Source organism: Periplaneta americana, chromosome 6 (genome assembly GCF_040183065.1).
Source record: "Periplaneta americana isolate PAMFEO1 chromosome 6, P.americana_PAMFEO1_priV1, whole genome shotgun sequence".
Classification (NCBI taxonomy): Eukaryota; Metazoa; Arthropoda; class Insecta; order Blattodea; family Blattidae; genus Periplaneta; species Periplaneta americana.
Window position 1 is genome coordinate 137,374,368 of NC_091122.1, and position 144,179 is coordinate 137,518,546.

Sequence of the window (144,179 nt, forward strand, 5' to 3'; positions counted from 1 at the left end):
GTACGTACACGTTGGAGCAACGATAAACGATAAAAGAAGCAGCGATGCTATATCAGGAGAATTGAAGCATGTATTGTCATTGAGGTGTGCATATTGGAGTAACGATAAAAGCGACGAAAAAGAAAAGTACCATTTTCTTCGCTCTTGTCGTTTATATGATCTCTGATTAAGATAATATTAATCTGTATAATTACCGGTGGATGTCAATATATCCGAATATTAATCTATTTATTATTATTTCGGCATATTAAATTAATTATTGTAGATATTGGCAAATCGATCAGTTGTGTATTTATTGGTCATATGTTATGTGATCACAAGAACCAATCACAACACAACGAATTTATACTATCTTTGGGATGAGAAACTGGTTTAATTTTGTACGTATTTAACTTATATTAACCTTGAACTTAGCAGCTGATATTTCCTATACTGTATATCTTCTGTCATTAAGTGCATGCATAGAATATCTTCTACTTATAAATCAAAATGTTGGCTTCCCGCGTCCTCGTTGCTCCGATATGAACACTTGATTCTTTGATAATACCAAAGCGTCGCTAGATCGTTTCTTTTATCGTTTATCGTTGCTCCAACGTGTACTTACCCTAAGAAGGATGTCTTGAGGGAGGGGAACATAGACTGAGAAAAGATCTATTTAAAGATAGTTCGTGAGCTTTCGATTACAAAGTATGTAGAATCTAAGTTACTGTCTCCTATCGGGAATACACGATAACTGAGGATGTATTTGTTGACAATTGGTGTACTCGACCTAAACGTGTGTTCTACAAGCCTAGAAATGTTATCGATTGCAAACTATTTAATGTTGTTTTTCCTTTAAGAAATAAAATTCTAATACCTCCTCTCTCATTATACTATACTCCTAATACCAGGAGACAAATTCTTAAGGAACTCCCAAGCACAAAATTTTCAGAATTACAGAGACATCTATCAGATCAATAGCAAAATGAAAACGCTAATATAAGGTGAACCAGGAATTAAAAACTTGATCCCTCAAAACATTATTTTTTTGTTAGTCGTTTTTATTTATTTTTCCAATTTTACGTTTATACACATGCATTATGTACATTATAATATACGCCTTCTTGTCAGAACTAATAATTTTGTCTTAATGTGGTTTCCTTGTAAACCGAAGCGTACTTACAAATGTATATAATACTTAAGTAACTAGAAATAGAATTGTGATTATGTTATTGTATCACGTGCAGACTCTATTAAAGCTGCAGTTTGCCATTTGATTTATTCCTTAACATTATATCCAAGGACTGATTTACTGTGGTAAGATTTAGGTGAATTTCCCTATACTTCAATTTTAGCATGTGGATGTGAACACGTGCCAATGGTATTAATTTTAAAAAATAGTGGGAATAACTGGATAAGGTCATATATATGAATTTTTATATGTATAAATTATAGCGTTATCATACGTTATTAGGAAAAAGAATGATTAATGTCATACAGCGAATCGTAAGTTACATGTATGGTAATATAATAGTCGTATTGAAGAAAGATAAATGCTCCCTTGTCTTTTCGGACGGGCTAAGTACACTACCTTCTAGTCATTTTTCATAACTCGCCTCTTTAACAGCTTGCGAGTTATTTCTACGTATATAGGTAATGGAATGAAGATGACTAGAGGGTCCCAGAGAATAAATAATTATAGGAGTAATTTAAACATAGGAATTTAAGAATGAAGACAGATTTCAAAAATGGAAGAATATTCTTGTTAGATAAAACGCCAAAGTATATCAGCATTTAAAGTAAGAGGAATTGGGTAATTTATTTTAAAATGTGTGTAATATGTATATAGGACGATTGCTGCTATCTATCGTTCTGACAGAGGATCTAGAAAACGGAAGGAATACGCAATCGGTGAAGAGTTATTTGGAGGCATTAATTGATATGCTTGATCTAAACTTTTGTTCTACGTGCCTAGAAATGGCATCGATTGCAAGGAACATAGACTGAGAAAAGATGTATTTGAAGATAGTTCGTGAGCCTTCTAGTAAACAGAATATAGAATATAAGTTAGTGTCTCTTATCGGAAATACACGATAACTGAGGATGTATTTGTAGGCAATTGGTGTACTCGATCTAAACGTGTGTTCTAGAACATAGAAATGTTATCGATTGCAAACTATGTAGAATTTAATGTTTGGTTCCTTTAAGGAACTAAATTCTAATACCTCCTCTCTCATTATAATATACCGTATTCTTATTCTAGCGTCGCTTACCCGCGGACAAAATATAGCCCTAGCGTGCAATCGTCGCTACTGGCGGGTTGCTCTCTCTCTCTATCCCTTGTGCACAACGGAGCAGAGTTTCTTACCCTATGCTCTCTACCCATTTCAGCGAGTGCTGACGACCACTGTCTTAGTCGTATTGAATAGAAAATTAATATAAAAGGAAAATGTCCGTCATCTGGTACAACTTGTTATGATCTTACTTTAGCTGGAAATAATATTGTCATATTGTATTCTGGCAAATTATTAGGGGAGGCACGGCTTCTCTTGCCCCGCCTGAAAATCCGCCGCTGGTTGTAAGTTTGCATTTATTGGGTTAGTATATTACAACTTAGCAAATACACTATTTATAAAAGGTGATAAATGTTTACAGCTATGCCTATTTTCAAATATACAGCTAAGTGACGCTTAATAATCAGATTGAACTTACTTAAGTATGAAGTTAACAGATTTCTTTCATACAAGAACAAGGGGCAGTCGAACAAAATATGTCTAACAGACTCATTCTTTCTTACACATTTACAATTTGCATTATTTAAAATGTGAAATCTTTGAAGATATTCGCCAATTTTCCATGTTCCGTCAAAAGTTGCGTTAGAATAAAATTTTGTTCTAAGTAGTTAGATGAAAACTTGTCTTGAACTGTTAAAAAAAAAATTGATTGCTTGTAGCATTTCCCTTTTCAATCTCTCGTCAATTTTGATCCCATTTTTCAATATATCTTCGTATTTGGTTCTCTACAGACGAGACGGTACTTACGGCGTAATAAATGTGGAGATTTGAATCAGCAGTCAGCTTTGCAAATTCATCTGCTCTCACCTTTCCGGTATTCCCGACGTGTCCTCTCATCCAGGATAAGCAAATATGATTTGAACTTCCATTATTAGATGCCTAATTTCAAAGGCAAGTGAGTCCAAATTATATTCGTCTTTTTGTTGATTGAGAATAGCTTCGTTTATATTACTGTATAATGTCATAAAAAGTGAGAAATTATTAAAAAGTAAATATCCCATTATTTGTGTGACGTTCAAACTTTCATATAAATTCATTTAAACAATGCTGAAATAAAGCTGTAGTATGACTTCACTCTAAGATTCTAGTAACATCTTATGCAAACATTGCTGAATGTTTGTTTATAACGGATCTTTCATGTATCTGTGGAATTTAGCATGTTGTAATTATATTGCTTAGAGACTGCTAGATACGTCAATAACCTTATTTTCAGAGTAGAACTTTCGAAGGCGTTAGTTTGCAGGAGTTGTGTTCAACATCTGTCTGTTGAGCGATTTTCCGTCTCAGACTACTCATAATATCACACAAATTTATTTTGGTTCGACGTTTCTAATGAAGTATTCCTTTTAAAAACCGTTGTATCACGAAGGCTTAAAGAAGTTTAATCTGTATTTATAACCTTGAAGAATACTAGCTGAGAATAAGTTCTTAAACTTTAAATCTTTGTTAGGAAATACTATGGTTAATGTAGCGTACATAAAACTGAACCTAGACGAATATTATAATATATAATCATAATTCTGTCTGTAAAATCAAAATATTAAATATTTCACCTTTAACAAATTTCATTTCTTTTTATTTCGATTCACTTTATAACACTTACAGTATTTCAAATATGATAAAAGTGTGTGTGTGTGTGTGTGTGTGTGTGTGTGTTGCCTACGCACTTAACTTGCGTGATTCGGGTTCCGCATACTGCAGATAGATGGCAGGACTGTGACCCATTTTCAAGTTGCAAACCACTTCGGCGAGCCACGTTATGCATGATGTGTGTCTGTGAAGAGTAATGTCGTGTTCTAGGGTGAGTGTTCGTGTAAGTGTAGTGTAGGAGATGGGTGAGGATGATGATGATGAAGAAGAAGAAGAAGAAGAAGAAGATGAGGAAGGGAGAAGAGGGAACCCGGTGCCGGTACGTAGCCCACTCCTGTCGAATAGCACCAAGGAGGCCGCTAGGCTTAACGTCCCCAGCCGACGGATGAATCACTATCAAGAGTAACATATGCCTTCTCTTCATATGCACTGCGGAGAGATTTTGGATTTAACCCAGGCATATTGGTGCACAATTTAGTGATTAGGAGTTGTGCATCGTCTCTCTTAGTCCCGAGATAGAAATTTTACATGAAAATTTCTGATCCCGCCGGGAATCGAACCCGGGCTGGTTAGTCTGAAGGCAGACGCACTACCACAGAGCTAACTCGGCGGACCCATATCATGAAAGCTTAAGGGTCAAAAGCTTTCAAACTTCATAGTGTTAAAATATATGTAAACAGTGCCGATCTTAAATACGTCGTGGTACTAAGACCACTGACGACGAAGGAAAACATTCGGCCTTTTTAAAGTAGGCTATATTACCTTTCTTAATATGAACCTATTCTAATACTCTGGAGTTTTAAACTTTTATCATATTTTAAATATTTAAGGAATGTATTGTCTGACAAACTCAACAAATGAGTAGGTTCTAAATAGACCATTTCAAATTAAAAATCTGGGTCATAAACTTCAATTTATTTTAAAGTAATTGAGAGATATATATTAAAATATTTTATCGTCTATTAATTCCGAAAATTAAAGAAATAAAAGAATTTCTAAGTCAAAAATTATATAAACACGCCATTTGAATATCACAGTTATAAATGGCGGAATGGACAGTTTCCTTCTTCTTGCCTGATTTCAAATAATATAAGAATGAAATACATATAGGAATTTGCTTGGCTTTTAGAGGGCTGGTTACGGAACGAATCACTGTACCAAACTTATTGGCCCACTATGTGCCCTATATATGCGACAGTTGTCCCAAATTTTTTTGCTTTGTTATTTAACGACGCTTTATCAACTACTAGGTTATTTAGCGTCGATGAGATTGGTGATAATGAGATGATATTTGGCGAGATGAGGCCGAGGATTCGCCATAGATTACCTGACCTTTGCCTTATGGTTGGGGAAAACCTCGGAAAAAACACAACCAGGTAATCAGCCCAAGCGGGAATCGAACCCTCGCCCTAGCGCAACTCTGGATCGGCAGGCAAGCGCCTTAGCCGACAGAGCTACGCCGGTGGCCCTTGTTCCAACTCCAATAGATGAACTGGATGACATTCGTGAAGTCGATACTGACAGACGGACTATTCTGCCTCAGCCCTGAGAGAAACAGGTCCCATCCCCAGACGGACACCTGATAAATCTCAGGGCCCGTAGTCCTGATTCGGTGAATGACAGTTTAAGTGAGTTAAATTCGGATTTAAAATCTCTAACTCTAACCTCCTGGTCACTGAAATTTGGATTGATTCTGAACCCTGAAAAATCACAGGTTATCTTAATAGGAAATCAGATAATTCCATCGAAATTTAACACATTTGTTCTTCCCATCGTAGTTATAAATAACACTGAAATACCGTTTAGTGCAACTGTGAAAAATCTGGGTGTTTATATCGATGAACACTTAGTCTAAACTGGGCCACACAGACTAAATATGTATGTAAAAATGTATTTTCTATACTGCATTCACTTCGACGAATAAAATATTTTCTTCCTTTTAAATTAAAACAAGTCTTAGTCCAGACACTTATCTTGCCGCAGTTCGACTACTGCGACGTGCTATTAAGTGATCTCAGCCATGGCCTGACCCAAAAAATTACAGCGTGTCCATAACGCCTGTGTTCGGTTTATATTATAATATCTGTCTCTATGATCATATCTCACCGTCTTTCAATGAATTGTCTTGGCTCCGGCTGGCTGACAGACGCAGTTTGCATTGCCTTTCTGTTCTCTATCAGATTTTGCATACATCAACCCCTGAATACCTTGCATCACGATTTCATAATCTATCCACACATCATAATCTGTATACCCGGTCACCACACGACACTCTATTGTCAGCCCCTCTCCACAGAACTTCTGCGTATTCTTCGTCTTTTACAATACACATTATCCGTTCTTGGAATTCATTACCTACAGATGTTAGGGGCTGCCCGACCTTAAATGCTTTCAAGTACAAAGTGAACCATCTTATTTTAGACCGCACAGTGTCCCATGATATATATTACAATTCACAATTGTAACTAGTTTATAAAGTAATCATATAATTTAATTTGTCATCTAGTTTAAGTAGGTATTTAAGTTCGATAATCTTCTGGCTTAGGCATATTTTTTCTGTTTAGATCTTGTCTTAGGTATATCTTTAACTTACTTTCTGTTATACTAACATATTATCGTGTATTTCCTTTTTATCCTCTGGTTGAGTGGAAGAGAAGGCCTCACTCTGCCAGAAAAAATAAAGCATTATTGTTATTATTATTATTATTATTATTATTATTATTATTATAATCATCATCATCATCATGTTCTTAAATCCTGTGTCAGCATCGGAGACCCGTAGTACTCCCTAGACTTCACCCCAGTCTATTTGTAACTACAGTATTGCAGATAAGTGAAATGAAGTGGAGACTGTTGGTGGAATGAAAGAGGGAAATGAGATTAAAATATAAAATAAATTATAGAATATCTGAGTCAAAAATACCCTTGTCGACTATAAATTCCGCTTTAACTTACCATATTTGAATTCTGAAGGTTCATTCACAATGAAAATTAAACATAACGTAAACGTTAACTTAAAAATGTAAACGTTACGGTAAAATCAAGAACATTCACGATGGCAACATAAACATAACCGTAAAGATACTTGGTAACCATGGAAACATAACAACGAGTCATTTCCTCATATTCTGTCGTATACTTCAGCGCTCCACGATTGTGTACTGTTTGTAAATCACGTAAGCATAAGCATGAAAGTTTGGAGTTTGCAAACTTTCATGTTAACGTCTAATGGCAATGTTTATGTCAAAGTTTATGTGAATCATTGTGAATGATCCCATTTGGTAACCTGGGCGCAAACTTGTGTGTTTATGTTACGGTAATGTTTAATTTTCATTGTGAATGGGACTTGAGTGGACATTCTGTGCATTATACTTCCTGCTTAACAATGCGCCTGTCAGGAAAACATGATCGGGAGGGTAATGTACTTTCATCCTTTATACATACAGGATCAGCCACCGCTATAGAATAGGCTACTTGTTGTGTCCCGGCATAGGTCAGTTGGAAAGAGCGCTTAGCACACAGAGCTGATAGATCCCGGGTTCGATTCCCGGAGCCGGAACAAATTTTTCTCAATTTAATAGATATATCTACACTATGGCTACTTGTAATCAATGTATTCAGTGAGGACGGCATAAGTGAATATATATGTATATGTCAAACGTTAACAGTATTCATAAACTGTTGTCAAAAATGACCAGGGAGTCATTTAAATATGAGCTCCTGCATACATGACTTGTATGTCTTAAAAATGCAGATAATAGCTATTGATGATATGAATGAGAAGAGTTCGGCCGGAACCGTGGATCGTGTCCCGGCATAGCTCAGGTGGAAAGAGTGCTCAGCGCGCAGAGCTGCGAAGTCCCGGGTTCGATTCCCGGTGCCGGAACGAATTTTTCTCAATTTAATAGGTATTTCTCCCCAATATTTGTATCCCAAAAATTGAATAATCAGAAATTTATAAATCGGTGATAAACATAACATAACAATTAATTATGGTAAAATGCTAGAATCCATCTATTGATCTATTGACAGTTCAACTTCCGCGACGTGATTCTTGGCGAACACGCGGTGCGACTGCCTTGACACAACATCATAACGACTCCAAACCTGAAATGTTAAAACTATTTCGTAAATTATTGAGAAATTTTGGAATTATAGTGGAAACGGGAGTACCCCGAGAATGCTTAGCCAACACTGACCTTGCACTCCTTATTCTACCTTGAACCCTACGATATTTCAATTCTGGATCTGCTGCCTGGAGATACTGTGCAGTATCCTTTCAGTTACCGGTAACGTCACGCCTGTCAGAGGCGTGATCGGGAGAGAAATGTTTGTACAGGAGCAACCACTCTATAGCAAAATTAATGAGGTCAAGTTTTTGTTGGGTCTATAATTATAATGGTATTGTGATAGTGTACTGTAGTGGCTATTCTGCCGGGTTGCGCCGCCCTCCCCTCTCCAGGCAGCCGGACGGCGCGGCGGGGGAGTGACGTAGTAAACACGAGTAGCCAGCCGGCTTCTGGCAGAGTGGACTGCTGTCAGTCTCGGTGTAGTCCTCACTCCGATTAGAAGTGTGTCCTCGGGAAGCGAACCAAGATCTATTACTTGCACGTCTACATACTCTCGGTAAGGAAAATCGATATGATGCGTGTATGCGATTTTAAATTTAATTTCATGTAACATCGCTATGGTTTTAAGCTGGAAGGACGTATCGCCAAAGAGTAGCCATAAATACAAACATTCGTCCAACCATGGTCACTCAAAAATAGTTCCGATATTCATTCTTCGATAGATCATAAGAGATTTTTGGTCAAGAAAGCTACCATCGCGGCTTTCTTATTAGTACTCATTCCATTCCAATCTAATTTAGTTATTGTTACCGGTATATCATTTCCATGCTGTAATTCCATCGAGAATAGGTTTGGAAATATTATTAAACGAGAGACAAATTAATCACTGTAATGAATACAATTTTCGGCTTTGAAATGTGTGATTTTAGACAAAATTTATTTGATTGAACAAATATTATAAACAAACATCGAGGCAGAGTCTAAAATATCGGTACCAAATATGTTTTTAATTATGCTGGAATTTTTGTTGCATTTCAACCGTTTTAAATAATAGATAAGTTTGCTGTAATTACGATATCTTGAATTGATTTGATTTTTTATATACAATAATTAAATTATTATTTCTTCATGATATGCTTCGTATCCAATAGCTACTTACGTAACTAGGACAGAAAGTGATACTTTTGTGTACGAGTGAGATTTAGCCAAGTCCGGAATTTCGAAACAAGTGCGCGAAAGACGCATTCGTACTAGTTACGTACAATATTTTTGGCACAACTACATGGAAATTATATGTGAATTAATTAACTTATTAATTAATCACAGACTATTGAGATTTTTGTACGCTAGGAGTTACGTCCTTATAATACTACAGTGTCTTTATAGTACGCCTAATTATAACTATATTACGTTACTATGACATCTTTGCGGCATTCGTACGGAAAAATGAATCTAACAGTGTTTTTGCCGTATCCGTACAGTAAAGAAGAACTTTCTGACCAATGATGTGTTATGAAAAACAGCAGTTTCCATGTAGGTGTGCCAAAAGACAATATTGTTTTTACTTTTTGTACAATCGTATTTTTTCAGTCTTACTGACATTGTTTTGTCCAATATTCTTTTGAGAAGATTAGCTCCGTACGTAGATGAAATTATTGGGGATCATCAGTGCGGTTTTAGGCGTAATAGATCGACTATCGATCAGATTTTTTGTATTCGACAGATAATGGAGAAAAAATGGGAGTATAAGGGTACAGTACATCAGTTATTCATAGATTTCTAAAAGGCATATGACTCGGTTAAGAGGGAAGTATTATATGATATTCTTATTGAATTTGGTAGTCCCAAGAAACTAGTTCGATTAATTAAAATGTGTCTCAGTGAAACATACAGCAGAGTCCGTATAGGTCAGTTTCTATCTGATGCTTTTCCAATTCACTGCGGGCTAAAGCAGGGAGATGCACTATCACCTTTACTTTTTAACTTCGCTTTAGAATATGCCATTAGGAAAGTTCAGGATAACAGGCAGGGTTTGGAATTGAACGGGTTACATCAGCTGCTTGTCTATGCGGATGACGTGAATATGTTAGGAGAAAATCAACAAACGATTAGGGAAAACACGGAAATTTTACTTCAAGCAAGTAAAGCGATCGGTTTGGAAGTAAATCCCGAAAAGACAAAGTATATGATTATGTCTCGTGACCAGAATATTGTACGAAATGGAAATATAAAAATTGGAGATTCATCCTTCGAAGGGGTGGAAAAATTCAAATATCTTGGAGCAACAGTAACAAATATAAATGACACTCGGGAGGAAATTAAACGCAGAATAAATATGGGAAATGCGTGTTATTATTCAGTTGAAAAGCTTTTATCATCTAGTCTGCTGTCAAAAATCTGAAAGTTATAATTTATAAAACAGTTATATTACCGGTTGTTCTGTATGGTTGTGAAACTTGGACTCTCACTCTGAGAGAAGAACATAGGTTAAGGGTGTTTGAGAATAAGGTGCTTAGGAAAATATTTGGGGCTAAGCGGGATGAAGTTACAAGAGAATGGAGAAAGTTACACAACGCAGAACTGCACGCATTGTATTCTTCACCTGACATAATTAGGAACATTAAATCCAGACGTTTGAGATGGGCAGGGCATGTAGCACGTATGGGCGAATCCAGAAATGCATATAGAATGTTAGTTGGGAGACCGGAGGGAAAAAGACCTTTAGGGAGGCCGAGGCGTACATGGGAGGATAATATTAAAATGGATTTGAGGGAGGTGGGATATGATGATAGAGACTGGATTAATCTTGCACAGGATAGGGACCGATGGCGGGCTTATGTGAGGGCGGCAATGAACCTTCGGGTTCCTTAAAAGCCATTTGTAAGTAAGTAAGTACTGACATTGTTGCTATCGTCATATGTAGATTATTCAAAACATTGTCTGGTTTCTACAACCTAACATGATCGCTAAGTAATGGAAATTACACACACACTATCCCATAGCAAGAACACGCAAAGTTCTCTCAAAGTATTAATTGTTCAAGAAAGAAATTAACTTTTTATATTTTATATTGTAAAATGCAATATTGCAATTTTTATTTGCAATATAACATACGACAAAAAATATGATCCTTCAAAAATCATATACGATACGTGATTATTAAGCGCTTATAACAGTTGTAACAGAATATCAGAAATTTAAGTACAGTAAAACTCGACTGCGTATAGTTTCTTCTAATTTTTCATCATTCCATATATTTACTTCTAATCTTCCATTGCAATATACTGTTGTATTTTTATTGTTGTATGACAACGCACTCCAGCGTACGGCTTAATGGGAATTTCTTACGAAGCATCTGTTAACGACGCTGCCTTATACAGGGTGATTCACGAGGAAAGGTCAATAATTTAGGATACGACACCTTAGGCCATTTTGAGTGAAAAAGTTCATATGAACATAGGTCCGTTTTCGATCGATAGTGGAGCTAGATGCATTTTTTTGGTAAAACGTCTCGCCCCAATGTGAATCAGACGTTACCATATGCTGCTGACGTGAGACGAGGAGTGAGACAAGGTCAAGGTCGCTGTGAAAATCTCGAAATCGAAGTTTTGTTACATTAGAATAGGTACTTTATATACATCATGCATTGAAAAAATAAATAGAAGCGAACAATGGCATTCTGTAGTCTAAGACGATCATGAATATAGCTGTATTTGTAAGGAAATTACTTATTGTTGTACAAAACACTAATCTATTGATTGATTGATTGATTGATTGATTGATTGATTGATTGATTGATTGATTGATTGATTGATTGAACTGCAACACTTAGTTTATGAATAAGAAGGAACTAGTTGGAAGGTAACATCTGGGCTTTCTTGAAATTGCTGTCTTATCCTTCCCTTCGTCAGGCTGAGCAAAATCACCAACAATGTCAATCAATGTTACTGGTATCCGATATTGAAAAACAGACCTTCCGGCAACGAATCCTTCATGGTAAAGTGTAGCACATTTACGGTGTACAATTTAGAGTAAAGCTAACTATAGTAACGACGAAGAATGGAAAAGTTATCTTTGATCCTTGCTTCATCAGAAACCGTGTGAGAAATGTCAATAATCATAGACACAATAGAATTTGTTCACGATATATAAGATATAACGCGTTACGTGTTTTCCCTAATCAATGGTCCTTTTAACTGTAATTTTATATATACGGTTAATCAGAAGTACGTTACATTTTGAAATAAATATAACAGTTTTAAAAATTAACGTATACACAAAATGTAACACATTTGTATGTATAGAACAACGGGATTTGTTCATTTATCACACTCATTTGTTTTCGTTAACATGGTAACATGTTTTGTTTATAATGTGTAAAAAATAAAGTTACTTCTTATTGAATTTTTAAATGTATGTAGGCCTATGTATGTATGTATGTATGTATGTATGTATGTATGTATGTATGTATGTATGTATGGGCTATTCCATATGAAATCGATCAGTAAAAAACCTCGCATTTTTTATACTCTAATTTTTTCCCTACTTATACAAGGTGCTGAGGGGAGTGCATTTTCAAAAATATACTATCGAAAGTCAAACGGTTTTCGTATTATTGAGCGACAAATTTAGCATATTTTATAAAAACAAGCCTCTTTCAGCGCTCAGAACTCTGGAACCATTTACTGCAGAACATTGAACGAGAGCTTATTTTGAAGCTGACATTTGGTAGGTTATGTTAAGAAGTAATCCTTATTTTTATTGTACACAGAGAGACAGATAATCTGATTTTACTTGCTTTTAGGCTTTTTGGCCATTTGTAAAAATATAAAAAAATATTGAGAAAAAACCTTGCATTATTAAGAGGGATTCGGCATTGTTTGCTTAGTGGCCCGGCAATAAGTTTCGAGAGTATTAAATAGATTATTTTCACACGCCTAGACTTGAACGGTGCAGTACCGCATGCACTGGCCGAGAGCTGAAGATAAGCGAGCGTTGGGCGTCATTTTACTCCTGTGTTTATGAAAACCTGTGATAAAGCTACCACAGCCATGACTGCTAGACGACACATCACGTGTTTATGTCTACTGGCCTTGCTTCCCTCGGCTATCCCCCGCCTCTCAATCAGCTGGTTAGTTCACGCGCGTACTATTTATTTTCTTTATTTGATTTTTTCAATACTTTCTTATCAACGTCCCACCAGTAAAAAATATGTGTTTATTTGTACTTTCAATGCGGAATCTAACCATATATTTTAAAAATATTTTTTCGTGGCCAAAGGCGTCTTAATGAAGAAAAATCTAAATTTCTCCATTTCCATAAAAAAATAAGAAAAACTGTTTACATGTCTCAGTATCAAAATAAACCATGATTTTGATCATTGGGTGAAAGGGTTTCGGAGCCACAACAGTTTAAAGTTGCTAATTTTATGAAAATACGATAAATTTAAATATTATTAATTTAAACACTATGAAGTTCTGATGCCTCAAACTTTGCACAAAGCATTATATCACAGTTGTCTACAGACATAAAAAGTTTCATTGTATTTAAAAATTGCAAGGTCAATTTTCTCTATATTTCGGTCGGTTTGAGATGGAATAGCCCGTATGTATGTATGTATGTATGTATGTATGTATGTATGTATGTATGTATGTATGTATGTATGTATGTATTCACATTGCAAATGGGTAAATACCCGGTGCAGTGGTAACTAATTACACTCAATAATGACAATTAATAATAATGCAAATAATAAAAAATATAATTAATAATAATACTAATAATAATAAATACTAATAATAATTAATAGGAGCATCCCAAATTAAATGAAGTACGATCACTTAAAATAACATTTAAAGTAAATCTAATTTGTATCTTAACCCTAAGTTCGAACTAAAACTCACGAGTATGATATGTTCATACATGCACAAGTACCTTTCAGCACTACACTCATTTTGCTGTCAACTCACTCACTGCACTGGAACTGCGACACTTTTCACTGATACTATCCTGATTTCACTAAAACTTCAAAAACATTTCGCTGTTCAAATACTTTGCACTACCACTGTAAACTATAAAACTTCACTGACAGAAACACACTTCACTTACACAACACACTTCACACTTCACTAGCACAGCACACTTCTTCACTGATACAACACTTCAAATAACAAAACATCAACTATACCCTTTAACTAGTGTGTATAATATACTACCGTCTATTAGTAAAGCCCTTATGCCTATTTTTAAATACATTTTTGGTTATTGGTGAAGCCTTTAGTAAGTCTGCAGGTAAAGCATTCCAGTCCCTGATAGTACGATTGAGAAAAGAAAACTTTCCAGTGTCCGACCTCTGTCTCCTTTCCCTCAATTTATGTGAGTGGTCTTTCCTTGAAAAGTAATTTGGCGGCTGAAACCTATTTTTTATTTCTCTCCATGCAGGCTCACCTCATTTTTCGGCGGCTAATCCACCTTACAGCTCCTGTAGGAGTTTTCGGAATTGACAATGTTTTAATGACTATGATTTTATTTGGTTTGTAGTGTCAACAAGCAACTCTATAACATTTTTCATATCTGTTGTTTTGATCCTTAGTGCCCCTTGGTGAATTAGCCTATACTGGATGAAAGTTATATCATTACCAGTGTTTAATTTGAAATTATAGGAAATGAAGTCATAAGTTTTAACAGAATTATAATAATACATTCAACTCTGGATATAGTGAACTCGGTTATAGTGAACTTTCGGCTATAGTGAAGCTAAATCGTTGGTCCCGATCCGCATACATTAAAAAGTACAATATTTACGTTTATAGTGAACCTTGTATCTTGACAAATTCTTATTTTAAGTCAGACCTTCTTGTATAAAGTTGAAAGAATGTGTTGAGAACAACATTATAAGTTTCTTAGAAATGAGCTGTACTGTAATCCAAGCAACGCGTGACGACCTTGCCTCATTCCACAGTCAAAGGGTTGACATTTTGTTCTCAGACACACTACTCTACTGTTATTTCTAATCCTCCACCGTCAAAGGGTTATCTTTTGTTCTCAGAAACATTTCCATTATGACGGATAGCATCAAAACAACGGAAAATGAAATTGCCTTCTTTTATTAAAAGGGGACGGACATTATGTTCAGAGCATAAATGAAGATAAGATTTCGATGGCTTTCAAATCCATCAACCCCCTTCCAGTTTCCATTAAGTGACCCGGGAAATTCCAAGGCTGAGTACGCAGCCACACCATAACAGCGTTTGTCATTTCTACCTGACCAGTCTGTTTCTAGTGTTCCAACAGTGAATGTACTGTATAAAAATGTCGAAGCGTAAAGTGTTTTCTTTGGAAGATAAGGCGAATATTATAAGTGATATTGAACGTGGTCTTGCGCAAGCGGACGAGGGTCGCATAGTTGAAGTAAATCAACTGTGAGTAACAGTACACAGTATACAGTGTAATCCATTCCACAAAAATGAACTATTTTATTTTCTTGTTCACAATTTCACTCGTTTCTGTCATTTAAGGTTAGGGGAGAGACACTTCGGATATAGTGAACAAAATATGCAAGTCCGCAGAGGTTCACTATATCCGAAGTTGACTGTAATTGATACATATTTTACAAGGATAGATATTCTGGCTGAAATTCACGTCTCCTTGGATTTTTCAAGCGTCTTGATAAAGACATGATGCTATGAAGCCAGGCCACCAGCGATACTACAGTGCGGTCCAAATCTCCTGATGTTTGGGGTGTGTTTACTTATACGGCAATTACCAGTAGCAACACTGCGTACGGATATTCGTTGACGCCGCTTGTAAAAATAATACGCACGCTCGCACAAGTTCTTCGTGACAGGATGTCTACATGTGATTAGGTTGAATTACATTATTTTTCTGAATATATGGAAACAAGAATCTCATTTCTACGCCAAGTAGTTCGCATTTTATGCGTCTTAATCGTGTCCAGCTGATTCATGGTTTTCACGGTCTTCCAGGAGTGATGTTTACACAACTGCATGCCGATAATAAAGCCTTACGAAGCACCGTGACTAATAACTGCAAACAGTAGGCTATACATTCAGCGACATAAACATAAATAAAAGTAATTATGAAGCGAAAGCAAAAAATGCCAGCTCGATTTCTGCTTACGTTGTGTGTAGATATTCGAAGTGCTTTGTGTCTGTCAGTGAAATCAATAATTCGTCTGTAATAAAAAATTTTATCAGCTGATTACTTTATTTGTTTATTAGTAGTATGAAATTCAATTAGGCCTATGCCATTCAACAAGGCCAGTACTAGTGAAATTAATAGATCCAGTGGATGTAGTAGCAAAATTCGGAAAATTATATTTAATGTCTACAGTTTCTTCAGAAAATATTCGTACGTAGAAAACCGTAAAAATCTTTACTTTTCTAAGTGTCAAGTACTAACTGCCGAGGCGTGTTCAATAAATGTATCAACCGTGTCACGTCTATGCAGAGAAGTGCAAAAAGCGGAAACACAGGTTGCTAAGAAATTGTTTCTCTCGCCTAGAAAACATATTAATATACCTAAAAGAGTGACGAATTTAAATGACTTCGAAAACACACCATTGGCTTTTCCTCTGGACTTGCAAAGATCAAGTTAAAGGTGTGATTTCTTAATACATTATTTATTATTCTATTGCATTGTTTTGTTATTGAGAACGGATCCTGTTCTCAACACCAGCCGCCCATCCCTCCCGCCGAACGAGTTCCGCGGAGCACGCATCACCCGTTTTGTATGTTTGGCAACGTCGCACTTGCACCTTATTGGTTCTCGCGAAACGTCAGGAGATTTGGACTCCACTGTAGTTACGTTGTGTACATTGAAACTGCAAGTCCGTTGTGGGTGGGAGTATAGCCTCTGCTAATCCGCTTCACTTGCTTCGTTTTCCAGGGGCTGGCTCGCGAGACACAAAATGCCGACGTATGGTGTATACCTTAATAAACTTGATAAACTTAATCAGTACTTTACGTCACCACCCACCTCACAACCTGATAAACAACAACAACTTAACACCATGAATACTCTCTCAGCCATTTCTCTTCCTGCTGGCGAAAAGTTTTCTTCTCTAATATTACAGACACTGAAGTTAGGCAGGCTCTTAAAACCACTAGATCTACAGCGCAAGGCTCTGACAACATAAGCATTGTTTTTATTAATAAATTAATTGATATCGTGCTTCCTGTGATAACACATATTTTTAATTCTTCCATCATTACTTCTACCTACCCAAATCTTTGGAAAACGGCTTTAGTGCGTCCAATACCTAAAGTAAACACATCTGCATCTCCTAAAGACTATAGGCCAATCTGCATTCTCCCCGTTCTATCAAAGGCTCTTGAACGTGTTCTCCATAAGCAATTAAGCAAATATCTGATTGAATTTAATATTATCGACCCCTTCCAATCTGGATTCAGAAGCAGGCATAGCACTTCCACTGCTTTATTGAATTTAACTGAAGATATACGAGAGGCTATGGATAAACGACTAGCAACAATATTAATTTTATTGGATTATAGCAAAGCATTTGACTCTGTTGACATGGATCTACTATTAACTAAACTTCGAGTGTTAAATTTTTCTGACAGCGTTATCACCTGGATGCACTCCTACCTCACTGGCCGCCAGCAGCGTGTTGTCTTTAATAATCGGTTCTCCTTGTGGCAGACAGTAGAGTCAGGATTTCCCCAGGGTTCGGCATTGGGTCCATTGTTTTTCTGTCTCTATATTAACGATATCGCCAAGTAATTTAAATATTGCAGATATCATATTTATGCAGATGACGTTCAGTTATACATTTCTGCCAGTCCTGATAGACTAAGTGACTGTATTAATAGACTCAATAAAGATTCTTTCGATAAATTATTGTGGCTCAGGTTAAATGAGAGGAGAAAGTTACATTCCCTTTCTCTCTTATACCGAATTTTGTACACCTCTACTCCCTCCTACTTATCTGTCCGGTTCCACAGTCTTTCTCGGTATCATAACTTAAATACTCGGTCACAATATGATAACACGCTAGAAATACCACTCCACACATCATCTCTTTATTCTTCATCTTTCACTGTTGCTACTTCTCATCACTGGAATTCTCTGCCGCCTGAAGTCAAGGGGTGCCGAAGTTTAATTTCCTTTAAATGTAAATTAGAAAAATATCTTATGATGAGTTGCCAGACCTAACGCAAATATTTAATGGAATGTGTTCCACTGTATTTATTTTTATTCTTTTTTGTTTCTTATTTTTATTATCTAAATCGTGTTTATTTATCACTTAACGCCAATATGTCTCCCACTGTGTTGGTTTTTTTATTATTAATCTATTTTTGTGTACATTTTATTCAATTGTCGGTTTCTGGTTTAATTATGTAAATCCTACTTAATTGTAATCTAATACTAATATGTATACTAATGTGTTTATTTTTATTTTTACTGTGTACAATTTTTAATTGAATTATCGGCTTCTGTTTTTATGTGATTCGTATTTGATTCTGAAAACATTAATATGTATTCCACTATGTTTATTTTATTTTATGAGGTAAATTTTTATGTAACTACCTCTTTTGATCTCATTATGTACCTAAATTGTATCAGTATGTAATTACTTAATTCCGATCCAGTTTTATGTTCAACTATGTAAGCAAGTTTTAATCCTGGTTGAGTGTAAGAGAAGGCCTTACGGCCTTAACTCTGCCAGGTTAAATAAAGCCATTATTATTATTATTATTATTATTATTATTATTATTATTATTATTATTAATTGAAGGATTCAGAGCCATAGTGGGCCAAGCCCCATTTATTAAAAACGGAGAAAGCAAGAGTTATAGTTAAGTGAATGCCATAGTTTAATGAAGATTGACATAGCATTTAGTTTTAATGTGTATACTTTATATTAATATTGAATTATGGTAATAACTTCATTTTAACCCTTGTTTTCTACAGTTTTAGTAAATGGCGCTTGGCCCACTATGGTTCTGAACCCTTCAATTCTTAAAAAGGTTATGTCAACGTCAAAATGTAACTTACTTTTGAATAACCTTGTATATCCGTTGTTCATAAACGCGTAGGAAGAAACAAAACGTGACTTTGATCGGCTACAAAGACCTCAATATGCAAAACAACCTTCAAAACAAGCGAGGTCTTTCACCACCTGAACGATAAAGAATTAGATAGAACATAGAATATTTATAAATAGTGTTCACTTGTCAGTAAAACGTAGACATAAATTCATACAGTTTGAAAAAGATATTCTCCCAACGACACGCAAATAAAACGACTGATGTAAAGGCGCCCAACTTGGCTTCAGTATGTGATAATGAATTTACTTTCCTGCTTAATTTCGCTCTGTTAAATTTTTGTGATTTTGAATTTACTTTCCTGCTTAGTTTCGCTCTGTTGAATTTTTGTGATTTTGAATTTACTTTCTTGCTTAGTTTTGCTCTGTTGAATTTTTAAAGGAAAATAGCATAAACTTCTCAGAGCAACTTATGTTCAGTTTCCTTATACTTGTATTTATGTGTATGTTACGCCGATTGTATGGAAGTGTCTATTTCGTAAAACAGGCAATAAATTGAGCGATTCTCACTAATGTATTGAATACTAAGAATAAGATAACATATGAGGTAAATATAAGTATAAACGAGAATATATGGAAATGTGAAGTAGTAATAAGTTATACTATTATATTAAAAAACACTCAGTATGGACAAATATTAACGAGTAATACTATATTAATGATTTTTACAAATGATATCAATATGACATGCTGAATTGCATATGTAAGTTAACCATGTTTGAAATATTTGAATTTCTTGGTTCTATAGTCCTTTTTGTAGGAAGATCTTATCCTTGGCTACTATCAATAGAAGATAACCTCACCAAATTTCTCATAGTTTCTGGGAGATATTTTTTGTCAGTTTTTAACAAAATAAAAGTTTATTTTTTGTTCAGGCTTTTCGTATGCCTTACATAATACGATTTTTGGTAGTTACGTAGATAGAAAGCGAGTTTTCATAAGGGAAATTATCAGTGACGGATTAAGTTTGGTTAGTTCAGGCTTTCGTTATGCGTCCCATATACGCATTTTACCTTTGATTGAGCCCTGATTCGTACGTACATCTATTATTAGACAGTACACCTCGACGATATATCAGAGAAAGTATACATCTTTAATCTGATTAGTGTAATAAGTTATGTTACTAGTCAGAGATGTATGCAGTGGAGGAGGAGGAAAGGAGCTACCATCCTACCCCATTATCTCCTGGCTTAGTTGTCTCATGAGTGATGCCTTATTGGTGTCAAACCCAACCTTAAGGCGAATGTCAGATAATCTATGGCGAATCCTCGTCCTCACCTCGCCAAATACCATTCCGCTATCATCAATTCCATCGACGCTAAATAACCCAGTACTTGATACAATGTCGTTAAATAACCAAATAAAAAACAAACAAATAAGAGTATAAGACGAGTCCATAATATCATACGAGGGAAAATATCATCAAAATCATTCCATTTCATACGAAGGGGCTTAAGTTTCTTAATAACTAACATATAAATAAACCACAATTCATGCACTAATATTGACGGGCCAGTCCAAAAGAGAAATAGCTCAAAAAAGCAAAGTTTTGTGATAACTGCATTTTAAAGTTTCATGTTGCTGTGAAAAATCCAACTATCATTGAAATTACTCCAAATTCTGTTAATGATGCTTTTTATAGTATACTGTAAGTTCCAATTAGACTTAAGTTAATTGGATTTCTAACTGCAATATGAAACTTTAAAATGTAGTTATCTCAAAACTTTTCATTTTGAGTTGTTTCCTTTTTGAACTGGCACGTCGATATATATATATATATATATATATATATATATATATATATATATATATATATATATATATATATATATATTCCTATACACCTACATACACACAGGTTATTACATTACTAGCATTTAATCCTCATAATCCTCTCGTTAAAATTATATATAATATAAAATTAATAAAACAGTAAACGAAATAATTACTACAGCCGAATTACCCGTGACTATAGACAAAATTAGTTACAACACGTGAATAGAAAGCGACGTTCCAGGATACCAAAACAGATACTATGGTACATTCCCTGGGGAAGAAGATCTGTGGGTCGGCCATTCCGAAGATGGCCTCTTACTTGACAGGCAGATGATGATGATGATGATGATGATGATGATGATGATGATGATGATGATGATGATGATGATGATGATGATGATCGAAAAAATAAAGACGTAGTCACGCATTCCATGGTATTTAAAATTCCCCTGTCACTTTTTCTTGCTGAACTGCTTCAATAGTAACTCGGGAGTGGAGATAACTTTAGTTGCTACTCCCGGTGTTGAGTAATACTTTGCACAGATTTGTTTATGCTTAGTCACTGTGGTGAATCTTCTTTTTTCTGCACTCATATTACTCAACAACAATTCTATTTCATATCGGAAAACCCTGCGAGCGAAAACTCATGTAAAAACAACGAAGTTATTCCCCAGGTAGCATTGTCAAATAAGGATGTTAACCACGAGGCTATTAACATCGCTTAAACATAGTCGTACTACGAAGTGAGCGTGGTGGTGTGGAGACTCCATTTCGGGAGTAGTAGTAGGAAGTTAAACGGGTGCCCCTATTCAATGAACCCGGAGTAATGTACACAGGATGTTATGTGACACTAAAGTAGTTCATTGCGAAAAAGTTGAAGTAATTAGGACATATTACTTGCATGCAGTAGCCTACCCCATTATTACAGGCCTACAGAGTGATTCACATGCAACTAGTTGCGGCCTGCTGGACTGCTTCTACAGTTCCCGCAGTCGCTGTCGGGATAATTTTACTTGAGGTCCTCGATATTACATAACACCTTGCCCAGGTTTATTTATGCTTAATCACTGAGTGAATCTTCTTTTGTCTGCACGCATCGTATTACTCAGGTAGTTTCCATTGTTGTTGTTGTATAAAAGCTAACGTCATTGTTTAGTACACAGGAATTTTGAACTTATAATTATCGAGATCTACTAGTCCGACTGGGATTTTCCATCTTTTCCTACACTTCGACAAACAATAATAACGCCGATTTTGGAAAACTTTGCGAATACGTACTCGTTTAAAAACAATGAAGGAATTTCCCAGGTGGCTGTGTTGGAAAAGGAAATACTAGAGTGAACTCAGCAGGAGTTGAACTCTGTCACGTGATAGCCTGCTATAACCCGAGTTGAAATTGTCTTCCTCAACAGTAATTTGAAAGTTTGATTGTATCTTGAAGGATCTTTGTACAAATAAACTGAGAGAAATTAGCCAAGGGAAGATGTGGGCGAAATTGGTAACGGAAAAAATCATCATTCCGGAAACTTCCCGAAGTGAAGTTTTAGCAGCATTCCGCCTAACAGGACATGACTGCTTGGCAGAACATCTCCATCGCTTCAGCATTCTGGATTCGCCGAACTGTATGCTGTGCAGAAGAAATGCCATCATGAACTGCTACCATCTTAGGAAAAGTACTGCACTTCACAAATTCTGGAACGGGACGAATGGACAAATACATTGGGAGGCTAGAACACTGATGGCTGAGTTCCAGTAGTCTGGAGCATTAGATTATTATTAATAATAATAATAATAATAATAATAATAATATAATAAACTTGCATGCCGCCTACATGATGTATACTCCAACACGTGCCTGTTTTAGTCTATGCTTGTGAGATATGGACACTCACAAAATTAGATGAGAACAAATTGCAATTTTTGACCGAAAGTTTTCGATAAAAATATTGGAAGCAGTTCGAGATGCAAATATTACTCGGGCGGTAAGACCTGAACCAAACTCGCGCAGCTAGATTCTCTTCCGCCGGTAGCGAGAGAGAGGAATAGGGGTAGAAGAGAATGGCTATCACGTACTGTGAAGGTCAGGCAAGTCGAGATTACGTCATCATAGACGTCTGCGCAACCGTTTGTTTGGTTCAGGTCTTACCGTCCGAGTTATACTCGTACTTTGGAATGGAGAAAACTCCACAATTAAGAAATTAGTGTATTATTTTTATAAGGAACCTGATATTGTAGTCAGAATTAAAGCAATGGATTGGATATATGCTAAGAGCTTCAAAAGAAAAACGATTAAAAAGAGTGTTCACAGAAACTCCTTCAGAGAAAAGACACTGGGAAGACCTAGGCTTAGATATTTGGACAATCTGAATGAGAACCTACAAATTTTAGAAAGTTGTAATTGGAAAATCGTTTGCCAGGACAGGGTGCAGTGGTAGTATATTTTAAAATCAGCAGCCAAAAGCTTTCATAGCTTATAAGACTTTATAATGATAATAATAATAATAATAATAATAATAATAACAACAACAATAATTTTTAAACAAAGACGGATACCGATACCATACTTGACTTCGCTTCATTCACCAAGAGTCACTAACAACCCCGGGCCGTAAGCTTGAAACGGTGGAACGAAAAAGGTGTACAAGTATGGCCGTCAAATTACCCATAGTTCATATCTTTTTCCGGTGTGTTAAACAGCTGTTATGTTCGTATTATTACGATTACGACTTCTGTTTTGTGTTGTGAATATTTTGAAAGTCTAGTAAAATTCAGCGGGTGTTATTTTTATAAAGCTAATATTCTTTTCTGTTGGTGAATATAGTGAACAGTAATAAAAGAAAGTAGAAATGAAGTGTTCAGTCCATGTAACAACCATAACACGTTTAATAAAGCTACAGTGAAATGTACATTGATATAATAATTTGGCCTACTAATTTACTCCTATTATCTCCACATCCATTCTAAGCCATTTACGTATGAAAAAAATGTAATTTTTGGAGCTTCATATGTTACATAGAACATAGGTGGACGTATAGTGCTGTTGAGTCTAATTTTTTAGATACCTGGCTTTCTAAAATACCGTACTATACAGAAAAGTACATTTTTTTTAGTACAGGGTGAAGATCAACCATGACAAATATAATTACGTAAGGTTGGTTGTTCGACAATACAATATCAATAAAGGCTATAGCGTTTTCAAAGAGTATATTATTATTTTTATCATTATGTAGTTGCTACATGGCCTAATACAGGTAAATTACTTCTAGGCTACTGTAATATATATTTTTAAATATAGGCTATAAAATATTTTACATTTTTATATACAGTACAAAAATAAACAGTCCTATCATAATGCTAAATTACATCAACTTTAATGATCAATTGTTTTATTAATAAATGTGCAGAAAAGAGTCGGTCACATTTTTATATAGGTTATGTAGTAGGCCTATCTTGTATAAGGGGTGGACCATTATACTACCAGTACTAGGCCAATCACAGTACTAAGTTATGTAGCTATACTTTATCATTTCTAAATTTACAGAAAAATGAGAAAAGTGTGCATATGTTACATAGGCTATAGCCAATGCTTTTCTTCTGGAGAAAAAAGTGCTAGAATTCTGTGTAGGATTATAACAGACTGGGAGGTAATTACTATCCCGTGTCGTTTTTAACCTCCTTTTCGCCCAAATCCCAAATTTAAGACTTTCCAAGATCTAGGTGGAATTAAAAAAAAATTAATTATTAACACATTTCTCTAGTTCTGCTAGAAAAAAAGCACTGACTATAGCCTAGTATAAAGAGTATGCTACGTACTTAACCAAACACAGTGCTAATGCTGACGTATTCAATCGCCTTTGAACAATATTATTTTCTTGAAATATGTTCCAAGATTCATTTACTGATACAATCATAAAAATTAGGGCCTGAGATGCTTCTTCTAAACCTCGGTCATCAAAGGAGATTCCAAAATTAACTAGACTATGGTAATTACTCCCATCCCATTCAACGTGTCTTCTTGTTGCCATTACATCCATAACTAGTGAACATACTACAGGCTTCTCGGAATTCTGTACTTTTAATTTCAGTATTTCTATGCTCTCTGTTGTAAACCCAGGTTTGGCATTAATGCTGCTATACCATTTACCTAAAGTTTTCTCGTGTGGTAAACAATCTTCTAACACACTGCGTACATATTTGTAGGCCCTTGGTGAAAAGAAATTCAGGGTAAGGGCAAATTTTCTTATGCTTTCAGGATACTTTTTGGATACTGGTTTGCCTGAATGTTTATGAAATAACCTTTCAATGAGGTCCTGATTATTGCCAGAATTATTCAATATTACCTCACTGATTTCTCCCTGAAGAAAATTTTTCCTTTCTAATTCATTAATCATATCTTTTAAATTTGTGGCCTTCTTCTTTAAACGCCAGTTCTTACGTTGTAAAATTCTGATTTTTTTAGTCTTTAAACGTTCAATAGTACCTAGATCTTGAATTGTTCTTTTAAGAGCAGTTTTTCTTGGTGTGTCAGAGTTTGATGGCAATTCTGATGATGTTGAAATTATACAAGGAACTTCTTTTAGAGTCTCTGGATTATGATGCCGCACCTCAAAGAGAGGAGAAAAAAACTAGACTAATTTGTGTATGAAATCTTATAGACTATAATTTAAATGCACTGTACTTCATTATTGTTAAATTATATATATATATATATATATATATATATATATATATATATGTATATATGTATATATAGAGGTGGATGATATGCTTACATATTTAAGTCTTTCAACATGCAAAGTTGGAACTGAATTTGATTTCAGTCTAACATTAGAGCAGGAGGAGGACCTGTCAAAACATTCTTCCAGGAAATGTTGCGAACAAATAACGCTTCCTGCCGTTGGCTGCCAATTTGGCTTATTTATAAATTTTAGCCATTCATTTTTACGACTTAAATCTTTCGGAAATCTGTAAAGAAAGTAAGCCATAATGGTTAGGTTATAAGTCTACATACTATTATATGAAATCCATTCATTATACATAAATATAACAATATAATGCTTACATATGAAAGGTCACGGCATTTCCTGAAGATTTTGGTTTAGCTGTTACACCACACACGCAACAACTAACCATTATTAAAATTTGGATAAGACATTTAAATTTCGCCATGTGAAATAACAGCCTGTAGCAAAATTAAATACTTGGCGGTATTTCGCGGAGAATTATGGGACAAAAGGTGTAATTTGACGTCACATCCGTCCCCATCGCTTGCAAGCATTTCCCCTTGGATCGCTCTCTCCTTTTTTATCCTCTCAGGTCACTACTTCTTCTTCTTCGTTCTCTTTCTTGGCCTCGGGTTCAATTCAATGATCCCATGTAGCCAGCTAAATTCTCTAATGTAAAATTGTATTCTCTTATGTACTGAATAAATAGCACCGAAGTACCGCACCGACCGGTGACTAACTATTTTAAAAAAACATGAATGAGTTGTGGATGATAAACGATGACAGTGAACACGCCTGCACTTCACGGAGACAGACCGATGACTGTCTCAGGTCACTAACTACGAGCGGATCGCCGAAGCTGTAGCTCTTTCTGTCGCCATAGGCGTTGGCCTCCACGTACCATGATAGGTGAGCTACATGGCAGCCACCGCTGTAGCTCACACGGGAAGCGCGTTTGTCTGCTCATTCGCACTTTCGTTCGGACGTGGGTTAGATTCCCGCTTTGGCTGGTTACCTGCTTAGATTTTTTCCGAGGTTTTTCCCAATCTTAAGGCGAATGTAAAGTATTTTAGTGAATTTATAAAAAAAAAAATTAATTAAAAAAAATATTTTAACGGGAAAGATTTACTCTAGAGTAACCATTGTTTTTTTTTTATTTTGAAGCTTAATGCACATATATACGAACACCACTAAAAATGATGAGCTTTGATAAATAGTACTGGTATTATATTTATGAGTACTTGAAGATGGGCTATTTTTGTCATTATTTTGCACGCGATAAGTAGGAATTTCCCTTAAATGCAAGTGATTTACAACAATTAAAGTATTGTGATAAATTAAATGTAATAACTCAAAATGCTGATTGTTCAATAAAATTAATGATGATTGCAAATGTCTTATATTGAAGGAATCTACTCAAGTAAAGTACTTGGGAATTATTATTAACCAGCATTTAAGGTGGGATAAACATATTTCTTCTTTATGCAACTGACTTAGTAAAACTTTTTATAAGTTTGTAATTCTTCACTCTTACATCTTAACAAATATTTTCGATTAGTTTATGTAGGTTTGGTTCAGTCTGTCATCCAGTATGGTATAATCGGATGGGGAGGAACAACAAAATTTACACTTTACCCACTGATATTGCTTCAAAAGCGGATAATTAAAATTTGCCTAAAGAAGTCAATTGATTATTATCCAAAAAAAATATTTATTCCGATTTTAATGTTTTCCAAATTGAACAAATATATAAATATAGGCCTACTTTATTAAAATATGATCATAAAAATCGTCAAAAATATAAAGAAGAACCGCATGTTTATTCTACCAGAATAAATTTGGCATGTACTTTAGTTGAACCTAAATGTTATACAACCACTAACTGTATCACGGCCAGAGTTACTGGCCAAGTTTATACAACTCCATATTGATAATAAATCCAGACTAGGTAACTTTAATTTTAATAAATTTAAGAACGGAATTAAGCAAATTGTTTAGTTTCCTGTCCCTGTTTTTCTTTTTCTTTATTTCAATAGAGTTGATTATTAATTCGAACTTTACATTCTGTTCTTGACTTGATTCTCTACTTTTATCTTCGTAGTTATCCCTGTTTTGTAATAATTGTATTGGTTTTGTAATTTTATTGAATCTTTATGTTCCATTAAGTGCAAAATAGTTATTTATAAGAACCGAACCCGAACACGAAGTTCCTCAGACGGGTGTGCGCTACATCCGTAATATGTATTTATTTTGTAGGCCTATTCTATGTAGCAATAAATACTAATAATAACACTTGTACGCCCATAAAACATTGCAATGATAACTACGTTTCAAGGTATTGTTTTACTATGAAATTTGAAGTTCCGCGTCACAAGGCATTATTGCATCCGCTTTAAATGCAAATTTATTCTAATATTAAAATTTCTGATAATTCGCTTGTTAAGTTGTTCTGAAGGCTATGGAATTGACTGTTGTGCTTTTCGTTCTATAAATGTATTTTCTCAGACCATTAATTACTCTCGTATGACGCACTAAGGTAATAGACACACTCCTCTCAACTCATTTTTTTTCTGAATATGTATAACGAAGCTCATATAGATGCGTGTGTGGCTTGTATCCAAACAAATGTAAAAGCGCTATACTATTAATTAATTGATTCATATTACGGACGGTTTCACCTATATACGTTCACCAATTTTACTTGATTCAACTTAGCAACAGCTCATTTTCTAACGCGTCGGATTGTGAACTGTTTCATCAACCAATAATACTGAACAACAAATTTTTACTTTTTGTCTCGCTCCGAAATAAAAATAGGTCAATATTACTAATATGTGTGTCCTAAATCTGAATTTAAAATCCAAATTGCCCCACCACGTACCATTTTCTGGAGAATGTGAATTGAATTTTTTATGAAAAAATTTCTCTCTCTCTCTCTCTTTTTTCACTGCTACTGATAAAATTACAACACACTAGGAATTCAAAATGCCTCATAATATTTGAAAAAAGGTGTAGTGGATACAAAAATGATGTTACATAGTTTAAAACACAAAAAAGCGCAACAACAATAAAAATATTTCATGCGTATACATGAGAAAAATCTCGGAATTTGAACTTACCATTTAAAAGAATTTTCTGAATGACTTCCGTTTATAACTAGACCCGGGACTGTCTTTTTCAAGGAGCCAACAATAGTCTACAAGCATGCTGGATGGTGATCTTCCTTCATATGGCCTTTCCATTTCAGGTATTTCTTGATGAAATCTTTCTCCATGCTCGTCGCTTACCGCTCCAAGGTTAGAAGAAAAGAAATCCAAACGAGAATGTAAAAAGTGTATTTTAAGAGACATATTACACCCCATTTTCTCATATGCACTTAATATGGTTTCCACAAGTTCAATGTAGTTATCTGCCCTAGAATTTCCAAGGAAAAGTGAGAAAATATCTTTGAAAGTGCGCCATGCCATTTTTTCTGTAACGAAAAGTTTTTCCCCAAAGAAAGAGTCAGCTATAACTTTGTGAATTTGTGGACTGATGAAAATGCCCTCTTTTAATTTGCCTTCATTCAAACCGGTAAACTTTTCTTTTAAATACTAAAAACCACACCCTTGTCTGTTCATTGCGTAGATTTCACTTTGAACTGTTATGAAATTTACTGATTAAAAGGGACCACTATCTGTGTATTTATTAGAAGTACAAAAGAACATGCCAACAACCATAAGAAACCGGAAATAAGTCATAAACTCATAAAATGCATTAGCTTTTGTTTTGGTTTACAATCCCCAACCCTCGCCAGATGTTTCCTGGGGAGCTCTTATCGAAAAGTGAAATCATAGTATATCTTAAAAATCTTACGCGATATCAAGAAAAGAAATGCATTTTCGGATTCAGCGCACACAAAAGCATAAGGGACACATTATTTTAAGTCAGAGAAAAATTCGTATTGTTCAGTGAATCAGTGATTCCTTAGTTCCCGTAGGTATTAGAGTAGGTGTTTAAGAAGGTCATGCATCATTCGTAAATGTAAAGATTATAATATAAAAGTTCCCCTATTGTTCAGTACCGCTAAGGATCGTCTGCATATCAAATATATTTGTTAGGAAAGTACATTACTCTGTTTCATAGAGATAAAACTATGAATCATGCAACTTGCGACTTCTACATCGGACAGACTGAAAGATCATTTTTCAAACACGTTACAAGGAACATAATATCACAGCCATAACCAAACTACACAACAATTCAATCTAAGCAGAACATATCACAAACTCCAATCACAACTACAGCAACATAGACACTGACATGAGCCAAAAAAAAAAACAGAAACTTGACACTCTAGAACAATATGAAATTTACGAACATACAAAAACACACCCTCCAGCACATCCTGAACACTCAACTCAATTTCAAAACACACACCCTTCACGATATAAACATGAACACATCCCACCACAACAGGAAACCAGAAGATAGCGCGGAACCTTCACTAGGCTTCAGACAATGAAGAATATCACTTTGAAACTAGTCAGTCAGGAAATTCCACATATTAATACAGTAAAGAAGTTACAAAGATAATTCAGTGAAACTATGAAAATTAAAAATGTTGAAAAAGTGATAACATTTCGAGCCGGACATCGATAAGTTTAACTGGAGAGTATAAACCTTTATCTGTTGAGAATGTTCTACGGCTGTCGCCTCTTATCGCAGCCTAGCTTCCAATGCCTGCGGTCTCTCCAATCGCCGGCCGGTCTCAAACTTGTTCTTTTCATATTATTTTCCACTTTCTCCACGTCTCCTCTTTTTTCTCCGATTGGTAGGATTCCTTAAGTATTTTGTGGCGCGATCAAAATATTAATTTCTATAACTCTTGTTTTAGAGGAATCTATTTTGTTTATACTCCACATTTCTGAACTGAATATTACAATGCTCTCTACTAAATTTTTATTCTTATTTTTGTGTTTCCAGTAAAATGTTTATTTTACAGTTAGGGGACGGGGGGGCAAAGTGAAAGGGAGGACAAAGTGAAAAATTTGAAATAACTCTCTGTTTGGTGATGTCATAATATAAGCTCGCCTAGAAATGAGATGAGAAGTTTAGATAGCCCTTCAATTTATATAGTTGTGTCGCTGGTAAGTGGTGTTTGGATTTTGCCAGAGCAAGAAGATTTTTTTTTTTTTACATTGCTGATGTAAATTTCTAACTTACGTTATTTTACTACATTGTGAAAGCTAAAATCACGTTTTATACCAAATCAAGATGGAGATATTAAGCTTTCATTCATTAATGGTGGCTATGGGGCAAAGTGAAATGGAAATGAAATATTTTTTTGAAGCCACGGTTTTCTATTAAATGAATGCAAATTGCAATTTAACTTAATAAGTGATCGTATATTTCATAACCACAATTAATTTGACATATCTATTTATTTTACTTGGTTATTTAACAACGGTGTATTAACTGCTGCAGGGTTTTTAGCGTCGATGGAATTGGTGATATCGAGATGTCATTTGGTGAGATGAGGCCGAGGATTCGTCATAGATTACATGATATTCGCATTACGGTTGGGGAAAACCTGAGAAAAACTCAACCTGATAATCAGCTCTAGCGGGAATCGAACACGCGCCCGAGAGTAACTTCGGATCGGCAGGCAAGAATTTTAGCCGACTGAGCTACGCCGATGGCGTAGGAGAAAATAGAATATGTTTTGCAGTTTGTTATTTTTCAGTTTCTGAGTTTTTATTTAAATTTTTGTATTGAAAATTGTTGATTCTCAAAAATATAACATAGGCCTAATTAATATCTACAATAATTTATAATAGGCCTAATAAGTATCATACTTAATACTGTAACTCTTTTATTTATTTACAAACGCAAACAAATCCATTTCCCATAATTTTAATCCGCATACATTCTGAAATTATGCCTTCATTTAGACTTGTTCACTTTGTTCCATATAGGGGTTTGGTAAAACAAATATCCTAGTCAAATATATAAGGTTTTCCGTAGGTGGTCGCTGCAAACTATGAAGAAAAGTTTTCTCTACTAAATTCGGGATAGAAATTTACAAAATTAATTATTAACTAGCTGTGATTTATGACTTAGTGAAAATTTTTTCGCTCTCCTCTACCATATAATTTTCTTATAGCTGCATTTCCTTGTCCAACTCTGACAGTCTTCTGCAAATTACAAAGATATTTCATGAGTTTTACACTAAAGTACATGCATAACATCCTATTAATTCTTATTTCAGTATCTCTCAGCTTTATGTTCTCACTAATAATTCCTACTACTACCTACTCTGTCTTGAAAGGCCTTATGGCATAGGCCAGTTCTTCGCCTAGTTTACTTAGCATGTAGGAGATATTATTTTAATCTTCTACTAATATTATTCGTCTTCTTCAAAATATAAACTGTAGAGTTAGTTGTCATCAGTTGTATACCCATAGGTGAACACATGTCCCCCCCACCCCAGATTTCAAGGGCACATTCCAAGTATACGTTAAAAAGCGTAGGAACAACACAGCAATCTTGCCTGAACCCTTTCATGACTTTTATCTACTGAGACGCTTTTTTTTTTTCAATCTTCATCAAACTCGTCATATTATCATGTAATTCTCTTACAGCGTTAATATAGAGATCTGCTGGAGGAATAACTTTGTTCTTTATTACCTGTCATAGCTTACGTAACGTGACACTGTCATATGCCTTCTTGAGGTAGATAAATATCATGTGTTTCTATATTGTGGTTCAATATTTTCTCTACTATCTGTTTGCAATTTTTACATATAATCTACTGTTTCAGTTTGTTAAAATATACTGTATGTATATGTGTAATTTGTGCAATATTTTATTTTTATATAGATTGTTGATAACCTACACGTAGTTTTTTTTTATTCGTGAGTCAGTAGGCCCTGCCTACCTCGTCTCTCGAGAAGATATTAAAAGTGTAGATATGCTAACTTTTAGAATAGTTTCTCTGGATCATATTTAATTAGTGTAGAATCCGTTGCGCGTCATAAGTATTATCTAAAAAATAATGCAATTTGTTCAATATGTTATAATAATACATTATGCAACGAGCCTAAAATAGTAGTAATTAAGACGCGAGTATGTTTATGAAACGAGCGCAAGCTAGTTTCATAATTTTCATACGAGCGTCTTAATCACCATTATAGTCAAGTTTCATACGACTTTTTATGCTCGACCATATTTCTAACTTGAAATTATTCAGAAGTATTCATTTTATTCTTATCTGACTGAGGAGCGGAACTGACCTTGTGCAATAGCTCGTAAATTGTGAGATGTGCGCAGACGCGAAAGTATTGATTTTTTCCGAGAAACAAATGCCCACATTGACCTTGATATAATCTAGAGAGTAAAATAAACATTAATCTTGATATAACATTGAAATTAAATTAGACATTGAAGAACGAGATGACAAATTAAATTTATATGAATATTATTTACAATTGTAGTAACAGAACTGACTTTATTTCAAATGTAGGTGATTTATTGTGTAGTTGGTGAAATGAATTTGCGGGAATGTCTTTGTGAAAGGCTAGAATATGACGGTGAATTGATGTTAATTTGTGTATGGTTTTTTTGGACTGAGTTTAATATTGTATTTGAGATTTCAATTTTATTTTGGATCGATTCTTCAACATAACCTTCTGCGACAGTATTGGATTTCCAGACGTTTCCCTAGTTGTCTTTCGATTGCATATCGAAGAATAATCGATACTTGCGCTTTCATATTGCTACAATGCTATTTTCTGATTGGTGGAACATCTGAACTTTAATGAATAGGTGTACTTTAATGAGGTCCATTAAAGGGCTGCTACCAGGTGTATAATTACTACATTTCGGCATGGTCGAGCATAAACACGTTTTACTTTCATCTAGTCCTAGTATATTCAAGATGGAAAACTAAGTAATATTGTTCAGCGTATTGGCGGTAATTAACTCAGTTTCTGGATTGAAATTCTATCTTCACATTTGATGAATATCTTGAGAATACGAATGCTGATGAAGTGAAAATAAGTTCTTGCACAATAGTTTAACATTTACATGTGTCAACTTGCCTTCATCATACCCGGTGGAAATGGCCGCAAGAGTGACGTTCATGTAGTGCATCATTTAAACGAGATACATCAAAAGCGTCACGACTCACGACATTCAAATGAGCGCGTACTTCTGTGCGTTCTCGATAATTAATGTTAAGACTCTATCGATAGAGCTGCTTTCGTAACAGCCGGTACCTGTGCTCGTAAGTATAGTATTATCGCTGTGTTTGTCGCATAGAACTTCAAAGTCAAGGACTAGTAGCTCCGTTTGTCCCCTGCGGTGCCTGAGTGTCAGACCTTCAGCCATGTTCGAGTCCTGGTCAGGCCTGGGATTTTTCCGTTTTCCCATATTAGGCATCTACATCATTCCGTCAACATTTCTCCATGCCATCATCATTTCATTTCCCGAATACCGGCTGGCGACGCACGGAAGGGGATGTCCTCGGGACGAAAGGGGTTGCCTGCTCGAAACCTGGGTACGCAACGAACCTTAGTATAGTCAGGGAATGCTCCTAGCTTGAGGGTTAGCGCAATAGAACGTACAAGGTCGCAGTGGTGGGCCTTAGTGCCCCGCTCCCGAAATGCCATTCCATTCCATTCCATGTCGAGTATAGACGTTAGATGTCAAAATTGAAATATTATACTCTAACACCTAGATAAACAATGGAAGCAAGAGTCATATTCACAACTTCTCCTCGACTCATAAATGTTCACAAGTCTGAATAGTCAACAGAGGAGGATTTAAACTAATGTACAAAATACATTAATTTCAATAGACGTAATATTTTCTTTTGAGAAGATTAACTCCATATGTAGATGAAATTATTGGGGATCTTCAGTGTGGTTTTAGGCGTAATAGATCGACTATTGATCAGATTTTTTGTATTCGACAGATATTGGAGGAAAAATAGGAGTATAAGGGTACAGTGCATCAGTTATTCATAGATTTCGAAAAGCCGTATGACTCAGTTAAGAGAGAAGTTTTATATGATATTCTTATTGAATTTGGTATTCTCAAGAAACTAGTTCGATTAATTAAAATGTGTCTCAGTAAAACGTACAGGAGAATCCATGTAGATCAGTTTCTGTCGGATACTTTTCCAATTCACTGCGGCCTAAAGCAAGGAGATCCACTATCATCTTTACTTTTTAACTTTGCTCTAGAATATGCCATTAGGAAAGCCCAGGATAACAGAGGGGGTTTGAAATTAGACGGGTTACATCAGCTGCTTTTCTATGCGGATGACGTGAATATGTTAGAAGAAAATCCCCAAGCTATTAAGGAAAACACGGGAATTTTACTTGAAGCAAGTAAAGAGATAGGTTTGGAAGTAAATCCCAAAAAGACAAATTATATGATTATATCTCGTGACCAGAATATTGTACGAAATGGAAATATGAAGAAATTTATCCTTTGGAGGGGTGAAAAAATTCAAATATCATGGAGCAACAGTAACAAATATAAATCATACTCGGGAGGAAATCAAACTCAGAATAAATTGTGGGAAATGCATGCTATTATTCTATTGAGGAGCTTTTGTCATCCAGTCAGCTCTCCAAAAAACTGAAAGCTAGAATTTATAAAACAGTTATATTAACGGTTGTTTTGTATGGTTATGAAACTTGGACTCTCACTTTGCGAGAGGAACAGAGGTTTAGGGTGTTTGAGAATAAGGTGCTTAGGAAATATTTGGGGCTAAGAGGGATGAAGTTACAGGAGAATGGAGAAAGTTGCACAACTCAGAACTGCACGCATTGTATTCTTCACCTGACATAATTAGAAACATTAAATTCAAACATTTGAGATGGGCAGGGCATGTAGTATCTAAGGGCGAATCCAGAAATGCATATAGAATATTGATTGGGAGGCTGGAGGGAGGAAGACCTTTGGGGAGGCCGCGACGTTGGTGGGTTGATAATATTAAAATGAACTTAAGGGATGTGGAATATGGTTGTGGATACTGAATTGATCTTGCTCAGGATAGGTACCGATGGCGGGGTTATGTGAGGGCGGCAATGAACCTCCGGGTTCCTTAAACGCCATAAGTAAATAAGACGTGACACATAAAAAAACAATAATTCACAAGAATTAAATTCTAAAAGACATTAATGGTCTCTGTCTTTAGATATGAAAGTGAGAATAGTTGATATGTAGAAGAAGAGAAATAAGCAAAGTATACACTGTAGAAGTTAGTTACTCGCAAAATTTTACTAAATAATATTACATTTCACGTACATCATTTCCAGTTAAATTGACTTGTTGATATTGAATATAAATAAAACACGCCATTTTCTGGTTGGTCATTTAATGGTACTTTATCAGGTACTAGGCTATTTAGCTTCGATGGAATTGATGATAGAGAGATGGTATTTGGCGAGATGAAACCGATTATTTGCCAGTAATTACCTATTATTCTACCTATAGTTGGGGAAAACTTCGAAAAAGTAAAGCAATCAGGTAATCAGCCTAAGTGGGAATCGAATCCATTCTCGAGTTCAGCTCTAGACCAGTAGACAAATGCGCTACCTTTCGAACTATGCTAGTGGTCTCGCTACCATTAGTTTAGGAGGAATAGCTGTACACAGACGATAAGCCGTACTCCCAGTAAAATAGCGTCGCAACTCGAAAATTGTGATTTGTAAAGCTATGCTAGTTCCTAGCAAAATACTGCTGTAAAAATATTTGAATAAATGGATACCAAAGCCTTTGATAATTTACTACTTTATTATTAGAATTTCATACTTCCAACTAAGAAAACAGCGTTGAAAATAATTTACGAAAGTAATAAGTGATTTTCGACATACGACAATATTTTACTGGGTGTGCGAAGTGCAAAACCACTTTTTCGGTACCGGTAAGAGAGATGTTGAGAACGTGTTTATAATTTTTTTTCTCAATCACATACTTTCTTTTTATACTTCGTGTAAAATCTTCAATTTCACTGACGTGTATCAACTCAAATAATAAAACATACTAATAATATACATATACTGGGTGTTCAGTTCAAAGTGTGTCATGGCTCGCTGTATGCCGTCACGTGGCTAGTCGATGAGCCTAGAGAATTCAATCTTCCTACACTTCCGCAGAGGTGTATTACTTATCTGCCAGAGAAGTTGCCTACCAAGTACGGCGTTCATTCAGAAGAGTACTTACCGATACGTACGGTAACGCCGGTAGTGGCAGGATTGTGAACTGTTTCGAAACATGTACTGAGGTGAGTTTTTTCTTACTGTCGGGATATGGGGAGAGGGTTAAGACGATTACTTACGTATTTGTTGACATTAACTTCGACGGTCAACATGGACATGGAGCATTTGATTTGTATTGTGGAATGTTGCCGTACTCAACCGATGACAACAAATACCCTGCGTACGAGTTGGCCGCGCAAAACACAGTTCGAAAGAGATTATGGTAACACACAGACCGTATATACCGTCATATGTTGCTACGACGTTCAAGTTATACCGTACACGTTCTCAAGTTCAGATTGAACGCCTTGATTAATAGGCAACTTCTCTGACACAAAAGCTGAAACTCGCTTCAAATCGCTGACTCATCAACAGTGACGTCATGACACACTTTGAAATGAACATCCAGTATATGTATGTGTGTACTTAGCATTTAATAGATTTATCAAATGTTATAAAGCAATGAAAGTAAATAGAATGCCCAACGAGATTAAGAGTTCTGTAAAATTACCATCCTCACGTACTTGAAATGACAATAATGATAATCATACGAAGTCTAGTGGCCGAGAGTCAGTTCTGACCTATTTAAAGTGCTGCTTCATATTGATGAAATACAGACGTGCTTACTGCTAGTAATAAGATAAATATTTAAGTGTTGTACATCATGTGTCAATGTAACGACTGTCATTAATGTACTTAAAGATAAGATTAATTTTAAAATGCACCTTTAAAAATGTCTGAAGATATGTCATGTCAGAAACAGAGACTAATTACCTTATTATTAAGATTAGATAGAGCGCCTGAAATTTTGTCTAGTTGTATACTTCATTACAAAAGTATCACAAATGAAATTAAATAATTTACAGAAATATCAGTGCAATTCATGAAACATATTGAAGTCAAAATAATTTAAGAAGAAATAGTTTTAAAATTGCACAAGTGGTAGCGTTTCCGGCTATAAATCCAGGGAATCAGGGTTGAACTCCATACTGGGAAGTACAATTTTATCTTCCTTTTGTCGAGACTGAGCTTTTGCCCCTTCCTTTGCATTTGCTTTTTTGTAAGAGTTCTCTTATCATGGTGACCACTTAAACAGAGACTCCGGTACATGTGCCTATCTCATGTTGCTTCATAATTCTCACAATTGTGTGAAAGGAAAGGCTCAAGTAATGCAATCCTTTAAGACATTTGTTGATTATAGTGGTAATTATGATAAATAACCGATATTAATGTAAAACCTATTAATTGTTCTTTATAGACTAAACATGGAAATTTATGATACCATTTTCTACACAATTTATTTTTCATTATTGTACAAGATACTGTAGGCTAATGGAGTAAAAACATGTTGAATATTTCCAAACTTTTACTGCTGTAAGCTGTACCTAACTCCTTAATATGGGAAAACGGAAAACCCGTGGAAAACCCCAACTGCGATCTTGCCCGCCAGAAGTATCACTATGATTTTCAATGAAAAATCTCAGGACTGACCGGGACTCGAACCCGGACCGCCTTAGTGACAGGTTGAAGATCAGACCGTTCAACCACCGCAGAGGTTATCTTTTGGTAAGATACATTTCATAAAGAAAATTTCTTAATGAGACTGATGACTCGTACGTGTTTGCAGCAAATATTAGTGCGTCATAACTCCCTTCCTCAATTTGGACAAACAAGAGACAACATAATACTTGGGCGGTCCCCATGTACTCTTCCTCATAAAGCTTGCACGTCTTACACTCTTCCTTATTACTTTCTGTGTTTATTTTGCAACAGTCTTCGAAAGGCGGTAGTTAACGTTATTAACCCTCGAAGGAGCAAGTTGTTAAAGGTTATACTGTGAACTGAGACGGATCCTTACTATACGAAGTATAAATATAATTTTTTTAATGACCAGTATCATATCTATGTAATTCAAGTCTATTCTCATGTACTATCCGTACATTTATTATCATGCAATTAATTACGTTGAACTAAGTCGAACTCAGTTTTCTTCGAATTAGATTATTCTTCGATTCATACAAGATAATATTTAAGTAGTACAAAGTTCTTTTGAAAGTCGATAACCCAAATGTATGATATAATTTAACCCCTACACATAATTATTTAATTTATTTCATAAAGTACATTACAAATTCAGAAGTAATTTCCTATGTAATGTTATTATTATTTTCAATAATCAATTAACAGACAAATCTAGTCTTTCAGTTAAAGCTTCTTGTGAAGCAGATTTGAATAATTTCAAGGGAAAAACTGTTCCGGGGTCGGGTATCGATCCCGGGACCTCTGGTTAAACGTACCAGCGCTCTGCCAACTGAGCTACCCGGGAACTCCACCCGACACCGAAGAGGTCCCGGGATCGATACCCGGCCCCGGAACAATTTTTCCCTTGAAATTATTCAAATCTGCTTCACAGGAAGCTTTAACTGAAAGACTAAATTTGCATAATATATACGTCACTGCGTACGTTAACAGAAAACCACAATTCCAAGTCACACAGAGTTTGTGTGCACTCGATGTGGGTCTCTGGCGTTTCGTCAGCCCACGAGTTGTGTGGATATAAAGGGAAAAGTTGAGACGGTGTCGGGTGGAGTTCCCGGGTAGCTCAGTTGGCAGAGCGCTGGTACGTTCAACCAGAGGTCCCGGGATCGATACGCGGCCCCGGAACAATTTTTCCCTTGAAATTATTCAATTAACAGACAATTCTGGACACATTCTGATTTACACCTATGAACAGATATTCGCCTGTTGCCATTAAATTATTAAACGTTATTGTTAGCAGGTATATTGAATAAATAAATAAATTATAGCCTATGACATAAAGTAAAGTTATCCGTATTACTGGTCATGAGGAACAACAGGATAGCAGGAGGTTAAGCTTAAGTCTCCTTCCTTTCCAGACAGTCGACATTAATAGCAGTAAGGATGTCTGCCTTATGTGCTTGTCACCTTCACCCTCAGGGAATTGCCCTTAATACTAATTTCTGTTAAAGACTGAGTGAATTCCAGAGCCATAATTTGGCTAGAAGAATTAGACCAATGGAGGAAAACCATGACCACATCAGAAATAGCATCGCTACTTTCCTGCTTCTAGAGTCCCCTTAACCTTATACCTCGTACTCCTTCCTATATATCATATCATATATCATATTATATGTCATACCATATATTGTATTGTATCGTATATCATATCATATATATCATATCGTATCACATCATCTTATATCGTATCGTGTCGTGTATCATATCATATATCATATTTATTACATCATATCGTATCATACATCATATCATATCGTATCGTATCATATATCGTATCGTGTCGTATATCATATCATATCATTACTAGTCCATTGCCGCTGTAATTTAAATTTTAGTTCCTATTTTATTTTACTTATTTTATTATTATTATTATTATTATTATTATTATTATTATTATTATTTTATTTTCTATATTTCTCTTATATTAATATTGTATTATATAATTTCTGTAACTGTAATTTTAATTCTATTTCCTATTTTATTTTATTTTATATTCTCCTATAGGCCTATTAATATTATATCTGAACTGCGACCGAACACGAGCGCTGCTCATTCGGTCTCAAATTTTGTTAATACTACTGTATCTCCTTTTTCATATTATTTGTGTTATTTTATTTCTATTTCTCTTGTTTGTTTGTAATTATATTCTTTATTCTGTATATTTAAATTTAAATAAATTAATTAAATAAACTTGTGTATAACATCGAGAGACCATATTATGAGATTCATTTCCTTCCGAAAGCCAACAGAAAATACAAACTTATTTCAAATACAGTGTAAGATTCATACATAATTATATTAGCTAGCAAGTACACAAGTACTTCCAATTAAAATGTTCTTGCCTTTTAAACTATTTTTCCCCTATTTGAACTAAATACTATGACTAAATAACGTTCCACACTTCACTAAAGAATTTAAAAGTCTATTTTCACTTTCGTTTTCTACATATTATTAAGTTTCAACAGTCCCTCTTTGTGACAAAATATAAATCGATGAAAGAGCAAAAGTGAATTATTTTAAAACGATGACGACTTTACTGGAAAAAGTAGGAATATTGTCATGTTTCTAGGAAACTTTCGTTCCACGGAAGTCACAGTCTGTCAGTAGCAAAAATATTTTCATGTTTCTAAGGAACGTAACCTTGAGTACAGAACAAAGGATGAGCGATAAAGCAAAATAATAAAGTGATTGAGGTTATGTAACTACAATCCCATTGTCGCTCGTCTTCACAAGCAGCAATTAAGTTAAGCAGCCCCCTGAGATAATCAAGAGGAATCTGTGTCATAATTACACCGCGAAATCTCTGAAGCATGATCGTAATATCGACTTCAGTTTCAACAGTTTCGCCGTCGCTTGACGCTGCACTGCATATTTGAATGACAAAGAATGCATTGTTAGCACAACTCTTTGTAATTGTAATTATGTCGACCGTCACAAATGCACGTGGCTATTACTCCAACGGCACTCTGCACGTGTTTAATTCGGATTGCGTTGCCGAGTTGTAGGGTTCACGGGCACAACATAGAATAGGACCAAGTAGATTCGGTCTGCTTATGTATGGGTGTTAGAGTTATCATATTTGAAAATGAAAAAAACCGGGGGCGGGGAGGTTTACACATGCTTTATTCTAACAAAAATTATAAACAGGCCGGGCAGGGAGTTATACCTGAAAGCTTGATTTGCATTAATTTGAACATCGTTAACTTTTTCAGAAAAGAGTACTTCTCACTCCCTTGAACCTTCCGAAGAAACTCATTTCTAGATAGATGTAATTCATTCTAAGTAGGCTACAGTCCATCGAGCTAAAACTCTGGTGATGTTTAAAGGTGTGGAATGCGTAGGCTATGCTACTTCTACTGCTGCTATTTTCTGGTCGCTTTCGCTGTTCGCTTTAAGAAAGAAGTTTGCAATTCTTTCGCACACATCCTATGCTTTTTTCCTTTTTTGTGTTTTTTTAGTATCAACATGGTCCAAAATACCTGATCTCTCTTGTGCGAATGGAGAAGAAGCATCTTCAAGTAAACCGACTTCAAGTTCAATGAGTCCATAATAACCTATAGAATATGAATGCCTACCGCTCGTATGAGGGAATAATCGTTTTCTTGCACGTACTTTATAGAAAATTTCAACATTGAAAACTTACCTGCAAAGCAAACATTCTGCTTCGAATGTAAATCTACGTTCCCGCAGAAACGGAAATTCATGGCCGGTTTCACTAAGCTTCAATAAATCAATTCAAATGAAGTCTGATTAGTGAATATGTAGCTAATATATGTACGTGAATATGGAGGGGGAAAGGAACTGTCCATTCTACCCATTACCCCTGGCCTAATTGCCTCATGAGTGATGCCTTAATTGTGTTACTTATGAGGTTCAAACCTGTCTTCGGACAGTTGACTAAACAACAACGAGTGAACATTGAAATATTTATCAATTCACTAAAATACAAGCTGTTCATCAACCAAATTTTCTTAACATTTAATGCTTCATTACGGGCAATTAAGGTGTTCAATGAATTTTTCGTAACTATATCACATTTTTATGAAACAATAGCCTACCAGATCGCAAATCGTATATCTACTACATCATTTGCATGCGAGCTATCAATGAAGCAACGCGGTTACAAAATATAATAAATGGAGGAAAAAGTATGTATGTATGTATTTATTCACACTGCAGTGGGTATATACCCGGTGGCAGTGGTAACAATTACACTCAATAATGACAATAATAAAATTATTAATTAAAAATACAATTAATAATAATACTAATAACAATTAATAATAATAACAACAACAACAGGGAATATACTAAATTAAATGAAACGATCACTTAAAATAACATTTGAAATAAATCTAATTTGTATCTTAAAACTAAGATCGAACTAAAACCCACGAGTATGATATGTTCATATCTGCACAAGTACCTTTCAAATTACACTCATTTCGCTGTCAACTCACTCACTGCACTGGAACTACGACACATTTCACTGATTCTATCCCGATTTCACTAACACTTCAAAAACATTTCACTGTTCAAATACTATGCACTGCCACTATAAACTATAAAGCTTCACTCACAGGAACACGTTTCACTTACACAGTACACTTCACTGACACGACATACTTCTTCACTGATACAACACATTACACTGACACAACATAATTCTTCACTGATACAACACTTCAATAACAACATATCATTTACACCCTTTAAATACTGTGTATAATTACCGTCTATTAGTAAGGTCCTTAAGCCTATTTTTAAATACATTTTTGGTTGTTGGTAAAGCATTCCAGTCCCTGATAGTACGATTGAGAAAAGAAAACTTTCCAGTGTCCGTCATCTGCTTTCTTTCCCTCAATTTATATGAGTGGTCGTTCCTTGAAGAGTAATTTGGCGGCTGCAACCTATTTTTTATTTCTCTCCAGGCAGGCTCACCTATGTATGTTTTGAACAGTGCGCATAATCGAATTCGCGTTCTCCTGTCCGTGAGTGTGTCCCCTTTTAATGGTGAATTTTTTCGACAACACTTAAGAGCCCGTTTTTGAACCTTTTCCAGTGTCTTAATATGTTCTAATCTGTAAGGATCCCAACATGGAGCACCATATTCCATTACTGGACGTACTAGTGGTTTATATGCAATCTCTTTGGATTTATCAGAACCTTTTCCTAGTACCCTCATCACAAAGTGTAACGCTCTCCATGCTTTTCCCGCTGTGTCTGTAACGTGTTCCCCCCAGCCGAGATCGCTGCTAAATGTTATTCCGAGGTATTTACATTTGTTAACTTCCGGAATGGTTTCACCTCCTAACGTATACGATGCGACTATTTTATTTCTTTTCCTTGTAAAGCTGATGGCTTTGCTCTTTAGAGAATTTATTTTCATTTTGTTGGCTATTGCCCAATCGTTTATTCTATTGAGGTCATTCTGGAGAAGAGTAGTATCTTCATGACTTTTTATTTCCCTGTATACCATACAATCATCCCCGAATAAGCGAACCCTAGACAAGATATTAACTGGCATATCATTTACAAAAGCCAAGAATAGAAGAGGCCCCAAGACACTCCCCTGCGGGACCCCGGAAGTAATTTCAATTGGGTTCGATAATTCCTCCCCTACCCGTACTCTTTGAGTGCGACAAGTAAAATTCCTTGATCCACTGGAGCACTCTGAAGTCAATCCCCGTTGATTGTAGTTTAACCAACAATATATCGTGTGGGACTACATCGAATGCGCGTGAAAAGTCAATAATCACTGCATCTACTTGGCTATTGGAATCTATTCCGTCTTCTAAATCCTGACATACCGTTACTAATTTACTCTCACATGAATAGCCCTCCCGAAATCCATGCTGAAAGTTATGTAACCAATTTGAGTCATCCCAATGCTGCCTTAGATAAGCTGAAATCAAGTGTTCCATCTGTTTGCAAACCACAGAGGTAAGGCTGACCGGTCTGTAATTTTTTGTATCTGAGCGAGACCCTGACTTATAAATTGGCACCACTATTGCATCTTTCCAATCTCGCGGGACAGTACCATTGTTAATTGATATTTCAAATATACGCACTAGATAGGGAATCATGGCTTTCCCTCCCAATTTTAGTACGTCTCCGGCGATACCATCAGGTCCTACTGATTTATGAGTTTTCAATTTAGAGATCCTTCTCCTTATGTCCCTAGGCTTGATAGAAAACTGACCCGTATTTTCCACAGAAGCTAAGTGTGGTACTATTGTCCTCATCCCAAAAACAGTGGCATAATAGGAATTTAATTTTTCTGCTTTTTCGCTGTCCTGTACGATAAATTTATTGCGGTCATTTTTTAGGGGGAGGCTCGAATAGTATTCCTTGCGTTGTCTCTTCACATATTTATAAAATTCCCCCCACCCGTTTTGTTCACCTTTGAAAAGTTTATTTAGGTAATTTCCCTGCGCTATCTTCTTCGCATTAAGCAGTTCTTTCGATAGTTGTGTGAATTTTGTTTGTTTTGCAAGGCTTTCCTTGCGCTGTCTATAGGATTTCCTTAATTTTCTTTTCAGTTTCCGTATGTATTTATTATAATATTCCGGATCGGGATTGTTTGATAAGCGTTTAACCGGGATAAATTTCTGTATTCCTGTTAATATAATCTGCTTGAACTCCGCCCAGCATTCTTCTACACTACTGCCCTTTACTACCCATAATGAGTACTTTTCTCTAAGATAATTTTGGAAGCCTTATTATTATTATTATTATTATTATTATTATTATTATTATTATAATATTCATTTGAAAAGTTTCATTGTCTTAATAAAATATGGTGAATATACTTCTAGGTAGATATCCCGTTAAATCCGTCATCTTTCGCCTCTTTTCTCATTTCTAATTCGTCCCTACTTCTGTAGGTGATTTATCCTTTAGTATCCGAACGATTCGATCGACTACAATGTACAAGGTTCAACCAATATATTTCCGAACTGCACTTGTATTTATTTTATCGTTAAATATATCTGCGCGTGTCACTGAAGATCATTGCTTCCTTACCTATTGAGTCAGTCTATAAAACAAGCGTCAGATTGTCTTTAAGAACTGAGCTTCTACACGTGATTTTGTAGAAACATGTCAAGGACTACTGCGAATTTTTCCTGAAATCTCTCCACATACGCCTTATGGCTAGTCTTCAAGTGATGCATTTACTACAGATTCCAGGTGTTTCCCTGGTTCTAGATAACTTCTCCGTTTCCTATGTCTTGTGTGTTGTCTACATTCACGGGAGTCCGAAACTTATTTGTTGCCCCTTGTATATTATTATGGCGGAACTTCTATAACATTAACATATAAAACGTTTGCAACAGCCTTTCAATTCAACAAATAATAACGCTTTTTGGCAGGTTCAAGTCAGAAGAATAGTATGTGAAAATATTATGTTGAGATGAGTTTTTTTTTTTACAAACTCGGGGATGTGAGTGTTTATGTAATAAAAAATGAACAAGTTTTGCTAATGAACGTATATTCGACGACGCCACATGCCCTTAGAAACGTCGTTTTACTTCCGGCCTTTAGACAGTTTGCCTACTGGAATGCGAGGAGCCAAGTGATAATTGTGTGCTACAGTACATGGTTTACCTAGCTGTTAATTATAATTATAGCAAATTGTATGATGGAGAGGAGATCCTGAAAATGGAGGCTATCCAGCTCGTTGAGCACATAGAACGCCAGTCGCGCCGCTGTATGGTTGTACTCATTCGGCGATACTTGATTTCATTTCGACGCCATCACAAAGGGATAAGATTCTGGCTAAAAGCTTCCCGTGTTGTTCACTTGTATTTGGTGGATTTCACTTTTTATAATTTGGAAGAAAAAAATCGAAGTCTGAGGAGCATGGTGGCTACGCAATAAAACCTCTTCTTCAGATCCGCCTTTCGGGATAACGTAATAAAGGTGTGAAGCTTTCAAACGCATACAGCGTTAATAATAATAATAATAATCATTATTATTATTATTATTATTATTATTTATTTATTTATTTATTTATTTATTTATTTACTTATTTATTTATTTATTTATTTATTTATTTATTTATTTATTTATTTATTTATTTATTTATTTATTTATTTATTTATTTATTTATTTATTTATTTATTTATTTATTTATTTATTTATTTATTTATTTATTTATTTATTTATTTATTTATTTATTTATTTATTTATTTATTTATTTATTTATTTATTTATTTATTTATTTATTTATTTATTTATTTATTTATTTATTTATTTATTTATTTATTTATTTATTTATTTATTTATTTATTTATTTATTTATTTATTTATTTATTTATTTATTTATTTATTTATTTATTTATTTATTTATTTATTTATTTATTTATTTATTTATTTATTTATTTATTTATTTATTTATTTATTTATTTATTTATTTATTTATTTATTTATTTATTTATTTATTTATTCTGGCGAAGTTAAGGCCATCAAGCCTTCTCTTCCACTTAGCCAGAAACTTAGCGTTGTACGTAAGTGCTGTCGAATATTGTTCATTGGCAGAACGTGTTCCTTTTGGCACATATTATTCTGACGAGCTGTAACAAACTCACTCAAACATTGCGTATAGGCTAATAGTTTCATATGTATAGGCCTACAAGAGGAGTAGCTGGATATTTATCGGTCCCCATTCTTCTTCCTAACTATGAAATGGGCCAAATAATTCTGGTCTAAGCGACATAATTATGATTATACTGACGTTAATGATAGTGACCACAAGAATAACCCGTATTCTCAATGTTTCTAAAATTATTCCTTAAAATATAACATAACCATTTGTATCTCTATTCCTTTGCTGCAATATTGCCTTAATTTACGTAAATGTAGTGGCATCTGATCTGCGAAACGAGTATACTGTATACTATAGTTCGTGCTTGCTAAGAGAATTTCGCTCATTTGTAGAAGAATTTGAGTCATCTCCAAATAAAATGTTATGTAAGAGAATCAATATCATAAAAGCACATTATTAAGCACAGCACAGTCGAGAAATTTAAATTGTCATTACATCTTAGTTTAATTCGAGGGTAACTGAGTTAATCAAGGGATTAATATTATCTTCATTCCGTATTTTGAGAAGTATCGAGTATATACGTCGTATATGCCACTCTCTCTTTCTAAATTTATTTGAGTGGATGAATGAGAGAGAAACAGGAAGAGGTAAACAACTCATTTAACTCATTTAATATGGTAACGTGGCAAGTAATCTGTTATGAAGACATTTCAAGCATACTGTATAGGCCTATCATAACATCTCGTTGAATTACTGGAATGTACTTCGTTCTGAGAGATTCCATTAAACTGTCGTCATAAAACAGGAAGAGATAAACAAGAGAGAAGTGTAACTCATTTAGTAAGGTAACGTGGCAAGTAATCTGTTATGAAGACATTTCAAGCATACTGTATAGGCCTATCATAACATCTCGTTGAATAACTGGAATGTACTGTACTTCGTTCTGAGAGATTCCATTAAACTCTCGTCATAAAAGTCCGTAAGCAAGAGCATGACAATTATATTTTTGTAAACCAAGCGCCTAATGACTGTCACGAAGATGATGCATGGTTTCGCATGTGTTCTCATAATACGTTTCACAACAACTCACTACCTTATGTTGCGAATCATGTAGATAGTTTATAGTTCACTTTTATTAAAGTGTCTAATGGCAATTACATTAATATTCTCATTATAGAAATAGAAATATATATATTCTCCCTGTAACATAGTCCTAGTAAGCTTATATTAAATTAATTTTCATCATTTTACTAGCTATCTCAAATATTAAATTAATTATAATTCATTGAATTAAATTAGCTCATAAATTAAGTTACTACTTTACCTTATAGATTTATCTAAATTTAAATAAATGTGTAGTGAAGATTATTGCTGGAGAACCTTTTAAGTGTAATGAAAATATTTGTAATTTAAATTTATGTATTGTATTGATTAAGGCTGGTTGAGTGGAAGAGAAGGCCTTATGGCCTTAACTCTGCCAGCGAAAATAAAACATTATTATTACATTATTATTTAAAAAGCATGTAAAGTAAATATTTTTCTATGTTTTTTTTTTCATTTTCATTTCATTTATTATATTCCATAGATCTTACATGAGCAATGAAGCTTTAAGATGTGGAACAAGTCAAAATTTTACAGTATTACAATTACAATTTTTACAAATTTTTACAATTTTTACAATATTTTACCATTTTTACAGTTTTACAAGTTTAAAATGTACTGTATATAGCCTATTCATTTCCTGAATTACACACAAAAGGTACTTTTAGAAACCCAAAAAGTAAGACATTTGACTTAATTTATAAGTTGTGCACTTTAATAAGAGTCACCATTTTGTATTACACAAATTCGTATAAAATCACAATTCTTATATTGTACATCTTGATTACACAACTTTTAACACTATATCACTTCGGAAAACGTATTATTTGTCTTTCTTGTGTTAAATGTTATATTACCTTTTTAACATGTTTCAGCCTGCTATTGACCTTCTTCAGAACTGGTTGTTGCTGGTCTTGGTGCCTTTTGTTTTGTTTCCTGTGGAGGTGTGTTTGTGTAGTGTAATGTGGAGTCAAATAGTGTGTGTGTTCTCAAATTGAGTTGTGTATTGAGGATTTCATTTGGATGTGTTTTTGTGTGTCTATATATTTTGTATTGTTCTAGTGTTTTTTAGCTTTTGGCTTTTTGGTTGGATGTGTAGAATTTCCATGTCTTTGTTGATGTCTCTGTAGGTGTGGTTAGCATTTGTGATGCATTCTGAATACGTGGAAGTGTTTTGTAATTTTGTTGTGACTGTTTTGTTTGTTACCCACCATACATGCGTATACAAACTCAAATGCAACACCTGCAACAAATTCTACATAGGACAGACAGGCAGATCATTTCAAACACGTTACAAAGAACACATCACAGCCATAACAAAATTACAAAACACTTTCACATATGCAGAACACATCACAAATACTAACCACGCCTACAGAGACATCACCACAAACATGGAAATTCTACACATCCAACCAAAAAGCCAGAAACTAAACACACTAGAACAATACGAAATATACAGGCACACAAAATCACATCCAAATGAAATTCTCAACACACAACTCAATTTCAGAACACACACACTCTTTGACTCCACATTACACTACACAAACACACCCCCACAGGAAACAAAACAAAAGGCGCCAAGACCAACAACAACCAGTTCTGAAGATGGCCTGTTGCAGGCTGGAACATGTTAACAAGGTAATACAAAATGTAACACAAGAAAGACAAATAATACGTTTTCCGAAGTTTTAATAATATTAATTATGGTTTATTTAACGACGATCACAACTGCAGAGGTTTATCAGCGCCGCCGGTGTGCCGGAATTTTTGTCCCGCAGGAGTTATTTTACATGCCAGTAAATCTACTGACATGAGCCTGTCGCATTTAAAACGCTTAAATGTCATCGACCTCTGCTGGGATCGAACCCGCAACCTCGAGCATAAAATGCCAGCGCTATACCAACTGCGCTACCGAGGGCTACTCCGAAGTCTTATATTGTATCATTTTTCTAATATTATTTCCATTTTTTATGTAAATCGGCATTTAAAAATGATGATATGTCAAAAGATATCTATTAGTGATTTATAATTAGATTCTTGGCATATTTCTTTTTATAGTCAGCAGGCTTTGTAACTCTAATGATTGCTCCTGTGGAAATTTACCCGCGCATAACTGTTGGATTTACAACTGAGGCGATGGCATGGGAAAGGTTGTAAGTCAGAAAAAATCTATGTTTCGCTTTGTCATGGAAAAAATAGTAAACGGTCGTGCCAATGACATGGAAACAGTGACAGGTCAGTAGATGTAGGCCCTACTCGATTCGTTCTAATGCTGACTTATTTTTTGTAATGAAATATACTTTCTGGTGTTCTCAAAACTATTTTCGCCTCTCCTGTACAATTTCATTCTTATGACTTACAAGCTTTCCCATGTCAACGCCAGTGGCGAAACTAAGGTGTAAATACTGGGTAGGCTGAAAAAAATTTGCTTACCTTATAACTTTTTATACAGCAGATGTTTCTCGTGTTTTCTATCAAAATTTGTTGTAACCTAGACCCCACAAGAAGATGGCGACCATTTATTTTCACCCTCAAACAGAATACAGTCATAACAATGTAACTTATTTGTCTCAGAACACTTTGTTAGCCAAAGATATTTATTTTACTATGAAAATTGAAAATTTCTATTTTGTCTTCTTCATCCTCTATTTTAATATGTAAATGTGGTGTCAATCTCCTATCTTTGTAAGCACATTTTGTTTCATACATCAAACTTGAAAACTTTTCTCTTTTAGTTCTACAAATATTGACCTCAATTTTCTCTCAGTATGAGCCATTTTGCACAAAATTAATATGTAACACATGCACACACACGCATGCTAAACTAACATTCAACAACGCAGCGCAATCATAGAACACCACAATATTGCGACATATTGTCACGGAAGGCTAGCCTCGTTTCGTACAGATATGTGGCGAATTGATACTCTCTCCCCGGTCCCCCTCAAGCTTTCGAGTCAAGATCGTAGCCATATCTTTAGAAGCTTTTGCCACAAGCCTCGCACTGAACTCTCCTTACTGGAATGATTGTCAATAGTGAAGTTAATATATGGAAGAATCGGAGTGAACTCAAGTGTTGCAATATAACGTCATTACGAATTTATAGGACTACTACTACTAGGAGTAATAAGTCAAATTTTTTGAGTAGGCTAAGCGTCAAAGCTTCGCCACTGGTCAGCGTCTCAATTAACGACCATTAATTCTTTAAGGAAAAGAGACCTTTCTTTATCTATGTAGTCATCGGGCCGGATGGTTCAAAAGCTTAGCTTAAATTTAAAATAAATATTAGAAACCGTTCCGTATTAATTAATTAATTTAGCTTAGGAAATCACGCTTTGATATGAACTGTGCAGCAAAGAAAATCTATGCATTCAATTTGATTAAATCGCCATTGTGATTTTTTTATTTCAAATGAAGACTCGTTACATTTTTATTTAAGCCTATCATGCACATAGTTTCCTGATAAATTGACTCGTAGATATTGAGTGTAAACAAAATCGACCAGCAGTTAAAAAGAAATCTCTGTACACGAGTATATAGACGGCTTGTACTTGTACGAAGCCACTTTTTTGTGTCAAGAGTGGTGAAATCGTACATATTTATTAAAATCGCTAAATATATTTTTGTAGCATCCTTAATTCCCTCATGAGTGATGCCTTATAGGTGTCATTTATGATGTTCCAACCTGTCTAAACAATAACGATACTTATTCCTTCTCTTTATGCGTCATGTGATGAGAAAGAAAAAATCTGGTTTTTGAACGTACCTGATATCAAAATAAATATATAATTAGCAAATTTTAGGTGAAGTATGCTATTTAATATTCAAAATTATTGCTTATAGATTTTATCTTATTAATTTAAGTATTTTACTTAACGAATCTAGCTGCAAAGGGAAAAGATTGCAGATACAGATTTAACAAGGCTAGAATCAATGTTGTGTTATCGAAGCAACGATCGTCATGGTGATAATAACGAATTCTAGTATGTTTCCTTGTGTTCGGCACTAGTAGAAAATCGATTTTCTCTTTGTGAGAACAGATACTTATTCTGTTTCTCAATTCGGGGTTACATATTCCTCAATGGAACACGTAACTTCCGATAACCTTGTATGCTTCGCCCTTAAACTTTACCTTGCAAGGAATACAGAAGGACGTGACGTGTGACTGAATTATCTTTCGCGTAGAGCTTCGAGGTTAACAATAACTCTTCTAGATACTAGTCTGTCGGAGAATGAACGTGATGACGTCAAGTAAGAAATAATAAAGCTGTGGTGTTTGGTCAGAACATGATAACTCCAGAATGGTTATTTCCTGCTATCTACACTTACCGATAGGTACTTAGAAGTTATAAAAAAGCATAAGCCTGTGCATATAATTAAACAATTCCCTAATGTATGTTATTTACATTCACATTTGTATGTAAACTAGAATTATGATTTGTTTAAGGAAAATTAAAAATAAAAATGCTTGTATCTCAAAACAGCTTTTTTGGAGTTATATTCTGACCAAACACCACAGAAATAGCTGTTATGGGTGCTATATGGTGTTATTCTTCTTCATTCTTACTTTAATGTTACCGGTATTCACTTAATTTATAGCAATATCTTTCAGTCTATAACGTAAATTCTAGTTCTTATACTAGATTCATTCATTCATCACTCGCATACTTCTAATTTTATGTTGTTTTATTTCTAAAGATTGATAAAACTCTTTGTGGCCACCGGTGTAGTGGCGTAACATTTTTTCTATTCAGAATGTTCTACCATGGCAGTCAAAAACCTGCTCCTATTCTGCATTAGATTCAACAATAACGTTTTATGAATCTGACATGGGGTATTCTGAAATATTTTAAGTAGGTTATTTTACGACGCTGTATCAACATCTTAGGTTATTTAGCGTCTGAATGAGATGAAGGTGAAAATGCCGGTGAAATGAGTCCGGGGTTCAGCACTGAAAGTTACCCAGCATTTGCTGAAATTGGGTTGAGGGAAAACCCCGGAAAAAACCTGAATCAGGTAACTTGCACCGACCGGGATTCGAACCCGGGCCACCTGGTTTTGCGGCCAGACTCTCTAACCGTTACTCCACAGGTGTTGACTTCTGAAATAGTAGAAAATGAATTTCGTTTATGGCAAATAAAATAGACATAAAGAAAAACTTCCTGAAACTGCAGTAGATGCCTTGGTTGAATGCATGAAGAACTTTTCACCTGACATTTACACACTTCTGAACATACTAGCAATGCTGCCAGTGTCAACTACCTCTGCTGAGTGAAGTTTCTTACTCTTCGTGGGCTAAAACTTATTTTAGAAACACAGCTTCAGATTCAAGATTATACTAGCTTTGCTGAACATACTACATAGAGACATCCATATGAGTGACGAAGAAGTGATTGACGAGTTTTTAAAAAGACCAGAGATTGTGGAATATCTATAACTGTGTTTAGTATTTTGTTTGAGATATTTCTTTTTCAAATAATGGGATTAATTGTAAGTTACCACAAAATGTTCACCATTGTGAGATGAAAATGATATAACAGAATGAACATTAAATGTTGGCATGAAGGAACTATCTACTAACAACATATTCCTTTAATTAGCATGTTCTGAATGTTAAATTTAGTAATATATTACTTTATATTATATTTCCAGTTTAAAATGTCTTAGAATTTGAAATAGCTTGGATAATGGCTTGAATCGCCTTACCATTGTACTTTATAATGACATAAGGGATTTTGTTACCATAGTTGGCTCTCCCCCTCCCCCCTGAAAAAAATGTTATATATATGCCCCTGGTTTTACTTACAGTATATGTTACTTTAGAGAACTGCACTCCTTCTATCGCCTAAGTTGCACGAAAGCCAAGGACTTCCAGTTCCATTTGGAATTTATGGTCTTTCCAGCTGGCACATTTACCTTTTTATCTGTCTTTATGAATGACCTGATGTTAAATACCGGAACAGTAAAATGTGATAGGGACTTTCCAACAAAGCAGCTCTATCAACACATTTGGAATTTTTACTTCAGGAAAATGTTGCATTTGTAATTATAGAGTGTGATGTAATTAATTTTCAATTGTTCGTTTTGTTTGTTCCCTTATCAGTCGTATTAATTTCCCTCCCTTATTAACAGTTTAACGCTTTCTGCCTTATTCTCAGGGAGGGAACTTTAACGATTTTATATGTTTAAAATTGCTTATTCAGCTCTGTAGTTTGCTACATATGCGCAAATCTCTCGCTTGAAACATTAAAACATTAGGTACTCGATTACCTCCTAAAGTAGGAGATGAGTTTCTGTTTTTCTCGCTGAGAAACAAACCCAAGACGGCACCTATTCTCTCACATGTACAGGAATTATTGAAAAAGTCCTAGAACATCATCGTCACAGTGCTAAGTGGTAGCATGAGCCCTAGTTTGAAGACTACGTTCTTCAAACCATCCTGTTGCTCTTATGTGAATTTTTAATTATCATTACACATTTACAAACAGCAGAACATAGAGACAAACTCTCCACCCTCCTAGATTATCCAGAGCTCTAGCGCCGATTCTCAACGGAGGATTTTTCGAACAAATATGAGACCGTCCAGAAAGTAAGAACTTGACTTGGATTTTCGAGAGCCGCACACGGAACGGATCCATGTGCTCAGGCTTGCGTACAGCAGTGGCAAAAAAACCGGACCGATCCTTATAGCTGATTTCAGAGCCTTGTTCACTCCAGAGCAAGATAGACTGGTAACTAAGACTTTTGTGGTTCGAATCCTGCCTGGGAAGGAAACTTTTTTTTGTTCCTTATTCAAATTTATTCCCAATACTTTTCCATTGCAGCGATAATTTACTACTTAATTAACTTATTATTCCCAGAACATGAATTTTACCAGCTTATTTTCTAATGGCTTTCGAAATGGGCTACGTCAGCAGTCGAAACTACAACAATTTCAATAGATTACTCGCTATCTTGTGAATGCGGGCGTGGCATGCGCAGTGGCTCATTTCGGGGACTTTGATTATTCCGATATGCTAAACAAGTGACCTTGGTGGAATTCGTGAACCTGACACTGACAGATGGACCATCCGACCTCAGCTCTGACAAAGCCAGATTCCATCCTCAGACGAGTACCTGACAAGTCCCAGACCCCGCAATTCCAAACCCCTTCTCTATCTGTATCGGAAACCCGCACTACATCCAGGACTTCATCCCAGCCTATTTTTTTTAGCTATTGCAGATGATAGAAAGTGGGGTAAAGAATGTTAGTGGAATGAAAAAGGGAAACGGAAGTTCCTTGAAAAAACCATCTGCAACACTCGCTTTGTCCAAAACAAATTCCATCACAACCTGACAGAGGATCGAACCCGGCCGCCTGGGGCTCGAAAGTAAGAACAATTTGGTCGAAACAATGGAAAAAATATGCTATTGTATCAATTCATAATGACTTACATTATTTTTCTACACAGTCTCCTTGGAGGCTGATATTGAGAATTGCAAGGAATCTTAATTGCAGAGAGGTTAAAGTACTGTAGAGAATTATTACAATCCACATGTATGTTCTATTCAGTGAAGCAATGTCTCCGTTGTCCAAATACGTAAGAAAGAGCTTAACTATTCGTGCAACTAATTTAATGAAGTCAATGCTACCACAAATCAAACATTAGGACAGTAAGCAAGTAGTTCAAGGCGTTGTTGTGTTGTTGTCATTGTCATGGAGACATGAATGCCATCACCCTCCCACAGTCCATTCAGATGAGCATCGACCTTCACAATTTGCATTAAGGACAAATCATGCATAGCATGTGTGACGATATTCTTTCACTGCCTCAAAGCAAGGATGGACAAACTTTAAATGCTAGGACCGTCCTGCCAAGCCAAATTTCTTCCGAAAATCTAAATCACAAGGCAAAAGGCAAAGAATTTTATTTCTTATCTTGTTTCTAAAATTCTTAACATTTCGTTTAATGTACAGTTATGTTGCAGCGAATTAGATTTTACCTCGTGAGTATAATCCATAGACTTTCCGACCCCTTGTTGGCTGCGTTAGCATTGCTAATTCTGCGGAAGTATATCCGAGCTTATTTTGGCTGACCAGCAGAACACATTCGCTCTTTTAGACGTTTTACCATTTTAAACTATCCATGTGTCATGATACAATTCAGACTACTGTTACTTGATTGGCTTTTCGAGAGCCGTACCAAATAATGGATTCTTCCATTTAGGCTTACATTGTTCCATTGTGCGCCTTATACTGCATACGTGGTATTCCAAATCCGGTGGCATTTATGAATCTGACGCTAATAGTTGGGACATCCTGCCTCAGCTCTGGCAGAGTCAGGTCCCATCCTCAGACGAATACCTGCTAAATTCCAGGGTCCGGAGCCCCAGACCTTTCCTGTATATTCATAGGAAATCCAAGACTTCACCCCAGTCTATTTTTAACTATTCCAGATGATAGATGAAATGAGAAAAAGGTGGAGAATGTTGTAGAATGATAGAGGTAAAAGGGAGTACCCCCAGGAAAACCCTCCGCAACACCTGCTTTGCCAATCATAAATTCCATCACGACCTGGCGGAGAATCGAACCCTGAATAGAACAGCAGCGCGCTAGCGCTTGAGCCACAAATTTAGCTACTACTGCCACTTTGAAGTACATTTTATGACAAGCCTAATGCAGGAATAAAAACATTACTTTATTGTCTTCTATCACAATATGCTTCTTTTAGACACTAACTTTTATCTACGAAGAACTTATCAGATGTGAGCTCGATTCTCTGCTCAAATGCATACATGCATACATACATACATACATGCATACATACATACATACATACATACATACATACACACACTTACTTACTTACTTACTTACTTACTTACTTACTTACTTACTTACTTACTTACTCGTTCAAAATCTCATACTGTAGCCCTACTTCTACTCCTTTAAGTCACATTTACATATATACAAGCGGAAGTATAACAATTACTAAAATTGTTACTTGTTCTAATGTGTATCATTTTACAGCTGTATACTATTTAATTTATAAAAATTATTTCCATGTGAATTTCTTGAAATTTAATATAACCTCATAATACTCAAACAGAGAATTACAATTGTTTCCGCAGATAATCCTAGGAGTTTTTCTATATGATTTCGTAGCCCAAGTCTATGAAATAGAGTGGATTGCCACATATATTTGAAATGTGTGATGAAATTTACCCATATTAATTAAAATGTATTCCCGAATCTCAAAATGTAATTTCGGTGAATAACTTATTTTCTACACATGTACAGGAAACATACCGTGCCGAGTGGCTACACGGTCTAAGGCTTCCCTTTGGCGGGACTGTCCGAAGGTTCGTGGGTTCCAATCCCGTCTTGTGCACGGTTGGATATTCTGTCCCGTGTGTGTGTGTCTATGGAGGCTCCTACGTTCTACTGATCCAGGCTAGAGGAAGCCCACAAATATGTCTATATCTAGTGTGTGTGAGCCATAGAATCGTCCACTTCCCTACATGCATTGTTATGTAAGTCCTACTACAGGAGATTAAACGGAAAAAAAAAACAGGAAATATAAAGAAGTGAGCATTTCATATTGCGAGTGGAATTCGGGCTTCGCGACTGTGCTCGAGCATCGGTCCGAATCCCGCTAGGTTCGACTATTTGGTTGGGTTTTCTACATAAGGTGAATCGTAAGGCAAATCCTCAGACTCATGTCGCCGTCACCTGTTGCTTCGCCGCTTAAATGATGCAGCGTTGTTAAATGGCCGATTAGAAGAAGGCTGGAAATATTTACTTTCTTGAAAGTGTAATTTAATAAAATTATTCTTCACTAGTCGTAGTTATGAGTTAACGAACATGTTGTAATAATAATCACTGCTCTCGTTTTATATCTAACTTGTAATGTCATGATTTATTACGACTTAGCCTACATTCTGTGCCTGCAATGTACGAGTATTTGAAAACTGACGTTAAGCACGAAGGAATTAGTGAAAAATAGTAAGGTGTTACAGTACGAAGGAAAGCTTTATTATAGATTTATCGGATAAAATAAAATTCAGAACAATAACGAGTGAAAGCAAGCCGCGATATGAATTCCACAGAACGTATGACCTCGACTTGCTTTCATGGCAAACGTAGACTATAAAAGTGCATGTAGGAGGTTCAGTTTAATCTTAGTATCATGGGTTGGCTTGAATTGTACTGTGCACTGTATATTGAATGACTCCATTATGATGTATCCTATTCAGAATAATTTATTACTCATTGTTCCACTGTTAATACTACTGCTACTACTATTTTCGGATCATCATGTACTTCTGTTTCAATTCATATCCTTGAAGTGTGACAAAAATTTAAAACACATCCCAGTAGAGTTGACGGCATAGAAATTGATGTCCTCGTGTACGTCCACTTGGTCAAAATGAAACTGGCCGGCGTCTGAGAGACTAAGTTCGAATCGGGTATTTCCGTGAGCGCTCGGGACAGCCAGGCTTTGTACAAAAGATTGCGCATATTTTCCTTGAGAATTGCTCATATACTAAACGTACATATGGGGAAGTATTTTTGCTGTAGAAATGTGGAAATTAAAAAAAAATTAAAGAAAGGCAATCGTTTCAATGTCATTTGTAGGCGTGTAAGAAACATAGCTACATCTGATAAACGACTACATTTTGTTATGCTAATTCATCAAGTTTTTATTCTGAACAACATCTAACTTTGTAGAATTTCCGGTTCATTAAATAACATGCTGACGTGTTATTTATAATAATAAAATTAAAAGTATAACATATTAAAATACTCATGCTTAGAGTTTCATTTTCTAAGGTCTTCTTCATCTTCTTCTTCTTTTTCTTCTTTTTCCTGTCATGTATTAAGCCTGGTGGCCTGTTATGGTCTCACTCCATCGTTTCAGCGGACGGCCCAAAGATCTTGTGCTTGGCTTGGTATTCTTGAGCTAAGCATCGTGTAAGTGTAAAGAGAAATTATTGGATAATACAAAAAAATAATTTCAAGATTTTCGCAACTGTCTGTCTGTGCACTGTGATTTCTTCTAAACTCCTGAAAGTATTCTGTTGTCCACACCTGTTGAGTAACGGCTAGCACGTCTGGCCGCGAAATCAGGTGGCCCGGGTTCGAATACCGGTCAGGACAAGTTACCTGGTTGAAGTTTTTTCCGGGGTTTCCCCTCAACCCAATATGAGCAAATTCTAGGTAACTATCTGTGCTGGACCCCGGACTCATTTCACAGGCATTATCACCTTCACTCCATTCAGACGCTAAATAACCTGAGATGTTGATACAGTGTCGTAAAATAACCCACAGTTGATACGGAATCGTTAAATAACCGATAAAAACTTAGAATTTAATAAATTTGTTTACGGAGGTCTGGAGTGAGCAGTAGAAGGTTATGGTCTGATTTGAAAGTCAGATTATTAGATTATAGTTTATTTTTGTCCGCTACAAAACAAATTACAGATTTAGAAGGTAAAGTGAGCAATCAGTCATTATAAACTACTAAACAGTAAATACATTCTGGCACGAAATTAAGCTTCGTGCAAGTGTAACTGTAAAACATGTAATAAACCTATAATATCGTTTTAGCGTTTGCACTTTCAAGTGTATTTTGTATTTCATAATGATACTAATAAATATAATAGATCTGAAAATGGGAATACCTCTCAGTTTGCTCTGATACCAATAAATTTAATTTTTGATACGTACTGCACATCGCCACACCTCGTCGGCCTGGGTGGTACAGTTGGTATAGCGCTGGCCTTCTGTGCCCGAGGTTGCTGGTTCGATTCTGTCTCAGTTCGATGACATTTAAGTGTGCTTATGTCAGCAGGTTTACTGGCATGTGAAATAACTCCTGCGGGACAAAATTCCGGCACACTGGCAACGTTGATATAACCTCGGCAGTTGCGAGCGTCTTTAATAAAACATACTCGTAATTTAATTTAATTTCGCCACACCTCATTGCACTCTGTACTTATATGATAAATAATAGTACAAGTCTTCTAGTATTATGAACAAAATAAGAATGATCAAGAAACTGTCTGCTGAAATGTTTTATGCGATCATTAACAGCGGGTGCGGTGAATGTCAATGGTATTAATAACACGCTGTTACATTATCGGTGCGGTTTGCAGGTCTTTACATAACATGAAGGTATTTTACTGGAATTAGCGGTCATGTACGACAGGTTTGTGCTGCAGTCGAGAAGATTTCCTTGACTCCCTTCTTGCATTCTAGTGGAAATAACTGAGCTCGAATTAACATTGAACAAGGAAGTAGATCTTCCATATGGTAATAAATTATATTATACACTTGTCTGTCGCTTTAACCGCAAAGGTTATCGCTCGTGTACTCTTATAATATCTTAATTGCTTTATTAATAATAAGTTAAATGTAGCCAGATAAATAAAAGTAATCGACTTCGTCGTTGTCGTCGTCACTTCAGAGATAGGCAATGCTCCGTGTTCCGATACCACATTTTCACCCTATCTTTTTCATCAGCCTTGGTCATTTCTGCCACGAGATCTATACTTTTTAGTAATTCTAAGCAACCTATCTTCCTCTGTACGTTTTAGATGGGATCTACAATAAACTGTTTCTCTTTTCTGTAATTATTCTTCATTTAATGAATGTATATTTCTTATTTCTTAATTCTTTATCGTATCTATTTTCTATAGCATTTTGTTCTTATTAAGGACTTCATTTTTCTCCTGCTAGAAATTTTGAGACACACTGCTCCGCCGATTTAGTAGAATGCGTTTGAGTATAAAGAAAACAGAAAACAGTACGCCTACAACGTGTTCTTGTTAAAACGAGAATCCAAGCTCCCGCTTACCGGTAAGGCATCATGTCACAAAACCTTCACGCCTAAGTATTTTCGACAACGTAAAAACATTATTCAAAGCCTAGAAAACGGCGCAAATATTAAGGATATTGCTGGAGAATTTAAGATAATATTTATTTATTTATTTATTTATTTATTTATTTATTTATTTATTTATTTATTTATGTATTTATTTATTTATTTATTTATCCATTTATTTATTTATTCACTTATTTACTTATGTATTTCTTTATTTATTTACATACTTATGTATTCATTTATTTATTATTTATTTATTTATTTATTTATTATTGTACTTTATAATTATAAGATGATTCACGAGGGTTTACCGCCACTTACGGAACTTATTTCTGAAGACATTCTGAGCAAAAGATATAACATAAACATGTGTCGTAATCTCAATATTTTCAGAGTTACACTAATTTGAAGTTGTTAGTAAAGTACCTTTTTTCTTTAATTTTAAGGGTAAAAATTTTACTTCTATAAACGCGTCGTTGTTATTTCCGGCGTGGCCCCTCCTTCTTGTTTACTTCTTAAGCTGGCCGCGTTGTTGCACATTCTATATATATATATATATATATATATATATATATATATACACCTGCTTATTGCCGAGCAGGACAGTTTATTAATTAACTGCTGTTTCGCAACTGTCTGTCTGTGCACTGTGATTTCTTCTAAACTCCTGAAAGTATTCTATTGTCCACACCTGTGGAGTAACGGCTAGCGCGTCTGGCCGCGAAACAAGGTGGCCCGGGTTCGAATCCCGGTCGGGACAAGTTACCTGGTTGAAATTTTTTCCGGGTTTTTCCCTCAACCCAATATGAGCAAATTCTAGGTAACTATCGGTGCTGGACCCCGGACTCACTTCACCGGCATTATCACCTTCACTTCATTCAGACGCTAAATTGCTGGCAGCAATGAAAGTGCATAATGTCATCAGCGGCCAATGACAAGACGCGCACGTTTAAATGTAGCCGAGCTGCAACATGATTGGCTGCCGTAAATAACAGCAACGCCGCTATAATTGGGTCATTATCATGCTAGCCATTGGATTTGAGGTTCACGAGTTTGAACTCAAAGCGATGGGAACTGCCGTCGGGACGAGAATAAGGTGCCGTAAATATACGTAAAAATTAATTTTTAGTCCTACAGAATATATCTGTTATGGTAACAATGATCATTAGAGGAGAAAAATTCGCTCCAGCGCCGGGGATCGAACTCTGGTCCTTGGTGCTACATACCAAGTGCTCTAACCACCGAGCTACGCCGAAGTTCAATCCACAGCACCGGATTTAATCCCTCTCCTCTAGTGTTTTTCCCTTTGTGGCCTGACTCCAAATTCAACATATATGTTGACATGCATTAAGTCAACCGCCATTATACAAAAAGAGCACTCATTTGAGTGACTTGATGGCCGGGATCCCACACTAGAGGAGAACGATTCGATCCGGTGTTGTGGATTGAATTTCGGCATAGCTCAGTGGTTAGAGCACTTGGTACTAATACTATTTTCGATTGTTCTTATTTCATTCTACCTTATTGGGTAAAAATGAGTATGCAAGTGAAGCTTCAATTTCTGTAAATTCCTCATAAATTATTACTTAATTGCAGCGATTGACATACTATTATGCCGTTTTATTGCCAGAGTGTAAACTGTAAAAAAAGGAAACACATTAACAATTATACAATGTTAGAGTAACCTCTTACATAAACTAAATTTTTGTACCATATGTCATGTAGGCCTACAACCAGATAGAAGCTGGTATTATCTGCTCATTATGTGCACTTTCCGTCTAGATTATAGTGATAACATTGTGAGCTGATGGTTGCTACTGATTTGATTACTGCTAGAAGTACAATGCTCGCTTATCTAGAAGATAAATCCTGTAATAAACAGTGGATTATATTCGAATAGCCCAGATTGTATTAAATTCTTAATATGACTCGAGGAAGAAGAACTGTTCTTCAGAAATGTCATGTTTAATAAACATGTTTTGCTGAAATTTATAACAGTGTTGTTGTTTTCAAAACAACGCATAGGCTATATCAGATTTAGGCGACAAGTTTCACATATCGGTATAGATGACACTCTCAATTTAAAAAGAAAGGCGGTCAGCACACAATCAGTCTGGACATTTCTTGAGCAACTATCGCATTGATAGGTTCACCTACATTCTGAGAGATATACTTCACGTATGTCAAAATGTTGTACAATATCTTCTCAACTCTACCCAATGTCTCTGCTGTAGCAGGTATGTACTGTACGTAATGTGTATTGAATTTATTTCATTTACATGCTTACAGTTGCTAGAGGTCGCAGATCGGCGGAAAGGGGCTGCAAAAGTCTGATGCATAATATAAAGAGAATGTGTCAAGGAAGTGATATGTTTTCTCACTATACTTCGTGCTCGTTTCGTAATTCAGTTCCTTTATCGTATTATAAGTCAAATTACTACTGTTTTAGTTTATTTTCTGGAACTATCAAATAAAAGACATACCGGTACGTAAAAATAAATAATTTGGTCTACTATGCAATGAAATGTCATTTATAATGCCATATATTGTCATACTGATGTACCACTATACTGGCTGATAACACTGAACAACAAGAATTTTGCTCCGACTTAAAACAGTGTGTCCCTTATGGTTTGGTGTGCGCTGAATCTGAAAATGCATCTCTTTTCTTCGTATCACAAAAGGTTTTTAAGATACGCTATGATTTCACTTTTGCATAAGCGCTCCCCCCCAGGAAACATCTGACGCTGGTTGGGAGTTTAAACCAAAACAAAAGCTAATGCATTTTATAAGTTTATGGCCAATTTCCGGTTTCTTATGGATTTTGACATGTTCTTTTGTATTTCTAATAAATAAGCAAATATTGGTCCCTTCTATTCCGTAAATTTCGTAACATTTCAACTTTAGGTCTACGCTCGCGTTGTATTGTTACATATACGACCGTAAATATACAAGAGTGGTAGTGTTTAAGTGATTAATAATATAGTTTTTTTAAAGAGTATTAGTGTGTAAGTGATTAATTAATAACACAGTTTTAAATTTAAAGCATCAGTTTTTGTGCCAACATAGCCCTAATGTCGCGCCAGCGGTGTATAAATTCTCCGAACGTGTTTTATTACGTGTTTGGTGAATATACGACTAAATCTCAAAGAAAATCTGTTTTACTGTATTTTAAATGCAAATTAGGTGATCACGACAAAAATTTTGCATCCCATATATGTTATAGTAAATGTTCTCGATATTTGACTGCATGGTTAAACGGCTCTCATCCTTTGATGCCATTTGCTATTTCGATGGTATGGAGACAACAAAAAAGATCATGTCACAGATTTTTATTTTTGTTTAACAAAAGTTTCAGACTTTATTTTTAAAAAATCAACACTCCATCATACATTTAACTTTACCCTCAGTCAGACCTATTAAGCACGAAGATTCTCTTCCGAAACCTAAACCACCTGAAAAAATGGACCTTGGACGAAGAATCGAATTCTTCCCCTGAAGCTGGACCTTCCTTCATTTCTGACTCTGATTCTCAGTTTATAGAATCCAAAGAGCCCCATATGATTTTAAAATCGGGGTTAAATGACCTTATAAGAGACCTAAATCTCACAAAAGTTAAGGCTGAACTATTAACTTCTCGACTACAAGAATGGCACCTTCTTCAGCCTGACACTAAAGTATCAATCTGTCGAAAGCGTCAGTGTAGGCCTACTATGCCATCATATTTTTCAAAAGAAGATGACCTTGTTTATTGCTGTGTTGTAAATGGACTTATGTCTGTTTGCTCAAATTTCTTTGGAAATTCTAGGTCGGACAACTACATCGAACTTGTGGAAACCATGTTAAATGCATATGAGGAAATGATGTGTAATAATGGTCTCAAAACATACGTTTTACATTCACATTTGAATTTCTTTCCTCCTAACCTTGGATCGGTAAGCGACGAGCCTGGGGAAAGATTTCATCAAGAAATATCTGAAATGAAAAGGCGATATCATCCAGCATGCTTGCAGACTATTGTTGGTTCCTTGTAAAAGATAGCTCCGGATCTAGTTATAAACGGAAGTCATCCAGAAAATCCTTTTCTCATTATACGCATAAAATATTTTTATTGTTGTTGTGTTTTTTTATGTTTTAAACTATGTAACATCATTTTTGTATCCAGTACACATTTTTCAAGTATTATGAGGCATTTTGAATCCCTGGTGTGTTTTAATTTTATCAGTAGCAGTGAGAAATTAAAAAGAAAAAAGTCTTTTTCATAAAAAATTTAATTTATTTTCCCCGCAAAGTGGTACGTGATGGGGCAATTTGGATTTCAAATTCAGATTTAGGGCACACATATTAGTAATATTCACCTATTTTTATTTTGGAGCAAGACAAAAAGTAAAAATATGTTGTTCCATGTAATCAAGTACCTTTGCTGTGGCGTGTGGACATGAGACCAGCAGCCGGCTGGTCGGCCTCGGCCCTGAACTGACTCTCCCGACACAAAAAACAAATGAGGCGCTCAGCGCACAATTAACCCAACTCACAAAATCATATTTTCACTTTACCTATTTGTAACAGTGCGCGAAATATATACACAAACGAAAATTGTGCTGAAATCTCATGGAAAAACTGGGAATGATGATTAGGTCGATTTACACCTTGAAAAGAACAATATGAGGAGCTCTTTAAAGCAATGAACTCAATATCCAAATTTTGTGGATTGGGCCATTTGTGCGCTGAGCGCCTCAAATAAGAAAATGCATCCAAATATAAAGGTACGCTTTGTTTTCTGGATTACACATAAGGGAAAACTGGATAAAAACAGGGTACCTTAGTCTTGACTGGCTGCAGTGAGCCTCCTATGTGGTAAATTTTTTTATCACATTAAGCAGTTACCCATCTCAATCTACAATAATTATGATTTATTCATTGGTGTCAGTTTTTGAGTAGTAATATCTTCTTCCAAAAGTGTCAAATCACCCCATTTTGTACAACCGGTAGGATAAAACAATGTAGGCATTTAAAGCAATGTAAAATTGCCTGTTTTTCATTTAGGACACAAATAGGATAAAAGATACAGATAGCACAAAAATATTATAACCTAAAACATTTGTTCAAAAATGACACAACAAATTCCTAATAGTGATAAAATATTGATCAGAATCATAACGGGGAGTATAAATATTAATGATGTAGGAGTATTAAATAGCAATAAAATATAAATAATTCTCTAGTCTGAGAAGTCAATATTTAAAATTGATACAGCAATACTGTTGTTCAGACATACCTATTTGCTTCCGTGAAAATTTACTTATGCATAACAAGGAGGTTTACAACTAATGATTGTAGGCCTAATCATTTAACAAAGAAGGATATTAGCTGGCAGCCACCGGAATATCTCAGTCTGTAGCGCGTTTGTTTATTGATTCGGAGCTGCGCTGGAGCGTGGATTCGATTCCCGCTTGGGTTGATTACATGGTTGAGTTCTTCTGAAGTTCTCCACAACTGTAAGATGAATGTGAGGTAATCCATGGCGAATCCTTTTCCTAATCTCGCCAAGTACCATCTCGCTATCACCAATTTCATCGACGCTGAATAACGTAGTAGTTGATACAGCTTCATTAAGTGACCGACATCCGTCGGAGCTAAAAGGAACTAAGTCAAAATATGCAATTTTGGGTTACGCAACCATTGAACAACGGATGTCATGCGCACCGAACGGTGGAAGAAGGAACTAAGTCAGACTTTTAAATGTTCTTTGATCTTCTATAATATAAAAATATTAATATAAAAGTATATACATTTGTGTTATTAGTGGAACGTTTTTTGCTTCTCCTGAAAAGTTGTGAAAAGTAACTTAGTTCCTTTTAGCTCCGACTGGTAGATACTGACTGGAGAGGAAAAAGAACTCAAAATCGCTAACAAAAATAAAAGTAATTCTGTGTACAGTAATTCAGTTCCTTTCATAATGCTTTGTTCTTCAATACGAACTGTATAAGATAATTGTCTGTTTAATCTAAGTAATAAAAATTAATCCCAAAGCAATGTTGCCTGACTAAATTTGAAACGTACCGTCATTGCGTACTTCTTATTTCAAATGAAGAACCAGAAAATTACTCTATTTCATATAACTCGTTTCCGGATAATATTATTCGTGGATACTGTATATAAACAAAATTCCTGTCACTCAGGCGGTCCGAGTTCGAGTCGCGGTCTGTTCTGGGAATTTTAATTTGAAAAATCAAGAAGACAAGGTTTAATTTCGAGTTTTTATCGAGGATCTCCCGTTTACTCACGTTAGGCATAAACATCATTCCGTTCTATCTCCATTCCATCTAACGACGTGCGGAGTTGCATGCTCGAAACCTGGATACGCAGGAAATGTCCTGTTTGCATAATTATTTAATAACAGATGAGTTTACTTTTTTGAATCATGCATAATATTAACATTACGTAAATAATACAGTAATAACAGAATAGCTCACTTTGTTCAGAACCTAAAATATTAATATAATTTATCAATACTGTTCAAACTATTCACGACTCTGCACAGCTCCACAGATGCCACTATGCGTTGTTTATGTGAACGTACTGTGTATCGTCTGTAGCGAGCGACAGCAGGGCGAGGCGCGGGTGACATCTATACTCCTCGCTGTACTCAACTGAAATCTACTGCTTTGGTACGAACTTCCTACCTATGATTATCAGGCCCCGGGCCAGGTCGATGGCATTTAAGTGTGCTTAAATGCGACAGGCTCATGTCAGTAGATTTACTGGCATGTAAAAGAACTCCTGCGGGACAAAATTCCGGCACATCCGGCGACGCTGATATAACCTCTGCAGTTGCGAGCTCGTTAAATAAAACATAACATTTATGATTATCAGGCTACTCGTCCGCGAAACAGAACTTGGCTCTGTCAGGGACTAAGGCGGGATCGCCCACCTGTCAGCATCGGATTTACGTATACCACTAAGGTCACTTGCGGGACTTGGACAATCATCGCATAGACTCTAAGGGCCATATTCATAGACATTCTTAGCGCGGTCTTCCGGTGGATGATCAGCGAACTAAGCGATATGATATAATATGAATTCTGTACAAGTAATCAGTGGATAGCCGGGGCTAGTTTAGCACGCTCGTAGCGCGGGCTAGCGAACTGTCTATGCATAGCACCCTATAGGGCGTATAGTGGGCCAAAGCGTGCCTAAGTCCTGGGTCCAGTCCTCGTAAACCCAAGTCAGTATCGGGCTTCTCGTGGGAAAAATATCGGATTCTTGGTCTTGGCCTACTAACATTAAATATGCGGTAAATGTGAGGTCAGTATTTGAGTGTGATATTCAAAATAAATAAGCTATAATCTACATAAAGTGATGTGATGACACGCTGTTAATCTGATATAATTATCCAAAGAAATGTACGAAAAATAGGGCCTACCATTATAAATAGTAGTTATACTGTATCAGTTTGACCGAATCTCTGATTTAAACACGAAGATTGGATATTGTTTCTTCGTTTTTCCCATCTTTAGTCGATGTGTTGCCTGAGACTTCACATTCGTAGACCAATCATCTCCACAAGGTCAAGCAAGTTACGTTACGCATTTTGCATGGGTAGCTTGATAATTAGTCTTTATTTTTGTGAAAGTAAAACGCTACATGTTATATAATGCACTCAACATACGGTATGTGCAACGTTAGAGTGGCCACATGAAATTTATATGTACGTGTTCGTCTGTGCTGTATTCCAAACATAGTATATTTAAAATTATTTCATAATTATTAGATCGCTTGAAGTTTCAATAAATATCCTATGTAATTTTTCTGTCTTCTAAAACAAAGTTATTTAATTTAAAACGAAACAATTTCAGTAACGGGGATGTACGCAATGTAGGCCTACTGGAAAATGAATGAAGTGTATATAAATTGAAATAAATTGTTCTTTCATGGTTTTAATTTACCTACTTACTTACAAATGGCTTTCAGGAACCCGGAGGTTCATTGCCGCCCTCACATAAGCCCGCCATCGATCCTTATCCTCAGCAAGATTAATCCAGTCCCTAGCATCATATCCACCTCCGTCAAATCCATTTTTATATTATCCTTCCATCTAAGTCTCGGCCTCCCCAAAGGTGTACAACATTAAAAAATAAACGGAGGAACTTTGATTCCCAAGTTACCGTTGCGTGAAGTAATTAAATGTACCGGTATTGTGTAGGCGTGTGTATGTCTTGAATTTTATTAAATATTATAGTATATTCGCTCGTGTGGGCCTACTCGACAGACCGACATATCTTGTCTGAAGTCTACATAATGTCATAGCGAAATACGTAACAGTCTTCTTCAATATAACAAAGCTTTATTAATAAATTGTATCAAAACCCTTAAACCATTAATGCTAGCTAAAATTTAAATACAGATTTACAAAATTCGACTTATAATCCTGCTAAGGTTCCCCTTTTGGCGTCCTATCAAATCTCCATCATCAGCTCATCTTATAGCGGGTGTAGCGTAGACCAGCCTCCTATGGCGCACCCTGGGCAACGACTCTGGTATATACGACTGGCTTCATATGATTTAATGACGAACAGTCCTTCTAATATAATGCGTGACTCTTGGACGAAGCCCACGAGTATCTCTGTAGTGATTTTTCACTTTCACTTGAGACCATGTGTGTTATGGGATTATCGCGTGGTGTTGCTGCACTTGTTGAAATCTGTATGTAGTTTCGAAACGTTGGAAATGTTAAGTTTCGGGACAATGTGAAATATCAGAAGTCAACTTTTGTCTCCTCTATTTCGTTCTTAAATTTTGTTTTCAGTTTTTGGGCTTAATAAATAATGTTTAATGTATTTATTACAATCTCAAAACCGTATTCCTTTGCTGTGGTCGTGCCAGAGAATCAGTCCCATTCCGAGGCTTATTTGAAGGATTCGTAACAAGCTGTTTTTACGGTGATGGGTTGTTAGCCATTCGCCCAACCCCCAAGCTGGAGGACCACCCCTTATCGGCTGTCCGCGACTGCTTAATTAGGAAAGTCCAGGATAACAGAGAGGATTTGGAATTGAACGGGTCACATCAGCTGCTTGTCTATGCGGATGATGTGAATATGTTAGGAGAAATCCACAAACGATAAGGGAAAACACGGGAATTTTACTGGAAGCAAGTAAAGAGATAGGTTTCAAAGTAAATCCCAAAAAGACAAAGTATTTATGTCCCGTGACGAGAATATTGTACGAAATGGAAATATAAAAATTGGAAATTTATCTTTTGAAGAGGTGGAGAAGTTCAAATATCTTGAAGCAACAGTAACAAATATAAATGATACTCGGGAGGAAATTAAACACAGAATAAATAAGGGAAATGCCTGTTATTATTCGGTTGAGAAGCTTTTATCACCAAGTCTGCTGTCAAAAAATCTGAAAGTTAGAATTTATAAAACAGTTATATTACCGGTTGTTCTTTATGGTTGTGAAACTTGGACTCTCACTTTGAGAGAGAAACACAGGTTAAGGGTGTTTGAGAATAAAGTGCTTAGGAAAATATTTGGGACTAAGAGGGATGAAGTTACAGGAGAATGGAGAAAGTTGCACAACACAGAACTGCACGCATTATATTTTTCATCTGACATAATTAGGAACATTAAATCCAGACGTTTGAGATGGGCAGAGCATGTAGCACGTATGGGCGAATCCAGAAATGTATATAGAGTGTTAGTTGGGAGGCCGGAGGGAAAAAGACCTTTAGGGAGGCCGAGACTTAGATGGGAAGATAATATTAAAATGGATTTGAGGGAGGTGGGATATGATGATAGAGAATGGATTAATCTTGCTCAGGATAGGGACCAATGGCGGGCTTATGTGAAGGCGGCAATGAACCTACGGGTTCCTTAAAAGCCAGTAAGTAAGTAAGTAAGTAAGTAAGTATTACAATAAAATAATATAAGAAACAAAAAGTTAAAAAATAGTACTTAATTATTTGACAGCATGGAGGTGTATGATGTTATTTAAGCATACGTTTAATTTTTTTTATCAAAATGTTGAAAGTGATTTCAGAGATTCGTAATAATATGGTAAGGTAAAGTACCCAAATAAGAGACTGGTCCCTAATAAGAGATACATTGTTAATTTCTCCGGTATAATTTGCCATCTCTCGACAACTATGGTAAATTAATGTTTGTGCTTCTAAGACATCGTGTTCTTTGTCTAACCTCAGTTGAAAGTAAGCAACGAAGCTGAGAGCAAGAAAAGTAATTTTTCACATTTTTAACTTTTTGATGATTTTTGTTGAGGAAGTGAACAGCAGTTAATGTCAGATACAACAAATTTATTATTAATTTTATAAAATTGCTGGCAAAATGTTGCATATAATAAGGTTGATTGCTAATAAGAAAGATAATAATTTATGACCTTCGATAGCTATTTCATTTTTATTTATTCCATTCCCTAATAAGAGATACCTAGGGGTCCTATTAAGAGATAGTATCTCTTATTTAGAACCCTTATTTGGTTTTATTATGATGCTCACCTTTGAGAGTTTACGAAAGGCGTTAATGCTTCTAGTCGTGTCAGTTTGTCTGCCATAAACTTCGTAAGAACCTATGAAAGATTAATTGAACTAGTAATTAAAATTAATTACGAATTAGGTCAATTATTAATTATCCATTGTCCTCAATTATTCATTACAAAAATTACTAATTTAAATGATTAAGTTATCATTATTAATGACTAAAATTAATTATTCATTGAGATGAAAATAATATCAATAGCTAAAATCAATTAAAAGTGGCTAGTCTGACAATATTTACTTTACTTAAAGATCAAAACATACAGTAAGTGCGTAATTCGTGAAATATTCTCTTCATATTTCAAATAAAAGTCTTGTGCAATTATTAAAATTATTTTATTTAATTGTGATTCCTGGTTTCGAAAATTTCGTTGGACCTGTGTAAATATCGTCACTACAGCCAGTGCCAGCGTTTGTAGCGCTTATCCTTGAGTAAAAAAATCAGTCAGTTAACACTTGTTGCCAGTGTAGCTGAGAAAGGTAACACCCAACACGTCACGAAAGCAATCTGCCAATCAGAGTTGTCAGTCTTATTGGCTACTGACTGCGTCAAAGGCAAGACACTCGCACTTTGCATGTCTGGGATGTGTCCTTGAGTACACTGTCTAGTCAGTGGCATCTGTTACCACTTCGGTTGAGAGTGGTACCATCTCCTAAACAGATGTGACGTCAACAATCTGCCAATCACAGTTGTCAGCTTTCATGCCCACAGACTGTGGCAAAGATAAGTTGTTCGCTCTCAACGTTCCCATTACTTATTTCTCATGCCAGAAACGATGACTTTGGTTATATCACAGTTACAGAAGCAGCAACAACCACCTCAAGAGCCGCAAGCTTCAACCAGTGTGAAGTCGCATGTAAAGTATCCAGAGCAGGAAAGGAGTTATCATAATATCAACTCTTTATCAGAAACAAATGAGAAAGAGTTTAGATAAGGAAAAACAAAGAAAAGATGGAGCTCGCAAGAAGTTCGAAAAACAACAAAAACCACAGAAAAAATCAGTCCAAGAAGCCCTGCTTGAGTTCGTCCAGTGATGAAGAATCCGATGTGAAAATGCAATTAATTAACTCTAGTGACTCGGAATATGGAGAAAATGATGATGATGGAGAGTGCTTGTTTTGCACTCGATTTTTTCTGAGGACACCAGGATCCAGGGGGGAGAACTCAGTGTTCAAAATGTCGTCGTTGGGCACACGAAGACTGCGGCACTGATGAAGAATTTTTATTTGTCCAACTTGCTCAATACAGCGAAATAAGAATTGTCTCAATTAAAGGGGTCGCAAAATAAGTGCAATCAACTAAAATTTAAAATATGGAGATCGAAGTTTAATATTCTATCATTTTTTCTTTTTCTAGCAAAATATTAACGTTAGCAATAGTAGCCTAAGTAAGATTAGTACATTCATGTCCAATTTGACCTACTTTGTGTTATTTTCGTAAACCATATTAATTTCACTTGGAAAAATTTCAAGTAAACAACAAAATTGCTGTTGAGAGGAGTTAGGCTACTGTTGCACTGACCTCTTCAATTTAAAAATGTTCCTGAATTTATTACAGTGTGCACATGATTTAACAATGTTATATATTGCTTCAATTTTCACCCAATGATGATAATTTTTGTCCATGTTAAAAAATAAAGTTAAATAACACACGTATCTCTTATTTGGAACCTTTTCCAAAACATAATTATTTCCCAGTTTTACTTCTTTTTATAATTTAAAATAACAATAAAAAACTGACCAAAATTGTATTGTAAATTCTAAAAATAGACGAAATGCTGCGTGTATTCCACTCATTAGGATTAAAAATGCCTATTCCCATCCTCACTTATAAGCAGTTAAAAAAGTTTCTCTTATTTTGGTACTTTACCATATTCCTTAGACAACCGAATGGATAAAATGTTTATGGTGTCATTTTTCTTTGTGTCTTAAGAATTTCTAATGTATTACTGCAGTGACTAATTCAGTAAAATCTAATATATTACACAATGCTGATAAAACATGTTAATGAAACTTGTTTTGCACAAAAAACACCATAACGTCATGTTTGATTACGGACAAGTAAGCAAGAGCACTTCTACTTACTTGCAGTATAAAGATTAATTGTTTAGTGTGAATATTATCTTCTAACAACGTTCTTATCCGGTTAATGATCTCTATGTGAAAGTACATAAAACTCATTCTGTATCACTGATTTCATTTTTATGTATTTTTAGTCACAAACGAAGTTAGTTGTAAGCAATACTGTTGTTGTTTCTGAACTCTGCGATAATAAAAGTCGAACGGCATGCCTCATTCACTATATACGGCATATAGGAATGTTTGAAACAGCAAATTCAGGAAGAATGGAAGCAAACACGTATGACGTCACTGAAAGGAGAGACGTGTGGTCGCAAATAAGTCCGTCACCATGCAAGCAACAGTCACTGAAGACTGCTGACAATAGCGGAAGGGATAAGATGACGAATCAGCTGACAGCGGGAGGAGTAGGTCATAGAAAATAGGTCAAGAAGGTGGTTAAGAAGAAACTAGCAAGACATCCGGAGCCGACAAAGAGGGGAAGTAAAGAAGATTTGGGTAGTCCATCTACTTGTGAGGGAAAGGAAGGAAATAAGGAACCGCAGAACTACAGTCTACGAAGTTGGTGCTTAAGGGGGTGGAGTGATAAAAGTGTGTCAAAAGACATAGAAACAATAAAGTGAGTGTTCAAGGAGTAATAGTAACTAGCAAAATAATCGGAGGGAGAATATATGAACGAATAAGTGAATTAGTGTCCAGAGAAACAATAGTTGATAAAAGAAGTGACTAGAGAAAATTAGAAGTGTTTGTTAATAGTAATTGGTAGTGAAATGTTACTAATATTGGAGTGTCGACTAAGTTAGCGTACAATCAGAGAAATTGAAATGTTAGGAAGACAGCAAGTATTTTAATGTAAGTTTACGAATGAAGGTTGAGTTGACTTACAAAAATAGTGGCAAACGGAAAATTTATCGGGGTGAAAGGGAGCAGTTTAACAAAATAAACATGTGATTCAGTGTTTAATGGAGAAATAGGGGATAAGAGTGATGACAGAAGTGAGGAGAGGTAGAGCTGATTGTAAGTTAGAGAGGAAAGTGAATGAGTATGATTAAATAGTGTTAGTAAAAGTTAGTTCAAAATTATGGAAATTTTAGACGATAGGAAGTACTTCAAATATAAGTAAACAATAAAAGTGGTGAGGTGTTCATTAGAAAGAAGGGAAAATTTTAAGGGGAGAGGTTAGAAAGCAAATTGAGAGTATGTATTATAGTAATAGAGGTAACAAAGGTAAAACAAGATGACTGCACACGTCAATGAAAGTTTATTGTAATTAGAAGGTAATGGGGAGCACGAATACAGAGATGTGGTGGCGACCCATTACCAAATAAGAGTTGTAGAAATAAATATATCAATATCAATATACGGCATATGCTCTCTCAACTAAAGATTTTGAATACGGTATTTTTACCACTAAGAAGATTTTATTTAGAAATCGAAATAGATTGATACATTGGCTCGCTACGGACTATGAGAATGAGAATGAGACAACACATGACGAGAGACAACCACCCATTCTCGTGGACGGAAGGGACATCTGCACTGCCCACATTGGGAATCGAACTACTGACCGTTTGAATGGGGAACGCTTACGCTGTTCACAAAGCCACACCGGCGGACTTTGAATTTCTACATATTAAAAAACAATACCGGTACTAGAACATGAGTATATCATTAACAATAACAAGTTACTTAAATTTATTTTGAAACTATAAGTTGCGGAATGATTAAAGTTCTGGTTTTCTTCAATCGACAAAATAAGTCACAGAGCAATCATAGAATAATTCAGAATTATGTGCGATTTAAGAATTTAATTATATTCAACGTGGTGCAAGATATTTTAGTTTCTGCACTGTGTTATAGAATGAGAAACATCCTAATTTTGAGGCTATGTATCGACTCCATATTGAGAAAATAACACGGGAACACATAACATGTTGGGTTATGTAAAATATCTCTTGATAGTGGATCCATCGGGAAGGTTCACCTACCCTTGTCTTCTTGGAGATGGAGCCAAAGTTTCTTTGGATGTTTCTGCATCTATGACGCGGTGCAAACTAGCACTAAGAATTCTGAATCACTCATATGGAACAATAAGATTTCTGAAAGTAAAATAAGAGACTTGAATATACATGGTAGAAGGGAATCTATAACATTAATTCACAGTGGTAATAGATCAAGTCAATGCGAACAAGTTTTGTCAAATAAGTTTTTTGATATACGTCTAATAGTTTTGAGAATACGAAATGTAACATGTTGCAATACTGCAACGCTCCTTGAGGTCATTACTGCGTAGTGAGGGTTCATCCACTCCGCAAGACTTGCGGGAGGAGAATCTAAACAAAAACGTCTCGTCAGATACGTTTCGATCAAATTATTGTAGATGAAAACATAAGTATTGAATCAATTAATTTCACAAAATTGTTTTGTTTTTAACATTCTTTATTACACACTATCACCAGTTTAACTCTAAATTTAATACCATGAAACTTATTTAACATTCACAGCGTCCGTTGATTTCTTTGCTTTTTGCATAATTACAAAATAGTAAAGAATGTATATTCTTATAAAACAAAACTATTTCCATTAAAGATTCCTTTACATTTCATGTAAACTCAAAATAGCATTATTACGAATACACATTCTGTAACTCAATCTCCATTTAAGTTATTATCTTTGAAGGAATTAAAAGTAAATTAATTTAGAAAAGAAATTAAGTTTACAGTAATGTTAAGTAATGTGTTAAGTGTCACGAATGTACAGTTATTTTATAGATTTGATATGGTGAGACGTTTTTGTTTACATTCCCTTCTTGCAAGTCTTGCGGAGTGGATAATTACTCACCCCACTGCGGAGCAATGACCTCAAGGAGCGTTACAGCGTTACAACACGTTACATTTTGTATTCTCAAAACTATTGGACGTATAAAAAAACTTCTTTGACAAAACTTGTTCAAATTGACTTCATCTATTACTTCTGTGAATTAATGTAATAGGTTCTCTTCCACATCTATAGCACTACACGACAGTGACGCGTCGGTCACAGAGACGTGGAATGGTTAACAAGATCGAAAGACGTCTTTAAAAATAATTCGTAATTTCTAAAAGTCCTAGATGATCGTAATGAAGCTTCGTTCATTTTTGAACACTATAATGTTTTTTAGTATAACAGTTATTCAGTGATGTATCAACTGTTCAATTACGTAATGTGGATGGAATTGATAATAGCGTGATTTTATTTTGGTGAGATGAACTCGAGAATTCGCCGTGCAATTACAGTTGGGGAAAAACCTCGAGAAAAACCCAATCCGGTAATTAGCCCAAGGGGCTCTCGAATCCACTTGAATACATTACTATCGTGATGAGGGGAAGAAGTAGTAGAAAAATAATGGGACGTATGAGTCGGTCGTGGCATGTGCAATAGCTAAAACATGCATTTCTTAATGTTTCGTGGAAACTATGTTATAGGTTCGAATCCCATCTATGGAATGTATGTTTGTCCGTTGTTATTCTATGTTACCATAAGTGGAGGCTCGACGTCGCACTAGTCCCACGTTACGGGAAATCTATTGCGTTTGCGTCTAATTCAGGTTAAAGAAAAACAAAATATGGCATTAGGAGCTTACTATAAACCCCACTGCGAGTTTGAAAAACCTTCAATGTACAGGAATAAGATACGAGTCTTCGAAGTGTATAGTTATATGCTAAGATCTGAGTATTTATAACATGTAAATTTATTTAATATTCCATAACTCCTTCATCGTGTTGTTCAGGGAAAGACAATTAAGAGCAGGGCTCCACAGTAATCGCCACTTAAGCCACATTAAGAATAAGATTATCTGTACACAAAATAAACGAGAACATAAATTTGCAAAGAAAATGATATTTTAAAATGTAATCAAGTATTCAATATCCTTTGAAAAGGTTGAAAAATTCAAGTTCCGTGGGGCAACAAATGAAAATGACACTCGAGAGGAATTTAAATGTAGAATAAATATGGGAAATGCCTGTTATTACTCGTTTGTCATCCAGTCTTATCTCAAGAAAGCTGAAAGTTAGAATTTATAAAACATTTATATTACCTTTGTTTTGTAGGTTGTAAAACTTGGACTCTCAATTTGAGAGAGGAACAGAGATTAAGGACGTTCGAGAATAAGGTCCTTAGAAAAATATTTTGGGCTAAGAGGGATTATGTTACAGGAGAATGGAGAAAATTACACAACGCAGAACTGCACACATTGTATTCTTCACCTGACACAATTAGAAACATTAAATCCAGGCATTTGAGATGGGAAGGGATTTAGCACGTATGGGTGAATGCAGAAATGCATATAGAGTGTTAGTTGGAAAACATGAAGGAAAAAGACCTTCTCTGAAACCGAGACGTAGATGGGAGGGTAATATAAAAATGGATTTGAGGGAGGTGGGACATGATTCTAGAGACTGGATTAATCTTGCTCAGGATAGAGACCGATGGCAGGCTTATGTGAGGGCGGCAATGAACCTCCAGGTTCTCTAAAAGTCATTTGTAAATAAGTAAGTATTCAATATATTTTACGGATGATTAGTTTGTCAATATTTACATTATTTTATTTGCTACCATAAAAGTAGAAGTTCTGTAAACACTTTTGTGTATGAAAATTAGGTCTTTTCTAAACAATGTAAAATAAAGTAATTTTTCATCTCACGTGTGCGGCAGAGTAATGTTATCACTCACTTCCTGCCTGCTTTTCGACTTATCACCATAGAAACATGATCTAATGGTCAGAGTGCCAATCTGAAGTAAAAGTCCCGTGCAATTATAGTTGGGGAAAACCTCGAAAAAAAACCCAACCCGGTACTCAGCCCAAGGACCACTCGAATTCATTTGAATATCATGATGAAGAGAATGAGAAGTAGAAGAATAATGGGGACGTGCGAGTCGGTCGTGGCATATGCAATGGCTAAAATGTGCATTTCTAATGTTTCCTGGAAACTACGTTATAGGTTCGAATCCCATCTATGGAGTGTATGTTTGTGCGTTATAATTGTAATATTATTAAGTGGAGGCTCGACGTCGCGCTCGTCCCACGATACGGGAAATCTTTGCGTATGCGTCTAATTCAGGTATAAAGGAACACTAAATCTGGAATTAGGACTTATGATAAACTCCACTGCGAGTCTGAAAAACCGTCAGTATACAAGAGAAAGATGCGAGTCTTCGGAGTGTTTAGTTGTAGGCTACGCTAAGATCTGAGTATTTATAACATGATAAATTTATTTAATATTCCGTAACTCCTTCATAGTATTGTTCAGGGAAAGACAGCTAAGGGAAGGGCACTTAAGCCACGTTAAGAATAAGGTTATCTGTACAAAAATAAACGTGAACATAAATTTCCAAAGAAAATAATATTTTAAAATGTAATCAAATATTCAATTTCCTTTGAAAAACTTGAAAAATTCAAGTACCTTTGAGCAACAGTAACAAATGGGGGGCCTTGTGGGAAGTTACCGAAGCAGGAATGGTATATGGCTTTCTGTCGGCTGTAGGGACCGGTCGTTAAGGGAGTCATGTGGTTAGGGCGGTGCGCGTAGGGGATCTGTGGCACGCAACTCATTCCATATCGAAGGTTAGCGCAATAGATCTCAATAGGTCGCAGTGCTGGGCCACCCGTGTCCCCCTCAGGTAAATTCCATTCCATTCCAACAGTAACAAATAGAAATGACATTCGAGAGGAAATTAAATGCAGAATAAATATGGAAAATGCCAGTTATTATTCGATTGAGAAGCTTTTGTCATACAGTCTTCTCTCAAGAAAGCTGAAAGTTAGAATTTATAAAACAGTTGTATTACCATTGTTCTGTATGATTGTGAGAAACTTGGACTCTCAGTCTGAGAGAGGAACAGATGTTATGGGCTTCCGAGAATAAGATGATTAGAAAAATATTTGGGGCTGAGAGGGATGAAGTTACAGGAGAATGGAGAAAATTACACAACGCAGAACTGCATGCATTGTATTCTTCACCTAACATAATTAGGAACATTAAATCCAGACGTTTGAGATGAGCAGGGATGTAGCATGTATGGATGAATCCAGAAATGCATATAGAGTGTTAGTTGGAAGCCTGAAGGAAAAAGACCTTCTCTGACGCTGAGGCGTAGATGGGAGGATAATGTAAAAATGGATTTGAGGGAGATGGGATATGACTGTAGAGACTGCATTAATCTTGCTCAGGATAGGGACCAATGGCGGGCTTATGTGAGGGCGGCAATAAACCTCCGGGTTCTCTAAAAGCCAATTATATGTAAGTAAGTATTCAATACATTTTACGGATGATTAATTTGTCAGTATTTACATTATTTTATTTGCTATCATAAAAGTAGAAGGTCTCTAAACTTTTTGTGTATGAAAAGTAGGCCTTTTCTAAACACTGTAAAATAAAATCATTTCATCTCACGTATGCGGCAAAATAATGTTATCACTCACTTCCTGCCTGCTTTTTGACTTATCATTTATCACCATAGAACCATGGTCTAATGGTCAGCGTGCCAGTCTGAAGAGAAAAGAGCGCGTGAACTGCACAACTGTGTGCAATGTGCATACTATGGTCGTACAATGTTCGAACATGAGAGAAGATATCAAGATACTACGAACTTCGCTCTACTCCTTAGGCATCCAGCAGTACGTGGAAATGGAGCATGTAAACTAAAATAACCGAATCTGTTGAAAACCGGTCAGAGGTCTTATATTTGGTTTAAGTGAGTCTCTCTAGAAATGTAGCACCCTTTGCGTTTGTTCAACCTTTCCCCTTCCTTACATACGTTCGGTACAAACAAAATATAGTTCAATATATGTTCATAGTACTGACTAGTATTGTGCAATGTTCAAACATGAAGGAGGAAACCAAGATGTTACAAACTTATATGAAAACTAATCGCAAGATGTGTACTCAAATCCTTAAGCGGTTTAAAATAGTGTCCTGCTGTGTTCGAACATGGGAGCGGCAATCAAGATTTTACAAACTTCGTCTTGTTTCATACGACAAACTAATCGCAAGATTTGTGCTAAAATCCTTAACGATTAAAACATGAAGGGTTGGGAGTGGAGGTCAGCGAATTTTTATAAAAAAAAGTGGAACAAACACGACAGACCTCCTGCAGAGCGAACATCGGCGAATGTTAAACTTCTCCATACTCGACAAAATAAACCGAACATAGTGTTTATCATGCATGACGATAATGTGTAGTATGAAAATGAAATAATATTTTGTTTAACAGGCTGGATAGTATGTTATGATTACGCAAAACATTATGAAAATAAAGCATTTATTTAACATGCTGGATAGTATTTATTAACAGGATGAATAGTACCCATATAAGCTGTAATTATGTATGTATGAAAATGATTTTTTTTCTGTTTATTAACATTTAGGGTACCGGTACTGTAAGTTTATTATGTGTAATATGAAAATCAAATAATCTTATTTATTCTCAGGTTGGATATTGCAAGCTATAACGATTTATGTGTAGTACGAAAATGAAATCATATATTTTATTTATTAACAGGTTATAATGATGTGTAGTATGAACATTATATCATTTATTTTTATGGACTTATAAAATTTATTGTATATTATGTGTTCATGTTATAGACTAATACTTTCATCAACGTCACACTGACCTCAAATTTTTCCATGTTAATTGATTGTAACCCAAGTGTAGAAAGCACCTAACCTAAAGAGTAACTGGGATTCCACTATAGACTCCCTAAAAGCAATGCCGAGGAATTGAAATAATTCAATCAAAACTTAAGATAAGCTTATGTATAGCTATAAGCATTATTTGACTTCATTAAAAGCTTTTATCCAGTGGAATACTTGATAGGCCCTACTCTTATTGGCAGTCATAAGAAACTAGTGAATGGAAGAAATAAGAAATTATATAAAACTGTACTCCAACACTAGAGGCAAGATACGACTAGATGTAAGACTGAAGTTCATCTAAGAAAACGTGTTATATGAGACATCCCGAAAGGTCACATCCCGACTATCGACTATTTGTAATACATTATTGTTGATATACCGCATTAATGTACAGACGTGGACAAATTATTAACAAAATTGACGATTTTTATGATAATTCTGTTTACAAAATTTGACTTTTCAATTTCGACTACCGTTCAGTTGACAATTTTGCATATTTCTATCATTACAGTATACAGAAATATGCAAAAATGTCAACTGTAGTTCAAATTAAAAAGTTAAATTTTGTAAAAATATATAATAAAAATCTTCAATTTTGCTAATAATTTGTAAATTAGCAAAAATGTCAACTACAGTCTAAATTGAAGAGTCTAATTTTGTAAAACTATAAAATAAAAATCTTCAGTTTTGCTAATAATTTGGAAATAACCAAAATGTGAACTGTATTCCAAATTGAAGAATCGAATTTTGTAAAAATATATAATAAAAATCTTCAGTTTCGCTAATAATTTGTAAATACGAAAAATATCAAATGTAGTCCAAATTGAAGAGTTAAATTTTCTAAAAATATACAATACAAATCTTCAATTTTGCTAATAATTTGGAAATACGCAAAAATGTCAACTGTAGTCTAAATTGAAGAATCATATTTTGTAAAAATATATATAAAAAAATCTTCAATTTTGCTAATAATTTGTCCACGTCTGTACAGTAGTGGCAAAAAATAACCGGACCGACCCTTGTAGCTGATTTCAGAGCCTTGTTCACTCCAGAGCACGATAGACTGGTAACTAAGATTGCAGCGATATTTTACTGCTTAATTAACTTATTATTCCCAGAACATGAATTTTACAAGCAATCGAAAAGTATTGGGAATAAATTTGAATAAGGAACAAAAAAAAGTTTCCTTCCCAGACAGGATTCGAACCACGAAAGTCTTAGTTACCAGTCTATCGTGCTCCGAGTGAACAAGGCTCTGAAATCAGCTACAAGGGTCGCTCCGGTTTTTTTGCCACTACTGTAATTATCAGCCAATCCGTTTAACCCCATGCCATCCAATGACCATATCAGCAGACATGTCAACCATGCAGAATGAGTAGGAATTGATAACATGAGGAACAGTATTTGCTTTTTAGTTATTTTATGATCGAGGAAACAACTAAAAACACTGATTAGATTTGCCGGCTATGGGATTTGAACTCGGGTCCTCTCAATGCAAGTTCAGTAATTCACCACTGAGCTATCTCAATCAGTATTCTTATTTCAGTCATTATTATGAGAAAGCGTTTCATAAATACTTTCTTTTATCAAAGTTTACAGTGATTTAGATCAATACCATATTTGATAGAAAGTGAGTAAAAATAACACAGGGCTAATATACGTAAGAGATTTCATCTATTGCAAAAGACACAAAATGTCTTCACTATAGTAATTTGATTAGTCTTGAAATTTTGTTTTGATTTCAATAGAGTTCCAATTGTTTCTCGGTTAGTTTCCCATCACGAGGCTCTTGTTTTGACACTAGAAAATCACTAAGAGTTCACTAAATCAAATTAGATTAGAATCGGATTCTTTCCGAGTAATTCCTATTTTTGCCGTCATATTCATTTAATAATTACACAATTATTATTGTGTAATTAATTCATCAGCTATTAATATCCTATGTAACCCACAAAACCAGTTAATTAGGCTACATACTTACCTTGTCATTACATTGCAAGCCGTATGGTCAATGTCTCTTACATAACTGAACAAAGCCATTACATGACACGGAAGTACTGTAGCAACCTTGATTAAATGATACTTTCACACTTTATTGATACTTTTTTCGTTGCTCTATTTAGCAGAGCAGGAAGAATGCAGTTTAGGAAAAAAACGTGTTTTCAACTACCGGCGAGACAATAGCCTATATGTACATATACGAATATATGTAAACATATATTGTGTTTTGTCGAAGAATTAACTACATAAAGACAATGCAATGTCCACGTTAAATCATCTATTCCCAGAACACATGTAGGCTAACTATAAGATAACATTGTACACTAAAACAACGAGAAGGTAATTTATAATGGTATTTACCTTGCCCTTAACCTTCGCTCGGAAAATACTCACATATCATCCAAGGTTTTCATAATCTGGCATAGTTTCACTCACTTTGAGACTGTGTGAACTTGACACGAGACAATCACATAGGCGGATGCCCATGAGATGGAGCCGGCACAGGATAATTAACAATATTAACTTAGTTCGTCTTTCTCCTCAAGTTTTATCGAGTTGCAGAAGTACCCAGAATCTTCTCAACGATGCTATGAATCGTCATTTCAGATTCTAACATTAAAAAAATATTCTAATCTCATAGAGCCCACAGTTCAATGTCCACGAAGCAGGAAATTTGGATGAGAAAAGGTAGCGAACAGTAAATTTATTTTCCATGAGCCCTCTTTTTTTTTAGAGACAGAATTCTTAAATATATGACATAAAGCATACTTAATAATTATAATTTTCCTTAACAATCCGTCTCTCGCTAACTTCGGATAAAGAGGTACCGTAATTGAAACGTTCCCTGGATTAACAACTTAACGTGCGTTACGTCGTTTTTCCAGTTCCAAAATTATTGCATCCTTAATAACACATCTTCCTCCTGACAAAATATTATTTCTCTCCAACAAACACAACATCCTCTAGAAACATTTGAATGTCATTCTGCGCAATGCTGTTATAAGAAATCTAAAATGTTTGATGTTCTGTATCTCAAATTCAAGATTTTTTAGTTAAGTTTTGCTCCAGAGAACGCCTCTTACTAGAGCACCGGAATAGCGGTCTAACACGTAGTATCGCAGTAACAATATTATTGACTGGTATTATCCGTGTCTTGCAGAAGAGAGAATGGTGATAATTTAAAGACTTTATGCAACATTTATTAACTCCGCCACATGGATCAGTGTTAGAGTGCTGCAATAAACCAGGGGGCTTGGATTCAAATCTCTCTACCCTAAATTTATAACTTGTGTCGGGCAAGCCCGTAGTCCAGGCAACACAGAGATTTTCTCCGGGTACTCCAGTTTCCATTTGACGTTCCAGTCCAACAATTCTCCATCATCATTCATTACGAGTGTAATGCGGACGCATCGCCTTTGGTGCATTCTGGATAGTTTCTGGCAAACTAAATGGTCTACAAGAAAAGAAAAAGTTAATAGTTTCAAATAAAAGGGTTCACTACATGTTTTATTATTATTATTATCATCATCATCATCATTATTATTATTATTATTATTATTATTATTATTATTATTATTATTATATGTTTAGCGGAATTATATAAATTAATTAAGAAAATAAATGACATTAGATTAGGAAGCGTACAAGTAATAGTATTATACTATATTTTTAATAATAAAAAATGTTAAACAGATACTTATTATATAGTTATATGTTGTCATATGTATTGTTAATTTGTAATCATTGTATAGTGGGTGATGGCGGATTAAAAACTGGACTATATCTAATCCACCATGACGTGAGTACAGAATGATGTAATAAATAAAACAAATGAAAGTGGTCTACGCTTCTCGGCACTAGCGACATCTAAGCCCGCTCGTAGAGTCGGGGCAAATAACAAATTAAGTTCCCTGCCATTGGGGGGGGGGGGACTTATTATGTGACGTAATAAGTTTAATGTATTTGAACATACAACGCTTCTCAGTATGAAATTCTCAATTTCTTATGTTGGTAATTTCAAATTAGACTTGTAATGAAAACCAAACTCCAAATGCTTTTAGGACCCTTATGAAATTCACATGCTTTAAAAGTGATTTTTGTATAGTAATTCCTTTGTAATTGAACAAACATCTGTATAGTTTTTTTAACACTGAAAACTTTTGAGACCATTTTGGAGAAACAAGTTAGATGAAAAGATGTAATTTTAAATTTTAAAAAGTCAGTCGGCTAGTATGCCTTGGTTCTTCATGGGCTCTCGCGGAATGGATTTGTAATTTTTAATAGTAGTTGTGAAGCCTATTTGTTAAAGCAATTTCTTCGAAAAACAGGAAATATTGTACAATATGCGAATGAAAAATAGGTAGTATTATTCCGATTGTGACAATTCCAAATTGCGTAATTCACTGTTGAATGAATATATTCATTAATTTAGCCGTTCAGCGCAAAAGTGGTGTAAGTCAAAATTGGGCAATTATGTTTAAAGTAAATATTCTGAAAAATACAGCGCAAAGTAGCAATTAATATGGCCTTCTTGCTATCCATTGACTACTAATAGCTTAAACAAATTGAATATTAATTGCTACTTTGCGCTGTATGTTACAGAAAGTTTACTTTAACCCTCATTACCCATTTTTGACTTACAACACTTCTGCTCTGAACGGCTCAATTGAGTTTGCAACGGCTAAGACGCTTACCTTTATCGTTGCGAGTGAGAATATTCAGCATAAATGTTCATTCGGTGCAATACGTTGTTTTAAATGAAGATCAGGCGCCATGTTGATCTAATACTATGGAAATCCCGACATGTTTCCTCATGAAAAAACCACGTATGCAAACAGCTTATATGTGGACGTAAAACGAGGCTTTTCGAGGGCTGTAATGCCATGGAAAAACCAAAATAAAAGTAATTCTTGTCGCGAAGATAACACATTCTTCCTCATTATACATCTTACTCCTTTCTTCACAGTAGGCTACATTCCCTGTGCCACGTTGCGAATGTTATTATACTGTTGAAATTAATTTTCTAATATTGTAGTTTTAATTACATGCAATAATTAAGTCATTTTATGAAGACACATTTTCGCTTTCTAGATTGCACACAAAACGCATATAATCCATACTTTATATTTATTTTCTTAAATTGTACGGCTTAGGTAGATTGATAGGGCAATACTGTCAATCAGACAGATTTTTTTAACACTAACTGCTTCTGTAGATATTCGCTCACCAGGAGGGAGGTTTTACATAAATGACCGTTAATCATTTAAGAAGAGACTAATCTACCTGTGTATTCATCTGACAGGAAATTTAGACGCAAATCGCAACGAAAACTAGAAATAATTCTGTAGGGCCTACATAATAATTTTCTTAATTTATCTTATGGAATAATTTTGTCTTCCATAAAAGACTAGGCGACGACCACCGGCGTAGCTCAGACGGCTGAGGCGCTTGCCTGCCGATCCGGAGTTGCGTTCGAGTATGTGTTCAATTCCCGCTTGGGCTGATTATCTGGTTGGATTTTTCTCTAGGTTTTTCCCAACCGTAAGGCGAATATCAGGTAATCTATGATGAATCCTCGGTCTCATTTCACCAAATACCATCTATCACCAATCCCATCGACGATAAATAACCTAGTAGTTGATAAAAGACTAGTCTTACATTTTTTTCGTTATCAGTTTATTATATCATGAAGCATCATTTTGTGCAGTGTATAGATGCAAGAGGAAGCCAGTTTGAATGAACAATGCTCAAATTTGCCAAGTTTATGTCGTGTTTATTCGATTTATGCCTTCTATTTTTATGTTATTTCATTGGTTCGATCTAACTTGAGTTTGTAAATTGATGTTTTGATAATTGTCACTTTAAGTCTGCTTGAACGTGATAATCATTTTCAAAATTAATGGTTATTGTACTCGCTGCATCAGCAATTCTCGCTTCAAGGTCTTTTCATTGTACGTACACAGTTCCAGGGTACTGAAACATACTCAAGGTTGCGAGGAGTAAAGAAATGATTGAGTGACAGCTGTGGCGAAAAAAAAATTATCTTGGGAATTCCGAAACCTTTCTCTATGGGAATCATGAATTTCTTCTCTTAATAATTACTGTCGGATCTGAAAAAACATGAGTGCTATAGAAACTTGTTATCCTCTTTTCGGGGGGGGGGGGACAGAAGACCTATTGTTACATCGCTTGTCTGACGATCTGACTGCTTCTTTCCGAAATAACCAAGAGTTCGATGCACACCAGATTCTATAATAATTTTAGGGGGAAAAACTGGTCTGGAGCAGGTTTTCCCCTGGTGTTATGATTTTTGTTTCCATTCAAAGTTTTACTTTGCTCTACATTTGCCATACTAACAAATTTATGGACAGATATAACAAGTGTCTGCAATTTCAAAGACGCATCAAACAAGGAATTATTATTATCAAAATTATATGCACAGGATGCAAGGGACTGAATTACATTTCTCCTCATATATGATTCCTAGTATGATGAACAAAAAAAGTTTAACAATATTCCCTTCCTTTGCAGACGGTATTAGAAAAAAATTTATTTTAATCGTATGTTAACCTGTTGAATTTAAATACTTGAGCGCCATAATCGATTACAACTGCGATATGAGCGTAACTGTTAAGGACAGAATACTGGCAGGTAACAGAGCATACTTTGCGAATGTTAAATTGCTTAGTAGTCGGCTAATTACGAGAACAACCAAACTAAACATATACCACACTTCAGTTCGACCGGTAATAACATATGGATCTGAGACATGGACACTAACTAAAGTAGAAGATCTCCTACTGTGTTTCGAGAGAAAAATTCTAAGAATATACGGACCAGTATATGAAAACAACGAATGGCGGATACGTTATAATGAAGAAATCAATCAACTGATTGGAGGATAAGATATTGTTAAATTTATAAAATCCCAAAGGTTGAGATGGCTGGGACACATACAGAGAATGGACGAAAACAGAATTCCCAAGAGAATATTACAAGGGAAAGTCCACAACAGAAGAAGGAAAAGAAGACCTAAGAAGAGATGGCTGGATGGGGTCATCAGAGACCTAGAAATAATGGAAGTGAGGGGTTGGAGAAAGAAGACTGAGGACTGTTGTACGAGCGGCCAAAACCCACCCAGGGTTATAGTGCCAGATGATGATGATGATGATGATGATGATGATGATGATGATGATGTTAAACTGTTGATTGTGAATTCCATAATTTGTTTAAAATTGTATTTTTTTTCTAGAATAATGTGGAGTACGACATTTATGACCATGACAGTAGTAGTGAGTCATAAAAAGTAAAGGTTTCGTTTTATCGCCTAAAAAGAATTGCAAATTTCACTCGTCAACTGTGTTTACGTGATTATGGAAAACCGGAAAATATGTATTTAGGGTACCAGTAGAATAACATTCCTTCTTTACAAGCCAGTAAAGTGAATGAGTACGTACTGATATTGTGTTTTCCAGCGTTGGTACATGTTGCGTTTAATTTTGTAGAAAACTCAATATACTGTAGTACTCAAATTATTATTGATCCTAACAAAAACATTATTTCAGGAACTTTTCCGGTATTGATTTGATCTACAACTCGTGTGAATTAATTAAAAACATGTTTAACCTGTATAGGCCTATGCTTAAGTGCCTATGTAATTCCTACACAATACTATTGTGTCAGTTATCATTTCTTTTCAGTATTATTTAAAACTTCCATTATTAACGCCTTTACCATTTCTGTTTCATTCTTCTCTATAACAAATTTTTGTTTTCATTTTTGTTGCTAGAATATTACTCTATCCAACTTTCTAATTTTGGTGTAGGCATACTCGTAAATAAATTCACATAGGGGAGACCCGGGCAAAACGAATAACCCGGGCAAAGAGAATAATGCATATTTCTTAGAAACGCCAACAGGTAGCGCTTTTTGCTATGTTGGGGAAGAATCCCTACCAGACTTTGCTGCTGGAACTGACTTGTCGTCATTCTAGCTAGTAAGAGACGAAGTCAGCGTGTGTTAGAAGAAAATTGACTGTTTTCTTAAAATATTTCAAGGTAAGAGAAACAAATGTACAACACACAATACTGCAGAAACTTTTTGTTATGTGATAGTAATATATAGGCGATACGATTACTTCTAAAGTGCCGTACTTACGAAGAAGATTATTGACGTTTATATTTGTATAACCTTAAATGAAAAGCGAAGTGGCGTCTGCGGGCAAAGTGAATAGGACAAAGTGGATAACTTATCCACTTTGCCCTGCCACCTTTATCTGACTATATAAGTGTTAGCTGTATTTTTGTATGTATTTGTGTATTGTAATAAAGCGTGTTAGATCATTTTACATAGTGGAGCATTAAGTCACACTAATTAAATTATAAATCAGTATCACTGATCTTAATTTTTACTTAGAAAGGTCGTAATGTGTTTTCAGATGGTTTAATTTTTCAAGAGGAAGACGGAACAAGCCAAATGGTCTGAAGAAGCCATGAAGAAAGCACTTGAAGAAATAAAATCCTCCAATCAGTGGTTCTGCTATCGGGCCATACAACCATAATGTGTTTGTTGATGAAGATTTTGCTCCAGATGAACTTACAGATCGCCCACTTGAGATAGAAAGCAGCGAAACGACAGCTGGCTCAGATTTAACAAATTCTGCGGTACCAGCTTCTTAAGCGGCTGAAGAAACAGTTAATGCTCACTCAGAATCAACCACATCTGTGGTGTCGTTATCTTCAGAGATTGAAGGAATATTCAATACATCAATTACACTCAGATTTTCACCAAAACCCTCAATATCGTCAGCAAGAGAATCCAAATCAGTTCTTTTGATTTAGACCAGTGCCAGAAGTGGATGCTTGAAAGATACGAGTTCAACGAAGAAAATGTCAGCGCTCTGAAGTTCTTACATCTATACCGATTAAAAACGTTGAAAGAGAAGTAACTTATGGGCAGGAGCAAAAGCAGAAGAAATCCAAGTCTTCAGTACTAGTGAAACGTCGACTTGTTCAAATTTGTATTTTGTACTAATCTAACGTGCTGTAATGGACTGTAAATAACATATCCTATCGTCTAATATAACTCATTAAAATCGTGTTTATGTGTTGATTTAATTTTATTATCAGTGAATAAAAATTAAATAGAAATGTGAAAATGTTATAGGTATATTCACTTTGCCCGGGTTAATTATTCGCTTTGCCCGGGTACATAATTAACTATATTTTCTTTCTCAAATCATATCACAGTCCGTAGGTACGAGAAACGAAATGCTGTTTTTTATATATGTGGACAACACATGTCACAACCAATGTCATGAAGATTTTATTTCGGTAGGACCAAAATATAGCCTGTGGCAGTGTTTGTTCTTAGCGTATCCGCTTTGCCCGGGTTTCCCCTAGACTAGGCATTATACATGCTGGCAGCAGCTCATGTTACTGCTTATAATACACCCCAAGTATTTTAAGCTGACCACTTGCTCTACTGCTTCATTTATAATTCGCAAGCTTACCTTCTTTACTTTTCTTCCTATGACCATGGTCTTCGTCTTGTTGGCATTTATCATCACAGCTTTCATTTAGCTCCAGTAGCATATTCCTTAGTATCATCTGGATTTAATGTTCCTAATTATGTCAGGTGAAGAATACAATGCTTGTAGTTCTGCGTTGTGTAACTTTTTCCATTCTCCTGTAACTTCATCCTTCTTAACCCCAAATATTTTCCTAGTGACAGTAATATAATTATAAAATTCCAATATTATAACTTACTAGTTCAAAACTGTTTCTGTCATACCGCAGTCTAGTATATACAGTCATGAAGTTCAATACGTAGTAAATATGCATCTATAGATAGTTGCTAACCACTAGGATCGCTACTATCGCCTCATTACATTCAATGCGAAATAGTACCGCCACAGTCTATTGTTCCTAGCACCCTCACAACTCAAGCTTCGTGACTGTATATACTAGACTGTGATCATACTATATGGTACTTCATTTATCCGTGATAATCAAGAGGTCGATCTACACAAGGCGTTTGTTACAGGCATGTTGGACATTCTGAGTGCCAATAATGTTCGTCGGCTGGCGCTGAAGAGGCTGCCGGTGTTGACCTGGCTACCGTACTACAGACCTAGCACAGCACTGGCAGATTTGATTGCAGGCATCACCGTGGGGCTAACTCTCATACCCCAGTCCATCGCATATGCAGCCCTTGCAGGGCTTCACCCCCAAGTAAGTGGCTGCAGAATCAAATATCTCGTTGCTAAACTTATGTAGGTACTTACCTTTTAATTTCATAAACGGCACATAACCTTGCAATAATTATATTCAGCCATTGTTCAGTGACCTTAATAAACATGACAAAATAACATAACTAAGGCCACCGGTGTAGTTCACGGATTAGCGGGATGAACTCGTGCTCCAATACTGCACTCGAGCGTGAGTTCGAATACAGCTTGGTCAGATTATCTTTTTTTATATTATTATAGGTTTTGTCAACTGTAAATTAAATATCGTACATCCATGGCTTTTCCTCGGACGTACCTCGCCAAATACCATCTATCACCGGCGCAACAGAACCACGTACAATAGTAATATACCTTTGTTAAATGATCCATATAAAAATCCGAAATTACGAGAAAAACACATATTAAATTTGTTTGTTAGTAGTAGTGGAACCATAAAGTTGACTTTGACATGTAGGTAGATGAGGCGATAGTAGCCATTAAAATGCTATGATATTCATTGATAAGTTTTCAAAAGTTTTCTCGGAGAATATGTCATTAGCCACATGGATAGCGAATGTACAGTAGTGGAAAAAAAACCAGTCCGATCCTTGTAGCTGATTTCAGAGCCTTGTTCACTCCAGAGCACGATAGACTGGTAACTAAGACTTTCGTGGTTCGAATCCTGCCTGGGAAGGAAACTTTTTTTTGTTCCTTATTCAAATTTATTCTCAATACTATTCGATTGCTGGTAAAATTCATGTTCTGGGAATAATAAGTTAATTAAATAGTAAAATATCGCTGCAATCGAAAAGTATTTGGAATAAATTTGAATAAGGAACAAAACAGTTCCCTTTCCAGGCAGGATTCGAACCACGAACGTCTTAGTTACCAGTCTATCATGCACTGGAATGAACAAGGCTCTGAAATCAACTATAAGGGTCGGTCCGGTTTTTTTGCCACTACTGTACGTAATTCGAAATAAAAAATTACATTAAAAATATCAGGCAATTTTATTTCAAGTGGGATTTGTACGTATGTAGTGGACTATGGCCCTATTGGAACAGATTTAATCGGCGTCGTCGTGTTTATTCTATCTCAATTCTAGTGCTGACATCTACAATGCAAAAATACAAAATAACATTGACATTAGTCGCTTGAGTGTCATTATTCCGATCGTGCAGAATATAAAGTGCAATAAACCCATAAATTGTGACTATCAACACTTCCTATATGATAATCAAGACCTTTGCGGCCTTTTCAGTTTCTAAGTTGGAGGGGAACCTTTGAGGTGGAATTCATCATCCTTGCGGTAACGTATTAAGATATATTTAGAAATGTTTATTTTTTAAATTTTAGTAAGTTTTCCTTTAGAGCCCTTAATTTAAAATACAGATTTAATTAACGTGCGCGACAAAAAACTATTGTTACTTTACTTCCATAGGAAGTGAGGCTGTAAAGCTATCGCTCTTGAAAACCAGTAGGTAATTCTTAGCCGAATATAAGTACCCGAAGCTCAGATCTAATAATAAGTAGGTAGCTACGAGAATGACACAATGAAGATGATCATTATTACCTTCAGTGACTGAGCCCTTTGGCCCCCACCGTCCCCACTTTTGTAAACGATTGTGAACCAACAATAGACATTCACAATTAGTGAGATTCTGACAGCGCCATAATATAACGATTACCTAAATTAAACACTGAGAGACTATTACAGCATCCAATTAAGACTGTCTCTATCCTTGCAGTATGGCCTTTACTCGGCGCTGGCAGGCGCTGTGGTGTACATCGTCTTCGGGACCTGCAAGGAGGTGAACATCGGACCCACAGCTCTTCTTTCTCTGCTCACGCTAACGTATACGCATGACACGAGCCCCGATATGGCAGTGCTCCTCTGCTTCCTCACCGGTTGCGTGGTCCTTGTATGCGGAATTTTGCAGCTAGGTCAGTTTATGAATTCGTTTACGTTTATTGTTCTTCGGGTAACTTTAAAATATGAAGATCATATTTTAAAAGCTGTAAGTGTATATACCACTTTAGGTTTATTCTCTATTGAGGTCTATACATTTACTTAAATATTTAAATCGTATGTCACTCTCCTGAGTTATTTACTCTTCAGATGGTTCTCTACTTCGGTTCAAACTAGAGATATGGTTAGGCCTATCGATATTACATTGGTAGGCCTATAGGTAAGGCTTGTTGAACTAGGCGGCAATTGTGGCGTTGCGTCACTCATCGGAATAGGTCACTCATCCCTTCTTTCCACCCACGAGTCATTGACTTGGTAGGGGAGGAGATTTGTATTCACTGTCTCTGTTATGTGATTGCTTACGGATCACAGTGACGTCATTCAACGCCGGTGGACTGTGGATGGTGAACCAACGCTTTCCCCACGCTTTCCACCCCTCTCTCGCCAGTTCTGTATCCCTGGTATAGATAATATCCAAATGACTTTATATAAGATACTACCTCTGATTGAAATTCTGATTGATATATTATGATTTATTATCAGGCAGTACCGGTACATCTCACTTGATGATATGTGCCATAGGAAGATTAATCTCCCGGCTTAGTTGCCTCACGAGTGATGTCTGATTGGTGTAACTTACGAAGTTCCAACTAGTCTTCAGGCTCCTTACTAAACATACATACATGTAAGACACATTGAGAAAATTTACCAGAACTGTAGTAAAACTAAAATGTCAGTCAAATCGCATATAGAGTAATCATTGGTAATTTCGTGGCAGTGGTTACTTCGTGATACTTTTTCTTTGCTCTTTCATGAACTAACCAATGGTGTTACGAGATTCAAATTTCCGCCAAGGGATTGCATATGTTGTCCAGTTTCCAGAAACATACAGCTACGCTTTGTGTGACTATTGTAGCTGCTTCAGTGAGCTTTTATGTTTGGATAGAGCAAGTTAGCGTCGACTTCTCAGGCGTACAAATTTTGTGGATGTTTGTAATTACATTACAGGCTTATTACTAAAGGCAAGCATATGATATTTGGTACAAAGATTTATTATATCTTAATGAAATTTTAGGAAATGTCTCTGGAATTAGATTAGATACAGCTGTAGTCGCCATATAGGCTTAGCTTTACTGATAGAAATCTTAGCTGTTTGAGACGAAATTTTGTTGAGTATTAAGCGTTACATTTTATGCTATTTTAAAATTTGTATTACAATACGAATTTTAGAAATCTGACGATAAGATGTGATAACAAAAAAGAAAACGGGGAAGCAATGGGTTCAGTGTAGCTTCTGTTTGATTTTTTATCATGCTAAGTGTCAATGATAAGTGCTAGATGACTTACTTGCAAGAATTGTGACAGAAGATGAAACATAGCTCCACCATTTTGGACCGGAGACAGAGGCAGACAATGGAGTGGCATCATGCAAATTCACTAAAGAAATAGAAATTCAAAAATGCACCTTTGGCAGGAAAAGTTATGGCTACTGTGTTTTTCGATTCAGAAGGACTCTTGCTTATGGACATCGTGCCACACGGAACCACCATTAAGTCTGACGCATATGAGGCAACTCTCAAGAAACTTCAAGCTCGACTGAGTCGTGTTCGACGACATCGGAAGAAGCAGGATGTTCTGCTATTGCATGACAACGTACAGCCATATGTCAGTCACAAGACCACAGACCAGATCAGAAAATTCGGATAGACAACACTGAAACATCCGCCTTACAGTCCTGAACTGGCATCGTGCGATTACCATCTCTTTGGTAAACTGAAGGATCCCTTCGCGGAACAGGTTAGAAGATGACTCCCTTGTGCACGCTGCTAAAGAGTGGCTCAGACGTGTTGGTCCAGGCTTTTACCTTGCTGGTCTACAGGCCCTCGTTCCTAGGTACGTAAGGCAGTTGAAAGGGACGGGGATTATGTGGAAAAGTGACATTTTGTTCCTAAAGGATGTATCTACATTCTGTGAAAATAGCAAAGCTGTAGGATAAAAATATAATTTTTAAACAAATGTTATGCATTACTTTTGGAGTTACCCTAGTAATATAGGCTATAGTAAAGTCCGCAATAAAAGTGTTCACCCTTTCAGGGCAAAGAAGATCCCTTTTCAATTTCAATTTTTACTTTGATTTCATTCTTATTATGTGTTGATATGTATTTCTATGTTTTCTTGCTACGAATATTAGACGGAATTACTATGTTTGAAGTCTTGTAACAATAAATGAGAATTTCATTTGACTTTAATGAATTTTTACACAATTCTTCTACCTCTCACGAAATTATCAATGTAATATCACGAAATTACCAAGGTTAGCACGAAATAACCAACCTTTTAGCTTAAGTTGTAAAAGTGATTTTTGGCACTTATTCAAGAACGTGTCAAATCTTTTGTGTGTCCATATTTGTACAGCAAATTATCGTCTTTTAGATGAAAAAATCGAAATAAGGATATATTTACACATTTGCATTTTAAATTAATTTTCATGAAATTATTACGAAATTACCAATGTTTACCCTACAGTAGATATATTGATATAGCCTATCGATATTGTACTTATTATGAAAATAACGATATTTAGATTGTGTACCAATATGCCAGAGTTAGGCTAAATCCCAATCTCTCCGCAGTGCATATGAAGAGAAGGCATATGTTACTGTTGATAGTGATTCACCGTCGACGGGGACATTAAACCTGGAGGGCCCCTTAGTGCTATTCGACAGAAGAAGGCTACGTGCCAGCACCGGGTTTTCCATTCTCTCTCCCACATCTTCATCATCATCCTCACCCATTCTCTACATTACACTTGCGCATACACTCATCCTAGTACACAACATAACTCTCCACAGATACACATCATGCACAGTGTGGCCCGCCGAAGTGGTGTGCAACTTAGAATGGGTCAGCACAGTCCTGCCATCTATCCGCAGTATGCGGAACCCGAATCACGAAAGTGAAGTTGATAGGTATTGGACACACACACACACATATCCGTTTCTATATTGATAAGTGCACATACAGTATAGTTCAAACACCAGCATTTCTGGTTAAAAATGCAACGGATAGGCCAAGGCGCTTAATGTCTTATCTTTAATGATCACTTTATGTTATGGTATCAACATAATCAGGAAGTTCCTCTGCTTTGGAATACTTTATAATAATAATGAGAATGAAACTATCCAAAAGACTCAATCCTTTCATAAAATGAAAACAAAGGCCAAAATTATGTTAGAAGTAATGTAACTTCAGAGATCTTCACATCGGTCAGAAGACCTTCACGTATCTCGATATGTCATTGTAATTAAATTATTGACCACCACAAATGTCCAGAAATTTTACGTAATATTGAGAGTAATAATAATACTACTGTAACAATTTGCAGATATGTTTGGCTCAGTATCACCATTGCACAATATACTATAGGTCGCAGTGCATGATCAGTTTTACAACTCTCTCTTCACAAAAAGGTGCCAATATATCATAGAGGTCTAGAATAAATCGGTTCTTCAGTATTTGTTGTGGACACAAAAGGCAATAGGGTATATTTTATAGTACGCTACCAACTTTATTTCGCCATGTTTACATTGTTACAGAGATAGTCATAGTCGCTGAACTATCTCTGCAGTTTAAAATTGTTTTAAATAGGCCTATGTAATCTTTTCAAATCTATTCTAAAACAATCAACGCTACGATCTTGTGTAATTGGTCATGGACTCATGGAGTTTACACAAATTGAAATACGTCGTTTCCCGGATACAATATTGTTCTTTATACTGAAGGTCTTACAGCCTGATCCTGCCATTGAAAAAAAAAAAAATAATTCTTTCCATGTGGATTTGTTTTATCTGCAGGAACTTAAAAATTAGTCTACTGAATTACGGATTATAACGGTAAATGTTGCAAATATATTCAGATTTCACTAGAGTATAATGAATTAGAGAACATATAGGTATCGGTAATAGCGTCATTGTCCTATAACTAGAGTCCGGATTGTTATGTAATTACATAATTTTTTCTTAGTATGTATCTGTCTAAAAACCCTAAACGATGGCAAATTGGGCTACTAAGACTTAATTTTAATGCTACATATTTTTACATATTTCGCTTAATACTACATATTTTAAGATAGTTAAAGGAAAATGTATTTTAATTAAGTACCTTGTAAAGAAAATTATTAATATTTCAGCATAAATTAAAACAAAATTATAGAAATATTTTTACAGTTTTATTTTAAACTCAAGTTTTCACTACATAATGAGATACCGGATTTCTGCAGTCAGGTATAACCTGGTATTTTCCTGCTAATCCTGTCATTTTGTACTTTATCCTCAACACTGGAAAAACCTAGGCGATTGACAGGTTTCGCTACATAACGCCCTTATGTCACTTCACCGTCTGTTCAACAATCGGACTTTCACTCATGGAATTGATGGCCATCATTTGTGACGCAAAAAATAAACTCAGTGCTGTCTGTAGAACTGAGGTAACAAAGTCGTGAAAAAATTCGAAGCAGTTCTTGAAAGAAATCGGGGTTAGCCAGTTTATTTACTATTAGCCAGATCCTCAGCAGAGAAACGCACAACCCTCCAGAAGACATTGCTGTCAGCCACATCTGTCTGTTTAAATATGCACCAATAACCTCAAGAAATGTCGAGATATCATTTTCAGCGTATAAGGACATAAATTATGTCCAAGCGCCGACGGAACTTAAGTACTAAAATATGAAAAAATATCTTAGTGCTACACGTCTTGGTGAACTGTAGACTCACATTAAAAACTATATCGTGACATAATAAAATATGTCTAATTTATATGAAATTAATTTTCTTATTATCTATATTGTTATGCAATTTTAATATTACATATTTACTATATATTTTGAGCTTTTTAGCTACATATTTACGTACAGCTGTCAAAAGAAAGTGGCCGCTCTCTAGAAACTAAGTTCCCTTCGGGTATCTCCGCTACAATTAAGAGACAGACGATGTTACATGTTGTTGGACTACGTTGCCTGATATCTACAGTTGTAATTAAAATGTTTTTTGTGTTATTGTTGTAGCGTAATGGTAGTGTTTCAGTCTGGTATTCGTGAGGTTGTGCGTTTAAACACAATCTAGTGCTTTATATGTTTCTTTTTAAGAGAGAGCGAAAATATAATTGCCCCTATCTCTTTTATGACTGTTTTAGTAATTAACATCAGGTTCATGAATGTATTATGCCATGACTTTATCATTATTTATTATGATATTATGGCTGTAAATGGAAGGAAAGAAAGGTTATATTCTCAACAAAAATATATTTCGTGGTATAAACGAAACAAACTTACTGGCGTCTGCCTTAGAAAATTCAAACAATTAAAAGTTCAAAAAACAAATCAAAAAGCCACTATTCAATATTTAGTCCAGCTTCCTCCCATCTCGATCACATCTTGTAGTCGAGTGGGAATGGAATCGACTAGTCTTTTCAGTAGTCAGCCACGGAATCCCAGTCATCTTGGACGAGCTTCCACAAATCATCAAGACGTTTTGGAGGGGGATTGGGCCAATTTTTCGGCATATGCTTCTTTACTTGTGCCCCCTTAGCTCAGTCGGAAGAACGTCGGAATTTAGATGTCAACGTTTCAGGCTCAAAACCTCGGCACTCCTTTTTAATTTTATTGTGTTACAGGATAGTATAGGTAATGTAATAATATAAGAAGAAAAAATCAACACCAGTATTATGCAACTGTATTACTTTAACTTTAACATTAAATTTATATTATTTATATCGCTAAAGAACGATAACAGAATATAAATGATAACCTAAATATTATTTATAACAATAAAGAACCATAACAGAATATAAATGATAATTGGATATTATTTATGTCACAAAATAACGATAACAGAATTTAAATTTCAATATTCAATTTCAATATTATTTATATCGCTAAAGAACGATAACAAAACATAATGAAAACCTTAACAAGGCTCGAACTCACAACCTTCGAATTATTAAGCGAACATACTATCGCTGCTCTACGAGATTCATTTGTGAATGGCTCCTGCTTAAACATCTTAGTTCCGAAACTGCTTCGATGAGCGCATGCATCATGTAACATCACCGTTATCCGAAGTGGACTTAGAAAATATTCGCTGTTCACGAGTGCGGCCACTTTTTTTTTTGACAGGTGTACGTATTTTTAGGATCAATATTACAAAAAAATCCGGACTCTGCTTATAACGCTGGTAACCCGTCTCTCCAAACCATACGGTGTAATCGGAGATCGATAACATATAAGGTACAGAAAAAAAGATACAATTCATTCGAAGTAATCAATATAGGCAATATAACATTGCACACTAGCAAACTATCATTTATTACATACAATCAGAAGTTGACTGTGGTTTATTGAATTGATATTTGAATTTTCCCTTGCTCAAACATAAATAACACAAAACAGAAGTAGAAAAATTATTCGTCTTGATCTGAACCTTGGCTATAGCCTACGTTCAAAATGTGGAGCAATGTGTGTAACAGCTATACGCAGCTGTGCCGAAAGATTATGATTTGAAAGAGAGGTTCTTGCTTTCGATTTAGCAGCGTTCATATGATGTATGATATGTGTCATATTGCCGTTTAATGTTGGCTCGAAGAAAGTCACTTAACACCTTATTACAAATTAGACATTTTACATTTTCGTCATCTTTTTTACAACAGAAGAACTCTTCCTCCCATTCCATCGGAAATCTCCGTGTTTTGGAAGTGGAAAAGTGCTCAACCACTGCTGTCGCTTGCTTGTACACACGTAAACTGAGTAATGGTACCAAGGGAGGGAGGTATGTTCTGCGGACAGTATACCTACACCGCTTGAAGGTCAGGAATCACTGGGATTCACGAATTCTTCTTTGCCCAGCTATGGACAGGCCTACATCTCAAGTCTGATTAGTGTAATGTGTAGCTAATCGGACGAACTTCATGCAACTAACGATGTCAAGATAGCACAGAATAAGTTACATGACGAGAAATTTAGTATGAAATCTAAAATAACGAATCTATTTTACCTTACCCCTGCCTCGTTGTGAGTTGTTGTAGGTTTATTTCATTACTTGTGATTATTATCGTATCATTACTTATGGAAGAAGTCCAACAACAATTTCTATAATATTCAAATGTATATTTTCTTTAACATCATTATTCATGTATTTTAGTATTGCATAGAAATTGGATGTTGTGTCTCTTTCTACTTTTTATATAACATTATCCCACATGCTTCAATTTCTGTTCCTTCATATACTCTTGCTATAGTATTTCTTGACTTGTACCTACTCAATTTCTAATTCGAACTAATGTTATAAGTTTTAAATTCTGTTACAAATATTGAAATTAACTGACCTGAAGTTTTCTTTGAACGTACAGGTTTCCTGGTGGAGTTTGTATCCGTTCCGGTCGTCGCTGGATTCACATCGGCATCAGCCATTATCATCGCGAGCTCCCAAGTCAAAGGACTGTTTGGCCTCAGTTACAAGTCTGAAGGATTCGTAGAATCCTGGAAAAAATTATGTGAGCATATTGGGGAAACAGAGCTGTGGGACACAGTTCTGGGTGTATGCTGCATCATCATTCTTCTCTGTCTCAGGGTGATTAAACTTAATACACTACTTAAATTATTTCCTTTTACATCCTGTTAGTATTATGTCAACAATATTCCTATAACCTGCTTTTAATGTATTGCAGCACACTTCGCAAGTATACTTGTGTGATAAATATTACATCTTATTCTGATAGCTAAGTACAATGCAGAAGTTGCATTCATGTTTTAATTTACTTTCACAAAAGATGGTTAATGAACTCAAAATGTTTGAAATGCTTATTAAAGTGTCTTGATTAATTTATATAGTATAATTGGATACGGTATATTATTATTTTATTTTATAATATAGAGGTAATCCTACATACTGCATTTATCTATCAAGTAACATAATTTCCAATATGATATTTCAGATATTTCAATTGTGTTAATATTACTTATTTAACATACATTTATAATTTTCTTTCTAAATTTTTAATTAGATATTTACATTAATTAACGTGCAATTCTGAACAAATGAACTACTACTTACAACTCCACTACCAGATACTAATGAACTCGTGAAATATGAACGAGGTCATTTACTGTACTGCAAGCAGATATCTTATTACGAGTATTTTCTGCTTCTGCTTGCAATATTAATGTGCTGAAGTCGTGCAAAATACCTTCCTATTTCTCCCTCTAGGATTTCATATTTCTTACCTTCTCGTATAAATTCTTAAATATTTTGTTTATTATGAGAGTTGTTCTACAGTCCAAAGTTCGAAAATGATCGTAATAATTTATTTAATTTGCAATCGAGGTATAATTTCAATTTATAACCCAACACTTCTTTCAGGCGTTTTAATGCTTTTAAATTAATTTTATAAATCAATTCACTGTCTATTTCCGTTTGATTATGGCCCCTATATAAAATTCAAATAACTTCAGTGTTGGGAAATTTTGTAATTCAGAATTCAGCTGTCTTTCCATTACACAAAGTGTGCAGCTTCGATCTTAATGTTGTCGAAATTTGACACTTTTAAGACAAAATATTCGACAGCATTAGATGAGGGCAAACTTTCAAAATCTGACATGTCACGTTTCAGAAAATGCTACAAATATGTGTCTATGTAATAAACGAATTTTTTTCTATATTATTATCTGAGAGTAGGGGAGAGTTGCGTAATTTGTACCGTTGCCTAAATTGTACCACCGTCTTGAAAATTAGTTCCTTGATAAGTGTTGTCATCTACGTCAAACATTGTGAACTACATCTACAAATATTCCATTTTATGAGAGACGGAGCCTGTGGGTTGTGTTGTGCAGACGTGAAGTGAAAAAACTTGTTTTAGGTAGTTTCAATCTAGTTTTTGCGCTACCTGGCTACAACAATTACTTGCGAAAGGAAAGTGGAAGTCCACAACGCTATATATTATTTAAAACTACATTTATATATTGTAATTGTCATTAAGTTGCAGACTTCTGTTAGAAACCGTTAAGCAGCAAGAATTTAACAAAGAAAATATGGTGAGGTTGCGTATTTTGTACCGGCTTCAGTTTCCTATAATGTACCGGTACAATATAGGGAACTTTCGTTATATGGTTGAAATTATAGTGACGTTTGAAGAAAAACATATCTAATTTAAATCAGCAATTATAATTTATTAACTTCTAATCATTTCACTATGAATATAATACGGTAGTTTTTATTTTTAGGAAATAAAACACATTCAATTCTGAATTTAAAATAATCATGTCAGACGTTCATTACAAATAATAAAAATTACTGTGACAAAAATAGCATAAACACAATAAATTATGCATTTAGAGTTTAATCGAATAATTTCGACATTTCATGTTCTGGCGTTTTTAAGTTTCTTTCTTTGTAACAAATTATAATTGCATTTTACATTAATTCCAGAATGGCAAAAACTTGCTGTTGCTGCATATATGAATGGCGATCATGGAATAAATGAATATGTCCGAATGTACAATGTGCCTAAGCCTACAATACTAAAACATGCGAAATACAAAAACGTAATTGCTAATGGAGTTGTGAAATCGTTTGGAAGAACCACAGTATTTTCGGCAAAAATTGAATCACATCAAAATCACATTCTAAAGTTTGAATAAATGATATTTGGATTAACTCCAACAGATGTTAAGAAACTTGCTTTTCATATAGCTCAGAGAAATGGACTGCCACTTAATTTCAATCGTGAAAAGGACCAAGCATTGAAGAAATGGTATTATGCGCAGCCTATCTGACGAGACATCCCAAATAGTGTAAGCAGACAGAGGCAACATCCATGGCTCGAGCGAAAGGGTTCAACAAAGATCGTGTCTATGAATTCTTCGATCTGCTGGAAAACATTAGTTAAAGATACAAATTGGAATCCACGAGAATTTTCAATGTGGACGAAAGTGGCTTCCCCACAGTACAGAAGAAGACACAGAAAATCGTAGCTAGAAAAGGCAAGAAAGAAGTGGGTGTGATATCGAGCGGAGAAAAAGGAGTGAATACAACTATGTGCCAGTGCATCTGGTCAATATATTCCTCCCATGATTATGATCTGTCTGTTGGTGCTCCACTGGTCATTATTATTACAGTTTCAGAAACTGGCTACATCAAATCTGAATTGTTCTTCAAATGAATGCAACAATTCATTTCCTCCGTCCATCCTACCAAATAAAGGCCAGTATTGCTGTTGCTTGATGGGCACACCATCCACAGCAAGAACTTTGATGCCCTGTTATATGTGGTACAATTTAGGAACCCAATGGTAAAATTTAGGAAACCAGTTGCCTAATTTGTACTCATTGCAGACATTTGGGAAACTGAACGTCATGACTCTGTGTTAACTTGAAGTAAACTTTTATTTTTAGGAAAATCCTCCCAACATACCAGGAATTAAGATGTCGATATTGAAATGATTCAACATTTGTCAGTAAAAATTAGAAAAAATAAAATGTGTAAAATGGTACAAATAAGGCAACTCTCCCCTATATTGGCTAGTTCAGTGTTCTTGGCTGATGTTATACCGCCAGCATTCCATTGTAAGATGTTTAGTTGATTCTGTATCATTAAAGTAATCCCCGCCCGGAGATCCGATTGGGGGACTATTTTACCTCCGGATAATTTTACCTTAATGGTACTCATTTCATATTGGAGTTAAATGGCAAGTTGTAGCCGATTTAAGTGAACACCATATTTTAACGTTTTGGTGGCTACTTCATTCACACACAATCCCCAGAATGTCTGGAGGACCACACCTGCTGTTGGTCGACGGGTCCATTGGACCTAGCTGGGAGATCTTGTTGATCACCAGCTTTCCCTCCTTAAGCCACTGGAGGACGATTTTAGTGTCATAGCAGGTCAGCACTAGGAACAGAAAAGTAGGAAGAGGAGGAAGGAAAGGGAAATGAACCCCTAGGCCTCGAATGCTCTAATGCTGTCGGGGTCGAAGAAAGTAAGGGTTCAGTCAGAGGACTGGATAGGAAAGGGTAAAGAGGGAATTAGTTAATTCCCGATTTACCACGAAAATCGCCTGTAGCTGCATTTAGATTGGCAACAGGCCATGATTGTTTGGCCAAACACCTGCATAGAATTGGAATATATCAGTCCCCTAACTGCCCATTGTGCAACTCAAACCAAGAAATGGATTCGGAACACCTCAAAATCTGTGCTTCAGTGGCTGGTCACGATAATATCTTTGAAAAATATTGGAGTGCAAGAGGTCAAATGACTTTATTGCCAAACGCCTGGCATTAGAAAACAACATAACAACAACAACAACATTTTTTTTCTATAGTGTAATTTGATAAGAATCTATAGCAAAAAAATAATCTTTAATATATTTTGTTCATTGCAGAGATGTAAGTTTTTGGCATCTGAAGTGTATTTTCTGGAAATGGACATGTGAGGTTTTGAAAGTTTGCTCCTCATACATTACTGTAGGTAATAGGTAACTAGACTTAGTTGCAAGTAAGATTATGTGTTCAAAGATCAAAAGACACTTAACATTCACTTAAATTTTATGTGATTATTTTAGAGTACTTTGAACAAAGTTCTCAATATTCATACATCAACATATTCTAGTCTCATTGAAGTCAGATTTTAGAATTGCATTGCAATTATTCGAAGAAAAAAGTATACATATTCTTCTTCGAAAGTGTCCAATGTATTCATAATTTTAAGTACTACTGGGTTTTCTCAACTTGACATTGTACAGACAAATGGTGGGACTCCCGTGACATGGAATCGACACGACGCAAATCCTCCAACTACAACATATGATATGACATTAACAGCGAACATGCATATACGATCTAAAAGGTTACAAGATTTTTTTTTCACAATTTTCCGGGACAGATATCGATATATGAAAAAACTACTTTTAACATTTCTGTTAGTTTGTCATTCACGTACATTGTTTCTACACGCATTAAAGAATTAAAATACTCATTCTGTTTACACATTAAAATATTAATTCTACTTAACTGTCGGTATTTTTCAGAATAGTGAATTTTTTAAGTAGGTCTTCTCTGGATCCCCAAATTTTTCAGTAAATTCTTGACAGGTCATGTTGAAGTTGGATAAGATAGGAAGCATGGCTCAAACAGTTTCTAAACTCATTCTGATTTTTGGAATCTCCACAACATATTCATTGAAGAAAAAATTCTCTTCACTGAAGCATTACTTCCAGGAAGACATGGAGATATTTCAATCAACTTCTGGAGTTGTTCATAGAAAATCATTTTCTTAGAGACAATTTTAAAATTGTCACTTCATTTTGAGTAAAGATCAGCATTTTCTTCATTCCACTTTCCTATTTTCTCTGAAGGCGCGTGTTTCTTCAAGCAATAAATTTCATGAAATAAATTATTTCATCCAGATGAAGTACATCTACATTTGAAGATAATTGATGGACTGTTTCTTCAACTTTTTCTCACATATATCCCACATACAGCTTATGTTATGAATGAATACACCAGTCACTGAGATATTCAACAGCATTTCAATAAAATTATAATAATTGACACTGAAAATCCGGAAATATCTGGGGACAAATTATTAAATTCGGGGACACTCCGGGGACCTCAATCTAAGTGGATATGAAATCACGATAGTGGTTTGAGACTATGTTGTAGCAATAAATAAATAAACAAACGAATACATTATGTATACTCACAATGCAACAAGTATGAATGTCGTATTTCTTGCAGAAATTGAAGGATGTAAAGCTAGGAGAGGAAGGAATGGAAACGAGCAAGCAGAAAGCAATCAGTAAACTCTGCTTCTTCATTGCTACCGGCCGCAATGCGATGGTCGTGGTGATCTGTGCTGCTATGGCATATGGCTTTGAAAACAATGGAAAAGCTCCGTTTAAACTTACAGGTACTCATAAGAATTTACTTCTAACTCCTTAGTTCACAAATATTGAGACTTAGGAGGCAGTCTTTGCAAGGAAAAAAAATCTGAGACTTTTATGTTATAAATTTTCTTGTAATACTTTCATCTTTATTTTTATTCACCTCAAATAAGTGAATAAACTTTAATGTCACCAGTGTATGTATATGTTTGAAGCAGTCATGTTTTCAAATGTAAAGAAACAAGAGAATCCTACAAGATTTGCTAGAACACCATCTGTTACCGTCATGAACTTCCAATTAGACTCTCCAGAAACTTTATTTTCAACGAAATAGTAATTTCGAATGTCGATTCAATAAAATAAAATAAAATAAAAAAATGTAATGGTCAAACAACTATCCTTAAATTTACTCCTATGCATATCCTAACGTCTCATGTTAATTTCAAGGTGCATCTATCCAAACTGTGGTAGTAATGACAAAGAGGTAGATGTACGTAATATTTTTATTGTGATCATGAAAAATTTTAACTCTGAAAAATTTAGTGCGATAATTCTGTTTATTAAATCTCAACGTTTAGCTACAAATTCTTATTCTAAATTTTTCAGCTATTTACTGTAAATTTAACGTTAAATGGGATAATGTATCGCATTTCGTACAACTTTGTGTGGAACTCTTTTATATTTTAGAACCATACACCTTCCAAAACTGGCACCTGATAATAAGAAACACTAAACATAACAGATTTAAAGCTAAAACAATTATATACAAATAGCCTACCTGCAATTTTTCTGTAAAAATAAAAATATCCAACTGAATCTAAAATTTATACATTATATTTTACATAAGTCACATACTATAGATGTAGATGCAGAATAAGTTATGATCCAAAAATATTTGCGGAATTTCATAATAAGTGATATCTTTATTATCTTGAGTTCTGACAGATAATTATGAACACAAAGGCTAATAAACTGTAATTCCAAATAATAATGTCAATAAATGATATAAAACAAAATTTGTTACAGTACTTTCAATATAATATGTAACGTTACAGGAAAACCTCTTTCGATTAGAAGTAAAGAAAAAGAAAATATACTTTAATTTACAATATGCGATAATTAAAAACAGAGTCATCTATACTTGACACTGATACAGCTCTTTCATAAGTACAAAACATATACATACTATTAAAGATATAGCTACATGGAGTAAAAGAAACATTCTTACAGTTTGATGGACTAAATTTAATTGTTACAGTAAATGACTATATTACTGTTTTCCAAACTTATTTATTCGTATGAGTATCTCTTCCTTACTTGTCTTGTTTCAAGTTCAGTTATGTTTACTTCCACATCAACATTGCGAAAGTCACTGGTGTAGCTCAGACGGTAGTGAGCTCCAAGACTGCGCTCGGGTGTTGGTTGGAATCCCATCTGACCTAATGACCTGGTTTGGCTTTTTTCGAGGTAGATGGAATATCAGATAAATTCTGGCGAATCCCTGGACTCATCTCGCCAATTACCATCTCCAAATTATCAATTTCACTAACGCTAAATATAATATCTTAGCTGATAAATATTCGATTAAAATTAAAGTAGGAAACAGTGCTAAATTATGAACAGTGGTGGCACTTTATTCATCCTTTCTTTCTATCACCAGATTCAGCACTTATTAAAATCTTATCTCTTCACATTTCAGGTCACATTGAAGCCGGTCTGCCCATAGCCAGACCCCCTCCGTTCTCGACATTCTATGGCAATCAAACCCATGACTTCTTTGACATGGCTAAACACCTAGGATCCGGAATCGCCATTGTCCCCATCATTGCTATCCTGGGCAACGTGGCCATTGCAAAATCTTTCTGTGAGTTATATTATTCAAACATTTGTTTATCGAAATTCATAGTGCATGTATGATCCCCCGTTTGTATTATTATTATTATTATTATTATTATTATTATTATTATTATTATTATTATTATTATTATTATATACATTAAACATCATACAATAATAACGATATTATTTATTATCTTTTATTTTCCTGGTAGCCTGTACGATCAAAAACGTATTTTCAAAATCTGATTGCAGCTAGTGGTGCAATGTTGGACGCAACCCAGGAGATGATAACTCTCGGCTTCTGCAACATTGTGGGTTCCTTCGTGCGCTCCATGCCTATCAATGGTTCCTTCACACGCAGCGCCGTCAACAATGCCAGCGGAGTGCGGACGCCATTCGGTGGTCTATATACAGGTACGGTATGTGATTATTAAATCTGAATATTTAAGTTTATTATATTGTGAAATATACATATAAAATTTAGTAAAAACTTCGAAATGTGTTGTTGTTGTTTTCTAATGCCAGGCGTTTGACAATAAATTCATTTGACCTCTTGCACTCCAATATTTTTCAAAGATATTATCATGACCAGCCACTGAAGCACAGATTTTGAGGTGTTCCGAATCCATTTCTTGGTTTGAGTTGCACAATGGGCAGTTAGGGGACTGATATATTCCAATTCTATGCAGGTGTTTGGCCAAACAATCATGGCCTGTTGCCAATCTAAATGCAGCTACAGACGATTTTCGTGGTAAATCGGGAATTAACTTCGAAATGTGCAACTATAATATGTAATATTGAAAAAAAAGGTTGTAATTGGAATCCTGTATTTGATATTAGATTCACGGCATTTTTTTTTCGACCGAATATGTTATAATTTGAAGATCTAAGTTTTTAAAATGTATAAAATAAAACAAACAATAACTTCTGAATTTGCGTTTTAGGTAATACAATTTACAGGATTTGAGTACGAAAGAAAATGGAATTCTCTCAAACTATTACGTCGATATTTGAGCCTACATAGGCCTACATGTTACAATCGCCTACCCTTCATCTGTAATCCAGTTAGTTAGTGGGGTTTAAAAAGGGCGCGTCAGCTACTATGGCTGTTTGTGCCCTTCCTGTAATCCATGCTATCCATACAATAGGTACTCAAATTTACGTATTGCTGTTGAATTATATTTGCACAAAATATAATACTAACATAAACCTAATTTCTTTGTTAAGAAACGTATAATAAGAAAGCATATGTTTTATGAAGCCATTTATTTTATCTGCAGTCCACAAGAAAATTTTAGACTTGTGATCCGAGGCTACAAACGTGGGTTCAAATCCCGCATAGGTTGAATATCTGTTTGTGATTTTTTCCCCAACTTTAAAGCGTATATTAGGTAATGTCATGGCGAATCCTCGACCTCAGCTCTCTAAAATACCATCTTGATATCACCAATTGTACAAACGCTAGATAACCTCGCAGTTGATTTAGAACAGTTAAATAACCGATTAAAACAAAAATAAATAAATAAATAAAATTAGGAAGTTTGTTTGAATCTACATATGAATGTTTATGATCCGACTTCCCGTCCCAAATTAACATAAACTTTGATAACAGTACATTTGTTCGATGGTGTTTCTATGCTTCCACTGACTTCTTTTAATACTAATATTAGCACGTTGACTTACAAATCGCTCTGCTATGTCATTAAGTATGTACTGTATTGAGCTTATTATTCTTCCAGCTATAATGGTCATATTGGCATTGAGTCTGCTTACGCCCTATTTTTACTTCATACCCAAGGCGACCCTATCTGCTGTGATCATCTGCGCTGTGCTATTCATGGTGGAAGTTAGCATGGTGAAGCTCATGTGGAAATCCAACAGTAAGTATAAAACCCAAATCGTTAAGTCGCATCATTGTCTTCTGTCACGAATATAAATGTTTTCTGTCTTCAAATCTTTATTTTTTTGGCTATAGAAGTAGCAAATTCGATCACAAGTGCTTGTCATGCTCAGTGTTGTATTGTACCTATACGCAGTGGTTCCCAAAGTGGGGATCGCGACTCCCCAGGATGTCGTGTAAAGAGCTGGAAGGGGGGGGGGGGCGCGAGATGATTTACAAAAAAAAAAGCCTTAATAAAACTAATTTATGTTTTATATAGAAACATAAACAACGTTGAACATAAAAATAAAAATGTTTCAGTAGCTACGCAAGTGAATTCCAAAATTGGTTTGCATAATCCTAGTTCTCATCTTGCAGGTTGCAGATACTGCTACATTAGAAATTGGATGGTACCCACTGGTTTTGAGTAAAATTATCGTTGTTTTTTAGGGGATGGAGATACGTATAAGTACCGATAAGGTAGTGGGGGGGGGGGGGAGTCGCAAAGAAATGTCTCGCTCAAAAGTGGATAGTCCCTTCAAAAAGTTTGGGAACCACTGGTTTGGAGGAACTCGAGCTGCTACGAAACATCTACATCGACGTAGAATTTAACGCTCTCTCCACCTACAAAGTTGTGTGATAGTTTCTGGGAATGAATGACAATTGAAGAAATACTTCGTTTACACTGGGATAACTGCCTTGTGGAAATCTATAGTCGCGTCGCTCTTATTTCCGGCAGCCAATCACGTTACATGTCGGATACATTTAAACGTCTGCGTCTTGTCATTCGCTGCTGATGACGTTGTGCACTTACTAAGACTGTAAATAGTGAGTATAATCGTCCGCCATTTTGGTTCTTTTGTTGTATTCGCAGCAAGCAGACGAAAACTATCTCTACCGCACCCTTAAACATTATCATGTCATAGCTCCTATGAGTCAATCAATCGCGCTGTAACTTTTAGGATTCATGGATAAATCTCTAAGGAAAGCATAAGAAAAAATTCGGAATCAAAATCTTTTTTGGAAAGTGAGCAAAAAATCGACACCCTCAAAAATTGATAAGCGACAAATTGTTTTATTTTTCACGTTAGATGGAGGTTAAAGCGAGAAAAATGTTTAGAAAGACTGTATATTACTTTTAAAAGTGGCTGCTACTCAAAATCTTTACTGATTTGCGAGTTACGGCGAGTTAAACAGGAGCGATTTTGCTTCGCGGAGAACTGAAGTATCAATTTTTGTCTGTTAAAGGAGAAAGGACGGATTGTTGCTTATTATAGACATTCTCGTGCTGCTTTCAGTGTTCACAAAATCGTGGGCTGAGAGAGTCAAGGTTTTGGACATTTTTGGTGGAAATATGTTTGTTTTATCGAAATGGATTGTATTTCTCATGTATCTACCTTTAACACACAGAAAATTTGTAATATTCATTATTTTCGCTCCTATTAAATTTTTCCATAATTCTCACGTTATTTGAGAAATACAAGGTTCCATTTTAATCTTTCTTTCCTTAGACTATCACAGGAACCATGACGTGATAATGTTTATCAGTGCGGCAAATAGTGTCGTCTGCTAACCGCAACCGGCAACGAAAGAACTAAAATGGCGAACGATTATACATACCTAGTCTTTATAGAGCCTACACTTCCTAGGACGTAAGCAAGGAGGAGGAGGAGCCACACCGGAAATAACAGCGACGCGACTACAGTAACGATAATAATAGGCCTAGTAATAATAATAATAATAATAATAATAATAATAATAATAATAATAATAATAATAATAATAAAGAATAATATAGTGGTGTAGTTACATATGCAGAAATTAAATAAAATAAAAATAGCATTACTATTTTCGTTACCTAACACTGGTTTGTTCAGTTATTAATACTGTAGGCCTATCTAATATCCTCTGCAACATTGTTAGTTATTACATACTTCAAATTCATTCAACAAAATTATGTATTGAATATCATTCATGTATAGAATTGTTATGCCTACCATCGACCATCAGCACATCACAGTGACAATATAGGTAGTTTGACTTTTCTTAATAGATGATGGTCAGAAATATGGCAGAGGAAACAAATAATCAGAGGCAACTTGTCTAAAATCGTCTGTCCCTACAATAGATTTCACTTGGACACAGAGACTTAATTCGGAACTTTGGCGTTAAATTGACGCTCTGGTAACTATTCGGCCAACAATATTCATCCTCTGTAATATTAATCTTTGATATTATCACGGTTATCTTCTTTCAAGGTGCTATACGATCACAAATGGCAAGCTTACTTACTCGTATGGTTAATCACTAGGTGGGGCGATGCTCAGGTGAGAGTTCGAGTCCCCTGTTGGATTTTTTTTGGATTTTCCCCAAGTGTACTGCGAATATCGGCCAATTCCCTTGGTGAATCCTTGGACTCAACTTGCTTAAATACCATGACGCTATCAGCATTTAATATATTTTAATTTAACTTAGTTTTTGCCGATAAAGTTTTTTAAAGGTTTCGAATGTATTTATTTTTAATTAATTTCGCCTTGGTGCGTTTCACTTTCATGCTATGTAAATGTGGATGCACCAAACATTGTATTGACTAAAATTTATCTACAAAAATTCTCAATTTTACTAGAAATCGTTTCCGTTGAATGTCCTTTCACGTTTTGGTACTATTCTGTATATAATGAATACGATTTTAATACTTTTCAGAAAGGGACCTGGTGCCTGGATTCGTCACTCTCATTGCTTGCTTAGGTCTCGGTGTGGAATTAGGTATTGTGATCGGGGTGGCTGTAGATATCGCCTTCCTTTTATATTTCAACGCCAGACCCGGAGTTACGGTCGACAAAAAGCAGGCAAGTGTGCATATATTTAAATTATAGTGTTAACGAAAAAATGTAGCCTAAATGATGAGATGATTATTTACTCAAAACCTTAAGCTTTCAAAGTGGTGAACTTGTGAAAAGCCTCTTCTTTAAAAAGGAACATTATTCAAAGATTTGTATTACATTTTTTGTTTCATTTTGTTCATTATAAGTCTACGGACATAAAATGCTTATTAACACGAGAATTGAGTGTAGATTTAATGCTCCTTTACACAGTGCCAGTTGACGGTTCAGTTGGGTGTCCAGTAACTGGATTCCAGCTAATGTTCCTGCGCAAACACATCAGCTAATAGCTTGACAGGTCAGATGGACAGCAGCTGGCAATGTCAATGAATTTAAACATTTTTTAATAATTCAAGTCTGCTTTACAAGAAGCTTTACTTGAACGCTAGATTCGCATGTTGAACAATTTTGTTTTCACTGCCCACTGGCGTTCCCCCACCACCTCACATTCCAGTTGATGTCACCGTTTAAACAGTGTATAGCACAGCGCCCAATTGCTGGTAGGCAGTAGACACCTGCAGGAAATCTTTGTCGTTCTTGTGAATTGTGTTTAAGTCGGGGAGATGGAGTGAGAAGTTTTTATTATGTATAGAACTCTGAAAATTTACGGACTGTATTTACTCCTGAATATAGCAAACGATGGACAACAGATCAAGGTCAGTTGAGCTAGTCTACAATCTAGCCAATAGCTGTGTCCGAGGAGACAATACACTAACTCTAAATCCAACTGTCTGTCCAGTAGCTGCTGGCCAGTTGGATACCCTGCTACTACCAAATTGGCTAGCCAGTAACTGGCACCGTGTAAACGCAACTAAAGTGAGGAAAGTAAAATATTTTACCTTAGCAGTAAAAAGGGGATAGAGAACAAACCCAACAAAGGACTATCTTCAATCACAAGCTATATACACAACTTCTGTACGCTTTAAATATTGTTGTTTACTGTACAGTGTTCGGGGGGTCCCGAGTACGTGCTGGTAACTCCGAATGCCGGGCTGCTATTCCCCGCAGTAGACTTCCTGCGCGAGGCAGTGTCGAAAGCGGGTGTAGAGAACGTGAATGTTGTGGTGCTCAACTGCCGCCATGTAACCAGAGCCGACTTCACGGCGGCGCAGGGCATCCAGTCACTCATACAAGACTTCAAACGCCAAAATAAGCACGTCGTCTTTCATCTCTTGAGCCCCTCAGTCGCTAAGATCCTCAGTCCCAAAGAGGAGCTTTGCATTTCCGACAGTGACGCCAAACTTGAGGAAGTTGTGAAAGGTGAGGTGACTTTTTAGGTTGTCTCTTTAAAACAATTAATTATCGAAGTTTACATACATACATACATACATACGTGTTCTGCCCAGGACAGGTCGTTCACTGCAAACCCAGCATTCTTCAATCATTCCTATTTCCTGCTTTCCTCTTAGTCTCCGCATATTATCCATATATCTTAATGTCGTCTATCATCTGATATCTTCTTCTGCCCCAAACTCTTCTCCCGTTCACCATTCCTTCCAGTGCATCCTTCAGTAGGCAGTTTCTTCTCAGCCAGTGATCCAACCAATTCCTTTTTCTCTTTCTGATCAGTTTCAGCATCATTCTTTCTTCACCCACTCTTTCAAACACAACTTTATGGCCATTTCGTGGGGTTTCTGCGAAAATCCTGTAACTCCATTTTTCTAAGTTTTGAGAAAAACGGAGTTGAAGTTTTGGAGTTGTAGTTCTTGACTTAAGTTCAAAAGGACGCCGGGAATATACCTGAGAAAAACTATACCTCACAGGAGTAAGTGGGTTTTCCCAGATGATGGAGCATAACATTTTACATATTCAGATAACAATAACTCCATTTTCAGCAAAATTGGAGTTACGATACAGGATTTTTGCAGAAACCCCACGATTTCACACTCTCCATTCTTCTCCATATCCACATTTCAAATGTTTCTATTCGCTTCTCTTCACTTCGTCGTAATGTCCATGTTTCTGCCCCCATACATTGCCAAACTCCACACAAAGCACTTCACTAGTTTCTTCCTTAGTTCTTTTTCCAGAGGTCCACAGAAGATGCTTCTTTTTCTATTAAAAGCTTCCTTTGCCATTGCTATCCTCCTTTTAACTTCCTGGCAGCAGGTCTTGTTACTACTTAAAGTACACCCCAGATATTTGAAACTGTTCACTTGCTCTACTGCATCATGTAGTATTCGCAATTGAAGTTTTTTCCCATGTATATACAAATGGGCCTCAGAGTAAACTAAAATCCAGAAGGCAGCTGGACAGAGATGAACAGTCCAGTTACTGATAATAATGAAGCCAATGTTTACTGCTGACTGTGATGATCATTATTAAATCCGAATAGCATGAAAATTAAATTTGTAAGTTGTGTATTTAATCCGTATCACTCTGGTTACTCTTTCAATACATTGTATTGCAACTTATCTCACTGAAAGATAATAAGTAAAAAGATTATAAATCAATAAAAATCTATTTATCCATGCCGGATGGCTACGCGGTCTAAAGAGAGCTCCCCTTAGGTGGCGCAGTCCGAAGGTTCGTGGGTTCGAATCTCGCCTCGGGCATGGATGGGTGTCCTTCGCTCAAGTGCTGTCCTGTGAGTGTCTACGTGGAGGCCCCTACGCTCCTCTGACCCCAGGCTAGGAGAGGCCCACACGTGGTTGGTTCTAGTGTGTAGAGAAAATCATCCCCTCCTCTACAGACCCTGGAGTGTAACTCCTACAACAGGGGAGTTTAAACGAAAATGAAAAAAATATATATTTGTAGGGGTGAAAATGATATAATCCTAAGCCACACAAACAAAATTTTACAGGAGAGCGTATTAAAGGTTTAGAGTCCAATGCTATTAGGCGCGGTATCATAAATTTTTCAGTGAATACTTACGTCATGTGTTGAGTAATTTTTATAATAGTTTACTAATAGCTTCCCCATATGTACAGGGACATCATTTTATTTTTACTGACATTTTTAATATTAACCTGCCTATAACTTTGGATTAAAAGTCTAGAACCGGAAACACCGCTTGCTCCCCCTTCCAAGACTGGAGTTCGATGATACTGCCGTAAAATACAAATCACTTTACTAGGTATAGGAGGGAAGAAAAGTAGTTCATCCATTTGCGTAAACTAAGAAATATCGCAATTTTGAGTTTGATAATTTTCATTAGGTTTTTATTTAATCAAAATACAGTACTGTATTAACACTTAGTGTTTTTACTCACGAATTGAACTATCCATTCGGACGTATTAATTATGCTGTGTATATTGTACTGATACAGCACTTTGGCGTACAATATAGAGAATGAAGTTAAATTGAAAAATAATCATAATACGGATATTTAAACACATTTTTGAAAATGGTGGCCGTTCATTTCAGGCTTCAGTTCTTTTGTGCATATTATCGCACTATAGACTATTGTACGTAATTCCAGTTACCAGTTTCGTCCTTCTTACGAGTAATTCATGTTGAAATAATTCTATACCTACTCTATAAAAGAGTACCTTACGTACTGTAAATTTAATCTTCACTTCTGCCCGATCCGAAAAGATAAAATTACTCAGAAATGATATCTGCTGTCCGTTCAAGTGGTTTTGTCGCAGGGTCGTAGAAAGGGGGGAGAAATCACGTGACAGTTAATTACTTAACGAGGCCCTTTTATTTAAGTTATTTTAAACAATTATATAATATTACGTAGACGTCCAATTCCTAACAGAAATTAATGTTTTCAGAAAAGAGCTAAGACAGCCCAGCTACTAGACTTTAAGAGGGGCGAACAGAAGCAGGTGGGGGAAACCGGGATGCGACGTAGGCAAACGGACGACAGTACCTGTGCGAAAATATGATTCAATATTGAAAGCTCTTTCGTCACTGGAAAACGCGAACATATTTCTGGAACGTACTATACTCACTAACTCAGTACTGCATACGCGGTCTTGGTTCTGTGTGGAGGACGGTTGTAAGTTTACTAGTAGAGGGGGTGGGAGTGAAGTACATTCAAAAACTCAGGTACAATAAAAATTGAAGTAAAAATAAAATGATGTCTCTGTATAAGAAATGAACTTCCACAAAAAACTATACTTGTTAAAAGTGTGGCTTTGAACTATCTCAGTCTCACTACTTTAAGTAAATCAAGAAAAAGTTGATAAAACGTAATAGGTACTTAATTTATTTTTACTTTTACTTTTCGATATACCTAGTACAGTCGCCATCTAGTTCACAACAATAGTACACAGGCCTTCGGATTTCACCCAAAAGATTAACTCGCGATATGACCAAAGATGTTAAAGCGAGTATAAATAACAGGGGGGGGGGGGAGAATTCTTGTAAAAAGATAAAGTTATTTTAGAGTAAATTGGGTACAAATTTTTTCATGTTAAGCTTATTAAAGACGTTTAAAAACAAACTACGATAATTTGTTCCCAATTACTTTAGCCTCAATTTGAAATGTATGGAAGTATGTCAAGATAACGATAGTGACCGCTCCTATCTTCATTACAATACAACTGTATTTCTTAAAATTTCCGTTCAACAAACATGTTTATCTCTTATTTTTCAGAACTGAAACAAAGTTCATCAAACGACAGTATTAAACAATACACAAAGCTAGAGATGGCAGAAGTAGATGCAGCTTCGGAAAACCAACACCAGACTACAAATGAGCATGACACAAGGTTTTAACATCACGAGCTAGCAGCAGCTTGAAAGCCAGGATCATGACGGAGTCTGACGTGTTGCTGACTAGCATTGCATCCGTGCGCAAGATGAGCCGAGTCTGTATTATAACCACGAGCGTCGAAGGAGGCTACAATGTAGATTAGACTTCAGTAGCACTACATACGGAGCTGTACGGTAGTTTGATGTGGGAGATAAACTTTATCTAGGTAATCTAGCGTCGTAGTAACCTAGCGTTTCGAACTACTGTAAAACTCAGGTAATTTTTTAATGCGTAGAAAAAATACGGCAAATTTTGTCGTATTACATACTACCGTAGTGTTAGAACAAAACAAATCTCCATTAGTTTTATACTTAGAGTTAATAGAACATACAGAGAGAAATCATGAAGAATAAGTGTGTATATATACAGGGTGTTTCACGAGGATTTACCGCCACTGACGGAGCTTATTTGCGAAGATATTCTGAGCAAATATGGCATATAAACGTGTGTCCTAATCTCAATATTTTCAGAGTTACACTAATTTGAAGTTGTTAGTAAAATACCGTTTTTCTTTAGTTTTAAGGGTAAAAGAATATTATAAATAGAGAATTAACTGTTCAAAAGTAGCATTTCTTTAATTGTCTAGTGTTCTGAAGCTAAAAATGTGTTGTTAATTGCTTTACATAGATTTTGTTTTTCAATTTGTAACTAAAAATTATATTATTCTTGAGCACTTATCACAAAAATTGTTACAAATCATACGACTTTAGGAACTTAATTCCTTACAGTTTAATTATGCATCCTAATGTACAGTCTTGTCCCGCGCCGTAGCGTCGTGGTCTAAGGCATCTGTCTAGGACTCGCGTTACGGAATGCGCGCTGGTTCGAATCCTCATGGGAGAAGAAATTTTCTCATAAAATTTCGGCCAGTGTATGGGACCGGTGTCCACCCAGCATCGTGATGCACTTGGGGAGCTACGATAGGTAGCGAAATCCGGTTACGAAAGCCAGCTATAATGGCTGGGGGGATCATCGTGCTAACCACACGATACCACCATTGTGTTTAGATGATCGTCCATCTCTGCTTCGCTTGTGGACGTGAGGCCAGCAGCCGGCTGGTCGGTCATGTTCCTTCTTGGGCTGTGGTGCCTCGGATTATTATTTATTATTAATGTACAGTCTTGAAGAATTTACAAGAGTGGCGAGATTTGTAACAGTTGTGATAAATGCGTAAAAAATGTAATTTTGTAGTTAAAAATCGAAAAAAAAATCTGTACGAAGCAACTATGGAATTCACAGCACATTTTTAGCTTCAGAATACTCCTGAATAGTTCAATCTTTATCTGTAATATTATTTTACCTTTAAAACTAAAGAATAATGGTATTTTACAAACAACTTCAAATTAGTGTAACTCTGAAAATGTTGAGATTAGGACACATGTTTATATGACTTTTTTGCTCAAAATATCTTCGGAAATAAGACCCTAAGTGACGGTAAATCCTCATGAATCACCCTGTATAGTGCGGTAATAAGATAACGCATCACTTTATCAAACACAGTGTGAGAAAAATGAAGAAAAATATTTGTACTCTGAATATAACTCACCCTTGTAGTTTCGAGTTTATAGCTTTTCGATACCCCGAATTACGGAGCAGTGCACATTGACAGCGGAGCAGAACACGACATTTATTCACATTTTTAGTTCAGTGCAATGTTGTTATTCCAATTTTAATTTGTCTTCACCTTCAAAATATATTTTTGTGGCTCTGACTTGTGTAATAATTTTAATGAATGGCCCAAAATCATAGCTACTTGTCTAATCCACATTTATGAAGATTCGAGATAATGATATAAAGTGAAAGTTGAGAAACAATACAAAAGTATCTAATAAACAAAGATAATTAGTTAATTACTTTTAATGCCATAGAAAGTAGGTAAATATTTCACTTAAGTTCATATTATATCACAATGATTGTTATTAGACCGATATGTCGAAGGGCTATCAACAAATTTTGCGTTATTGAAATTTTTAATGGAACCTATTTCTGTTCGAAAAAAAAATCGTTCAAAAATTACAGTGGACATGAAAAGGAATAAAAGAAAGTAGCTTGTTATGTAGACAAGGATAATCATTCCATATGGCTTTAATGTAAACTTGTATTTTTGTTCATACGCACTTCTGGCGTGATGCCCTCGATATTATAAAAGAAATATTTTCAAAACTTGTGGTCAATGAGGCATTCTATTATGAAATTAAATATTAAATTTAAGTGTTAAAAAAGTCTCCAACTGCGTGTAATCAACAAAGTAATAGGCCGGGGTTCCTGAGATAGATATATTGCCTACCGAATTTGAATTTAATTTATATCTTGTTGTGTGTTGTTTCACGCTATTGTCATGGCGACACAATGATTATGAAGTCCCATTAATTTAGACAGTATAATAACGGCAGTTTACATTAGTCTTAAGAAGAGAGCTAGACTTCGTTTCGTGTGACAAAGCACGACAAATTATGTCCTCAATATCTATTTTATTAGTCTCCCTTAAGGTGAGGGCACAAACTAGGCCTGCCCTCGCACACGGGCCGCTCGGGTGGGCCCATTGTACTACCCCGGATAGAATGGTATGCTTGACCTAAGCCCCTCCGCGCTACAGATCCCCTCGCGCGTCGCCTCTGAACTCCTCTGCAGCCTACATGATCTCTTTACCTTTCCACGTAGGCCTCACCGTGGTCCCTCAGCCCCAATCCTACCATGCAGCCGACTCTACATCGAAGCGAGCCCAAAACCTAGGAAAGAAACGGAAATGATGAAAGAGGGGAAGTGTAATTATTAGACTTCGTTGAATTGCCACACGCAGCATGCAATCAGGTTGCCGACGTACGGTAGTTAGAAGAGGTGAGCGACCTCCCGGTCTCGTAGTATAAGCAGTTCGTGTTTAGAGATGTGACCTGTCCAAATAGATAGAGCAGCTACAGCTAATGTATACCTATGTAAGCACATGTTTTTGCATTACTGTGGTTGGAATAGTCAAAGCTTTACATTTGTTCAGTGCAGACAAGAATTCAATCAAACATGCTACTATGAGAGTGTTGCTGTTCCAAACAATTGCCCCTGGAATACCCTTACCCCCGCAGCCAGTCTTGACCCGTTGGAAAACGTGGTTGGATGCTGTTAATTATTATGCAGAATATTACGGCAAAATAATGGAGGTAATTTATGCATTGGATAGCACAGACAATTCCGCTGTTGCAGCTGTAAAATCATTGCCTTCTGAACAGATATTGGAATATATTCTGTTCATTGATTCTAATTTTAATATCGTGTCCAAAAGCATCACCCTGTTAGAATCGTCTAAAATACAACTCTCAGAAGCCTTTAATATAGTGTATAAAGTATCACAAACCGTTATCCAAAATAACAATTCACTAATTTCAGAAAAAAGTGAATTGTAAGTTGAGAAACATTATTGCTAAAAATTCTGCCTATTCACAACTTCGTATTATAAATGATGTACCATCAGGTCACGACAAGACGTCTGAAGTTGGTGTACTAAAAAGTAGTGACTTTCCGTTCTTCAAATATGCACCTATTACATCGTGTGATGTTGAAAGTACATTTTCCCAATATAAAAACTGTTTGAGTGACCATCGGAGGAGGTTCACTTTGCAGTCGCTCAAATATGTGCAATGCACATATTCAAGGATGATGTGAGTATCTTACATTAAATTTTAAGAGTTAATATATCTCACTACAAAATAATTGCGTATTTAAATGTTTAGACATTTCCTACTTCAATGATCATTCATTATATTTCTTGAATGCAGGATACAGGTTTTATTGTAATCGGAGTATACTGCTCAGTGTTTACATTAGAGGCATACTCTATCCTTTCCACGTCCCCTTCTCATACAGTCTATACCGCGTGCGTAGTAAACCTTACGATTCTCGTGGCAATTCCACGAAGTCTAGTAATTATGATCGCGAAGTGAATCCGAGGTCCAACGCCGAAAGTTACCAAGCATTCTGCTTCGATTGAGTGACGGAAAACCTCGGAAAAATCTCAGATAACTTCCTTCATCCAGGATTTGAACCCGGGCCCTCTCGTTTCACGGTCAGACATGCTAACCGTTACTCCACAGCGGTGAACATGTGCTCAATATCACTCTGTGCCCGAATTGTATCCCTGGAAAAAGCGTTCGGTAAGAATGTAATAGGGACTGAGCAAACCCCTTTAAGAAATTTGTAGAAAAAATAAATATTTAAATTGATTCCGAATAGGAGTAAATTTGCGTTCTTTAATCTAGGTTGTGTGAATGTCTAGTGTTTCTTCACAATTTTTGTTGGCGTCCAGTCTTTGAAGAATGTTTGTTTATTGTGATTTTAAAATGAGAGAAGTTGACATTACAGGTAACAAAAAGTTCCTATACAAATAAAAATTTAACTTGAATGCCATTCAAGTTAAATTTTTAAATAAACCGATATTAATATCCAAACAGTCTATGAACATTTCAGGAATCGTTCTGACGCAAAAGTATAACATGACTTAATGCCTAAGCGAACAGTGTGCCTTTTCAATTTAGATTATTTTAATCACATACACTTTCTTATAATTCCTCAATGTCACGATTCATGCCGCAATATAAAACATTGAGGTTACTGAAATATTTCTTAAACTATGAAACAACTTAGGTTATACGGAATATATTCTTAAGACAAAGCTTTAACTCCCATGTATACTAATCATGCAAATGCAACAATGGCTTTATTTTAGCTGATAAATAAATTAATTTATAGCCTATATCAATTCTCGTGAGCGGAATGGTTAAATTGCAACTTGAGCGCAGCATGGATGCCACGACTGTCAAATCCATTTATCATTTGATACAAATACAATGCATACATTTTATCTTTCCATGCTTGTAAGTGTGCAGCTGCGCTGTGCACTGCCGCTTCCGCTCTACGTCAGCGAGCGTGGAAAGATAAAATGTATGCACTAAATTTGTCCTTCGTTGTCTCAGGTGGAGATTCAAAGTTACGGGATTTAGATTCATATTCGGCCGATGAAAATTACATAGAATGGCTTCGTTCTGGCGGGGAATAAGGTTAGGAGGTCGGTGTCGTTGATTTACGACACTTAAAAAACCTCTGTCCCTGTTAGAGATCTCCAGAAAAAAAAAATGTATGCTATTTCTCCCTCTCATTCAATTGCGACATTGAATATCTCTTCACCTGAAAGTGTCTTTAATTAAAATACTACTTCTCAAAGTCACGAAATTAATCTAATTAATTTATATATGTTACACTCTTACAAGTGTATATTTATTGTATGGTAGTCTGTAAATTTCAATTTGTTATGATTAGTTTAAAATATAACCCTAATATACTATATGTAAAATAGGGTTTATAAATATGGAATAAATACTACTACTACTACTACTACTACTACTAAGTCACGAAATTCTCACCATTTATACTTGCGTACATCTTAGCTTGAAATAGCATGAATAGATTGAGAGAAATGAAAGCATATATATGAAAGAAATGTAATATCTTCCTGAAGATGTGTGAGACTTTTAATTAATTTTTAACTGTCCTTAAGTTATGTAAATGATGCCGGACTTGCCATACTTTAACCTCTCACTTTTCACACAGCTAAATCATGTCAGTGTTGTCAATTAGGCTTACCTTTTTTGTTTTTCATTGTTTTTAGTTTTTACAAATAGGTAAGCATTTTGTCCTTCCTTATACAGTGCTCTCATTTTACGATGAAACTAGATTACAGCGGAACCCCGGCGTACATTTTCCTGCGTGTCGTGCTTGCACCGGCAGGGAACGCGTTCCGTTACTACCGGTAAATCAAGACATTTAGCAACTACAGAATAAAATAAGTCCACGATTAAGTGATTTTCTGGGACTTAGGCTGCTTCTAACCGTGCCCGAATATCTTCAAGTTTATATTCAGTTAAAACGTGTCTTTTCCATCAACTTCGAAACTCAAGATTTTGTAGGAATGTTAGAGTCAGGATATTTACGAGCAAATCTGCGAACGCATCTTCTATAGTTATCTTTTTCATTTATTATTTTTTTATTTTACGGCGCTTTATCAACTGCTATGGTTATCTAGCGTCTGAGTGAGATGAAGGTGATAACGCTAGCGAAATGAGTCCAGGGTCCAGCACCGAAATTTACCCAGCATTTGTTCTTAATAGACTGAGGGGAAATTCGCGAAAAAAACCTCAAGCGGTACCTTGTCCCAACCAGGACTTGAACCCGAGCCCGCTCGTCTCACGGTCAGACGTGCTAACCGTTACTCCACAGCGGTGGACTTTTTCATGTAACATTCCACCAAATAAATTCGCTGTCCTACCATATGAAGAGTTCGCGGGAAAAACGATGAATGTCACATTTCTGTTAAGGATTAGATAATGATCTAATTGAGTCTATAACTGCAAGATGTAGTGCTGTTTCTATAGAAAATAAAGGAAAGGGTTATTGTATTCGTGGTGATAATTCTCCTTTTTACCACTTTTCAAAATAATAACATTAAATTTCTTAGTGATCCATGAATTAGATAATGACATCAACCTTAACAAAACTGTGACATTCATCTTTTTTCCCGCGAACTCTTCATATACTTCACTTTCCATTCGATTACCTAATACACAAGCAACAATCACACATACGTTCTGATACAATTCTCAGAAGCAACTAGCTGCTGGGATGTTTTGTAGAATTGGCTTCCCATGCTGCGGTTGGGAGAGCAGGAAGTCGGACGGCGGCGGAATGATAGAAGTTTCCTCGTAAAATGAGAGCACTGTACCTGCAGCATACTCACTTTAATTTCTTCTTAAATGTGCAATAACTTCCATTCCAAATCGTTATAATTATAATATACTAGTGCTTTTCTTTTCTTTTGTTGTATTGTTGATCATGGAACCGAGAAATGTGTTAGTCATTACGTTTTTAATATACGGTAATGTTTCTTTGAATTCCGCTTAGGCTCTGAAAGTCTTAAAGTTGTGCGGAAAGGAGGTTAAAAACGACAAAATTCCCGTGCACTGGACAGCAATCATCTCTCCTTCCGCTATAATATATTCTACACAAAGTTCCACCACTTTTTTCTCCAGAAGAAAATCATAGATTATTTACAGTAATCACTACTTTCAAATCACTGGCGTGTACCTGTAGCCTTACACACAAGATGACTTCTCAGATGAGCAATGTTAATCTGATACAAATAATTATATTAGAGTAGCGAAGATAGTGTAAATTGAAAGTTGTAAAATATTCTAATTTGAATACGAGCGTATTTAAATAATTTTGTGAACTGTGAATATGTCGTACCTAGACACAGCTTTGCTGAAGTTTATAAATATTAAACCATGAGTTGCTCAAGAGTAGTGACATATTACGCGATAATGACATTACAAAATGTGCTTCTACATTAAATTTATATTTACTTAGTTTAATGTGTGTGTTACAATATGAGAGAATGAGAAAATGTACATACGAGTAATTGCAAAGATGTATTCATGAGAATGTGTACAGTTTCTTTTCTTGCTTTTGTTTCTGTAAACTATAATGTATATAATACAATACAACGAATTTTTACAACTTTTCTGATTTCAAACAACTCTACTCCAAATCCTTTCACCTTCCTCAAGATTGCATGAATGTTTAGAAGAGACAGTTCATATGGATTGTTTCTTCTTTTTCATCAGCCACAAGGTTAAGACCAAATGCCTGTTCCGAATCAGAGGTTTAGACAGGATGGAAGGAAACTTATTACATTGATTCACAGTCGTAATAGATCAAGTCAATGCGAACAAGTTTTTTCAAATAAGTTTTTTGATACGTCCAATAGTTTTGAGAATACGAAATGTAAGGTGATCCGATTCTGTAACGCGCCTTGAAATCATTGCTCCGCAGTTGGGGTGAATACTGTAATCATCCACTCCGCAAGACTTGCGAGAGGAGAATGTAAACAAAAACGTCTCATCAGATACGTTTAGATCAAATTACTGTAGGCCTAGATGAAAAAATAAAGTATTGAATCAATTAATTACGCAAAATTATTTCGTTTTTGACCTTCTTTATTACGCAGTAACCTCTTTAATTCTAAATTTAATGCCGTGAAACCTGTTTAACATTCACAGTATCTGATGATTTCTTTGCTTTTTACGTACTAATTACAAAATAGTAAAGAATCTACATTCTTATAAAACAAAACTATTTCCATTACAGATTCCTTTACATTTGATGTAAACTCAAAATAACATTATTACGAATACACATTCTGTGACTCAATCTCCATTTAAGATATTATCTTTGAATAAATTAAAAATAAATTAATTTAGGAAAGAAATTAAGTTTACAGTAATGTATTGTAATGTGTTAAGTGTTACGAAGGTACAGTAATTTGATCGCAAGGTATCTGATGAGACGTTTTTGTTTACATGATTGCAGTTATACCACAGTCTAGTATATACAGTCACGAAGCTTGAGTTGTTGAGGGTACTAGGAACAATAGACTGCGCCGGTAATATTTCGAATTGTCTGTGATGAGGCGATAGTAGCGATCCTAGTGGTTAGCAACTATCTATGGATACATATTCCCTACGTACTGAGCTTCGTGACTGTATATACTAGACTGTGGTTATACTCAACCCAACTACGGAGAAATGACCACAAAGAGCGTTACAGCGTTGCAACATGTTACATTTCGTATTCTCAAAACTATTGACGTATCAAAAAACTTATTTGACAAAACTTGTTCGCGTTGACTTGATCTATTACCTCATGAATTACTGCAATAGGTTCCCTTTCATCCTGTATAAGATCTATCCAGCAAATTCTAGGTCCAGCAACATTCCTCCTTTCTCATGGCGCATAATTCACAACCACCTTCGGTAGTCGGTGGTCTTTCAGTTTTTTAATGTTGTTGTTGTTGTTGTTGTTGTTGTTTAATCCGAATAAAGGCCTGAACCCTACTAGTGACACCAACATGACACCACTTACGAGGCAATTAGGCCAGGAGATAATGGGTTAGGGTGGCCAGTTCCTTTCCCTCTCCATTGCATACATCCCGTTTAGTTACATATTACACTAATTTTTTATTTTATTAAAATTATATTTCATGTGTATCATTGCCAGATAAATTGACTCGTAGATATTGCATATGAACAAAATTCTTGAAATCGTTATAGTCTACACAAACAGATAGATAAGCATACATACGGAAAACCCAAAACCACTTTTATGTGTATTTCTACAAAATTTTTAAATCAAATTTTCCAGTATCACAAAACTTTCTTTGTTTTTATATTTCAACACTTAATTATTGTCCATTCAATCGCTTAACAGACAAATTGTTACCCGTCGCATAGCAGCAAAATTATTTTAGAGCACCAAGCGTAGGCCATGGCAGGATAATAATAACTTATTATACGTAATATCCTATATTACAAGGAACTATTCAAACATGCAACTTATCAGGTATGTTAACCAGTGATATTCTATTTCTAAGATTAAATGCAATCCAGTATTGAAAAAAGAACCAACTACTCCTAACTTAATTAATTGAGCCGTTCAGAGCAATGAGGTTTAAAGTAAAAATTCTGTAAAATACAGCGCATAATAGCAATTAATATGTCCTTCTTGCTATCCACTGACTACTAATAGTTTAAATAAATTGAATATGGTATTAATTGCTTCTTTGCGCTGTACTTTGCAGAATGTTTACTTTAACCCTCATTACCCATTTCTGATTTACACCACTTCTGCTCTGAACGGCTCAATTAATGATTTAAGCAAATGTTGCGATTTTTATCAGCACTAATTACGACATACCACATTTGCTCAAATATTGTCAAATTAATCGCGCGAAAAAGAGTAAAACGAAAAATAAACAGATAATGTAAATTTTCTATCCCTTTTTCGTTTCACTCCATTGCAATAATTTAACATCATTTTTAATATTGAAATGCATGAAAGGCAATGCGGAAGAAGTCAAATTGATCTACAATTTAATTTAAATTTAATTTATTCATTAGTTAGTGAACGAAGTTAGTAAGTGTACTGTGTATGTGTGCGTTTGTAGTTAGCATAGTAAATACTGTACGTGCACCTATGCGATTTTAATGTTGAATGGCAAAGTGAAATGGGTTGAATTAGGTACATAAAAAGAATAGGTCGCGATTAAATAAATCATGTTTGTAATCAAGTTACTTGCTTCCCTCTAGCTTCGAAACTGGACAATAATGCTCCACGCGAAACTCAATGCTAAGAAAGCTGCTCATCCTGGTTATGACGGGAGTGCAGGATCATACACGAACTACCTCTCAGTACAAAATAAATAATTAGGAACAGTCAGGAGATCACATGATTTCGATATTGTATCCAAAAAGTTGATGAATTTGAAAAAAAAAATGTTAAAAAAGAGGAATGAGCAGGCAATTACGCAACCATAAGATGCGATCCAGTAGGCAGTGCCTAACGCACAATCTGATTTATGCCGCCACGGATTTATGCTATGTGATGCTTTCAAATGGCTTCAACAATGAAACACAAAACAATCGTGATGATACCAACTTTCGTATAAGAAACAAGATATTTATTTAACGGTAGCTACTTTCTCGTAATTTTTTTCTCATACCCTATTTATTTTATTTTATAATTTAAATAGTGACTATATCTTTTGAGCAGTGTATTATAATTGTATATTTGCCTTATTTCAATTGGTATTAGTATTTATATCATCTTGAAACTCTAGAATGTGACTTCGCAGCCTTTGTAAAATTACTATTTTATAGGAAATCATATGATGGAAGGCAGACAGATACAATCAACACGCTTGGCAACACCAGATATTTCTACTGCACAAAATATTGAATTAGAGCGCGATGTACCCTATTCAGAATTTAAGTTCATAGCTGCAATACAAGGTAAAGTGTAATTTTCTATGTTTCTTAATCGTAAGCTAGCTCATTTCTGTTATCACATTAATTGAATCGGTCATTTTGAAAAGGGGTCATCTCCAATTTAAAAAAAAATCACTTCTTTACGGGTTTGCATTCCTAGAGCGTCTAATCATATTTTCCATATGAAAACAGGACGTTCTTCATCCATTAAAACGCTTTTAAAGAGAGTCGCATTCACGCTTTCATTTAGAAAACAGGTCATCTCCTAGAGCAGGCTTGCAGAACAGGGCGACAATTGTGGTGTTGTTTCACTTATCGGAAACGTCACGCATCCCTTCCTTCTACCCTCGCGTCATTGACTTGGTAGGGGAGGGGATTTGTATTCAGTGTCTGTGTTATGTGATTGCATACGGGGCACAGTGACGTCATTCAACCCCAGTGTTCTGTGGGCGGGGAACCAACACTTTTTCCAAGCTTTCCACCCCTCTATCGCCAGTCCTGTAACCCTGTCCTAGAGATATGCCGTTTTCAAAATGATCTGTGTGACGTACGCACTGACGCCTACCTGCCGTATAGCTGATTCTCCCCCCAAGTTCCGTTTTGTCTGATGCAGTGGGCTTATCGGTAGTTAATTAGCAATCATCTGCCTCTGTTAGTCGTGAACAGTCATTCATTTATGCTTACAAAAAGAGAGGTGAGGGACCTTGCTATTTCAAGAGTAAGAATAAAAGTGCTCAATGACAAGAGAACAAAATCAGCCGGCTCTTGTTCAGGAAGGATTCAGGTGACAATTGTCACAAGATCTGTTTATTGAGAGTATTCCTGTCAAACAAGTCCATTATTCATATACCATAAGAAAGTTTCTCTCTGCTAGGCTCAATGTTAAGATCATGTACAGAGTGGGCCAGAAGTCACTATGGATATTGTTTATATTGAAATGAAAAATTTGTGGCAAGCAAAAACTAATTACCAACTATTCCTAGGCTGAGAGGGATATTTTTCCCCTTCATATACTGTTTGTGGCAAACGTTTGTCACTTTTCCGATAGAGTGAGTGAATCTTTATGTTTTGCTTACAAGCCAGATTTTTTTCGGCGCGCACGTTTATTACTTTATTGTTGTCGATGTTGACTTTGTATTGTAAAGGTTGGTTCACAATAAACCGGGAACGAGAATTAGAACGAGAATTGGAAACGGAGAACGTGAAAGTGAAAATTTTTTATTCACAATAAACCAAGAACGGAAATGGCTATGCATATCTATATGTATGATAATAACGATATATAAAATCGATATTACGCAATCTGTTGTTATATGTGTATAATTAACCAATGACGTTCTCTCATGAGAATAAACCAGCCAACCTAGACACAGGTTAACCAACTTCAGAATTTATGACAGAATATTTAAGAATATGGCTTTATCATGGCAACAGAATTAATCTAGTAGGCTGTGATCGGAAACGAGAACGGCAAAGTTGAAACTTGGGCAACCTCACGTTACCGTTCCCGGGCTCCGGCAAGCTTCTTATTAATTGTGAATGCTCACATTTAAATTATACATTTTAAACAATTTCCGTTCTCGTGCTGGTTCTCGTTTACGGTTTATTGTGAACCAGCCTTAAGCAATGGCGGATACAAGCACATGTACGATTGAGAAACGTCTCATCGTTAGTGTGTGGGTTCATGAGAAACAACGAACTGGCAAAATGCACGAAAAAATCAGACAAAACTTATTTCATGGCTTTAATAAAGCAGCTTCAAGTGAGGTCAATCTCCGGAAACTGGAAAAGAAGACTTTTCAACAGGCTCTGTATTGAATGCAAAACGCAGCGAAAGATATGTCGACTATGATGTCAATGACCATCTGAATGAATCATTGGAACGTTCACCGATGAAATCAACAAGGACGCGATCGGCGGAAATGCATATCTCAAGAATCTCGTTGCGCCGTTGGATGAAAAATGCAGGTCATCTTGCATATAAGCCCACCGTTATAAATGAATGAAGTGACAGAGATATGGATATGCGACGGGACTCCCGAAATGGTTAGGCGGGCAAGGAGACGCACATGGCGGCGCATCCAACTGTGCATGGAAAATAATGGTACGCATACCGAAATGTTCGATGTTTGACAATGACACCAATAGGTCCATATGTAAGTTTTTTTTTTTTTTTTTTTGCATATTTCCATCCATTAATATTAGCGAGTTCAATAAATAACGTTTTTAAGTAGCTTGTAGCATTTTGTTATTTCATAAACTAACATATAACATATCCGATCGTGACTTACGGCCCGCTCCGTACAGAATATTCTTAAAGAATCATTCAGAATGTGAAATGCACGTAAAATGCGCATTCTCCCTTAAGTATTTAACGAAAATTTCAATTTGTCCTTTGGTTGTCCCCAAATAGACGTACGTTCAAAATATGAAGAGCTTGGAATCAAAATAAGAGACCATCATCTTAATGAAAATCCAAATCTATCTGCGTTTGTTGAAAACGTAGTTCATAAGCGAAGAGCTAGCAAATTTTTCAACAAAATAGACTCGATAAGATCACTATGCAAAAAAAAATCGGGGAAAATAGTAGCATTATGCTTTGATTACATGCAGAACATTCTTCTTCCATGCTTACCGGTGCAGGAAGTATTTTATTACTGGCAATTCTGGATCAACGAGTTCTGCATCCATAACTTAAAAGCCGAAAAAAGTTACATTTTACTCTTATCAGGAAAGGGAAGGCAATAAAGATCCTACTAAAGTATGCACTTCCTTGAATGATTATGAGAAAGAAAACAACCCTGCCTACCAAGAAAATCTCCCTAACAATATCAAGAAAACAGAGGACATCAGGCACTCTACCAGTACATCCCAGCAAAGACTTCTAAAATAAAATCAATGTGTGCCCCACAACTACAATGAGTCCACCGCTGTGGTGTAACGGTTAGCATGTCTCATCGTGAAAAGAGCGGGCCGAGTTCAAATCCTGGTTGGGATAAGTTACCTGGTTGAGGTTTTCCTCGAGGCTTTCCATCAACGAACTGAAGCAGAATTTATTGTTGGGAACTTTAGGCGCTGAGTCTCGGACTTATTTCTCCACCATGATTACACTTCCTCTCTTTCAACATCTCCGTTTCTTTCCCATATTCCGGGTTTGCTCCTTTGTAGAGTCGGCTGCAAGTCGCCAACGAACTTAGAAGCTGTGATATGTGGTCATTAGTTGCTAGTGGTATTGCTATGTACCATTGACTGTCCAATGGACTCAGGCCTTCTCATGGGCTGCGGGATTGAGAGACCGCTGTGATGCCTACACGGAATGGTAAAGGGGTTCTCCAGGTTATAGAGGAATTCGGAGGCGGCACCCAAGGGAATTTTTAGCCCGGAGGACCTTAGGGCATGCACACCATTCCATTCTGGGTAGTATAATGGTCCCACCCAAGCGACCTACTTGCAAGAGCACTGAATCACGTTCTGCACAGAGTCTGAATGCTCAAATAATAAGTGCAAACATTTAACCAAAATCCACATCTGCTGGACATGGTGGGATAGACACACCGGAACACAGTTTTTTAAATATGGGCACACGAGCAGCAGCTTTAATAAATACCTTAAGATCTTTTTTTTTATAGAGGACGTTTGTGTTTCTTCCTGTTCACATGTATCTTCCCATAAGAAGAAATGTTTATCTCACAGAGGATATAGAAAAGTTCGTCCCTATCATTATGAAACGCATCTTGACTATATTCGGAACCATATCTTCGCAATTTATCGAGATTACATGACTTCTGTTTCGGCATATTTATTTAAACACCACGTACTTAAACACGTAACTTAAGAACGCCTTAGTACTTTCGTTAAAATTCTTTTCACTTGGCTGCACTCATCTACGGAGGGTGAAGGTGTTTGTGATCTTCCTCCGTAAACAAACTATTATGTAAATCACAATACTACATTTTACTGCTATCTTTTCATAGCCCTGCTGATCATGTACTGTACCATTAAATGCAGCACGCTTTCACCATTTCTCTACAACTGCATGAAATGTTTATTGAAAAGTTTTTTGCGCGTTTATTATTATTATTATTATTATTATTATTATTATTATTATTATTATTATTATTATTATTATTATTATTAGAACAATATTTAAGTTTGAAGCCAGAAACAACTCATCGTCTGAAGCAAAATTTAACTAAGAAAATTATCTAATAAATTGATTATCTAAAAATTCTGTGAAACTAGTAAAATACAATTGTTATATAAGAGAGTTGTTTACAATTTATTAAAATGTTCCAGTAAGGTAAAGAGTTGAACTGTGCTATAACGTTAAGCCTCGTCTTCTAGGAAATTAATGTGTGTGACTATGTGATGTTCCGTGTGACGAATCGATATTTATTTTTAAAGCTTAAAGGTAGAAATACCACTGCATATCACTTTATTCTTAAAGAAATACACTAAAATGCGATCAAAAATGTGATGTGATACTTTAATAATTGTACATAACTATAAACTTGAATGCACTTCACATGTTCCATTTAATATACATAAATAAATTTCTACCTGCTTAGAAAATGAAAAGTATGGTACTTATTTTGCAGGTGTACTGGACAGGATTCCCAGACGCCTTGTTGTTGCCATCATGACCTTCCTTACAATGTCTGTCTACTACATGATTTCCACCAATTTCAATAACCTCTTGGTCGCTATGGTTGCCAAACACAATACGACAGAAAATAAAGATGTAAGTTTCAGTGTTGACACAGTCTAGTATATACAGTCACGAAGCTCAATACGTAGTAAATATGCATCCATAGATAGTTGCTAACCACTAGGATCGCTAATATCGCCTCATTACAGACAATACAAAATAGTACTGGCACAGTCTATTGTTCCTAGAACCCTCACAACTCAAGCTTCTTGACTGTATATGCTGCGTGTTAAGTTCAAAGTGTGTCATGGCTCGCTGTACGCCGATGAGCCTAGAGAATTCAATCTTCCTACACTTCCGCAGAGGCGTATTACCTATGTGGCAGAGAAGTTGCCTAGCAAGTACGGCGTTCATTCTGAAGAGTACTTACCGATACGTACGGTATTGCCGGTAGTGGCAGGAATGTGAACTGTTTGGAAACACGTACTGTAGTGAGTTTTTTTCTTTATGGGGAGGGGGTTCAGACGATTACTTACGTATTTGTTGACATTAACTTCGACAGTCAACATGGACACGGAGCATTTGATTGACTTGTGTTGTGGAATGTTGCCGTTACCGATGATAACAAATACCCTGTGTACGATTTGCCCGCGCAAAATACAGTTCGAGAGAGGTTATGGTAGCACACACCGTACAGACCGCCATCTGTTGCTACGACGTTCAAGTTATACCGTACACGTTCTGAAGTTCAGATTGAACGCCTTGAATAATAGGCAACTTCTCTGACATAAAAGCTGAAACTCGCTTCAAATCGCTGACTCACAACAGTGACGTCATGACACACTTTGAAATGAACACCCAGTACTAGGCTGTGGTGTTGTTATAACTATAAAGACTTCGTAGGGAATATGTCGTTACGTGACATATAGATACGTCATTCTTGGACCTCGATGCTTAGTATTTCTCCGTGTGAATCTCTCGTCAACCTGAACAACACTTACACAAATTCACGCTGCAGGAGAGAGACCATTTTCCGTGTTAACGGGTATAGGCCTACATATAGAACTATTAATAAACCATTATTATAACATTGAATATAACTAAGTTGTAAAAATGTATTTAACTGATAAATGTGTGCAGTTGCAATTCTGTTTTTGAATGTTTCAGTATGGCAAACGTTTTGAATGGAACGACGAACAACAGGTGAAAACCCTTTGTGCGTTCCACATCGGCCAACTCATCACAGTTGTTCCTGCAGGCATATTAGCAGAAAAGGTCGGATGCCGATATCTTGTTGGTTTGGGCATATCGATGGCAGGGCTAACGAACTTGATATTACCAGTGGCTGCAGAAGTCGGTATCGAAATGGTGAATTTTTGTCGAGTAATACAAGGATTCTGCTGCGTAAGTTACACCTCTTGCTCTATTATAACAGAATAGTAAAATAATTATTCATGTAGAGGCGATTTAGTGTTCCCTGATCACTTCTCCAATTATACAGATAGGCTATGTTTATTTCGTTTAACATTCTCTTTCCCTTATTCGAATAATCAGAAATCATTGAAATCTTAGAGAACCTGCATTATGTCCAGACACTCCCCCACTCTTCCTACAGAGCTGCGCACGAGATCGGATGAGTCTACTCCTACCCCCTACACAGAAACGTTGTTCCTCTACTGCGCATCGCGAGTGTCTTGACAAAATGCATGAGTTGTACATACATACACACATACACACATAGTGTTCTGCCCAAAGACAGGTATTTCACTGCAAACTCAACATTCGTCAATATTTCCTATTTTATGCCTTCCTCTTTGTCTCAGCATATGATCCATATATCTTAATGTTCATCTGATATCTTCTTCTGCCTCGAACTTTTCTTCCGTTCATCATTCCTTCCAGTACATCCTTCAGTAGGCAGTTTCTTCTCAGCCAGTAACTCAACCAATTCCTTTTCCTCTTCCTGATCAGTTTCAACATCATTCTTTCTTCATCCACTCTTTTCAACACAGCTTCATTTCTTATTCTATCTGTCCATTTCACACACTCCTTCCTTTTCCATATTCACATTCAAATGCTTCTAGTGGCTTCTCTTCACTTCGTCGTAATGTCCATGTTTCTGCCCCCTCCCCCCAGACAAAACATTTCACTAGTTTCTTCCTCAGTTCTTTTTCCAGAGGTCCACAGAAGATGGATCCTTTTTCTATTCAAAGTTTCCTTTGTCATTACTATCCTCCTTTTGACTCCCTGGCAACAGCTCATGTTAAGCTTGATTTTTCTGAACCGACGCATGCGAGATGCGAGATGCGAGATGCGAGATGCGAGATGCGAGATGCGAGGTCCGAGGCCCGTCTCGCACAAATTTGGACTACACGAGAGATAGTGGGTGTTTTCTATAGCTGCGAGGTGCGCATTTCGCATGCGTCGGTTCAGAAAAACCAAAGCTTTATTCCTTATTGTACACCCCAAGTAGTTGAAGCTGTTCACTTGCTCTACTGCCTCATTTAGTATCCGCATGTTTAGGCCTACCTTCTTTATTTTTCTTCCGACAACCATGGTCTTCATCTTGTTTGCATTTTATCTTCATCCTATACTGTTCACAGCTGTCATTTAGCTCCAGTAGCATATCCCTTAGTTTTTTTTACCTTTTTGAATGTAAAGATCATTATCATCATCATATGCCACCGGCGTAGCTCAGGCAGTAGCGCGTTTGTCTTCTGATTCGGAACTTCGCTCGGACTGGGTTTGATTCTCCTCTTGGGCTGATTTTTGTTTTTGCGAGGTTTTCTCCAACTTTAAGGTAAATGTCCGGTAATTCACAGCGAATTCTCGACCTGCCTCATTTTTCCAAATACCATATTGCTGTCACCAATTCCATCAACGTTAAAAAACCTAATAGTTGATGCAGCGTCGTTAAATGTCCGACTAAAACAATCATTATTATCATCATAATCCTTCATTATTCTATATCTGGTGGCTTGTTTCGACACACAAAAAGAAATAAATCGTCAGACACATTTTACAGGTCTATCTAGCCTTCTCTTTCCTTCAGATCGGTAGTATAGGCCTACTAAAAATTATGTACTTAAAAATTTAAAATGCGTCTCAGCAAAAGACATTTGAAAGCTGGCGTTATGAACAAAAATGATGATGATGATGATGATGATGATGATGATGATGACGACGACGATGGCAATGATGACGATGATGGTGATGATGATGATAATTGTCTCTATGTTATTGCTTTCTTTCTTCCTATAAATAACTTGTCAATTCAATGTACTTAGAATGAACAGCCGGTTCTAAATTCAATATAGCTAACAAAATGTTTACTGTTCAATAATTACACATTCAGTATGTTCACATGACAATAAACATAATGCAAAAAGTATTGACTTAAGAGCTTTATCTTCGAAAAAAATATAGTTACAAAATAGGTATGTATCTTATATGTTGCTATCGTTTCTTTACAGGGTACAATATCTCCATCAATGCAGTTTACATTCTCTCGATGGGCACCACCTCGTGAGAAAAATATATTTCTTTGGACTACATTGGGTTTGTATCACTTGGTACTTTTAATCAGTAGTTTATTATTTTTTACATATATCTCATGAGTAGAATCCGGACAAATATCTCGTTGCGAGTATAGCTTATCTGGGAGAAGTGGTTGAAAATTCAATTCAGGTAACCTGGACTGTAAACAGTAGGAACAGGAGTGTATAAATAGCTAACTACAGTACAGTACAAATATTAGCAAAAGATGTGAAAAAAAATATAATCTACAGAAAACAAATCATTTTACATTGTTAAGATGTAAGAAATTATAACATAATTATATAGATACCGTCATTTCCCATAACTATGGTCCACGACACAATCATTCAAAGAACATTGCAGAAGTAACATAGACCGTTCGTAGATAGCTGCAGTGACTTGACTTCAAACTATAGTACAGCAAAAATATGGATAAACGAGGTACTACGTTATGGAGTACAAAATTTGAATGGACCATAGTTGTGTTTCAGGACCATAGTTATGGTAAGTGACGGTACCTCTCTATCTGATAAATAAAGATAGTTTGTGCAATGCAAAATATACTAGACATCAATTTGTATCGTCGTCTTCTCTTTGTTTGTCAAACGCATTACAATGAGTAACAGTATTTTTTTTAACATTTCAAAATTGAAGCTTCTCCTCTGATGGGAGGGAAAAAAAATATTGTCAATCGTGTTCAAACTTTAATGGAGTTTTATGACTTTCTAGCAAACAATTTCCTATTTGAACCATTGTAGTATAGCCAGGATTATTCTCAAAAATGATATTCATATTCAGCTGCACTTTTTCTGTAACAGGGCAGGAGCTGCTCTAAGCTTATCAGTTTGTTTAATAAAGTTTTTTTTTTTTTCTAAACTGCAAGGAAGCAGGCATTTGAATATTTATCGTTCCTAAATTCTTAATGGCTTTGTCACATCTGCAAATTTGTTTTTGATGAATAACAAATTTTCATAATCTACAGTTTGCTTGAAACAAGCGATTGTGCAGATCTTATGACAGAGTTGTCTTCAGTATTGCAGTTTGCTTTAACTATTTTCGTTTTCAATCTCTGAGTTATGCATGATATAACTGACATTGAATGTTTTCTCAATTCATTATGAAATTTTATCTATCAAATTTCTCCAATAACGTATTTAATGTAGCAACACGTGATATTTATGATATTATTGAATTTCACGTAACCGTACACTAGAGCAGACGTCTCCAAAAGCCTACTCGCGAGTAAGCCCCTGAACGGAACCGAAGCCAGTACGTAATGAGCGTGCTCCGCCTCACCCGTCCCCACCTGTACTGTACTCAATATTTATGCGCAAACGAAGAGCAGTGGCGGACTGCCATTATCATTGTGTTGGTCGGAGTGTTCCACCGTTTCACAATGTCTTCTGATCATGGACGTAGTACATTCAAGGATGAATAGGAAGAGAATTTTTTGTGTTAGTGGGGAGAATGTGAAATGCTTAATTTGTTCGAAAATTCTTAAGCGTGTGTTAAAATTCAACATGCGACGACAATACTACACTCTTCAGAAAGAATATCATACAATTACAGGCATGTTGGACATGCGAAAATAATTTATTTTGGGGCTATCTGTATAACTGTTGTTTATACGTAATAATCAGTATATTACAATACGTTTACACTCAGTTCCGCATGACAGACATATGTTTTTCATTTCATTTTGGGTGAAATGCATAGGCCAACAAATATTTTGATAAATATAAAACAAGAAAATACAAACACAAATCACACACGTGTCCTCAGTCTTAAACAGAAAAGGCTTCTTGCTAGCTATGTTCTAGCTTGGAACATTGGAAAACCAATGAAGCCCTTTACAGAAGCATCATTTGTAAGATAATGCATACAGGACGTTACTAAAATACTGTGTCCAGAACAAAGTCAAAGTTTAAGAAAATTAAATTGTTTCCAATTACACTTCAGAGAAGGAATTTCAAGATTGTAAATGTAATTGAATCTGAAGTCGAAACCACAATTAACCAGTTTGTAACTTACTCACATGCATTGGACGAAAGCACAGATAGAAATGACAAAGCTCACCTAGCCATTTTCATCCGAGGAGTTAATGAACATTTTACTGTGTCTGAATGTCTTCTAAATGTAATTACAGAATACAATTGGAGAAGATCTTTTCCAGGCACCATAGAACAGAAGAGGTTGAATTTGAAATGGTTGTGTCTATAGCAACAGACGGGGCTCCAGCTTCATAGTATGTCAAAATAATATACAAACGTATGATATTTCTTATTCTTTTGATGATATTATTTGTTGACATAAGCAGACCGTTGCCGCGATCCCCCACTGATCGCTCCCGTCTGTTGAGGTACGAGTCTCTCCCCTTCTCTAGCCTTACAGCACACTATGTTCGTCAGGCAGCATCGAGAGCACGAATGACGATACGCTTTTTGGAGACCTCTGCACTAGAGTATAAAGACGGAGCGACTGCAAAACAACGTTACGTACTGCTATCGTACCAGAGACTGTACAGTCCTAACTTAACGCATAACTATGCGCGTAGTAGGTAACTTGATTTCAGCTTCAGTGGATACATGTCCTAGCTCTACTCGTTAGTAATAAACTACCGGCAATTTACTTCTAGTTTGTTTTAGAGTTCGTGAATAAGCAATGGACAGTATTCGTGTGATACAAACAAACTTAATACGTTAAGTTAGGTACACAGTGTCCCGCTGAGAGGGATCGAGAAATGTTCACCATTTAAAATCAGATAAAGACATTGTTGTAATTTACATCTGAGAAAATGCAGAAACTGTCCAAGTTTATGCAACAACGGTTTAAAAACAGCTACCCGTTCATGCGCATGCTCACCAATGTTTAACGCGGAAACAAGTCTGACGCCATTCAGTAGACGAGTAGAGCATTTCGTCACTGGACCATTCTTGTTCATGTGTATCTGGACATGTTGCAGAATTTTTATTGTTGACTAACTCCCCCCCCCCTCCCCAGGATCGGTTTTTCAGCAATATGGGGCTCCACCCATTGCTGTGAAGCAGTGCATGACTTCTTGGATGCAAAGGTTGATAGGAAAATGAATTCCCCTTGCCAGGCTAAGTGGCTATTTAGGTCACCCGACCTGACCTCTCTTTGATTTTTTTCTGGGGCTTTGTGAAGGGTGCTGTGTATCAACGTGATAGATTTGACTCTTTGGAAGAACTGAGGCAACGCAATATTACAAATGCAGCTGTGCTAGTCTAGTTACATTGACCATTTTTCGAAACTCGGAGAGTTTTACATCAAGTTATATAAAAAGTTATGTTTTGCACTTGAAATTATCACATATTTCTTCATCCCTCTAAGCGGGACACGGTGTATTTTTAGTTATAGGAAAAAATACACGTCATGATATGTTATCTAATGTTAGCTGACGAATAAGAGTGAATTGAGAACCGTGCAAAAATTTTCTTGAAGGCTAAATACTCTTATTGCTCCAAACGTTTCTACATCATTTTGTGAAAAAAGTGAAATGTTGGTTTGTATTTTTGTACTGAGTGTGCATAGCTTTGCTACACCGCACCGGGTCTTTGTTGCTATCGACTGGCATACTCATAAATTCAGTCGCTGTTAAAAAATGCAGTAGTATTTAAGTATTAAAAGTATAGTTCCCCTGAGCGGCAGAAGGGTACAGAATTCAGGATAGAATAAAAAATAAAAAATAAGATATTACATAAAAATAGAATATTTATAGCTCGATCGGTAAAATTTAAAACATAGGAAACCAATTATAAAAGCCGCAAGTCAGGAAATTAAAATTGTCGACTATCGACTATACTCTAAGAATCTTCACAATTTTCTGTATTGAGTTATCTTCGTAACAGGTAGGCCTATGTGACAGTGATAGAGAAATTATTGAGTACTTAAAAATAAAATGAAGATTTGTTCACCTTACATTTTACAAAATAAATCATGTTGCTCTGTAATTATAGGCCTTTCCTCAAGGATGTCCTTTCTACACAGGGGTACAGTTTTGCATTTTGAAAACTATTCCTGCTTTGAGTACTAAAGGTACTTAAGGAGAACGATTTAATTATACTGCTTTTTAAACTAAAGTAAATTTGATAACATTTTAAAATTTATTATATCACACATTGATTTTCTAAATTGTTTAAAACAAATGTATTAATTTTGTAATATATTTTGTATTCAGGTAGTATGGCAGGCACTACTTACACGGTTCTTCTGTGTGGTGCGATAATAGACAGATTTCAGAGATATGATGTTGCCTTTTATATAACGGGTTCCATCGCCTTTCTCTGGGGCTTCTTCTGGATTTACATGATTGTTAACACTCCAAGAGAACATCCAAGAATTTCAGCGAAGGAATTAAAATATATCACTTATCATTTGGACCCGTTAATAGAACGTAGAGTGAGTATAGTAATGTAGTTGCAATTCGCAATAATTTTTTCAAATATACATCACCATTACTTACCTTTGTCAGATGCCGCCTTGGCTTACGGTAACCGAAAGCTGGAGTTCAAATCTCAGCGATGGCGGAGTTGTATTGTGGTGCATAAAGGGAATGTTGTGTCGAGGTTCTCTCTTTTTCCTCGTCATACCACCAACACTCGCTATAATTCCCCTTCCATTACAAAATAGGGCTGCACTTAAGTTTGCGCGACACCGAATCAATCGTCCACCAGGGTGGGTGTTTCTCGCAGTTTATCCAAAGATTAGTAGATGGCCGCGATGATAGATCCTTAATTATTCACATTTAGTTATACACCAAAGGCATCGAATTCCCTCAGAATCTCATCCCTGGTGGAGATATAACGACTCATGTAGATATGTAAGGAATAGCAAACCACCATTAGGGCGAAGAATGAGTACTGTGGCGGATGGTGTAACTGGCTTAGCAAGACAGAACAATCGGTTCACAACTCATTCAACCACGGATGTACAAAAAACCTATTTGGGTGGAACTGCATGTCCCGTCCAATAAATACCCTATTTCTGTACTGTACTTTTCTATACCTTTGCCTCTGTTAGATATAATGTGATGGTTGTGTGTTTACAACGTAAAAAGCCAGATGGCGTTTCAACATCATCACATCTGCTGACACTTCCAAGATCTCACAGCCAACACAAGTGTTATACAATACTGAACAGTCCATCAGAATGCCTAAGCTTACGTTTCTTGATTTTAATGCAGTGCAGTGTTGTTACCGTCTTGAGTTCCATATCCTGAACAGACACCCTGAGAACGTGTCCCAAAGCTACATTTACAGCTGAATTGAACTAGATAGTTGTAGATAGTTGACTAAATAGGTAGATTGACGTCAAAAGTCACGCTCGAAAGCTACATAGTTCATAGCAGCTATACTCTGTGCATTTCGAACTGGCGGATCAAGGTCACGTACAAACGTACAAAACCATGCACGAGTCACTAAACTGAAAACTATGAATTGAAGCACTGGTAATCCCGGCTGTCCTAGCTGACTTTAGTTGAGGAGAATGGTCCAGAAATAGGGTAAGCACGCGTAGTAAATGCAGTCCATTGCTTGACCTTAATCCCCCAGTTCGAAATGCACTGACAATAGTAAACGAAAATGCTTGCTTGATTGATGACTTGTAGACTAAACTAACATGGATGCCTCATCAGCAACTTGGAGCTAAAAATCTGAAGATGCCCTGGAAGTAGAATGTAAATATATTGCAGCATAACATGTTAACTTTGAACATTGACATTGTTAGTACACTATTTACATTTTTTAAATTTTATAACACAATCTCAAGGGAAAAAATGGAACTCACTGCATCATAATCCACAGTTGATTCCCGATTTACCACGCAAATCATCTGTAGCTGCATTTAGATTGGCAACAGGCCATGACTGTTTGGCCAAGCATCTGCATAGAATTGGAATATATCAGTCTCCTAACTGTCCATTGTGCAACTCAAATCAAGAAATGGATTCAGAACATCTCAAAATCTGTGCGTCAGTGGCTAACCATGATAATATCTTTGAAAAATATTGGAGTGCAAGAGGTCACATGACTTTATTGTCAAACGCCTGGCATTAGAAAACAACAACATTTTTTAAATACCAGTAATGTAATATTTTAGACTCTTATCTTTTCCATATAACTGGTAATGAAACTGCATTAGGACACTGCCTTCTTAATTGAGTGCTGTGCTTTAATGTTATGGTATTTAGAAAAATAATTGTGTGAAGAAGGCCATGATTCACGCATACATATCCAAAGCTCCTGCTGTATAGTTTACTAGTCGGCTAGTAGCTAGGTTCTAGCATGTAAGTAGTATAGACTTGAGTTGAGTTTTGAGACACGGCCTTAATTATAATATTTAAATGAGACACGACAGAAAATATGAAAAATCACCTTTCAACATTGTTCTGCATCTATTTATTTCTTAATTCTTTACGTCTCAAATGTATGTAACAAATTGAGGACAGTATTCCGGTAGGAAATACTAACCCATACACTCATGCTGTAGACGCCTTTCTAATCCAATTCAAATTTTATTCCATTAGATGTCGAAATTTTCTGCTTGGAGATTTTGTATGTTTAGTTTTCGATATCTTAGAAAATAAACTTTATGATTTAGAACAAGGATATAGGCTAGTCTATTATTCTACGAGCATATATACGGTTGTTGTTTAATCAACTGTCCGAAGATAGGTCTAAACCTCACAAGTAATACCAAGAAGGCTCCATTTGTGGGGCAACTAAGCCAGGAGATAATGGGGTAGGGTGGCCAGTTTCTTTCCCCTTCCATTGCCTACATCTCCGACTAGCTGCATATTACACTACTAAAGTAATTTACAAGCCAACGTAACCTATAATCTTTCCTGAAATATAAATACAATAACAACGCTTGTGATTTCTGAACAATAGTAGTTTCTATACAAAAGAAGTTTCATTATTTTATAAAAAAATTCGTGCTTAAAAAGTATGATTTTTTTCGCACTTTTATAGGCAATACTTAGTTTCAATTTCTACTGCATATTCTTAATAATAATAGTAAGAATAAACATCTTATACAGTCATACTCTTTTCAGTTCAGCATGATCAATTTCGGGAGCGTATTTTCTTCGAGACGCTTTTGGGCGTTGTTCTGCTTGCACACATCTCAGTTTAATGGGTTATTCATCTTTATTTCCATCACACCCAAATACTTCAGTCATATACTGGGATCTCAATTGGTAAGTCAAAACAATGTGTTTAAGTAGATGACTCTAATTACATGTAATACTGATTCTCTCTGCACTGCACCTATGGCATTATTCAGAGTGATTCATAAAGTTTGATCGTTGTTTCAGAATCATGCATAGGATAACTTTCGATTAGAAATTCACGTCCATTGGATTCTAATTGAATTGCTACTGCCCCTACGCGCTACCACACTCAATCTACTTTTCGATCTCGATAATGATCACGCAGAGCTGAATTAATTACGCATTCCCTTCTGAGAGTATTATTATTATTATTATTATTATTATTATTATTATTATTATTATTATTATTTACGTATAATATTTACAACTGG

The 144,179-nt window shown here is 35.8% G+C and overlaps 2 protein-coding genes across 3 annotated transcripts; both read left to right on the forward strand.

Annotated features, from left to right (window-relative positions):
- The first annotated feature begins 8,377 nt into the window (after positions 1-8,377).
- LOC138701778 (sodium-independent sulfate anion transporter-like) lies at positions 8,378-117,938 on the forward strand. 2 transcript variants are annotated; one of them, XM_069829033.1, is made up of 11 exons: positions 8,378-8,489; positions 91,188-91,375; positions 93,120-93,315; positions 100,742-100,962; positions 106,122-106,293; positions 107,967-108,131; positions 108,359-108,520; positions 109,846-109,986; positions 112,689-112,834; positions 113,815-114,127; positions 117,414-117,938. In XM_069829033.1, exons 2-11 carry the CDS (start codon positions 91,190-91,192, stop codon positions 117,533-117,535), a joined length of 1,824 nt encoding a protein of 607 aa, XP_069685134.1. In that variant the 5' UTR covers positions 8,378-8,489; positions 91,188-91,189; the 3' UTR covers positions 117,536-117,938. The 2 variants fall into 2 exon arrangements, with proteins under 2 accessions (XP_069685134.1, XP_069685132.1); XM_069829031.1 differs by lacking the exon at positions 8,378-8,489 and adding an exon at positions 62,919-63,068.
- A 10,399-nt stretch (positions 117,939-128,337) lies between these two features.
- Positions 128,338-143,897, forward strand: LOC138702253 (sialin-like). Its single transcript, XM_069829837.1, has 5 exons — positions 128,338-128,458; positions 133,033-133,175; positions 134,250-134,486; positions 136,556-136,640; positions 143,692-143,897. Exons 1-5 carry the CDS (start codon positions 128,338-128,340, stop codon positions 143,769-143,771), a joined length of 666 nt encoding a protein of 221 aa, XP_069685938.1. The 3' UTR covers positions 143,772-143,897.
- The last annotated feature ends 282 nt before the right edge of the window (positions 143,898-144,179 follow it).

Bases quoted from the DNA above. Each gene is read 5' to 3' on its own strand.
- LOC138701778 (XM_069829031.1), top strand. From the start codon at position 63,020: ATGTTGTACAATATCTTCTCAACTCTACCCAATGTCTCTGCTGTAGCA. The intron at 63,069-91,187 runs GTATGTACTGTA...CGTTTGTTACAG, and splicing joins CAATGTCTCTGCTGTAGCAG to GCATGTTGGACATTCTGAGT. The intron at 108,132-108,358 runs GTGAGTTATATT...ATCTGATTGCAG, and splicing joins GGCCATTGCAAAATCTTTCT to CTAGTGGTGCAATGTTGGAC.
- LOC138702253 (XM_069829837.1), top strand. From the start codon at position 128,338: ATGGAAGGCAGACAGATACAATCAACACGCTTGGCAACACCAGATATT. The intron at 133,176-134,249 runs GTAAGTTTCAGT...TGAATGTTTCAG, and splicing joins ATACGACAGAAAATAAAGAT to TATGGCAAACGTTTTGAATG. The intron at 134,487-136,555 runs GTAAGTTACACC...GTTTCTTTACAG, and splicing joins TAATACAAGGATTCTGCTGC to GGTACAATATCTCCATCAAT.